The sequence below is a fragment of the Hyposmocoma kahamanoa genome, unplaced genomic scaffold (assembly GCF_003589595.1).
Source record: "Hyposmocoma kahamanoa isolate Upper Pololo Valley unplaced genomic scaffold, ASM358959v1 220, whole genome shotgun sequence".
In the NCBI taxonomy this organism is placed as follows: Eukaryota; Metazoa; Arthropoda; class Insecta; order Lepidoptera; family Cosmopterigidae; genus Hyposmocoma; species Hyposmocoma kahamanoa.
Window position 1 is genome coordinate 754,825 of NW_020653740.1, and position 113,864 is coordinate 868,688.

Genomic DNA, 113,864 nt, shown 5'->3' on the forward strand with positions numbered 1-113,864 from the left:
CGGGAGAGCCCCACAAAACCCCGGCGTCCCCCCCGGGGGGGCGGGGGAATTTAAAAAAAAATTCCCCGGAAAAAAAAAAAAAAAAAAAAAAAAAAAAAAAAAGGTGCAGTATATGTCTAAAATACTTAACAAAAATAACGAAATTTAATCCAAATGTCAAGGTAGAGGTAGTAGGCTATCTATACCGAACATTATATTCATTGAGCGATGTACTCTCTGGATATGTTAATTGAATTTACTATATGTTAGTAGATTCCTTTAAATATTTGAATATATTTCTAAGAAAAATAATAGAGACTGGGAAACTAAAGTTAAAGTACATATCCGATTTTCTTTTCTTAGAATTCCATCCCTTAAAATCAATGATGTCGCGCATGCGTTATTAGATATTTAGTCCTGTCAAGAACCACCGGCTGGTGTTGTTTAGATGTATCATATCGTAATAAAAATGGACACTAGTTCAAAATGTAATTAAAAAATCGACGTTTAAATCAAAATCGTGCAAAAATATAGAGGTCAATAACGTAATTTTAACGTATAATTAATAAATTACGAATATAACGAATATTTTTATAAATACAATCACATCAAAATATTTATTAAATTGACCAGATTAATCTGTGTTAAAAGTAAATATTGTTATTTACTTAATGATAAAATAATTCGTCAACGTGAAAACGTCATGGAGTATTAAGAGTATTAATCAAAACAATGGGTCGTATTGTCTTGATTACATGAATTCGAAATGAGAAGTACAATAGTGTAAGATGAACGAGACTTTAGGACGCGGGTATGCCCGCATTGAAGCTATCCGAGCGGCCCGTGGGGACCTGGCTGCCCCGGGAGAACCAGCCGATCCACCTCCGGACCGATATAATTCAGTCTACTTTACCCTATTCGTTGCAGGAGCAGCATTTCTCCTTCCATATAACAGGTAAATTATTATTGATTAGGCTAACAATCTTGGATGGCTTTAAAATATAGATATTATAATATTGCATTATAATGCAAATATGTACATCGTAGTCTTATAGGACAAACATTTGGCGCCCAACGTGAGTGATATAAAACAAGACATGACGTAGTAAACGGAATCTTTAAAAAAAATACTAAGCTTCTAATAGAAATTGAAACATTTTTAATACGCACAGATTGTACCGCAGCGTTCAAAATTAAATTTTGAATAATAATTATATTATTAAATTAAATTAAATGTCTTTTATTTCGGACAACGAGTTCCATAATTTGTTAGTAATAATAACAAGAAAAGTGATTATAAATTAGTGTTAGTAGATACATATATTTTTTACATTATCTTTTTCAAATCACTTTCTTCATGAAGCGTTGCCACATGGGAGAGGTAATCCTACCAGCCACAGTTTGTAGGATGCTGTTGGGGCTGTCCGGCACTCTGCGCATTAGGGATGCTGTCTTTTTCCGGAGATTGACAGCAAAACCATCCGTCTCATACTCTGCAAACATCCCCGATGCACTACAGAAACGAGGCAGTCCCGACATCATCCTAAAAATATTATTGTACTGTACACGTAGGGTCTCCAGCGGCCATTTGGTGTAGTCAACCCATAGGCTCCTGGTGTAGAAACTTTGACAGTAAAACTTACTGTCAAAGTTTCTACACCGGCGTTATTTTTACTTCTTCTGTACACCGAGAATACCTACGGATCAACATATTACCTACATACGTAAATTAAAATTAATACGATTATTAACCTGTACATGCGGCCTTATTTTTAAAATAGGGACGCATCTTATTTGCTACTCAATCTAAGGTTCCAATTAAATAAAAATGTTGTTATATTTTCAGTTTCATAATGGCAGTAGACTACTTCCAGTTTCATTACCCTGGATCGACTATAATGTTCGATATGTCGACAGTGTATATTGCCTCGGCTTGCGTTGCAGTAGTAATCAACAATTTATTGCTTGATCTCTTCACGTACAACACTAGGATCACATTTGGTAAGCAAATGTCACTTACACATGGAATTTAATACAAAAGTATACGAGTATAACTAAGTAGTGACTATAAGTATTGTCATATATCCTTCAGTTGCCTATACTTATAATATACAAGCTTATGATGCTGATGCCAATCCTTTGTTTTATTTATTAACTCATACATTAGGTATCTACTTAGTTTCGTACATGAAGACCGAAATTGTTTTTACAGTTTATTTCGTTATGCCGAAATATTTTTCAGTTGTTCAAGTTACATTGGCGGTTATGAAACTTAGGTTAGGTTATGAAACTTAGGTTCTTTTTTATAACAATCAAACCAATGATATTTCTCAAACCCACAAACAGACTGACATGTCTGCCGTAAATTACCTTACAGCTACGACTGCCCGTTTTGTTTTCAGGAATCCTTGTTTCTCTGGCTGTGATGTTATTTGTAGCAGTATGCAACATCGGCTGGGACGGATTTTCAAGACATGTATCGTATAGCATAAACTTGGTTGCTATTGGCGTTGTAGCGTTTGGTTGCACTGTGCAACAAGCTTCGTATTATGGTTTCACTGGGTGTCTACCACCTAGGTATACACAAGCTGTTATGGCAGGAGAAAGTAAGAACCCTTCAACAGACTACAGCTTAAAAAATACAGGCTAATCATCCTGCAGTAGTTGTCACTATGATAAATGCTAAAAATCTAATTGCCGTAATTATTTTCCAGGCGCTGCTGGTTTCTGGGTTTCAATAGACCGAATTGTCACTAAGTACGGATTCAGGTCGCCTCAACGGAGCACTTTCATGTTCTTCGTGTTTTCAATCCTTATATTATTGGGACATACCATGTTGCACCACGTTATGATGCGTCATCCGTTAGTACAGCACTACTTGCGATTGACCAACGAATCGCGACATCGAAGGCGAATCCAGCTTCATTTGAATCCAAATGAGGATGCTACATTGGTTAAATAACAATTTTCTTTAATGTACATGTCATAAATAATAACTATACAATCGTACTAAAATCTCTATACGTTTGGACAGATGGAGAGTGAAACTGCGGAATCCAGTTATGGTGTACTCAAGTTACAAAGTCCTGCAGTGTCTGCCAATCAAGGTAAATGATGCATGTAATCATTACAAAATCAATGACGAATGTAGATTGTGCATATAAGTTATATAGTACACAATATGTTAATAGTTGCAGGTGGAGGCGAAACAAGTGCGTTCAGTTTCGCGAACCCATTATATTCACCCACAGCTACGAGTGCCTCGGTTCCGCTTGCGTCACCGCCTAGCTTGTCGGAACCTTCCGCATCACCTTCTTTATTGCATACACCACGGCCCTCTTATAAAGTTGAAGATGTAGTCTACGAAGCACCTGAGAGACCTACTTCTTGGCGGGCTTTTAAGCGTAAGTTGAACTTCGTCTAGATTAATAAATAGAATTTTATTTCTTGAGGTAGTAGGTAGAAGTTAACAATGCTGAATTTTTCAGTTCGAAGGTAAATTAACAAAAAATATTGTAAGGGCGCCTTCAAATTAGACGCTTATAGAAGCACTGCAGTGGCGAGTCTGTGGCGATACAACCGCGCTTCTACTAATTTTTATACAATATTTAGAAGCGAGAAAGAGGTCAATCGTCGAATCCGACTCGGCTGGGCAGCGTTCGGGAAATTACGCCATATTTTCTTGTCCAAAATACCGCAGTGTCGCAAGACAAAAGTCTTCGACTGGTGTGTGTTGCCAGTGATGACTTACGGCACAGAGACTTGTTGTTGACAGTGAGCGACCAAGTCTCAAGTTTTTCGAAGGCTCAAGGTCACTCAAAGGGCTAAGCGAAACGGCTTTGCTCAAAGTTTCGTTGCAAGATCAAATCAATAATGAGGATATCCGCAATGGAACCAAAGTACCCGGCCCAAAAAATTGGAAACTTAAGTGGCAGTGGGCAGACATTGCCGCAGAACAGATGGCCGATGGGGCCAAGAGTTCTTGAGTGGCGATCGCGTAGCGGAAGACAGCGTGGGCAGACCACCCACAAGGTGAACTGATGATCCGGAGAATGCTCAGGTCGTTGTGGTATTCCTTTGGGGAGGTTTATGTTCAGCAATGGACATCTTTTGGCTGAAATTATAATGATGATTTGAAAACGCAGCTGCAGTGTCACACTGCGCCACAGACTCGCCCCTGCAGCCCTTCTACAAACGGCGCCCTAAAATGTAATTGTAAGTATATATTTTTTTGCAATTTTAAAGTAGGTTCGTTATTTTTTCATCTTTAAATTGCATGTTTTGCACTGAATAGGAGATAATCTAGAGGTGTATTTATAATTTCCCGTCGTATAACCATTATCATGTTTTTCTTGAGCAATTTTGCGCTACTATAGGTACTTTACAGAAGTAATTTCTTTGCAGGCGCTGTTTTAGCCCGATGGGCTGTGGCTCGTGCGATCTACCCCTACATGGTATCCATAGGTTTGGTGTACTTTACGACGCTCAGTCTTTACCCAGGAATTTCGTCTGAGGTGCCTTCCTGTCATCTTGGATCCTGGATGCCCATTATATTAATGTCTGCTTTTAACTTATTTGATCTCATTGGAAAGGTATCGTTTTCTTTTTTAAGGAGTAATATGATAATTTAAATGATTCATTAGGTAGATTAGCTATCCTTATTTACCGGGGCCGGGGGTATTATGTGTGGAAGGTGACAGATACGATGACTCGACGTGGAGAGATATGTGTAGGAGATATTACATACATAGATAATAACGTCTACGTCTAGGAGAGAGCGTTTTCCTGTATATTAGTTTGCAACTTAAAACAGCGATCGTCTTCTTCATTCTTTAGATAAGCTTTAAACAACAATGGACCAAAATAGGTATTAGTGGCGATTGGTCCTTAGATATAAGACGATTCCTACTGCGTTGACTAAAAAATTGGTCGACCTTGGCATATAAGATAATATTATAATTAAGCAATAACATTTTTTTCATCCAACATACAACTATCACATGCCATTTAAAGTTCACTTGTTTTGCATTGAACTACTACTACTTAATGACTACAAAAAACTGTAAAGCTTAATTCTCTAAGTAAATATTGAACGACAAATGTTTGTATTGCAGCATTTGCTGTTTTCCTTCTTTATCGGCTGACGGATCTATTCCAGATATGCATCCTACATACCAAATATGTTTTCTACCATCAGATAGCAGCAGCATGGCCTTACGAATGGAGCCGGAGTCAGCTGCTGATGGCCAGTGGTCTACGTTTGCTGCTAGTGCCTCTGATGTTACTTTGTGCTGCACCGAGGCATTCACCACACATCGTTGGCGATGTTAATATTTTTTCTATTACTCTATTTATTTAGTAGCAGTAGAGCTTGTGAAAGAGTTCGTCCAGGAAAGTATTGCGACCTTACCTATTTCTGCAGCTTAACAATAAATGTGAGCATTACTGCGTTCCAGTTTTAAAGGGTAAGGCCGCTGGTGAATTTACAGGCACACGGGTATTGACAACTGATGTCTCAGATCTTGGAAATTTAAAATTTTGAGTGGCACTGCAACTGCTATGGACAGGCAGCTTGCCACAAGGCGCACGACTTCTTTATCCTGGCACTTGGTATAATAATAAAAAATTTAAAGATTTTTTTTTTATACATGACAGGCAAATGACTCCACTCCACCTGATGTTAAGTGGAAAGTGGTATCCAAACGCGAAAGAACCTAGTGCAGCGATGAAACCCTCACTGCACTAGCCACCTCCACCCTGCCTGCCTACAATATGCCTCTTCACGCCTCGTTTGAAGGACCCCATATCATAAGAGGGAGGGAAGACATGTGCCGGAAGGGAGTTCCATTTGTCAACCGTGCGGCAGAGAAAGGAGCCACCAAACCTTTTAGTACGCGATGGAATGCGGCAGGTAGTGAAACGGTGACTACGAAGGCCAGCACGCGTGCTTCTGAGCAGGAACGGGGAAAGGTGGATGAGGTTGAACAGCTCTTCAGAGCACTCACCATGGTACATGCGGTAAAAGGCGCTAAGCGATGCAACATCTCTACGCAGTTGCAGAGGTTCAAGGCGTGATGAGACCTCTTCGTCGCCTATAATTCGAGTTGCACGACGCTGTAATTTATCCAAGGCATCGAGTAGGTACTTGGCGGAGCCGTCCCACAAGTGCGAACAATACTCAACGCAAGACCGGACCTGTGTTTTGTACAGCAGGCATAACTGGTCCGGCGTGAAAAAACGTCGCACCTTGTTCAGGACTCCGAGTTTCCGTGAGGCTGTTTTGATCACAGATTCGATGTAGCTCCTTGGATTCAAATCACAGCAGATTTCCATACCGAGCAAGGTAAAACTGCTCTGAGGTGAGAGTGCTGTGCTCATCAGAGAAGGCATGGGAAGGAACGGCGACAATTTTGTTGTTAACGCGCAAATCTGTGTTTTCTTGGCGTTGAACTCAACAAGATTTCTAGATCCCCATGCAGAGATGAGGTCCAATATCCTATTGAGCTCACCGACAAGATTAGATCGCTCTCTGTCAGTATCGGCGCGCCCAGCTGCGGGGAATCCGTGATATCCCCCATGAACAGTGCTATCATCTGCATAACAATGAATATTCCCAAGTGGAAGCATATCATTGATATGCAGAAGGAAAAGCGTGGGAGATAGGACGGATCCCTGCGGTACGCCGGCGTTCACATTCACGAACCTCGAAATGCTGCCGTCAGAAACGACGCGAATTTCCCGCTTACGAAGGAAATCTGCAATCCAGCTGCATAACTGGGCTGGCAAACCGTACGCCGGGAGCTTGGAGAGAAGAGCTTTGTGCCAGACCCGATCGAACGCTTTGGCTATATCGAGGCTAACAGCCAACGACTCGCCACGTTTGTCTATAGCCTCACCCCAAATATGCGATAAGTACGCTAGAAGGTCACCCGTTGATCGTTTCGGACGAAACCCATACTGCCGATCATTAATTATGGAGTGATCTTCTAGGTATTGGGTCAGTTGTTTGTTAAGGATCCGCTCTAAAACCTTGCATATTATGGAAGTAATGGCTATGGGACGGTAATTATGCGGGTCTGATCGGTCGCCTTTTTTGGGAACTGGTTGCACATTAGCCTCTCTCCAAGAGTCACGACCTGAAGAGAGTGACAGACGATACAGTCGCGTTAGCATGGGGGTCAACTCAGCTGCGCAGCTCCTAAGTACAATCGCTGGGATACCATCAGGACCACTAGCTTTCCGGACGTCGAGAGACTGCAGCTGCGTACGCACATCGCATTGTCTGATACGAATATCAGACATCGTGTAGCCACAGTGAGGTAGAGTTGGTGGCTGTGCGTTACAGTCGTCGAGACAGGAGTTAGCCGCAAACAGATTTGCCAAGAGGTCGGCTTTATCTTGCGGCTTGTGGGCTAGATTGCCGTCAGAATATCTCAGCGGGGGCAGCGAGGGCTGGCAGAAGTTCGACGCAACGGCTCTGGCCAGACGCCAGTAACTACGACTACCAGTGGGATGCGTCAGGAGTTCTTGGCCAACTCGTGCGACGCGCTGAGCATCCGCTCTGATGTACGCTCTTTTGCAAGACCTGGTGGCATTATTGTAGGCTGTTTTAAGTGAGTTCGTATTGGGATCGTCTGAAGCTCGACCCTTGATCCAAGCGCGGTATGCAGTCTGTTTGTTCTCAACAGCCACAGCACACTCGCGGTTGAACCAGCGGTTGCGCCTCCCTTTACTGACGACATCCGAATGCGGGATGTAGTATTCCATCCCGATTAGGATCTCATCAGCAACGGCAGTCGCGCTAGCTGTTGGATCCACCTCACTAAAACAGCGCTGCCGCCAAGGAACGGATGCAAAATAGTCCCGCATACCGTCCCAATCTGCCGACGCATAATGCCAAATGCGGCGTTTAGCCACAGTAGGTGGTGGTGGCAGTAACGTTGCCACTTTAGTGAATATCAAGCAGTGATCCGAAGTGCCCAGAGGGGCTTGGACCTCCACCCGATATCCAGCCGGGCGAGACGTCAGCAGAAGGTCCAACAAAGAGGGCGCGTCACCAACCCTATCTGGTATCCGGGTGGGCTGGTTTACCAGTTGGGTTAAATCGTGTGTGAGAGCGAATGTGTGGGCAGTTCTTCCAGCATGGTCAGTTTTAGAGGAACTCAACCACGACTCGTGGTGAGCATTGAAGTCCCCTAAAAACACCAATTCCGCTGTAGGAAACTGCGCCTGCGCGTCATCTGCCGCCCGAGTAAGGTGGTCTATGAGACGAGTTGTCTCCATGTCGCCGTGGTGGGATCTGTAGAGGCACATGTAGACACGGCAATGACTGCCCAGGTCAACATGTACCCCAAGGATGGAGAAGGAGGGGTCCTCCAAATGACGCAGACGGCGACAGCAAACATCTGCCCGGACAAACAAGCAGACCCCAGCTTTCGCTTTGAAGGACTCTTCAAGCATATAGCCAGGGTAATTCAAGTAGCTGCTGTCAGCCGGGCAGAGTATTTGCGTCTCCGTAAGGAACAGCATTTCTGGTCGAGCCGTCTCAAGATGTTGGTGGACGGCGTGGATGTTACTGTGGAGTCCTCGAATGTTCGTGAACTCCACCTTAAAGAGCGCTTTAGTGGTGGGGGTGTGCACCGCTGTACGACCGAAATTTGTACTTTGTGCTAACATGTTGGAGGGAAAAAGAGGCGTGAAGCGAGAAAACAGTGCCGCGACACAAGCGGTCAAATCGCGGGGCCTGCTTCCCCAGAGACTTGCCTAAAGACAAGTTGCGCTGATCCGCCGGACGGAAGGGCCCCCGAACCCCCCCCCCCCGGGAATGGCCGCCGGGACCCCACCTCCCGGTCACCAACCGGCACGACGAACCACACCGAGATTATGCGCGGTATGGTGAGGCTGCCTCACGAGCTGGTTAAGCACGCTTGGGCCCCTGTACTGTACCGCGGGCGGCCAGCGGAACAACCGTTTCTACGGGTCTCCCTGGCCGGCGGGTCAATGCAGTTGTCCTGGCACTGGTTCGGCGGAAGCCTCCACAGACCACAAATGTCGCGGCAGCGTTGCCTCGGGCTCTGGTTGTACGCTGACTGATCCCGGAACGCATCCGACTAGCGAACACTTGGCGGGTTTTCCACCATGCGCACGGTGGTCACTAACCAGCCGGGTTTTCAAGCCCTACCACCAGTGCAGCAGCTGGTAGCTCAATATCCTCTTATATCTATCCTTTATCCAATATCCTATCCTTTAGTCGCCTCTTACGACACCCACGGGAAGAGAGGGGCGGTGAATTGTATTCTAATCCGTCACCGCACGGTACATGATTGTTCCAAATAGCAATAGTACATACTATTGCTAAAATACCTTACCTGTTTAGATTGTACAAAAATATTGATAGATAAAATTATATAGATTCTTTTTTCATACAAAATATAAAAAAGGGTAGTATTCGTATAGGATATTTAAGTTTGAGCTCAGTGGCGAGACTCGTTCCTAATGATACAGTTTCTACTTATTCAATGAGTACTTAGTAAAGCATATTGAATTAATTAGCTTTTCAAATTTCAGGATTTAAAAAATATGTTTGTTTCAGATCTACCCTATTATGTTCTCAGTGGTGCTTGGTTTTTCGAATGGTCTCTTTGGATCAGTCCCTATGATAATGGCGCCGTCACGCGTTAGCCGAGAACATCGAGAAATAGCTGGTACATAAATATCCATACTTAAAACCATTTCATGTTATGAAAACGCACTTAAAAAATATTATTATCGGAAATTAAACTATTTTTCAGATCTAAACATCCAAATAATGTACACACTCATAGCGCACACTAGGAAAACCTTGTATCGCGGTGTATTCCGTGATCGCGGTTGCCATGGACACACACATAGACAAATTATACCCAAACTCACGAGACAAATAAAGGCCGTACAAAATATTTCTTCCGGGCCAAGAATCGAACGCGGGACCTCTGCGTGGTAGAGCAGCATGGTAACCGTTCGGCTACGAAAGCAGTTAATGATGACAAGGCAATGAAAAATGACGTATCAATTTGAATTTCCAAGTCTGGGTATTGGCTGCAGGCACTACTCTCGGCCAACATCGGCACATTATTAGACGGTCTTTCCCTCATACTAGCTGTCTGCCTCCGATTGGGGGCAAGAACAGTCCACCCCCATCAATGCACGTGTGGTGATGCTGTTGACGAGTTTGGTCACCATGGCCTCTCATGTACTTGAAGCGCTGGCCGCATATCTCGACACGCAGCGCTCAATAGCATCATCGTACGATCGTGATGGTAAGAGACCTGACGGTATGACTGTCGGTCCATGGAAGCTAGGGAGACAGCTAGTGTGGGACTAAACCTGTGTGGACACCGTAGCCCTCTCCCATGTCCTTGAAAGCGTGGGACAGAGCGCCCGAGAACAGCAAATAAGTTTAGCAATTTAAAGGGAAAATGTTGCTAGCCTACTGGGCACGATGCCCCAGGGTACTGCCCTCGACGAAAATTTCAATTTATAAACTATACGTATCTACCTGCTAGTACATAGGGCGCACTATAATTTTCCGGAACTGGCCACTTACATAAACAACATTTAAAAAGTACTTACAACATTTGAAAATGGAACTCTTTGGCTGTAGAATACAGTTTGTTTCATCTGACTGTCACTTGTTTTTACATTGTGGCTTCATGTTAGAAATTGGTTGTCGACATCACCATGGATTTAACTCGTGAAATTTTTCGTAGTATAATTTTCCACGACTTTAAGTGTAATGCAACAGCTCAGCTGAGCTTCACTCGGATTTCGTGATTGTCGCCCGCCTACTGCTGTGAACAACAAAAACATCCATGCTGTGCGCCGCATGATCAAAACAGACAGTGATGTGGGACATAGTAACAGATGACGAAACATGGATTTATAGTTACGATCCCAAAACAAAGCAACAATCGAGCGTATGGGTCTTTCGAGATGAGCCGAAACCAACCAAAGCGGCGCGCGTGCAAGGTGCCTATCTAAGCGGATGATTGTGTCTTTTTTTTAACAAAACTGGACACGTGGCTACTGTTGCTTTGGAGAATCGCTGTACCGTGAATAATGATTGGTACACAACCATTTGTTTGCCGGAAGTTATTGACAAACTCCGTAAAAATAACCGTAGGCGCCGTATCATCTTACACCACGATAATGCCAGTTCTCACACGGCCAGACAGACAAATGAATTTTTGAAGGTGAATAACGTTGACCTTATGAGCCATCCCGCGGACAGTCCCGACCTGGCACCTAGTGACTTTTATTTATTTCCAAAACTTCAGAACCAGTTACGCGGTCAACGATTTTCATCACCTGAAGAGGCTGTCGAAGAGTATGAAAAATATGTTTCAGAGATTGTGACGGAGGAGTGGCATAAATGTTTTCAAAATTGGTTCTTCGTATGAAAAAGTGCATTAACGCTAACGGAGAATATTTTGAGAAACAATAAATTCATTAATTATTAATACAAAAATCGAACACTCAGAAAAAATCCTTCGATCCTCCCGGATTTGAACTGATGTCTGACACGGTATGCTAGAAGACTTTGGTTCGGATCCGGCCGGATCGAAGGAATTTTTTCTGAGTGTTCGATCTTTGTATTAATAATTATAACAAACTAGTGGAATAATTTCACAAAAATAATTGAATATCAATTCAATGAAATTTGAAAATAAACTCATTTCTGACCATTATAGTATTTTTTCTTATTCATTCCGGAAACTTATAGTGCGCCCCACAAAAATAAATTATCGTTCCTATTAATACTGACACTGGCGATGATCGCCATAATTTTTATATTATTCTTATAAACTAACACTGGTCACGTCTAGTGGCCGCCATAACATAATAATAACATGACGTATACACAAACTTAAAATATAGACGAATAAAAAAACTTTTCGGTTTACTTGCTGTAAGTTGTAACGCTAACCCATGTAGTACCCGGGTGCAATCAATACCCTGGCGCCCTCTGTGGGCACGCGATCAAAATAGAATACTCATGTTATATTTTCCCCATCGCACGGTAAATTCTGGTGCAAATGGTGCAATTATAAATAATGTTGGGAAGCAATAGCCTGTTTACGTCGCTTAAGCCGCAAGCAACACAGGCTCTTTGAAAGCGTCATGAGAGGCGCTCCCTAAGCCCTAAGCCCGTGTGCGCTGCACACGCTGCATAGGCAAAGCCGGCCCTGTTTACTGGTCCTATGATCATGGCTCACTTGGGAAAAATTACACGGAAAAAACAAATATAGGTACGACGCGACTTGGATCCGAAAAAAATAGTTTAATTTGCGATATGTAGCAATAGCGAATACTAACGAACTCGATATTATTATTATCATTAAATCCAAGGCTCAAAGTTTATAGATATTTACTTCAAAGTTATTCAGGACAAAAATGACAAAGTAGACTTAAATATTGTGATCGAGTCAAGTGGCTTGCTCACCGGCTTTCATGAAGTCGCCATCTCTGATGTTCCGGATTCGATCATTCGATCCCCATCAGATTCAATATAGAAAACTAACTTTTCTATATAGTCTCGAGGCTGGATGTTTGTGGTACCATCGTTGTTTCCGATGTCCATACAAGTGCTTTAGTTACTTTCTTTGGGGTCGGAGCAACGTATGTGATGTTGTCTAAAATTTATATAATATTTGCGCAGTATTTAGTTATTATTTGTCATTTTATTATGGTCAACTAGATAATTGAGAAATGTTTCATCAAATTTTGTTTTGTGATAAAACGGTTATTAGCGACTTTGTTTATGGTCTTACGATAGAACATAGTTTAAAAAACAGCAAATTCTATCTCCGTGAGATTCTAGAATAAGAATTTTTTTTTTCAATAATGTGTTTTCAGGTAATATGATGACGCTCTCCTATAATGGCGGCCTGCTATCTGGTTCTCTTGTCTCCTACCTACTTCTGAGCATGTTGGGCCCTCCAGCTGGATCTCCGTGCAGAATCTACCCCACTCCACCGCTACCGACCATACCTACGACCACTGCGACCACCACTATCGCTCCTAACTTCACTTTAACGCACTAACTGTATTATTACCCGTATTCTTTACAATATGGAGATAATATAATATTAAAACCTATCTAACGATTTACTAAAAGTATGATCAAACACAATCGACTTGCATTTGTGTTAATTCCAAGGGTTAAAAAAGGTAACCGTCATAAGGTTTCAGTGCGTGCAAATTTGAAATAAAACTTACAGGTAAGGTAAAATTATAATGTCCTGAAAGGTTCTGTACCTGTAACTGAAAAAACTTTTACGTTTTAAATTCCATCTTATTGTCATGGACTATATGTTCAATTTTGCACGCGCTGAAACAGTTATAATCAATGTTGCCTTTTTTGGTTAATTCACAGGTAAATACTTGCGGTAGGTACACGCATTGACACAAGATACCAAAACTTTGTTGACCTTTTGGTTCTGAGCATATACTTAAATGTGGAGAAAAGTGTTTAACAAACCTAATTTTGGTAACCCGTAAAATTCATTTCAATATGTCTTCTTGATCGCGTTAGTGAAAAAAATTGTAGGAAAGTTTTTAAACCAATTTGATCTTTAACGTATAGTTTTTACTGAATACAAATTTCAACTGCAATAGTAAGGCTGTCGTGGTCCTATGCTTTGCAAGTTGAGGCGAAGCGTGGTTCGAATCACATAAAAAATAAAATATCGTTTAGCTAGGGCAATATAATAGTGTGAACCACCATTAGGTGAATGAAACAAACATTTGGTGAATGAAATAAAAGTTAACTTCGTGGGTAACTCAACAAATACTTTATTTTATTTTTCTAAATTATAACTAGTAGCAGGAATGGAATGGAAAATGCATATTGTCTCTGTTCTCTACAATATTCTTCATAACCCTCTGTTTCTGGAGTATCTGAAAGAGCGTTACATTTTTCTCAGGTGTCAGGATAAACCCTGTCGCTCTCTCGTTATGTCCCAGTTATCTTTTCCTTCCTTAAATTCCGGTTTTTATTCTCACTCCTTCACTATTCATCAAACTTCGGAACGCACTTCTATTACTGTTCATGAAAGTAGATCGTTAGCTACTTTTATTTATCCACTGTTTCATCCATTTTATAGGTATATTATATTCTGAAATATGTATTTATCTAGTTTATAATAGTTTAATGTTATTAATACTGTATTACATATTTTGTTTTTTTTGTGCACGTAAGCCCGTTAATGTATAGTTATTGTGACCTGTGTCTAGTTCTGCAGGAAGAAATTTGTTATGGAAATAAGCAGTACGTTTTGTTTAAGTTTTCTTTTTATTAAATTTAATTTGTTCGTTTTCCTGTGCAATAAATAATAATAATAAATAATAATTACTTAAAACTACTTGCAAATAAAAACTTGAACTTGTGATTTGTCAACGTTAACTATTTAAATTGAAACAATCCCGTTAAAAATACATAATAAAACAAAATAGTGCTCGTGGAATCGAAGCACGAGTATTAGTCATTTGCAGTCCATACACCAAGCCTAGATATATATATATATATTAAATGACGAAATTTAGTATCGATTTGAAATATAAGTTAATATTCTTTAAACAACACTCCAACGTATTGCCCCTAGTTGAAATCCTTTATTTTTTTCTGTCATTTTAAATCATTTCTGTAGTCTAATTCGTAAGATGGCTCTCAGAACCAAAGGGTTGGTTTTAGGCATGGAGGTGAGGTATCTTGTGTAACAGAGTGTACATATTTGTGTACCTTACTTCACTCGTGTTTGTGTTCTTACGCTACGCCTACGTGATTTATTTATCCAAGATGAGTATCTATCGCTGCAAGATCTTTAAAATATACGACATATACGTAGTTGCTACAACGTACGTTAGTATTTCAATTTGCTTTTGACTCTATCTTTAATTTAAAATACTGAATTGCAAAGTGGGAAGTGTTTTATATTTTCTTCTATACCAGTAAAATCGAGAAAAATACCTTGTCTAATCCTGGTGTCGGTGATGTCAAAACTAAAGGGATTCACTGCTCATTACGGACATTATTAACTACCTTTGTTAAATAACTTTTATTTACACTATACTATATTTAAAATCAAGTTTTGTACATGAAAATATGTTTTTACAAATGTTCAAAAGTCGAGAAATTATAGTTAAACATTGTTTTTGAAATACCTAGTTAATTGCACAATAAGCTTTTCAATTAGGTAGGTATGGCGTAAATTTTACAGACACCTACATAATTATTACTATACTTTTGGCTTTCACTAAAATTTCGATCCCGGGTTCTCGTTCACGGCAATTTTCGAGAAAGCTTTTATTCGAGGTCAGTACCGAGAAATCCCGGATTATTACAAATTTAAGTTTGAATTTAAAATTGTTTTATTGAAAAGCATTACAAGTTAGGCTGCTAACAGATGGACTGCACGTCAGCAATTAATGCGTGCAGTCGTTATCGACTGCATAGAGTTGACATTTCAGCTGCAAAGTTGATGTGAACGATAGTCCGAGAATCAAAAGTTCTAATTGTCATTTTTAAGAGGAGTTTTTTGTGTCTGTAATACCTTGATTTTTTTTCAACAGTGGCAAAAGGTAACGATAACTTAAGAGCTTAATCAACATATCTAAAACAAAAACATGATTATTAAAACTTTTCTCGACGAATTCACCCGCACATTTTTTTTTTGCCTTTGTTTACTTTTTAGCCGTACATTCCGGCGCAGTATATGCATAATCGGGGATTACGGACGTGAGTTTGTTGACAAATTTCAATAGAAGATTTCTATAGCGATATTTATTACCTTAATAAAAAGTAAAGTCAACATTTAGAATCATAAAAGTTTCGAACACAGAGACACCCTACACGTAACATCTGTGCTTCCTTTTCGATATCCATAATTATACACTGAGCTCTCGAGCTAGGCGCGCAGTGGCGATAGTTGCTGCAGTCAGTGTCGGAACCGACTGCAATTTGTATTATATCGACTTCGTGCATACAGTCCATCTGGCACATTGAGTACGTAGTCTGAGTAGCAGCCTTAGCGTGAAAACGATGCCTTTCGATAAAATGAGATAATACGAATTTGATGAAAATATAGTTTATATATACGAATTTAAATTAATGTACCTGTGTCTTTATCAAAATCCATAGTATTGCGTATTTTTAATATTTATTGCCTAGGTATGAATTATTGGCACTTAGTTTATATAAGTTATTAAACGTATTTACGTACATAACACTTAACATAAATAATTGAGTGTTTTGTGTGTATATACTAAATGTGCATGTAGTAATTGTAAGTAGGCATCATCTATTTTGGTAAGTAAACATTTTAAATTCCTTCACTTATTCATGTGTATAATAGTTGCGCATAATACCTAAATGTGCTTGCTTAAGAAAAGGGGTCGATCCTTTGCGTCTGTTCCACAATTTCCACGAACGAATTTCACAAAATTTAATATAATTTTTTATCTAAACGGGGTGATTTTCGGGTTACTTTTCTCTACCTGATTTCGGTGGCAATTTTTGTTGGGCATTTAAAAATATTCCAGTATATTATCGTGGAATATTAAATAATATTTCAGAATAGGTACCACCCTGAAATATTAAATAATACTCCGTGACAATATTCTATAATATGCAATAATAAAAATTGCCACCGAATTCAAGTAGAGAAAACTAACCTGAAAATTACCCGACACAAAATTTCGAGATAATTATGCCAGATCATGCTCTTAATTCAACTTTTCATAGCTAGTCTCTATTTGTGAGATGCTTATAAGCCATTTATTACAGTTTCTACTAATCGAATTTTCTGATTTGTATGTGAATGTGATAGATAGCCGTCAAAAAGGCCTCAAGTCTCACAATTCTTATTCGATCTTAATTGTCGCTGATGCCAATTCTTACTAATATTAAAAACACAAAGTCTTAATTTATTTTCGGTGGAAACGCAATCCAAGAGCCATTATTGTAAAGAATTAAGAATTTCAACTTTCAACCTCCACCTGGCAAACTCGTACTGTATAATTTGTCTATGCTGACAAATTAGTTTAGGCAATCAGGCGACCGACACCAATTACAGCCTTATTACTTAACCTAGAAAGTACCTACATACGACATTCATCTATCGTAATTAAACTAGTCAAGTACCTCTTAATTTCTTAAATTGTAGATACCGTTGTAAATAGACTGTAAATATTAAAATTTACATATCTGAACTTTCAAACGTGTATCGTTCCTATATTGTAAACCACATGTAACTAAATTAAATATTTATTAAGTACAAACGCAACTTGCATACAAATTGTAAAGTGGCAAAGACTCATTATGCATAATCGACAGATTTTAGTGGACTAAAATCTATTGATTATGCACATTGACTTACAATTATATGGACGTCGGGTCCGCGCTAAAAAGTGTCCGAACTTATAGGGCGTTGTTAAAATCGTATACAGAGCGTCATTCACGCTTTAGTCTTAGTTTGTTCGACTGACAGCGAAGCAAGCAAAATTAGACAGTACTGCGATGACATTACAATTTAAATTCAACGTTTTAGCTTTTTCATATTCCTTTACATGTCACTACGTTTAAATAGGTTGACTTGGGACATTTTCTTCGTGGTTTTTGTATTAGACCCGTCGTCCATTTATTTGTAAGTCAATGATTATGCATAATATATAAAATCATTGATAATATAGGTACCAAAGTTTTGGCGGCACTATAGTTAAAAATTCAAAATTTGATTACTCTTGTATTTTTCTGGTCTATAAAACTATGCTAACATAAGTTTATCTTGGATGTCCTAGTGTTTTAAATAAGGCGGATTCAATCTAGTTTCTGGCGATTACAACTGAACAAACACTACCTAATCACGGCTGCAGTCAAATGTAAGTGTCGTGGTCCGCGAGATTTAGACCTGTCCACGCCAAGATAAAATTATCAATATAACATCTGCGTTGTGTGTGATCGTTTAGGTCGCCGTCGCCAACTTGCTGTGTAAGGCCCGGCGCCCATTCCCGGGACGGTATGGCGAGGGATGTTTCGGCACCCCTACATGCAATCGCACCCTGATGGCAAATATGCAAGACCGTGCAAGACTAAACTAAAATAATATTAAAGTATCCATAGGCATGCCGACGCTTATCTAGGCTCTTCAGATCAGTCGTAACGTTGAACGTAAAAGCCTGCCGAAGCATCCCGAAGGCTTCCGAGGCATTCCGGGGACTGCCGACTCGATATCCCTAAGCTTACCGCAAACATCTAAAAATCGTGCCGGCATTGGACGCCGGGCCTGGACTAAATCTAAATAAGATTAAATATAAGTTTTTTTGCTAAATGTAACCAACCTTATACCTAATTGAATTGCCATATAAAGTGCCGCTACGATAATCCATACGGTAAAAAATTTATTGTTAATGTTGTTGAATATTGTATGTGAAATGGAAGTACAGCCATGACCATTTAGGCACACAAGCACGTAGCAAAATTTAAACAAGTCCTTGTTTATATAATGATTGTACCTAATCATAAAATATTTTACCATTACACTCATTCATTGTAGTTCATTTTTGGAAATATTTAATGGGCGAAATCATCATCATTCCTTTAATATACTCAAGGACAACTTTGTAAACAATTTTGCTACGTGTAGAAATACCTACATATAGAACTTTCGAATGTACTAAAGTGAAAATGGGGTGTTTTCGCGTATAAACACTAAGATGTTGCTAACTGGCAATTAGTGTTAGATTAGAAAACTTGTTATTGCTTCATTAGAAAACGTTGTAAAGATACACAAGCATTAGCAGGCGCGATCTTTAATCAAGAAAATGGAAAACGACGAATAAGTTAAAAACAGCAAATCATAAATAAAGTTTAAAGCAGTAATTCGTAACTAGTCTCTAATTATTTCTAAATAACCCAATAACTGAAACGTGTAAGTGTATACTTACCTGTATCAATATTTTTTATGCTATACCCACAAGAAACTCTGTTTAACCGACTTTAAAAAAAGGAGGAGGTTTCGACTGTAATATGTTTTGTAGACTGTAGTATGTATGTTACGCGATAACTGTATTTTTTGAACTGATTCTGTAGATTTTTTTTTGTTGGATAGAGGATATCTCAGTAGTGGTTCCATTTAAATATGAAGAAAATATTCTACCTCTAAGGGTGGCAAAAAGGGGATGAATGACTTTTGAGGTCTGTTTTTACTCTGGTCGTCTCGGTCGTACGTCTGGTTTTGTACTCTATACTGAGATTATTCTCTTTATTAGTCTTATTTTAGTTTCTTTTTGTTCTTTGCATTTTTTAACCTCTTTTACTCTTGTTACAGTGATATCAGCGAGAGCTCGGAATTGCATATGCACTGGATTTGTGTCTTTACTGAGGAACTTGTGGTTGTATTTGTGGTTTTATGCGAACGGCACACTTCTCAGCTCTCGTTAATAATATCACTATATACTCGTAATCAGGTGTAAGGACGTACCAAGGGTAAGAACAATCGAAGGTAAGTATAGTTCATAAAGGACAAAAAAACCTGCTAATATTTTATTAATAACAATAAGACATGCCTAAAAATGATTGAGAAAGGAGCTACTTGATATTAAAGTAAAAAGCACATTAAAGCAATAGCCTTTTATTGTATAGCTAAGTTATACCTAGGCATTGTGCTAGCGAATAACTGCTGACAATGCAGCGCCGCATACGACGCGATAGTACAGCATGGACCAATGTCACTGTTACAATGTTGATTTCGTTGAACCCAACTGGTATCAATCCGGGCTACCTTTTGCGACGTCGCGTGCGAGACCTTTGCGATGAACGTGAACTCCACTCCAAACTCAGATCGCTCAATGATGGAGGAGTCTCCAGGAACTGAGCATGTGAAGTCCAACGACACGAGACACAAGCGGACTTCGGCGTATCGGGCAATTTCCCTGCTGGCGCATCCTCTTCTCCATACGACTCCAAAATATGCTTGTAGGCACACTCCAAAGGCTCAGGGCTTCGTCCACGCGCGGCACTCAACCGGACCCGAACACAAGCCTGACAATACCCGCAACCGTCCAAACGAAAACTTCGTACCATGTTGAACTAGTTACTTATTGATGATCAACAAGACTAATGCGTACGATTGCAGCGCAGGATATTTATGCACGTTGGCGGCGGATAGCATTGGCGTCGCGCACGCGCCTGTTGATAACCTTAAGCTCGACGCCTACGCAGACGACCAAGTAACTAGCCGGGAAAAAAATATATATACGGTGAAATTAAATTCACTGTTCATAATAGAATCGATATTTATTGCAACGCCACACAACACATAGATACAAAAAAATATACCGCTTAATGTACATAGATACTTAAATAATTTAAAATATACAATATCTATTCATCAAACATTTTTGAATGCCATAGAAAAAACCCAAGTGGATGAACCCAAAATCTTTGGCTCACTTTTTTCAACTTTTCTTGAATTTGACCATAAGATTAATCAGTGAAACGTTGGTATATATTCGTAAACATACGTTTTTTGTTAGCACGTAGATACATAAACTATATGAAATACCAAGCATTACGTCACTAAACTATTAAGCAATAATGTATTGAAGAAAGGACTGACTAAATCTGACCTGTGGTTGCAATTTCATCTTTTATCTTATAGTGCTATTAATTAATTATCTTATTGCTATAAAATCATGCTTTTCGGTCATTCACTTGTGAAACTTAGGAAAGATATTGCATCATTCTGTTACCTCACGAAGAAAACGGTAGTTGACATTGTATAAATGTAAGATTTTTGACCGCCTTCAAAAAAAGGAGGAGGTTCTCAATTTTTTTTGTATGTAAGTTACGCGATAACTCAGCATTTGTGAACCGATTTTTAACCGACTTCAAAAACGGCCCTCAATTCGACAGTTTTTTTTTTGTATGTATGTTACGCAATAACTCCGATTAGTGAACCGATTTTGATAATTCTTTTTTTTTTTTGAAGAGGATGCCACAGAAGTGGTCCCATTTAAATTTGAAGAAAATACTCCACCTCTAAGGATGGCAAACTAGGGGATGATTCCGGTTTCACGCACTTTCCGATAATCGATTTCACTAAACCTTGACAAATAGATGTAATTCCACGAACTTTTAAGGTCGGTTTTTTTTTATAAAAAGTTATGTTATTTACTCCAAACGTTTCTTGTATATTAGAGACGTTTTTATTATAAATACATGCATATAACACGCATTACAAAATTTTCCTAAAGATCGATCTTGGTAAAGTTGGTGTCAAATTGTCATGTTCTCTCGAGATAAGTCGCTCCAGATTCTAGATCTTTACTAGTAATTACTAGAACGCCAACCTCGTTAGCAAGATATTCTATATTGATAGGGTGTCCACTTTCCTGTTCCGGGATATTTTTTACCTTGGTGAAATAAGTAATGGGTCTTCCTCATCTTAGATACATTTTTTTACCAAATAGGTTTCATGCCAAACACGTTATGACACAGATTATTTTTTTAGTAAATATGGGGTATACAAACTATATATTTAAAATATTTCTTAATTAACTGCTTGTTTCAGTTTCAACACTTCACCTTCTTTTCTAAATAAAACCTAACATTTCCTTCATAAACTGTCTTCTTGTAATTTATTTTCTACGTTTCGTTTCAACACTTCGCCTTCTTTTCTAAAAATAGTGCTATCTGCCCCTGTAACATGGCTAGGCATGATAGTCGCGACTCGCGTGATAAAATCAATCAGATCTAATTCAAATAGCCAATAGCGCGCGCTTTTTTCAATTTTATCGCGCGCGTCGCGACTAATGTTGTAACTTGAAAAAAATGCTTTTTTCACATTTTTGAAAAAAAAAACATGAAAAAAACACAGCACCCTGTTTTTTCTAAATTTGGTTTTTTTTTTCAGAATAATTTCAGTACAGAGTACTAAAAAACCCAACCTCAAAAGTACGCGGAATTACGTCTATTTGCTAAGTTTCATTGAAATATCCCCTAGTTCGCCACTATACAGGACTTGATACCGGAGATAATAAAAATAGGTTCTCACTACGTCACTACTCAAAGTATATCGAGAGAAAAACGCCTTGAATTGGAGAAATAGCAAAATCAACTACATAATTGCTAAAAGTAATTGCTCCTAAGTTAAAGTTAGGCGCTATTTATAAAAATGAATCTTCATGCGTGAACAGCCACCCTTTGAGGTGGATGATTTTCTTCAAAATGAAATGGGACTACTATGGAAATACCCCCTTTCCAACAAAAAACGAATCATGAAAATCGGTTCACAAATACCGGCGTTATCGCGTAACATACATTCAAAAAAAAAACATACAGTCGAATTGAGAACCTCCTCCTTTTTTGAAGTCGGTTTAAAAGTAAACTGGAATAACTGAAATAAAATAAGACACTAACTTTTATTTTTCATACCGGAGACCGATCTAACCTAAACGGGAGGAAGAGGAAGGGTCGTGGGCTCAAGACGCACCGACTGATAATAGTAGTAATTTTACAATTCCGGACAAAGTGCTTCAAATCCTACCGAATAATTTTATATAAGCGGCTTGCTAATAATTCTATGTAAATGCTGCTATTTAAGGGATATATGCGACGTGGAAAAAATATTGATATTAGATAAATAAATAAGTAGTGTTTTTATCAGTAATCATCAAAGTAGCGATGCAACAGCAATCGATAGATTTAAAAAAAAAAAAGGTAAAATGTTAGATTCCCGCATTTTCCCCACATGGCGTCAATACCACAAAATGCCCAATCGAGTTGAAATACCCCGCAATTGGGGGAATTCGTCACAAATTGACAACACTGTGAGATGTTGCCCATTTATTTTGAGCAATTTATCCATGGAGAATAATATAACAACAAGAGGAAATGTAGTAAAAAAAATACAATTGTCATATTTTTATTTTCATACTTTTAGAAAAAAAACGTATTCCAGAAAAAAAAACGGTTGTTTTTTCTTTTGTTTTTTTCACCTCAGAAAGAAAAACGGGTTTTTAACAACACTAGTCGCGACCATCATGCATAGCCATGCTACGGGGGCTGATCTAGACAATGGGAAAAAATCCCATTAGCCAAACCAGCCTGACCATCAATCTGACCAACGGGAAACACTGAATATTTCTTCCTAAACTGTCTTCTTTTAACTTATTTTCTACTAGCTATACTAATAGTGTTTTTTTTCTTCATTTTAATGACTTATTCTGTAAAAATAAACTGTCATCACGTATTAAAATATTACCTACTTGTTAATTGCTTGCTCCTTTCAAACCCTTCGCATTTTCTAAAATGAAACCTAACAATTCCTTCCTAAACTGTCTTCTTGTAATTTATTTTCTACTAGCTATTCTAGTGTTCTTCTTCTTCTTCGTTTTGCTCAATGGCGGTTCCTTCTTTTTAAGATTTGTTACTTGTTTACTGTCTCTAAATGTGACAGTAAATTGTCATAACATCGCGTAAGGGGCTATTTTGTCAAATGACTATAATTTTCGATTATTACGATGTCTCAGTTCTAAAAGCAATAGAGACCGACGATGCCCATAGTAAACGTAAATAAAATTAATCTTTAAGGTTAGGTATTCCGTATCAACGTATTTTCACGTTTAGAGTACTCAACCTTGATATGGCGAATAAACAGTCGTTAGATGCCAGTCATACACATCGTCCTTCGCTATACATATTGTGTACCATAGATTAGTAATAAAGCTATCTTTGTTACTAAAATTGAACAAAAAAATTGTTACACAGGACACTGCCTCATGTATAATAGGTAATTAAATTAAAAAAAGGATATCATCGCTCTAAACTCATTGTTAAATACAATCTACAATTCCTGTAAAATGTCCTTCAGTTATATAATATATAAATAAATTACAATTTTCTCGAAGTGGTTACAAATAGATTTTATTGAACATCATGATGAAGTAACATACTTTTAGTCATTTCTTTTTTGTGAAATTACCTACTTAGTTAGTAGTGGAAATGAAATGCACAGTGATGGTGTGGTAGGGAAGAGTAGAAAAAAAATCCACTTGTCCCCCCAGGGGGGAAAGCTGGTAGGGGCTACTAGAATAGGCCATTTATACGTCCCAAAAACTGGTCTCCTCTCAGGCGAGGGTTTACGCTATAGTCAGCCACGCTGGCTCAATGCGGGTTGGGGACTTCACACGTTTTCAGAGTGTTGTGAACCTTCTTCGACGTGCAGGTTTCATCACTATGTTTTCCTTCACCGAAAAACTCATTGTAAATTTCAAATTAAATTTCGCAAATACATTCAGAAACTCCGAGATACGAGCCCAGATTCAAAGCTACGGCCTCTGTTTGAAAGGCGGTAGGTCAAACCATTAGGCTACCACGGCACTCCACTATTTTGTTTATAATCTAAATGCAAGGATTGAAAACAAAGAAAAAATGGATTTCTTTTTGTGTGTTCAATCCTTGTATTAATATTTACAATTCGTAGATCTTTTTTGTTTATAGTATGCATGAACTACCTACTATTAGATCAATTAGACGTATCGCAGAATAAAATCAAGTAAACAGTACAAAAGTCATTCATCGAGATCGAGAAACGCAACACGTTGTTCTCGAATGAGTTTGACAAAGCTTCCCTTATCAGTGACGCGGACAGCGTAAACAACTAAAGCTATTTATAAAGGTCTATAAGTAGCTTGATCAGTAGTCTTTCTCGGACGTCTTGAAAACAGTGTCCTCACTACTCTTTCCTTTATCTCAAGACAGATAACAGAGATAGTTTACGACTTGAAAATTAGCGTACTCAAGAATACACAAGATAAAGGTCAATTGAAAGATCTATATTATAATTAGTCATAGTAATTGTGAACCCTCACACGTTTAGAAAATAATATGTTTCAGAATTAAACTAATTGATATACAGCCAAATGAGCTATTCCTTTAAATTTGATTAATTTACTATCTAATGACAATTAATGCCAGTGCATTAATACGTGCTAAATTAAAAGTACTAAATAAATTAAAACAGGACTGTGGCCTTTAAAACAATGAAACAGATTCTTATTTAATAACCGAAGTAAAAACGAAATGATGCATAAGGGAGTCACCACACTTTTAACGCAGAATCGCATTAAGCCGGTCAGAAAAAGCTTTATTTCCATGAACGTAAGAGCGAAAAAGATGTCGCGCGTTTCGCATCGGGTCATCGGTTCGTACGAACGCGGCTCGACACAGGTCGGCAACGAGTCTGCGTGCGTACGCATGCCGACATCGCGCAACGGCTACTCCTAGTTTAGAAACAACGGCGGTGCGCGAACGGCCGCGCCAACGACGTTTTACCACACTTGTAGCATTAAGATGATTCGAATGATTCATTCGGGCGTTCACGCTACCGTTAGTTCGGGCGTCACCGCCGCCGGTCAGCCGTCATCGGCTGCGTATGGACGTTATCAGAAATTCCTGTGACCTGTGCCACATAGTAAGAGCCGATGCGATACGTACAGTGTCCTTTTCGCTTTTAATAATACAGGGACATAAAGATTTTTCTGATAGGTCTAATGCGATTCCGTGTCAATAAGTGTGAAGACTCCCTTATACTTTACCACCTAGTACTACTATTTATTATCTAAAAATGTAGTCCTTAAATAACGTTTACTTAGGTAATGAAACTATTTTTCCGGATTTAAATCGCGTATATTTGTTTTTTTCAAACAACTTACGTTTCGGCCCATTTACAGATCCCATGGTCACGGTTTACCTGTAAAGGGTTCGACACGTTGATTTGTTTGAAGAAACAAATATACGCGATTTAAATCCGGAAAAATAGTTTCATTTCCTATATGTAACAATCGCGAAAACCTAAGAACTCGCTGTTTACTTAGGTATTTGAATGCAATAAGTCCAAGGTCCAATAATGACAATTCTTAGTTTTCACTGTACACCTACTTCATACTATTATAACATAGTGATGGACACTGTTAATTATAATATGAAAGTCAGACTATATTGAATTTATATTGGATACTTATTTACATGCGCTACAAGTGTTAAAATAATATGTAGATAACAACTTTGAGGAAATATAATTACAAAAGCAATTTTATAAAGAAAGAAATAAAGATAGCATAATTAAAAAGTTATTACAGATATTTATAATTGTGGCCAAAAGCTGACAATTTAACTTTATCCCTGAAATGATGGCATCTAAGACTGCTAACAGATTGACTGCACTTTTGCAATTAATGCGTGAAGTAGTCGAGACCTCTACTTAATGAAGTCGAGTTCGACTTCATGCAGTTAATGCGTGAAGTCGTTATCCGAGAATTCGACTACATGAAGTCGCAATGCATGTTGTTCACGCATTAACTGCAAACACGCAGTCAATCTGTTAGCAGCCTGAAACTTTTGACATCGATATGTTCGTGTTGTTGTCAGTAGAAAATAGTTCTTTGTAACTTCGCAACATGGCGAAGTTCGAAATGTAATTTTTAACCTCTTGATTATGTTATGAGTTAACTGAGATTTATATAATCATTCAATTTTACGCGTACTGGACAAACTTTTAGCCAAGCCATCAAGGGTGTCGTTTTTATATGAAAAATTCATTGTTTTTAAATAATGACAGTAACGTTTGTGTCTTTTCGATACAGTATCAGTCTTCGTTTTTTCGATTCTACATATAGCGCGGCAGGACGACCAATAATCTAAAGCTAGAGCTCTTCTATCCAAAGAAGCAGATGGATGGAGGATGTTGGTCAGGCTGTTGTGGCGAGCGACTACCTGGTCCTTTTGCCTGAAATTAAGATATTGGTAATATTAAAATGTGTGACGTCATATTTTGATTATTATTACCACCTTATGTAAGTAAGAAACGACTCGAGGAAAAAATTACTACACAGGCTACTTATTCTCATACAGGCGATTACTCCACCTACCTACCTGGTTCTTAAATAAGAAGAAAATTCTCTGGAATTTCAACCTTCACCATTACTGGAAGTGCCACCTCGCCTGCCAGGTTTATTTTAATATCCTTTTACAAAAAGCCAATTTCGAGTAGACATCCATCTTGTGCCTGATTGGTCATTGAAGGGAGCAATCCTAGATAGTTCAATCGGGCGACTGTACCAGATCAGTCTTCTAGTTTATTTAATTCATCTAGTTCCTTAGTTCGATTTGTTCCTTCTGGGACATTGAACGAACGCTCCAAACTAGTTATTTTATTCACTTGATCTACTACGAACTAGTAGGTATTGTGGGGTCAATAGTACACTGTACTAAATATTTAAAAATACGATTTTTATGGAATCGGCACTTTTACAAAACAATAACGGAATGACGTATATATTAGTCAGAATAGTGTAGTTAAAAATCAATATTTTACTGTCTCCGTGGCCGAACGGTTACCATGCTGAACTGCCACGCAGAGGTGCTGGGTTCGATTCCCGGGCCGAGAGAAATACTTGTATGGCCTACATTTATTTCTTTCAGGAGTTTGGATGTAATTTGTGGTTGTCTATGTGTGTGTCCATGGCACCCGCGATACAGGGTTTCCCTAGTGCAGGGCTATGGGTGTGTACGCGTTATTGTGATAATATTTACAAATATTACAACGATTTCATACACACGTGAGTTGATATTATACATACAAATACGTACCAAAAACATAAGCATTTACTTTTTTACAAACTTACACATACAGTGTGTTGATTTGCATTCTGGCCATATTTAAGAAATTAATGATAGAATTAATGCTAAATCATCTAAAAATATTTTAAAACAATATTCTGGCAAATTGTATCTAATAAATTTATCGATCGTTTATTTACCTATTTTTTTAATTATGATTATGTACTAGTATTGTTATAATTTACTAATTAGTTACAATAATTAGAAAAGTTGACAGATAGAAGTTTTTTTGTATCTCAGATTTGGCACTTATCAATTTTAGGATACATGAAAGTATTGCTAGAAGTACCTATTCGCACGTGAGTTTCGTTTTAACTTTCCACGTTTGACTTCACAATTCTAAACGCAGAGACGATTTATGCGCGCAAAAAAAAGTGTTGCCAGACTTTTGCGAAGTTAATTCGCCAATTTATGTGTGTTAAGTAAGATATTCGTCCAAAGCATTGGGGAATATGAGCTCTCTTATTTACTCCATTCCCCACAAAATCCCCAATCAAATTTGTAATTCCCCAGACATTTAATTAAGTAGCCTAAAATCGCCTTTTCCTATTTCTAACATAGCCTAAATATCGCGCCGAGTCGCCGATCACTTTTAGTCGCCGTGCGACCCCTCGAAGTAGCCTAAATGGCGAAAAATCGCCCAATCTGGCAACACTGTTCTTCGACACTCGTAATCTCCTCCGCGTAAACTAAACGTTTAACATCATGCCATAAGAATAGTCACACACTTACAACTGATGGTAATGCAGGTTCTGGTGAACCTGGTAGCAGTTCTTGTTTGCACAAACTCTTGTTTACGTACTAAACCACGTGGCATTTCGTGAGAGACTAGCTCATAGATCACTAGAATTGCGGCGAGTTCGACCATCCCACCTTTAGCTAGTGCGCTCGCTTACAGGCGCGTGCGCTCGCTTACAGGCGCGTGCGCTTCGTTTTAGAAAGAAAGAGATATCAATACTTTGTCGGTTCCTCCGGCTGCGCTAAAATTTAGTAGCACGTACCGTGCAAGTCATTGACCTTTGGATCAAGCAGGATCAAGTGATTGCGAATCGATGTTTACCGCAATTAAATAAAAAATAAGAATTTGGGAAATTTTTTTTCGATTAATTTTTTAGTGATTTGGGTTCAGTTTCAGATATAGAATGACCTCTGTAAATATGGGGAGAATGCAAATCAACAGATGTAGATACATGTAGGGGACTTAAAACGTTGTAAAAATGTTGTAAAAAATTTTAACATATCTACAAAGCAATAAATGTTTATTTTACCTTTGAGCTGCCATATCTGGAAATTGTATATCAATGTCCTTCTCCAAACCAAAAACTTTTTGAGCCTCCAAAACCGAAGTTAATGTCAGATGATGCATAATTTCATTGTGAATTTCTTTACTTCTGCTGTAGCAGTTAGAGTTTTCATTCTCAGATACACTATCGCTCTCAGAATTGTACCACGGTAGAGAACTTATATTACTATTTGCATCTGGTGATAGTTGACTGAAATAATCCGACACTGACAGGGTATCTACAATATCAGCAATAGCCTTTAATTCAGATGACTGTTTCTGTTTTTGTTTAGAGCAATCCTCTACTTGAGGAAGGTTTATGTTAGAAGAATTATTAGTAAGTTGTGGAACATTCCACCATATATCCATTAACTTCAATGAATAAGCTGAGTGTAAAAAGCTTGACTGTTGCAGTACAAAACTTTTCCATATTTCATTTTCAAGACCAATTGTGAATTTAGGGTTCACACTTCTGATCTCAGCCCCATCGCTATCAGTCCAAGACGTACATGAATTTTCATCCTCAAGACTTGGCTTTATGTCGCTATTCTGAGACATGGCTTCATCAATTGCCGACTCTTGAGTAGTCATGTAAAATTGCAAATTGTTTATGGTTTTTCTTATATCCCCCTTGAAATAATCTAAAAATTTAGCTCCTAGACCTGGCCAGCATGTTCCACTATCTGCCAAACATAATAAGTCTAACCATGTTCCAAGCATTCTTGGTGAAAGTGGACGCATTTTGATCACTTTCCCATATTGCAAAAACCTTTGCAAATGTGGACAAGATAAAGACGCCGTCACTAACACAACTGGACGTTTAGAACTTTGAACAAGTTGAGCGATTGCGGACGAGAACCCATCATCTTGGTCAAACACTATATCAGCATCGTCAATAAGAATCAGAGACATTGCAGTTCTTCCCACCTCTTGGTTTGTACTTTGCTGACTCAGATTTTCTTTCTTGTGAATAGAATTCGGTTTTTCGTTAGATAACTTCTTTGGTCTACCTTTTCTTTTATATGTTTTTAAAAGTAATGGTTCAACAACTTCTTGTGACTTCTGCGATTTATCTCTATTAACTTTGTGAGACTGTGTTGCTTCTTGTAAGTCCTGTAACATCATTTTACCGGTTCGTTTACTGCTTGCATTTACTTCAATAACTTTCATAGCTAGTTCTGCAGCAACAGAATAAACACTACACGTTTTACCGCTACCTGGTGGACCAGTCAATATCAGCAGATTCTTTGCTGTTTTCATGCTATCTTTACTATCTGTATCTGAATCATAGAAATCTGATGAATCGGAGCCAAGAGTGTCCTTAACTCTTACATGATTTTCAGTCCAAGATTGCAGCCATTTTTTTAATTCTCTAATACTTTCGACATTCCCTATTAATTGTTTTGTAGTCATTGGTTTGTATTTAACAGTCCAGTTTAAATGTTCAGGATCATTTACAATTTCTGATGAACCATTTACAACTTCGACGCTGCTTTCAAAATCCGTGCAAATCTCATTAAGTTCCCCTTTACTCACACCTTTTAACATCCTATAAGTGCGATAAACAGGAAACTTAGGGTAATACTCTTTGAAGCTTTTTAAAACTGCTGATACACTATTTTTTTTCACCTCCATAAAACTTTTCTGTTTTTTTTCTGATGATTTTATAAGGCGATAAAATAATCTCGAGTCATCTACAGTTAGTTCTTCATTCTGGTCATCATCAAATTTACTGTAAGAAGCGTTAAATTTATTTGATTCATACGTTTTAATTAAGTCTATCTGTTGCACATGTACAACTTTAGGAAAACAATTACTGCTTTCTAAACTTGTGTTCTTTTGTTGAACAATTATTTTTTTTAACTGATCAGGCACTCCACTGTATAAAAATTTATGTCTAGCTTCCAATTGTTCTTGATTTAGCAGCAGTTTTGTGGAAAAAATTGGCGCTAATTTGGTAGAATGATTTTGTTTACTTTTCACATGCACTTTTTTAGATTTTGCTAGAACCTGTTTGGGTTGTTCATCACAAAATATAACATCACTTTGAACTACAGTTTTTACTTTACTTTCAAGATGTCGTTTTTTTTTTGGAGTAAAAACACACAATTCTTCGTCAGAACTATTCAACTGTACATCATCTATGTACTTGACAGGCCTTCTTACATGACGCTTAGGTCTTCCTTCTTCTAACTTTGATTGTTCACCATTTCTAATTTCTTTATTTTCAGGCATTTCTTTGATTGAAAGATCTTTGCGTTTTCGTTTCCTTCTTTCAGTAACATTATTCTCTTTCTGTTTAATGTTATTTTCTGTGCCCCCATTGATACAAGATTTATTTTTATTATGTTGTTTTAAGTCTTCACTAGTTCCGTCTTTGTTTAAACTCAGTTTTCTATTTTTTTGTTTCCTCTTAGTTTTAGAACTCAATTTTACTTTTAAAATTGGAGATTTATTATTTCCAGGATCAATATCAACAATAATAGGTTCTGGTTCTTTTTCAACTTTCTTAAAATAGCACAGCATATTTTCCTTCTTTTTTAGAGATGGGGAGAGTTTTTTCAAAAATTCCTCATCCTCTTTTGATATAGGTTTTTTGTCAGGGTTTATGTTTATAGGGTCTTTCAGAACACTATTGAAAATATTAAACAAAAGTATTGCTTTAGAAGGCTTATCACCACCATTAAAGACAGTAGGTTGGTTATTGACATTATCATCATGTGGTTTGGATTTTTTGACAATTTTTTTTGATGACTTTGACTTAATTTCTTGATCATTAGGTGTCTGTTTATTTTTATTTGTTATCATCTCTTTTAACCGATCTGCTCTTTTCTGCATTTTTCTTTGAATACACTTTTCCTGAAAATCTTCCATTTCTATTTTCTTTAGAGCTCCTTTTGCTTCAGCCATTTTTTGTAGAACTAAATTTCTTTTAGCTTTCAGAATCTTCTTGTCAGTTATTTCTTGTAAGTCTGAAGGATCTACGTTTTTCTCTTTTCCAGGAGAATTACCACCCATGCTTTTGTTTCTTGAATCCATCATTAATTTAAAAGCATTTGTTTTCTTTTGCTCCTGACTTTCAGTTACAGGAGACACACTAGCTATTTCTACATTCTTACGAACATCAACTATTTGTGAAACAGTATTTAGTTTCTCAACCTTTGCTTTATGTTTTCGGCGAGCCATTTTAAAAAGATAATTTTTTGGTCTGAATCCTTCAATTTTAAAGTCTAATTTATTGCAGTTTCTTTTTTCAGGTGATTTTATTAAGAGACTACTATGAAATACTTCAGAAACATCTAGTACATCTTGGTCTTCCAAGCCATCTTTTCTTAATTTGTATTTCTTCAGTTTTTTTCTCAAAACCTTGCACCTAGATCTATATTTCAGTAAATTCTTGTGTCTCAAAACATACTTATTACGAGTATGACATATACTGCTGTCGTAAGACGTATTTACATCTAAAGTACTGGTGTCGATATTGACTTCAGCTGCAGTACTATCAGACAAAGTTGACATCACTTTCCTGAATAAAAGAAAAAATGCTCACATTATTTTCACAGCATGTTTTTAAAGTTCAAGTGACAATTTTTACCCAAATGTCAAGTTTGTCATAAATTGACATTTGGGTAAACTTTCAAGTAATTACCTTGTAAGGTTTCTAATTCTGATGCCAAAATTATGTCCATGTTAAAAAAACAATAGTTCAAATATAGAACGTCACTGTTGAAGTACATTCTGCACCGAAAGATATGTGACGCCCTAAAGACGCTTTGCTTTTTAACAAATATATGTATGTTAATAAGTGGACTTTAGGAACTCTTAAAACCGATTAGATATATAATGTGTACACATTAAAATTTGTATGCTTTACTTAAACCAGTATACAAATTTGAACTATTCATATTAAGACCACCATTGTCAAGCAATTTAAGAATCGCTTTGCAAATGGCAGTAGGTCATGGTTTGAATCACAGCTAATTTTTTACCCCTTTTACCTCTGTAAGGAGTATCTTAGAATGTTAAATTCTCAATGTGTTTAACCCACATGCACTATGTGAATGAAATAAAGGTGAATTTATTTATAATTTTAATGGCACTGTTAAGTGAGACATACATGAAAGAAGAAAGAAAGTTTGAAAATAACTCAAAACTGAATATGTAAGTGATTATGCATTGTTAAGTACACTTAACAATCCATAAAAATAGAGGACACAATGGCATGTATAGTGCGGAGTGGTTTAGTGACTTATTAATCTATCCATGACTGCCACACATTACTAATAATATTCACCCACTGACATCTACTTGATGATTTGCCTTGTTTGGGACCAAATCATCAATAACTTGCAGTCCATACACCATACCATTCTATCAACTCACATTGTTGTTAAATAACGAAATGTTGTATTGGCTTTGAATTAAGTTGGTAATCATTAATAAAAACATAATAACATATATGCCAATAGAAATTCCTTTAAAATTATTTTACCAGTCAGAGTAGGGTATCAGATTCTTAAGGATCAAAGTGTACAAAGTAATAAAAAAATATGCAGATGGTTATAACTCATTATTTAGGAAAATGTGATTTTCAACCCATCACTAGTATAACATCATTACAAAAATAATAATAATAATAATGCAACACACTCATAGCCTCACACTAGGGAAACCCTGTATCGTGGGTGCTATGGGCACACACCTAGAACACACAAATTACACCCAAACTCATGAGAAATAAATGTAGGCCATACACATATTTCTCCTGGCCTGGGAATCGAACCCAGGAGCTTTGGGTGGCAGTTCAGCATGGCAACTGTTCGGCCGTGGAGGCAGTTAGGCTACAAGATATTTAACATGTGAAATTCGATAATCACATTTTCCTAAACAATGACTTATGACTTATACAATATTGATAACTGCAATGCAAACAGGCATTGCAGGTATCAATATTGTAATAATTTGAAAGCAAGAGGTCATCAAGTCATTATCATTTTTTAATACTGTACATAATTTTGTAGTGAATCCAAAAATAATTTTATTTGCCAAAACTGACACTGACCCAAACTTAACAGCTGCTATTGAAGGAAATAATAATAATTAATCATTGAAAAATTACTGTAATAATACTTTTCACTAGCTTTAAGGGTTTAACAATAAAAATTACATTCACCCAATGCCTTAAATTTCAAAATGTCCATAGCTTGGACTTGGGGAAAAGTAGTATGTGGCTCAATGATGGACATAGTTATAAATAAATACAAAATTTGTCTTTGCCTAAACGGTTTTCGTGAAAGGAAATTTTAAAAAGAATAATTCCCTGAAAATGTTTCATATTTTATAATAATTACAACGGTATGACATTGGGACACTAACTAGTCCAACTCAAAACCATTATAAAGGTTAGAAAAAAAAACAAAATACAAACCATACATAGTCAATCCAAACAAACACGGCAGTGAAAATTACGATTGCTTAATTAGTGTATACGTTTGCCTCTTTCGTGATTAGTCATCAATAACTCAGCAGTCATAAAATAAACACTATTTATAGTGTAATTATTTGATCTCCGTTAGGTTTCTAATTTTTGAGAAAATTGGCGGCATAACCAACGCATTTCGTAACTTAAATCTTTCACTGTCAACTGTAATTCATTGACTGTCACTGTCAATGTCAAAATCATCTGACAATTTTGTTTCTATTTCGTCTATGTTTTTATAAATACCACCTTCGTTATAAAGCAAGATAATTTTTTTCCACGACTCCATGCTTAGAGGATTCTAAGCATGGACGTCCTCTAAGGCAAGATCTACCGAAAATCAATATTTTTTTCGTTCTGGAATTTCAGGCCGTCCTCAAAAAAGAAAAAAATCCTGAAATATTTTCATGGAATTTTGGCCGTCTTAAAAAAAATATTGTCTGTGGTTTCCTTCTCGGTCTTCGAGAGATCAGAGTGTCACTGAAAATTTTACGAAAATCGTTTAAATAATGGCATCGAAAGGCTTAGCACAGCCTCTAATTCGATATATTACGGTAAGTACGAACTGTAGTATGCAAAATATATGTACAATATCTTTCTTAAAAGTTCCGGGGCTTAGTGGCTGTCAAAGCCCTGTTATGTAAAAGATTTCTTGAGCTTCCTATGTACTCCCAGTCATTTGATCAAGACAAATATTTCAGATCGATTGCACTAAGTTTTCCTACCTATGAACGTTTCATACTAGATGATGATGATAGTGATGACTAAGCAAAACGACCTAATATTCGTTCCCATGTCAACTTAGCATTTATGGTGGTTTTTTAGAAAAAGAGCTATGGAACGGCTGTAACGCCAGCGTTAAAGGAGGCTAGGATTCAATGTACAGTGCTACCCAGTTGCACCTTTGTTGCTGCTCTAGATAATGGATCCCCAGTTACAAGAATCACCGTCGCTTTCAAGTAAGAACAGATTTTTTATGTATTGTACGAGTTTCAGACAGACAATCTACCTCTCGGATAACGGCTATTGCTGTTGATGCATTACTCCATGTTATTAGAAACGCCAGTTTAGTAAATTTAAACTGCAATATCAAAATATACTATGATATACAAACAAACAGGCTATATAAAGAACATTCACACAACACAAACAATATATTGAAGAGATATAATAAAAAATTGTTACAAGAACAATAACTTCCATGTTTTCATGTAATGACCTTTAAACCCACTTAAATTTTCAGGGCTGGGTCCCGTTATGAGCCAGTGACTGAGCCCGGAATCTCTCACGTGTTGCGGGCTGCAGCCGGGCTGACCACTGCGCACTGCAGCCAATTCCTCACTGCTCGTCAACTTGCACAGATTGGAGCCAATGTCACTGCATCTGGTGATCGGGAATTCTTGTACTACACTCTTGAAGTAAGTATTGTGTTACTTGTATAATGTTACCCAACCATATATAGACCGAATTGTATATGTAAAATATTATATATGTGGCTTGTGAAATATAATAATATATGCCTAAACCAGGCAAATGTTAGATAATATGACTATCTTGTGCACACAAATAAAATGCTTACCAACAGACAAAATATGTATTAACTAATAATTTTATTTTGTGTTAAATGGAAAGGAGTAATATTTTTTTGACTTTATAAGTACATGTTAAATGTAAATTGCGTGTTCCTATAGCTTAATAATTTATTTTCGGTATTATTTCTTATAACTTTCACAAATTATATAATTAATACAATTGCACTGTCATATACTAGATACCTCGAATTAACACTACATCAACTTTATTCTTTGGTGATTATCTGTTATCTTTGTAAGCAAGTACATAAATATCTGTAATACTTAGTAAATAAATATGGCTAAGATTATGCTCCCTGAAATTTGTGAAAAAAATAAATGACCAAAATGTAGATATCTATAATTGACTTTGAACTGTGTCTTAACCAAATGTTGCCTTTTGATATTATTTTTTCTGTGTAATCTGTTGGTGTTCCAAATAAATAAATACTAAATAGTAGTAGTTGTAACATTAAATGAAAAAAAAAAAATACTAAAGAATCTTATTAGCAAATGTATATAATAAAAAGCAAATAATGTACAGTAGTTACTTGATTGGTTAGTTTTGATCATAGTGAAAAGTAATTAGTTTATAAAATAAAAAATAATAACAAATTTATACATTGTTAGCGTACAAATGGCAGCATATCAAGCTACACAAAAGAATCTTATTACCAAATGAATATAATAAAAAGCAAATAATGTAAAATGGTTACTTGATTGGTTAGTTTTGGTCATAGGAAATGTAATTTAAGTTTATAAAACTAGAAATAATAGCAAATTTATACATTGTTAGCTTATGTACACACGCCAGCACATCAAGCTACAAATTGACGTGTCTTGTTCCATTGCACTGGAGGCGATTTTCGAACAAAAATGTATAGTCTGGCGTGCCGTCGTCCATACAAATGGCGGCATATCAAGCTACACATGACGGTTCACAGTCCATCCTGGAGGCGATATTCGAGCAAAAGTGTATAGCTTGATGTGTTGTTGGCTCACAAATCATATGGTAATAAAAGTTTATAATAAAATACCTCTCACAATATATGGAAACAAAACATGTTTAGAAAAAATGTAAAAGATTCTTACTGTCATACAAAACTATTTTTATAGTTTACAGGAGTTTTTTTTATTATAAATTGATAATATATATAAATAGATAGTGGGCTTATTAAAGTACAGGATTTTTTTGTATATAATAATAATCAATAAATAATAAGGCTAAAAAAACAGTCTACTACAGTCAGTCTACAGTCTTATTGACAGTCACAATCAATACTATTTATTAATTTATAATATCTGTTGATTCCTATGAAAAATGAGTAATAAAATTATAGACTCACTATAATAATAACTTATAATTAGTATGCTTTGTTTTCTGCATTTCAATTAGAGTTATGAACTATTTAGGTAAAGGCCACTTCCAATATCGTCCATATTTAGTCACATTAAGACTGTATTATATGTTATAATGACATGTTATTCTTTCTGTTTTAGACTACTGGTGACCACTTGGGAGAGGCCATGGATTACTTTAACAACATGATCTCTGGGCAAGAGTTCAGACCCTGGGAATTATCCGACATGGCACCCAAACTGCGTTACGATATTGCATCCTTGTCTCCTCAGGTAAAATTCTATATATATTTTTTTCATGAAGATGAAATAAAAATATCTACAATTATCATGATCGGAATTGAGAAAGTTAATTTACCTAGTATGAACATTTTCTTAGTATGGACATATCCATTTTGTCATCATTGCATATAAAATTTCTTTTTGTGTTCTAAACATGCCAAAATATTGATCATCTCACGTTTACTTTTAAATGGCTAAAGTATTTATTTACACATACATAACTACAATATTATTATTATTAATAACAAAGATCAACACTTAGAAAAATTCATTCCATGTGTCTGAATTCGAACCAGCACCCTTAAGCAATCCCTACCAGATGCTCTGCCAATTAAGCCACGGTACGAACCAGCAGACCGTAAGAATTTTTGTATATGCTTGCAGATTGTTCGATCATCAGCAGCAATATTAATAAAAATGCAAGAATTCTCATAAATAAACTTGATTTATTTGGCTCCTAAACTGGTTCTGTGACAATCTGTTCTACGACGGAAATATTCACATCTGCCTAACCAAACGTTTTATAAAACCACTATAACAAAGAGTTTTAATGTCAAATTACTATCCAACACAGATCTTTGTTTTTGGTTTTTGACGACTTTTTGCCGTAGCGCCATCTGTGAACGTAATTTATTTCTTCACTCAGAGAGGTAACTTTACGGCTAACATCACATTAAAAATTACAATATTATTTTTTGAGACAATAAATTGTAGCAAATACTTAATGGGAATTTTTTTTTTTTATAATTTGTCGCCAATGCACAGTGTTTTTTGTTTTTACCAAAAGACAGCACCGTTAATAAAAGAATCAGAGAAAACGTTTCATTCTGAATGCACGAGTAAAACTCCCATGAGTCTCGCTACAATAGTTTTGGAGAAAACCTCAGCCAAAGTTCATGTCCCGTATTTGGTATTTTTTTTAAATAAAATTCTAGTGACCAAATCATTGCGGCTAAGTAATTCTTTAGATTGTTTTTTGAAAGCCTTACTTGTAGGCGTATTATTACAAACGTTTTTTGGCCGCGCTGCCACGTATAGGTTGCGAGTAAATTGCCATTTAGTCTTTTTTTATTTATATTTTTTTCCGGCTATAGTATGTGCTAGTTGGATTGGCACAGTGTTGGGCGTTAATTAATTAAATTTCAATCAATAATTCAATCAGATTAAAAAATCAATACAATTGAAATCAATTGCGACGCGTCGCAATTGATTTAATAACTAACCGGGGCCCCAACCGGGGCCCCAACCGGGCCCCCCAACCGGGCCCCCCAACCGGCCCCCTAACCGGGCCCCCCAACCGGCCCCCTAACCGGGCCCCCAACCGGCCCCCTAACCGGGCCCCCAACCGCGACCCCCAACCGGGGCCCCCAGCCGCGACCCCCAACCGGGCCCCCAACCGGCCCCCTAACCTGCCCCCAGCAGGCCCCCACAACCAACGCCCTAACTCACCCCCATATGCCCTATAAATTTATCATAATTGTCAGTTTTAATTGTTAATTGTTAATCAAAAACATTGAAAAGATTGAAAATTGATTAATTGTTAATTGTAGATATTTGCGATTAACGATTGATCAATTGTTAGTTGCGAGAACCCCAATTAACAATTGATTAATTGTTAATTGCGGTTCTCGCAACTAACAATTGATCAATCGTTAATTGCTGTTTCGCAATTGACAATTAATCAATTGTCAATCTTTAATTGCCAGAACAATTAAATTTTGCCCAACACTGGATTGGCAACTTGCTTTAAAACCTAGCTGCACATGAAGACTAATTCCACAAAAAAAATCGAACTCTGTGGAACTTCCGAAATAATAATTTTTAAAGTTTTCGGGACATTACAATCTTCGAGACATCACCGGGATTTCGAAGCTATGATTTTTATTGAATGATAGGCAAGCTTACCTAACTATTTACACTATGTTAAATATTTAAATATTACCCCATTTTTAAGTGTTTTGTTACCAACTCCTATGGGTGAATGCCCGATTTTTTTTATTTCATTTAATTCTAATGCCATCACTAATATATTTTATTCAACTTTTTTTATTTAACATAAGCTATTTTAAGTAATGATTTGTCTGTTGATAGACAATATGAAGGCATCCTTATTAAATTGCTAAAACCTTGCAAGTACAAATTGACCAAATAATTTACAATTTATATTACATTACAATTGTATCGTTAGACAGAGAGAGATATCAGCAAAACAATCCAAATGTGCGAGTGAGACAGTTATAGCTACAGGTGTGTAGTGACTTACAACCCAAAACGTGCGATTTTTGGAAATGTTCTTATTCGCGCTGTGTTTGTCATGCGTTTGGGTGTTATTTTGCGGTTGTCTCTATTTTCTAACGACTTAGCTATTCAACAACGATTTCTGATTTGCATTGTGATCTGGGCTGTGATTTTATTTTGAACTGCGACTTGTACTGCAAATTCATTTTATTTGCACAGTAAGAAGGATTTTTTTTTATATTTTAATTGTTTTTCATGTGTACACAGACTGAATCAACTTTTTGTTGTAAATAATATATTTGCTAATGAGGTGAAATTATTTTTTAAAGTCATAGATTACATTTTGTTTCTTTAACATTAAAGTCTAAATAATAATAATAATAATAATATACATATATGTGTTTTTATTTAGACAATCAACAATTCTTTTAAAGGTTAAAAGCTGAATTTGTCGTTAGAAAATCTTCTTAAAATTAGGATTCGTAAATAGTGGTTCTTTAAATTCTCGTGTAACTAATAAATTTCGTGATTTTGTAGAAAATATTGTTTTGAAGATGTACCACAAGAAGTAACTATTAGCTTTTACCACATACAGTGTTTATAGAGAATATTAAAACTTAAAATAACAAATAGTTTATTCACATAGATATTTAACGCTCGACCCATCATTGTTATCAAAATTATTAGATGTTTACTTTGTTCCGCAAGTCAAAAACAGCTTCACGTGGCCTTTTTTATACTAAGGAGCCATGAAAGACTAAATTTGTTGTAAATAGCTACTTGAATGCCGTTAGTTATTGGATATGCTGCAGTTGAACACTCCATTTAGCTTGCTCAGAAAGAGCTCTCATATTACCTACTTTTCACCATACCATGTTCCAAAATTAACGTCGGTCATTTCGCTGTTTTGTCTTTTGTTGGATGTTTGTTTTTTGTTGGATGATTAAATAATCATCCATTTGTATATATTTTTTCATTTTAATAGGTGCGGGCCGTGGACCTGTTGCATAAGGCGGCCTTCCGCCGTGGTTTGGGTAATTCGCTGTACTGTTCACCTAAAAGGATTGGCAGTTACAGTTCAGAATCCTTGCAACATTACGCATCCTCTTCTCTCACGCCAAACCGATGCGCTATTACTGTCGTCGGGGACTGCCAGGTTTGTAGGTTAAATGTATTTTTTTGTTTATTTACAAAACAGCATAATAGCATAGTGAAGATACAAACAAAACAGCATGTGTGAAATTATTTTTGGACTTTTTGTCTTGTCAAGTAGCAAAAATAATTTGTAATAATGTTCATAGGATAAGGCAGTGCTCCTTTCTCAAGCGTTGAGACTACCTTCTAGTGGTGCTGAGGCTTGTACTGAAAAGACTCAGTACTATGGAGGAGAACATAGGTAATAAAATTTTTACTGTAACAGTCGTGTTCCTTGACTTTATTGACATCGTATTTATTTTGAGGAATTTCGGTAATAATGACGCACTCATATTTTTCATCAAAGGAGAATGCCCACGGCCAGTACTCTTAAAAAAGGTGTTGTGTCTCAATCATTTGAAAACCAAAAATCAAACAAAAATATTTCATGTCTTTGAGCTTTTCTACTAAAAGATTCCTTTCCGGGTTATTATTTTATAAATAATAAACAATGTAACTTCCGTTTTACAATTCAAATCATTTCTGTCATTAACGCTAGTGTTGCGACAAAGCGAAGGCGTCTTTAACCGATAGATTATGTATTATCTAAAATAGTTTCTTTATTGTTTGTCTGACGTTATTAAAAGACGGATATTTGAAAACGAGTTAATAAATTATTGAGGTACCTATTCGTATAATTCCGGGCAAACATCTTGAGTAATGACCTTGAAAGCGCAGGAATACATTTTGGGTCTCTTTGGAGGTATGAGCGGCGCGCACGAACTACGGGAGGTATCGTATCTAGCACTTTATTGATAGACTAGTAGACCCTTGCCTCCCGTACTGCGTTATCATCACACTGAATCCCTAAGAATGTCATTCACGGGTGAGTGTTTATCACTCGTTTTGTTTTTTTTTTACTTAAAATCAGCAATAAAATACAAAAATATCAGAGTTATTTTGAGTAACTCAACAATACGCTTTATTTTTGTACGTAAGTATACATGCGCACCACTACGCCTCCCAATACTCAAGAAGTTTGCCACAATCTATATAATCAATCATAAAAACAAGGAAATGTTATTCATTAACTTTAAACAATTTTTAAAGAAATCGATTATGTACAGATTAGGTACATCCCTTTAGCTGTCACTCAACTGACATTGATTTAAATTATTGGACTGTTCTTCTTCTTCTTTTAAATGTTATGGCTCCATCGAAATAATCAATCTGTTACTAACTACTAATCCTAAAGTACAACACTGCCGTTCGTGTGAATCTAGTGTTAAATAAGACGTTAATATTCGTGATTTTCGACATGGCAACTGCTAGAAGACAATGTTTGAATTGTTCTTTGATGTTAGCGCCATTTATGCGCAGACACATTCTGCCGGACATTCCCGATAATATCTTAGCCATTTTACGGGCTTGGATTACACCTACACCGGTAAGCATGAAAATTATATCTTACTTTAATAGAACTTAATCAAACAAGCGTTTGTAGCTCTTCTAAATCGTTTGATATTAAACCAATGAATTCTGTGTTTACACACAATTCTGTTTGTTATATCTAGTCGTAATCACATTATATGTGTGTAAAAGTCAATGTGATAATCTCTGTTGCTCGTAAATTAAAAGACTAATGATGAAAAAATAGGATTAAGTATTGATACATGTGTCACCTATATTTTAACACTAAAATTATTTATTTTCTCTTTCCAGCTTTCAAATGAAGACATAGTGTGTGATAATTGTTACACTTTGTTACTAAGTGCAAGTGAGAGCCAAGAACCCGTAATGCCCGCAGTTGGGCATACAAGTGTCTGTTACGGTTGCGGAATTTCAATGTTGAGATCCAGAACTCATACTGTACCACTTGATAGTCCACAAAGAAATCATATATTATCATGGGTACCACATCACATCAGGTAAGCTTTTAAGTTACGTAAATCCAGCAGTTTATGTTTTCATTTTTTTAGTATTATAGTGTATATTTAAAAAAAACAAACATACTGACTTGTTCATTTCAGTATTCTCTTAACTATGCTTGAGCCAGCTTACGGCAAAAATGTTATAAATCACTGTTACTTAACCTTATAAAAAGTATTTATGATTAATGTAACATGCTTATGTATTTTATGTTATGTAATTATTGATTACTGTATACAGAATAGTATAATCTTTTAATGGTAGTATGAAGTACTTAAGAATGTACTTCATTGTGGCTAGTTGATGCCTGCAGGTACTATAAAAAGATCTATCTACCTATATATATGGGATAAGTGAAGGTTGAGTAAAATGTTTATTTTATACTTGTTTTGTTTCAGGTAAATAGATTGGTCAGAGTTTGCCGTGCATGTTGGATGGCTGCTACTAGGACTATTCAAAGGCAATAAGGCCAAATGGCACGTATCAGATAGAAGTGTCCGAAGAAATTGAAGAAGACTTGCCATGAATATTAGGAGCCAACAATTATTTAGTTCGTGGGAGAATAAAGTCAAGACTTGTATCCAGCAAAGTGTACTATACGTACATGTTGATAAATAAGGATGAAAATGTCAGAGACACATTAGACGCCATATCTGGTTATTATTGCTCATGTCTAGTTGGAAAGCGAACAGTCGGTTGTTGTGCGCATGTTATGTGTATTTTGTGGTACTTGAGCTGGGCCCGTTATAATGATGTAAGGGCATCAGCTCCAAGTCTTGACTATATATTTTTTGATTAAATAATAAGGAAACATAAAGTGTTTTATTTGTCCTTTAAATAGTTAAATAAATAAGTAAAAGATAATAGGCACAGCGTAGAGCAGTTTCAAACGCTGTTAGTAATGTGTGGAAACGTTATGACACGCTGCGCGTACATCACGGAGCAAAAGTGGCGTACATAGACAGCGCTTTAGGTACGGTCAATGACACATCACACTAAATAATTTTGTTCGAAAACAGCCTAAAGGGCAACGGAATAAGATACGTCAACGTGTAGCTAAATGTCATTGTTGTCATTTTATTCCATACATTACAACATCTTAAGCTACACTGCGTTTAGTGGTGACAGACGATTGAATTTTCTTGGTTTTAAGCCATTTTGGTAGTATTATCTTCTAATAATTAACTATTGTTATTATTATGGAGCCCTCCGCCTTAACAGTTACACCAAATAGTTAATGTAAACCTTAAGTACGTTGTATAAAGTCCATATTTCTGTGCTTCAACTATAACCTAAAACCAAACTTATTTTCTTCAATATCTCTGAACTCCCGAAATGAATACTGACCTAAGTTGGCACGTGTAATCCTACAAGGCTACATAATCAATTAACGGTATTTTCATCATGACACAAAAATAATAAAGTCAGTACATTTGTCCATATGTCGATGGGCATTGTCCTTTCTATGGTACATAGTTATGTTTCAAATATCAGGAAGGAGACCGCTGGTGAGGTGGCACACATTGCCGTTGCTTTACCGGGCGCGGCTTCTGGTACTCCGCAAGCTCTCGCTTTTGCTATTGCCGCTAAAGGTAAGAGAAAATACCCTTTAATGGATGTAGTATAAGATTTCAATTAAGTAAGTACTACAATTCTTGTGTACCCTCAACAAATCATTCCACCCATGTTTGTTACCATTCAGTGTAATGAAGCCTGTATTTGTAAGCAAGTATAAGTACAAAATATACACAGAGGTGGCCAAATAATAAAACTTAGTATATATAATGGGTAAGAATAAAGGCTGATTCACGTTACACCGTGCCGGGATCGAGTCTATAGTATTCTTTTATATGAACTAATTCAAGTTAGACCGGGCCGACTCCATGTCCTGAGAGGAACACGACCGGCTGATCGAACATGAATTATTAGTATATATAAAACCCTTCGGTACAATCGGTCCACTTTCAGTATTCGTCTACTTTCCCGATCGGTCCACTTTAATTATTCGTCTACTTTCCCGATCGGTCCAGTTGTTCAAATAGTCCACCTTGCAAGTTAATACATTTTTATGTAAGTTAATAAAATAAAATAAAAAATTCGTTTTACATATTTTCAAATGCAATTTGTAATTGCAGATTGTCATGGAGTACATTTTATATATTTTTTATACTGACTGCCGCTTTACGTTAACCATGATTTGAATAAAAAAAATCAAGTAGAATTCGACTGTATATTTTTTTATGTATGCTACGCGATACCAGAACAGCAGAACCGATTTTGATGATTCTTATTTGTTGGAAAGAGGGTACCTCAGTAGTGGTGCATTTGAATTTGAAGAAAACATTCCATCTCTAAGGGTGGCAAACCAGGGCATAAATCCGGATTAGCACACTTTCCGGTAACCGATTTCAATAAAACATAGCAAGTGAATGTAATTCCACGAACTTGATTCTTTGAGGTCGGTTTTTTAGTACTCTGTACTGACATTATCGAGTAGACGCATCATTAAAGTAGATCTATCGGGAAAGTAAACCGATCGGGAAAGTAGACCAATTGTACCGAAGGGATATAAAAGCATACTATAGATTTGACCGTGACACGGCCGGCACACGACCGGAGCACGGCCCAGCCTAAACATTATGTGCTATAGTAATAATAACAACCACTTCTACTGAAGATTCACTGCCGTTCAGCTCGTCTAGCGATAAACACGCGGCTGACGAAAAATATCCCGTAATAATAATAATTATTAAATTATGTTTATAGAAGAACAATCAGGCGAAGCCATTTTTTCCTTTAAATCTCAAATCGTACGTACAGTACATCCCAGTCTCGCTAGTTAATCATAGGACAATAAATACAGTAGAAGTGCTTAATTTGCGTGACACGTGTGCCAACAGTAGGCGTAGTTCCACATACTTTTGCTTAATCCGCCATTTTCACTGTATACGTTACGATTGTGTCAATTATCTTGTGCAAAATCTCGAAAATTCGTACGAATATGCCTTATTTTGCTACTTCGGCATACAAAAATGATAGTCACATTCAAGTTTCAATTTATTTATTACATAGGGCGCACTATAAGTTTCCGGAACTGGCCACTTACATAAACAATATTTAGAAAGTAATTACAACATTTGAAAATGGTACTCTGGCTGTAGAAGACAGTTTGTTTCATCTGACTGTCACTTGTTTTTACATTGTGGCTTCATTGTAGAAATTGGTTGTCTACGAAAATTTTCACGAATTAAATCCATGATATTTAATTCTTGAAAATTTTAGTACTATGATTTTCTACGATTTTAAGTGTAATTTAAGTGCCTACAGATACGATCAACATTGACGATCGACGTAGATCGTCAGTGGAGCCTACAGACATAATCGACATTGTCGATCATTGTATGTCGATCGACAACGAGAGTTATGACGTTTTCGAGTTGTTTGGGAGTGCTTATTGGGAATGTGGCATTAATTTCTAAATCCAAGATGATTGCCAAGAATTTCCAAAAATTTATTTTTGCTCATTACGAATATAGCACTTATTTGTAAATCCAAGATGGCGGGCACGATTTAAAAAAAATGCAATATGGGTATCATTTTCGAGGTATTTGGGGGTGCTCATTACGAATATAGCACTTATTTCTAAATCCAAGATGGCGGGCACGATTTTTCGAATAATGGCAAGTTGGGTATCGTATTTTGAACTAGTATACTAAACTTCTTTTCCCGATGTCCTTGTTGGGAATTTGTATTTTCAAAATCGGGGGAAAACTTTTTATTCGATGATAACACTGTTTTTGTATTCTAGCCCTTTACGACAAAAATGAGAGGTGGCCCGAATTATGTGTCCAGGAGTATATTTAAATAAGTTCTTTAATTCAACATTTTTCTTGCAGCTTTGGGCTCTGGACCTGTTTGCAAATGGGGTGTCGACCAGTCACCGCTGGCTAGAGCGATTGGCAATATTGGTCCATTTGCTGTTGCTGGTTTCAACGCTTCCTACTCAGATGCTGGTCTTATAGGATTCGTTCTTAGCGTGCCTAAGGATGAAGCGGGCGTTGTTAGTATTTATATTCAGGAATACGATGAACGAGATAAATATTTAAAGAGGCGAATTAGTAATTGATACCCATGCACGGCACTGCCGCCCGGCCGGTTAGTTAGTTCTCTTGGGCTCTTGTATTAGACGGGACGTCGCCGTCGTTGCGTATTTGTTTTGCGTGGTACATCGGTGTATTCACCTGTGTAGTTCAGTGTAGCGCAGTGACGGTTATAACGATGCCATATCACTGTACAAATGAGGACTATTGGGATTGGGACATGATGCGGTGTTACGTTATGGCATGTGATGTAAAGTATGTTGTTATTTACCGAAAACTATTCCTTAGTCGGCGAGCTCCATCCTACATATTGATGCTAGAACTCAATTTTCTCTATCCTAAACTAGGATCAAAGAATGAAGGGAAAATTGAATTATTTTTTCGTAAATTGTTAGTTAAAATTGTATTTACTGACAAGTGGACCTTGGATGCCAAATAAATTATTTATTTATTTATTATTATTATTATGTAGTACTCTTTAGGTAAGAAGGATCGACACGCGCTCGTAGCGCGGTGTGGAAGTTCAATTTCTTGCCAGAGCCGTTTTCGAGCAGAGTAGCCCAAATGAAGAATGTGTCAGTATTTGTGAATTGGCAAGACATCATTTTTTCTTATATTACGATACGATATTTACATATTTGGATTAGAAATCTGCTACTAGTTTGCCTCTAAATATTTATCTCGTTCAACCTGTCACGCTGTATAATTATGTTGAAATTAATTATTTTTTAGTGTTGATATTGTACCATGCATACTTTCCACGCAGGCAGGTTCTTATTTGACTGTCCACAACAAAACTCCAATCCGAAATATATGTGTTCCTCCATATCATTCTCCATCATTGAACCTTGCGCTGAGTGATAAAACCCTTTGCTACCACAATGTTTGTTATGTATTGTATTGTGTTATGCATATTACAAATAAGTCTACTTAAACTTATTTCTAATATACACATATTGTAATTATCAAGAAGTAGGTTATTAACAAGGAACTTTCTGTTCTTGTGTTAAAAATGGAAGCCTTGGAAAGAAAAAAGTAACTTCAAAATAAGGGCGCGTTTATTCGCCACGAATTGCATCGCGCTCACGCGCAGCGACCGTGTGCATCTGTCATGGCAAAATACGCTCTATTCATTTAGCTTTTACGTTTTAACTTCAAAAACTTTCGCGTCGTGTAACTGGACGCTAACTGTTGCAGCTGCTAACTTCAGAAGATTGTACTGAAATTTCTTGACTTTTGCAGGCTGTTAAAGCAGCAGCCAATGTGCTGAAGGGTGCAAAATTAAATGCAAAGGACATCAAAGCTGGCAAGGCTGCACTAAGAAATCACATTCTAACTGAATTTGAGAATGGCACAACATCCGCCGAGTCTCTAGCGGCTCAGGGTCTCTACACTGGCATTGCTAAGACCTCAGCCGATTTGGCCAACGATGTCAATGCTATCTCTGACAACGATGTTCTGTCTGTAAGTTTTCTGTATTGAAAAGTGACTACCCTGTAGGGTAGTTATCGTTATAAACCTATCCTGTCCTTTTTAAATACGCACCTTTGAATGCGTACACTTTATAGTCAAATATATGACTTTTAGTATAATACCTCCATAGATGATTTCGTTAAACTTCAAAACAAAATTTACAGTTTACAGTAAAAGTTGCAGGTTAACTCAAAAATTTCTTTTGGCATGTAATGGGTTTATTCACAAACCTACTTACTAAAATGAAAAGCTGTATATAATATTTAAAATTTTGGGCTTATTTATACATTTCAAAAAAAATTAAATTGTCATTATTTTTCTAGGCTGTCAACTCTGCCGCCTCTTTTAAACTCTCCATGGCTGCAGTCGGAAACCTCGCATTCGTTCCATTTGTAGATGAACTATAATTAGAAAAATAATTAGGATCCGTATTCAAAAGTAAAATAACAGTTTGTGATGTACATTAAATTATTGACACCCTGTGAATCAATAAATAAAACATTTTGTTATCCAAACGTTGCTTATTCATTTGGTGATTACTATGGTTACAAATGTAATTCTTTTTTAATTGCAATATTAGTTGTCCTGTAAAAATAGTTACATAAGTTTTACCTTTTTTGTGGTGCTTAGAAGACGGCATGTCATGACTTGATAAAGATTTCCACTATATCTGGTGGAGGTGCAGCCTTACAATTTGAACAGATTGTTACATTACAGGCGAATGCTCCCAGTGAAGGAGGCTACCGAATGTTACATGTGTTGCGCAAGGAATACTGGGTTCTCCTTCCTCTTACATAATGCTCACATTTGAATTGTTACATTACAAATGAATGCTCGCAGTGAACAAGCACTCTTATGTTGTAAAAAATAAAACCATGCTAAGCAGTTTTTGATCTAAAATTAATTTCAGGTTTAAGGTTTTTATAGCAATTTAACAGTAGAAAAAACTTTCCAAACATGTTGAACACTCCCAATTTTTTTGATGGAAGTTATATTTGCTTAAACAATTTTATTAAGTTTTTGTTTTTTTAAGTATGAAATTAAAATAAAACAACTTTAAATCTACATTTATTTTATTGCACTTCTGCCTCAGTTAACAGCATATTTGGTATGCCTTTAGTTATTGGAAACTGTCTTCCAGATTCTGGGCATGTAAGATGTCCTTCCTCTACTTCCACCTCCAGTAGAACTCTATGCGCCTTCTTTAAGAATTCTTCATCTTTGTCGTACTTGGGCTCAATTGTCTTTGGCAGACCATCACCATATCCTATACTATTTGCAGCCTCATAGACCACCTCCCAGTCTAACTTCGATATAATGCGACTTATAAACTCCGGATTGAAGGCAACTTCATTTATTTTCACGTCTGTAGCGTTGATAGCGAGAGGATATCCAGTCATAACGCCTTTCAAGCATTTTGAAGTAAGCATGTTATGTGTGATGAGCTTCATTGCCAAAAGGTTATTAAAAACTATTCTCCCGGATCAGCGTTTCCAATTACTCCTTCTATGTGTTTTTCAATTTACATTATATTGCTTCCCAACTCTCTGCTTATCTTCTTATAAAATAATAGTAATCTTATAATATTTATGTAATATTCTGGTAACGCGAAGTATGTAGATTGTTGTACTAAATAATCACAAACCAGAAACCAATACAAATCAGATCACGAATTTTTTTTCTTCGTTCCATAAAGGAAAAGGCAAAGGTTTTACACCATACAGCCAAGTCTTGGTACATTATTTTTGAGCCCTGTCTTCGTTTGGCCGCCACAAAGAGGATAGGCAATTAGAGGCGGCGTGTTTGGATTGACTCGGGATTCCTTAGAACGGGCCGATACGGGTATTTTAGTTCGAGATTCGTATAATTTCGTATGATTTTGAAAAATTCGTATTTATGAAAAAAAATATTTACCCTATTAATATCTTATTAGGAGTTTAGGCTTGGATACAAATCGTTTGAGCCACGTCTTCGTTTAATTATCGGGACCCTCAATAAATAAATATTTTCAATTGTGGTTTTAATACAATTACGTTTTCACTTTCTCTTAAATAACTTAGTTCACGTGTTTGGGGTTTTTTTAAATAATCTTTTAAGCGGCTGGAGTCAATATTTATGATATACTTTCACATAAATCACATTATTGCCACTACAAAAACTTAGAATTCGTAATTAGTGAAAATATCAGGATAAAGTCTTTTGTAATTTGATTTAAAATAAGGAATATACTTCTAAATTTTTTATCACTATTTATTTTTTCGTATTTTCTTTATAATATACTTAACATTAAAATAATCTTTCTATAATAGTAATAAAACTTGGTCAAAAACCCGCCATTTCAGTCAATCCTCACAATCACTCGTTAAAATAATTACCTGTTTTATATTTGTTCAATCACTTTAAACCACGTTTTGCTCCAATTTACTTTTAACTATACAAGTTTATTTTGTTATTTACGCTAAATATTAAGAGTAGAGCGTAGAGCATATTAAGAGCTTTCGAACATTTTTCAAATTTTTCAGAAAAGCATTTCTAAAAAAGAGGAAATTATTCACTTTTTGCCTTAAGGTTAGCCAAAATGTTTCGTAATTGAAAGGGACTTGTTCTTGGCTGTGTCTTGTAATCACTTGTTTATGTCGTGATACCGCTGTTGTAGGGTTAAGGTGAGCGACGTTTCCCTAGTAAATACTCATCAGATATTTACGTTAGAAGATGGAAAAAAAGAAAGTAAATATTTACAGAACTCCAATTTGCTTACTTGTAAAAATAAATGAAAATAAGTGAAAAAATAAACACAAACAGTACGTTGCCCTTGAATATCACAAACTTTGCACAAACTATAACTAGATAAGAGTGTTAATAACTATTTGAACGCTCGATCGTGATTGGTCGAAAAAACGTAGCCTCCCGTGTCGGGATGTTCCCATTTCGCGCACTAATGCGAGCATCGTCACACGTCGACGCGCATCGCCAGGGGGTCGGTGTAGTTGAAAAACAGGACGCGACGCTTCGACTCTGTGTCAGTGTGAGTTGAACCTTAGGATCCTTGAACAACAATGAGCCGAAAAATAATCTAAACCCATCACAAACTATTAAAATTTTGAATCGATTTCTCTTGAAAATCGTATAATGTGATTACCGATATGATTAGTCCACATTCCTATTCGAATCACGACAAGTGTCAAATTTGGCCTCTTATTTGGTGACGACTAACTCAGTTTTTTTTTGTTATAGCTTAACTTCATGCCTTTTGACCATACGGGTCGACTAAAACGTCTACCTTAAATTATCTTTCCACGCTTCCAACTGCCGACCATCCTCCATTTTCTTTAAAAGAGTTTACTGATTGTGATGTTAAGAAGGGCACAGAATCTATTTCGTCCAATGCTGTTGGTAGTGACCATATTGGTCGAAAAATGTTTTTATTCATACTTGATGAGATTTTACCTGTGATCCGGTATATTCTTATATTTTCTATCAGCAGCGGGGAATTTCCTTCCCTTTGGACGGAAGCTCTCATTATTCCTCTCCCCAAAAAAGCCAACCCTTTTAACCTTTCTGATTTCCGATCTATATCTATACTTCCCTTTCTATCAAAGCTGCTAGTACGACTAGTTCATAACCAAATCACCCCTTTTCTCATACGTAACAATCTTCTCAACCCCTTTCAATCCGGCCGGCCAGAACACAGCACTGTAACTGCTCTTGTTAGGATCACTGATGACATTAGGTATAGTAAGTCGCAACAGCAACTCACTGTAATGTCATTGCTGGTTTTCAGCAATGCTTTCAACAACGTTGATTTTGACATTTTGATTGCATTTTTACGCATTCTTAACATATCTCCAACGGTAATCTCTTGGTTTCATGGTTACCTGCATAGGCATCGGCAATGTGTTCGCATTGATGAGAGGTTCTCTTCTTGGTGTGACATCAGTGCTGCCGTTCCAGAGGGCGGCGTTTTATGTCCTCTTCTTCTTTTATGTCTTCTTCTCTTCTCGATCTTCATTAATTCAATTTCCCGCAGTCTTACCTCATCCTACCACCTGTATGCAGATGATTTACAAATATACACTCACCGGCCTTGAAACCGGCCATCTTGAAAACCTGCACGAAGCCATTGAGGAAATCAATAATGATCTCCGTCATATTTCGACGTGGAGTAAACAATATGGTTTCAAAGTAAACGCAACGAAAACGCAAATGATTGTTATTGGCAGCTCAAGAATGATACCCAAGATAGATTGGTTTCGCTTGCCGCAGGTTATTATAGACGACACCTACATTAAAATTAGCGACAATGTAAAACATCTGGGTATGCTCATTAATAGACAGCTATCTTGCGACACCTCAATTAGTTGAGACCAGTCGCAAATTGTTTGCGTCTGCCGCCTCTCTTAGACGGTTACGTAATTTCTTGCCTATTGCTACGAAAATTGCGCTTGCCCGAACTCTTCCTCCAATTCTTGATTATACTGATGCCTGCTATCTGGATTTAACCAAAGAACAGCTCAACAAGCTCGAACGTCTACAAAAAACTGTTGCAACCGTTTCATTTATGGTCTGAGGAAGTTCGATCAAGTTTCCATTTACCGCAAGGAGCTGAAGTGGTTACCTATTAGACTTCGCCGGAATGCTCATATTTTTAATCTCCTTTATGACATCTTATTCATTCCTCACACACCACCTTATCTTAAGGAGCGATTTGAATTCGCCCATCAATCCAACCCCCGACTTCTGCGCTCGTCTTCAACTCTCCAACTTAAGATGCCATTGCATACCTCCCAGTATTAGGACAAGTCCTTTACTGTTCAGGCTATTCGTTTGTGGAACGCTTTACCTTTGTTTATTCAACAAGCGAAATCATTGATTATATTAAAAAATAGGGTAAAAGAACACTACCTAACTTTAGTGTGACTTGAACTGCTTAGGTATTTTTGTGTTTTGAAATTATGTTTTAGAAATTTTATATTTATAGATGAATAAGAGAATAATTTACGATACTCATATTATATATGTATTGGTTTTATTATTTATAAATATATGTATATTTGCATTTATTTATCGACTTTTATCTATTGATTAGTAATTCTTCAGACACCGCCGTCCTTTTCCTGTGAATTATATAATTATTTCCATCCACAGGTTGTCTTGTAGAAATCGCTTAAAGCGATAAGACCGCCCATTGTATCACAGCTTATTTTTTTTATTTAATTGTATTGTATTTGTTTCCTTTTTTGGTGTACAATAAAGAATTTTTGTACTGTATAACCTCCAAAACTTCAAACTGAAATATCTTTAATTCCCGACTTCTCAGAATAGTAGTAAACCCAAAACAAAAGTGGTTCAGGAATTTCAACTCTATATTTTTCATAAGCAAACGCATGCAAATTATGTGAACAAAAATATATATGGGAGTTTACCATTGTCCTTTATTTTTAATTTTTTTCCCTGAATACCCCCAAGGAATTGCTTACCTCAAAATTCCCTCTGGGAGTCAAAACAGTGCCCCCAAGTTTATAGGGAACCTTCCCTCTGGCAGAACTACTGAGTAGTTGTTTTAAGAACAAGATAGTAAGAGAGGGAGAGCGCATAATGGATGTGGTGTGTGACTTGATTAGTTCACCTACTCACTGCGCATGCACCGATCTTAATAATAAAATAATTCTTTACTTATAAACGGTGAGGTAACAGCGTGCGTGCATGAAGTGCGGAGAATCCCTTCTACTTTCATTCCTAATTAATAAAAGAAAAAGGTGTTCCCCGCGCAAATAACTTTGATTTGACTGTTACGCTTAGATTTTTGCTGTGTCCGAAATATCCGGATACGCAAAGATGTCGTTTCCGGATAACTTTTCTCGGTTATCCGGATATTTTGGATATCTGGGTATCCGGATTGCAAACCCTACTTGTATCTAATACTTATTATTTTAACTCTCACGATTTTCACACATTGTTTGATTTTTAGTTCGGGACTTAAACATAGTACAAAACATATTTTATTTATCTCGGTGGTTCTGACGTATTGCAACGTCCATGGTCTCGGAGGGACTGATGAGGCGGGTGTCAACATCTTTTAGCCGTGTGAGGTTTGCTGATTACCCGCACTTGGTCTTCATTATTTATTTGTGCACAAGGGTTATCACTAGACCGACACACAACACTCACGACTTGTCGGGCGATATTTGATGTCGTTTACAAGTATTTGTGCAATACGTCTAAACGTCGCCGAGGTAATTAATATAATGTTTTAAACATGATTAAGTCCCGAATTAAAAATAGCGGTGTAGACAATTACAAATACAAACTCAATAATTTCTAAACTTAGCATAACATATTTTAGATGGTTACACTTTGAGTTTCATAATTCTCTGACATTTCTTAAGCGATGGAGTATTTAGGGTGCTGTCGAAATTAGAGGCACATGGGACTTGTCAACTTATGTCTCAGGGCGACGCGCGCAGTGGTAGTGCCCATATGATCTTTGCACTTTATAGTTCTGAATGGCTCTGCAACTGTTATGGATAGGCGTGTCGCTTACTACCAGGCGCACAAGTTGTTCCTCCCGTCACTTGATATTTTTTGTTACTGTATTTTCCATTGGAAAAGGATAAGGCACTAATGCGTCATACAGCTAAGACTGAGATTAATTTCTTATAACAAGAAAAAAACTACGATGCTGCCCTCATAACCAAAAAAGGCACAATTATGCGTACTTTATACGACTGTTGTGCCTTTTTTCGTACCGAGGGCAGAATATAACAAATACTGAGAATGAATAAATATTATTAAATGTGGGGAATATGAGATTTGCTCTCCTTAAATTTGGGGATTTTAGCTTTGATTTTTGGGGATTTTGAATAATTAGTATTGGCAACACTGGTGCTAATGTGGTAGCCCTGCGAAAGATAGGTTATTTTTCTGTCAATTTAATTTACGTGTCGCAATTTTATGAAATAGGTTCCAAATTTACAGTTTTTCTTATCAGAAATAGATGTAAATAATACAGTTTATATATCCAAATGAAATTAACATGTCTAATCTACACGACAGCGTATCAGAAAGAAATATTGACGTCAGTAAGCCATCAACTTCAGAGCCTAAGTCGCAGCCTATTCGCTCTAAAAGTTCCCTAAATAATCGAATACAAGATAATAAGGTCCCATCACCGTCGAAGAAATCGCCAAAGCATACGACAACGTCTCGTCAACAACCAGATGAAGTGAAAATTGCAAGTCTGACATTTACAAATTCATCAGTAAACGATCTTACGCCTCAGTGCCAAAACATAAATATCGATAGTGAAAGTGACGATGTGGATCAAGGCGACGTTCCAGTGGCGCTGAAGAAGAAAAATGCAAAGAAAAAAGAGAGATTGAAGCTACAATTGCAAATGCCTCCAGTTAATGCAGTACCCGCAACACAGCCGCAACCCCAGCCGCCGCCTCCGTTTGTACAAGAACGCCCAAATTACGTGGTACAAAATCAAATTACTGTTCAAGAATTCTTCTTAACGAAAATTGGACCTCTGTATGCTAGTACAAGTTCAAGGTATTTAGAAAACATCAGTCACCACCCCCAGTTGCAATACATGCATGCTATACAAACAAGGGACCTGCTCCAAAACAGACAACATTTGGCTAGTGCTACACATACACCTCTATTACATGTAATGCAGAGGCCTAATTCAGCAAACGTGCCCACTTCTCCTTTATTGCATTCTGAGCCAACAACGCCAAGATACTTACAAAATGCTTTACACCACCCTTTACTATGTCGGTCCTTTTCTGTAGAAAATCATGCAAACAATATAGAATCAAGGCAGCAACCAACTGTGTCCATGCAGAATAAATCAACAACTGTACCTGTTAATCAAGAAAATAATGAGAAAAAAAACTCTCCAAAAAAGAAGAAAAATAATAATACTAATGGTAAAAAGAAAGACTTGAATGGTGATGACAAAAAATTTGAATTGTATATGCCCACAGATCAAGTAATTTTGGGTCTACAAAACAATGCTCTTGTTGAAGGGGTGATAAGAATAAACCCTAAACAATTTCAACACGCTTATGTCTCAAGTACAGATAGAAAAGAACAAGATGTACTCATAGATGGTATTAAGAACCGAAACCGAGCATTGGAGGGAGATGTTGTTGTAGTGCAAGTGATAAATGATAACCAGAGTGAAGAAAATCCTGATCCAAACAAGCAAAAAAAAGGCAAAGTTGTCTACATTAAAGAAAAAGTGCATAATAGAATATGTATTGGAAACTTGAAGTTGATGCCTGATAAGAACAGACAAAAAGCTTTATTCATCCCACGGGATCATCGAATTCCTCGACTTAATATACCATTTGTTAATTGGCCAAATAACTTTTATTATGAAGAGAAAAAGTATGAGAATACTTTATTCTTAGCAAAAATTATAGACTGGTCAGACACACGATTTGCTGTAGGTAATATTGTTTGTAACATAGGGCAGTCTGGTGACATGATCTCAGAAACTAAAGCCATACTAGCACAAACGGACTTGGATGTTACACCATATGGCCAGGAATTTAGAGACTTTTATCCACGCCTTGACTATGTGATACCAGAAGAGGAAATACAAATGCGAGAAGACTGCCGTAAACTGTGCTTATTTAGCATTGACCCATTCAATTGCCGTGATATTGATGATGCTATCTCATGTAAATTGCTTGAAAATGGCAATTACGAAGTTGGAGTCCACATATCAGATGTCGCTCATTTTCTGACTGAAAACACACTTCTAGACCAGACTGTTGCTCAGAAAGCAACTACCATCTATCTGGTTGAGAGAGCTTACCATATGTTGCCTGATGAATTATGTATGCTGTGCTCACTTTTTCCTGGTGTTGACAAGCTTGCATTTTCTGTTTTTTGGGAAATAACACCTGATGCTAAAATACTGAGTCACAGATTTGCTAAAACTGTAATACATTCCTGTGCACAGTTAGCTTATGAACATGCACAAGCCATTCTTGATGATAATGAAGACTCTGAAGCTAATTTTCCAGAGACTTATAATGGATATGGGTATAAAGATATTCATAAAACTGTAAAAGTTCTAGGCAAAACTGCTGCTATTTTGAGAAAAAATAGATTTGACAATGGTGCCCTTCGTATTGATCAGCCCAAGGTTTATTTCCGATTAAATGGAAATGATGGTTTGCCTGAATCATTTTGGATTTATGAGAGTAAAGAAAGTCACCAATTAATTGAAGAATTTATGTTGCTTGCAAACATGACCGTTGCCAATAAGATTAAAGAGGATCATCCAAATCTAGCCTTTTTGAGGTGCCACCCACCTCCTAGCAGTTATATGTTGAAGCAACTTGCCAAATCATTAATTCCTGTAGGTATTGAGTTAGATATATCATCAGCTGGTGATTTGCACCATTCTTTACAGACATATGTTGGTCCTGAAAACACAGACCAAGGCAAGGCCATGGTACTTAATATGCTTTGTGCAAAACCTATGGCAAGAGCAAAATATTTTTGTGCTGATGGCTGTGAAGATGATGATTTCCATCACTATGCTTTAAATGTACCATTGTACACTCACTTTACAAGTCCGATACGACGATATGCAGATATTATGGTCCACAGGTGAGATTCTTAAAGATTTAGTGGTTTGAAACCAGTACCCAAAGCTTTTATGTACATAAAAGCTAAATTAAACTACTAATTTTTGTTAATAAAGAATATTTTCCTGGTTACAGATTATTAGCAGCAAGTTTAAAATGCAGAGAGAATCCAAAATGGGATGTAGATACAGTTCGTGCAATAGCAGCCCAGTGTAATAAGCAGAAATACAATTCAAAAAAAGCTGGCGAACTTTCCACTGAGCTGTATACTTTAAAGTATATTGAAATGCATTCCCCTGTGGTGACAGAAGCAGTTGTGGTGGAAGTTAGAGATAAATACATTGATGTTATCATAGTGGCAATGGGATTAAATAGGAGAATTTTCTTCAACAATGTAAGTATAAACAAAGAAACAAAAAAATCTAATCCGATAATTGCTCTGATTGATTTAAGAATTGAGTAATGTAAATAATTTATTTTTCTTTAAGTTTATCTCTCTGTTACAGGATTTTCCAGGTGAATATAAATGTATCAAAAATGATGCAGGTGTAAAACTTTCCAAAATGGAAGTAACCTGGCATGCGACAGATCAATTGCCAGTTACTACACAGATTATTGAGTTATTCTCTATTCTGAAAGTTGAAATGCACAAATGTGATGACATGATTAAAGTGGAAACCAAACTAGTGAAGCCCCAATAGACAAGCATTTAATTGATGACTGAATTCAACAGAGATATCCTTATAAATTTATGACTTACATGTACATTAAGTAATGTATAACTTGAGACTTTTAAATTCATTCTCTATTTTTATAGAAATAATAAAAAATATTATTAAAAAAAATAGAAAAGATAACAGTTTTAATGGCTAAAAGGAAAAATTCAGTTTAGGTATTATACATTTTTCATTGATTGTCTGTGTTGTTAGCAGACTGAATGAACACCAAATATAAACTAAGAAATGTTATGGACATGACAATATACAAGTAGATACATATAACATAATCTAATCACATTCTAATATCACCTGTTTGGGCTTTATGAATTCAGCTGTTATTACTACTTAGTACTAATTTTCCACTTTTGGTGTAATAAAAGTTTTATCTATTGGTACTTATGAGTGACCTAGCTTTAATAATAATTATTCGTAGAAATCATCTTGCCTATTACAAATTTTATATTTTACAATATGAATGAACTATTGAATAATAATAGTTTAACGGTGTACACAAGTTAACAAGTTTGATGCTATTGTGAATATTATGTAATTTATGGTATGTGTAATGCCCACTTTGTGACGTAGTACAAGTAGCTGTTTAATTTAGTGTAAGGTCAACGCTCAATCAGCATTTTAACAACCACCAGTTTGCGGTGGAATAAATAATTATGAACAACTGTTTTTGTTTCATTTTTTTCACATTTTGTTGTGTAAATGTCCACTTGCAACAGTGTTACCTATAGTACTGTATTACCAATGCAGTGAAATATGCCATTGCAACAATAATAATGATATGCATGTAATTTTATCCAGATTTCACTACTTGCATATAATCAATAGTCCATCCACATAATAATGGTTTTTGGTTAAAAAAAATTGTAGATGATGCTTTTTGCATTGTATGCTATCGACATAAAATTGACGTTTTCATTATATCAATGGAAAAATAATTCGTAGAACTCTGATTAAAAAACATCCGAGCCGTAGAAATATCAATATCATCCGAGTAATCATTATAGAAACCAATGACTATGATTCATAACAAATTTTAAAACACATTTACAAAAATCTTAGAGCATAAATAGTAACAATAGGTACATTTATTAAAAATAACATAAACTCCGTCGAAGCCAGAAAATAAATCACTCACCACTTGGTTGGTGAAAAATACCTATTCGTATGTAAACGCGTTTATTCCCGTTTCTATATGTTAGTACAATGCAATGCGAAAGTTTAAAAGTACATAAAAAAAGAATCACAAATGCCGTAATCGCATGGAATATCACGTAACCTAACGCGTGTAACATAAAAAAAATGTAGTCGAAATAAAGTCGAATTGAGAATCTCTTCCTTTTTTAATTAATAGCAATGGCAAGGAGTAAGAAGTCTATCTATGAAAAGCCTACCGAGACATAAATATTTTACACAACACCAATAAGTCAATGACAATACCCTAATACACAATAAAATTATTGTCAAAAAATGTGTAAACCCATAATGGAAATGACATAAAAAAATGTAACATCTTACACCTTTACAACGTTCCTAGCAGTTACAACAAGGAAGCCGATCTAATGTGGATCAGCGCTGATTTTGATTCAAATCGGAATCGATCGGATCGGGTAGTCTCGAAATCAGATGGGTTTCTGAGCGAGAAGATGAACCTGATTCCTTCTATATCTTTCTAATTTGTGAGTTAAATCACCTATTGTTCTTATTAGAAATGTCAAAAGTTTCCGATCGGCCAGTTGTGAATTGCAATTGCGCCTTGACTCGGAAAAGACGCAGTTTCCGATCGGGAGAGACAATCAAAATCAAGCTGCAGTTGTCATATCATAACACGCTTGGCGCATGCCCCTGCCTTTTTTTACCTATAAAATCTTTGCCTGAATGGCATGGTCTGAGAGGATGGAAAAAAAGGAAGCTTCCTCAAATACGTTATTTAAATTTGAAGTCTAATTTTAACATTCCTATTTTTCTTAGTGAAACAAAAGATATATTAGAAATCCAATGAGCCACAGGGCGCGAAATCATTAACATTACCAGTGCGTGTTAGCCTGGGGTGCAACTACTGTACCTACCGAAGTTAAAAGTTGTGGAACACCTTTAAACTAAGTGTTTTCAGAATTCGAACTGACGTTTCTTACAGGAAATCAAGGTATGCTCAAGGTATTCTCAAATAGCAAGACTTCTAAATACGGTTATTACTTTATTAAGCTATCTATTAATTAAGCTACCTCCTGAAATTATACAAAGGTTTTAGTACAAAACAAAGTTTATTTTTATAAATCCTATCATTACAGCGAGTTAAACGAAACAAGTACTTGGTTTACAAATAACTGTTTAATCTAATGACTGTTTACAAAAATTATATGAGAACGACAAGAAGAACAATAAGTCCGTTTCCTGCTCTGCAAGCGTTTTTTATCTAAACTCGCTACCCACTTGATTAAAGAGCAAACAACCTCCGCCGAACGTTGGCGCTCTGTCGCATAGTACGTGGGGCGCACTATACATTCCCGGAATGAATAAGACAAAAATACTATAAATGATCAAAAATGAATTTGTTGTTTCTCAAAATATTCTACGTTAGCGTTAATACACTTTTTCATACGAATGAACCAATTTTGAAAACATTTATGTCACTCCTGCGTGACAATCTCTGAAACGTATTTTGCATACTTTTCGACAGCCGCTTCACGTGATGAAAATCGTTGACTGCGTAACTGATTCTCAATTTTTGGAAATAAATAAAAGTCACAAGGTGCCAGGTCGGGATTGTACGCGGGATGGCTAATAAGGTCAACGTTGTTCACCTTCAAAAATTCATTTTTAATACAGTTGCTCAAAACGTGGTATTTTTCGCACTACAAATCGTGCCGAAAGTTGGAATTTTCGCACTAGTGCTTTTTACTTCTCCATTTTTTTTTAAATTTACTGTTGTTTCAAATCTTAAGCACAGAACTAAAGAAGTTGTATATTTATTTAATATTTATGTGCTTTGTGACGTAAGTCATTCGTCATTAAAACTTATATTTATTTACAAATACTATATAATGAACGTATCGAGTGGAGGTCTCTGCCTACCCTAGAATGGGTGACAGGCGAGATTTTTATGTATATATTTGTTTTATGTATTACAGATAAATTGTATCTCACTACCGTGCACGGGTTCCTAAAGAAGTTTAAACAAAAGTACCAGGACTTCATAATAAGAAAAGTGGTTACAGACCGATATTACAGAAAATAAACAAAAACTGCTGTTTTTGAACTACATTTCCATAGACTTTTAAATAATGGTTGCAGTGGTTGTATTTCATTATTTTAATTTACTAGCAGAAAATGAGTTTTTTTTAAATACTGTTTTATTTTACTTTCAATGTAGTTTTTTCGCAAATCTATTAAAAAACGTCGTTTGATACACGTGCGGATTTGTCATTTTCACTTGTCTCGCGTCTTGACCCTCGCCTCTGGCTCGGGCCAAGAAACCTCGACCCTTGTGAATAATGACTAACTTTCCGCACTTATATCAAAAATAACTATTGTCTGTCTGGCCGTGTGAGAACTGGCATTATCTTGGTGCAAGATGACACGGCGTTTAAGGTTATTTATACGGAGTTTGTCAATAACTTCCGGCAAACAAATGGTCGTATATCATGTCTCTTCACGATACGACGATTCTCTAAAACAACAGTAGCCACGTGTCCAGTTTTATTAAAAAAAGAAGCAATCATCCGCTTAGAGGCACTTTGCACGCTCGCGCCACTTTGGTTGATTTCGGCTCATCTCGAAAGACCCATACGCTCGATTGCTGCTTTGTTTTGGGATTGTAACTATAAATCCATGTTTTGTCACCAGTTACAATACTTTTTAAATAACAATATTTAAAAAGTAATTACAACATTTGAAAACGGACCTCTTTGGCTGTAGAATACTTTGTTTCATTTGACTATCACTTGTTTTTACAATGTGGCGTCATGTTAGAAATTGGTTGTCTACATCACCATGGATTTAACACGTGAAAATTTTCGTAGTATGATTTTTTACGACTTTAAGTTTACATTTAAAGTGGTAAAAAATCAAGCGGTGCTTCGCTCGGCTTCAAACTGCTTTTGGCGATGAAGCACCATGCAAAACGACTATTTATAGCTGATTTGCAGAGTTCAAACGAGGTTGTGTGAATGTCAGTGACGAATTTCGTGATGGTCGCCCGTCCACTGCTGTGAACAACAAAAACATCGATGTTGTGCGCCGTATGATCAAAACAGACAGGCATGTGACATACTATGAGATTCGGGCATCTTTAGGCATAGACATGAGTCAAATACAATCAATACTACACAAACATTTGGGTGTGAAAAAGCTGTGCTCTCGGTGGATCCCACACAATTTGACTGAGGCTCAAAAAACGGATCGCATCACTTGGTGCAATGCCATGCTTACCAGATTCAACGAAGGGGCGTCAAATTTGGTGTGAGACATAGTAACAAGAGACGAAACATGGATTTATAGTAACGATCCCAAAACAAAGCAGCAATAGAGCGTATAGGTCTTTCGAGATGAACCGAATCCAAACAAAGTGACGCGCGTGCAAAGTGCTACAAGCTTATTAAGACTCACCGGTAGAGATGGGTTTTTACCCGATAAATACCGTCAAAGGATAAATATCTGTTTTTGCTGAGTATTTATCCTAAAACACGGATATTTATTTTTTTGTGTTTTTTATAATAAAATTCATTAGAATTAATTTTTTTATTAAATAATTACGTACGATTACTTCTCATTTTGCCATTGTTTTATGCAACAATACTTATATACACAACACATATATATAATACTACGTTTTAGTACCTAAGTTTTTCGAGTCGATAACATCTCGCTAATTGTGGTAGGAATGTTTTCACGTTTTTGGATAAATATCGAGTAAAAACGGCTAAATATGGATATTTATCTTTCTACTGAGTATTTATCCCAATGATATTTATCCATGACCCATCTCTACTCACCGATGATTTGTTATGCAAGGCTGCAAAATTGTTGTTTGCTACGAGTGCTTGTATTGAAACTTGACAAGCGAATTAAGGATACTAAGGATCGTATTCTAAAACTCTACTCAATGCTCAAGTCAGGATTGCACTGGAAACACAAGCAATGGAAATACGACACTAATGGCAGGGACTTGAGTATGATTTCGAGTGCTTTAAACCATACTCAAATCCTGACTTGAGCATTGACTACAGTTCTAGAATACGTAAGATTGAACCACGAGCGCAGCGTAGCGAGGCGAGGGTTTCAAGTCACGAGACGCAAAACAACTTTGCTGCCTAGTGAAACACATACATTCACCTCACTATAGTGAGGATAAAAATACCTACAGAGTACTAAAAAACCGACTCAAAAGTAATTCATCCATTTTTTTTAATTTACTGTTGTTTCAAGTCTTAAACATACAACTAAAGAGATTGTATATTTATTTAATGTTTATGTGCTGTGTGACGTAAGTCATTCGTCATTAAAACTTATATTTACTTAAAAACATCTATTTGTTTAAATTGCATAGGTGTTTTATAAAACAACGGGTTACATTTAAAAATACCAAAATATTTTTCATAAAGGTGGCTGATTGAATATTAACAATGACCGGAGGTGAGTATTACGCGAGACCGCTGCACGCCGCGCCACTAAAATAGTAATTTCAATGTGGCTGACTACTGGCAACAGTTGCCATTGTACTCTGAATTTTTATCAGACAAAGAAATAAAATGAGTCTTTTTTTAAATACTGTTTTATTTTACTTTCAACGTAGTTTTTTCGCAAATGTATTAATAAACGTAGTTTGATACACGTGCGGATTTGTCATTTACACTTGCCTCGAGACTCGTGAATATTAACTAACTTCCGCACTAGTATCAAAAATAACTATTTTCATACTAGCGTGCAAAAAACGCTTTTGCGCGCAGATTTATAATGAGAAACAAAGCTTTTCCGAGCTAGTGAAGTGAATAACATATTTTATACACGGAGAGGTTCCAAAGCAAAGAATCAAATATGAGATGACCAAAATATAAGAGAGTGATCAACGACCTGCAAAAACTATAATATATGGACATTGACTTACAAATAAATGGACGACGACGGGTCTAATACAAAAACCACGAAAAAAATGTCCCAAGTCAACCTATTCGAAATTTAAATTGTAATGTCATCGCACAGTATCGCGCTGTCAGTCGAACAAATGAAGACTAAAGCGGAGTTTGGCGCTCTGTATACGATTTTAGCGCCTTACAAGTGCGGACACTTTTTAGCGCGGACCCGACGTCCATATAATTGTAAGTCAATGTATATGGAGGACATACTTGTGCACTTTTGCGAGGTATGTATACATCCTGGGCAATTTCCGCCAGAAGTAAGAAATTTTCGAAATTCAAATAAACAAGATGCGCGCCATGCAAATTTCAAAGCCTTAAATCAGGGAAACCATTAGAGGTAGGTATTATCGAAGGAATGTCATAGAGGTTAAAAAAAAATTAAAATGTAGAATTAACAATGATGGCTGGAGGAAAATTTGCTGAAAATTAGCATGAGGAGGTCTTTAGGAGTCCTTAATCACAAGTTGGGGATATATAACTTTTTTTCGCCGTTTTTTTATATGGCTGCCATAAAAGTGTTATTTTCGTTAAAAATAGCTGCCGAAAGAGACGTGCTCTGATTCGGCTGAAAATTGACATGCGGATTTTCTATTAAAAGGTAGTTTTCTTACTTTATTTACATCAGGTTTTGTCATCTCTTACCTTTTTGTTACCTCTTCCAGTAGGAAAACTAAAGCCTCTCTACGAATGTCATATTAAATGTATGGGAGCGTTTAGTGTTAAAATATATTATATGCTTAGAATAATAACGCATAGAAACCTAGCCCGCACACGCTAAGTGAGGCAAGTTAGAGGGTTCCAAACGCGTCCCAGGAGCGCGCGGGCTGTTAGTGCTCAAGGTCATATTGCACCGCGAACAGCTCCAAAATTTTTTGCTAAAAATGACGAAATGTGCGGTAAATGGGTGTAAAAATACAACAGACAAACATAAAATAGACACTAACATCGCATTCCACAAGTAAGTAATGCGTTTCAACTCATATTTTTATGTAAATATTCACTAAAACAGAAAAATAATTTCGCGGCAACAAGATACGAAAGTGTTGCAAAGTAACGAATTTTTTTTCTCCCCATTTTGCTATTCTGTATCAAAATAATTATATTACGTAAATTTTAGTGGTGCCTGTAATTTAGATTTATTTGCGCATCTTGAACTAATATTTACTTTAATAAACATTAAATGTTTTCGTTAACTCCTGTAAGTGATTGGGACACTTAATTATTTTATAATACTTTTAACGGCTCTGCGTTCATGCTTTATTGAATAATTATTTATTTTAATTTTATTTGAATTGGAGCACATATTGCAACAAATTTACAGTACTTATATATTTGTTTCTACTATAGTGTTGGCACCACCAGTACAACTTTGATAGCTTATTATATGTCTTTCTTTTCGTAACTCAAGCGAAATATTTTATATTAAAATATTTTATTTTCTTAAAAGGGGAGCATTCTTAAGCGATTTTTTAATCTATTTTAACAGTTATTTTCTTTAATGTTTGCTTATGGCATTTTCGGTTTTAGGTTTCGAATATGGCACTTATTTCTAAATCCAAGATGCGGGCGCGATTTTTCGAATAATGGCAAGTTGGGTATCGTTTTCGAGATGTTTGGGAATGTTCAATACAAATATGGCACTCATTTCTAAATCCAAGATGGCAAACACGACAGTTCAAACAAAAGCAATATTCGTAATGAGCACCCCCAAATACCTCGAAAACGATACCCAACTTGCCATTATTTGAAAAATCGTGCCCGCCATCTTGGATTTACAAATAGTGCCATATTCACATTGAGCATCCCCAAATACCTCGAAAATGATACCCATATAGCATTTTTTTGAAAAAATCGTGCCCGCCATCTTGGATTTAGAAATGAGTGCCATATTCGTAATGAGCACCCCCAAGTACCTCGAAAATGATACCCATATTGCATTTTTTTGAAAAATCGTGCCCGCCATCTTGGATGTAGAAATGAGTGCCATATTCGTTATGAGCATCCCCAAGTACCTCGAAAATGATACCCATATTGCATTTATTTCAAAACTCGTGTCCGCCATCTTGGATTTAGAAATGAGTGCCATATTCGTAATGAGCATCCCCAAATACCTCGAAAAGGATACCCATATAGCATATTTTGAAAAATCGTGTCCGCCATCTTGGATTTACAAATAAGTGCTATATTCGTTTTTCATCGACAAAACCGAGCACATCTGTAGGCACCTGATCGACAATGTCGGGCAAATCTGTAGGCACCTTTAACTTAATGATGAGTTAAGCAAGATACAATTTCCCCACTTTTGAGGGAAATGTTATTCCATGGCATCATTATTTGTATATTTGTGTGCGTGCCGACGAGCGTCGTTACAAGTTGCTTACGCCTTCATGAATTTGGTTTTTGCCTCACTTGTGACAGTTCGTTTGATATGAAACTATCATTCTATGCGTTATTATTCTAAGATTATATGTATATATTTCTAGTTTTATTTTTTAAAAGTAGGTAACGTACATAATTTCGATATCATTTTAAAGCCTTGATATCTCTTATATTTATGGAATAAAGGCGCACTCTGTATATAGCTGTACCAATGATTTCTTTAATATGTAATTCAGTAATTAAATTATATATCAAGTCTATTATTCGATAACGCGGTAGTAAATAAACATTTAAAAAGGCGTATTGTTTCTTTTAATTCCTAATTTTTATTTGTTTGACTAATAGTAAAAAGTCAAAAAGTAAAGTTATAAAGTACGACGACATCTAGTTGGCTTAACGTGATCTAGTGGAAAAACGTCTTTGACAGGTGTCCTTGACATGTCAACTTCTTGGTCGTGCGTGAATTCTTACAATAGTGGTGTCTGTGTGCCTGAATGAAATCAAATAAATTCAACCAACATCGGTAATTTGGTACATCTTCATAGTCAATGCAAATCTATCCAACTCTAACCAATTAATTATTCAATAATCTATAATCACCTGTAGTACATAACAAGGTGCTTTTTGATAATCACTGACAATTCCAAGAGGTTGAGATTTATGCACCGTATAAATGAAGTTAGTGTTTTGCGTGTTGGATTGGCTTTTTTTAATAATTTGATATTGATTAAACAGTGATTAACACAAAAATAATAGTTTTAAAGGGAAAGTAAGTGCATAGGTTATTGTTTGTGAGGCACTTTTCTATTAGCAAAGTTGTAATTGGTTATTGTTACGAGTCCGTTGTGCTTGAATTAATTTAGTGGTAATTTACTTATCTACTTTAGGCTTGGAAATCCTATAGAATTAAAATGGTCAATACCACAGATATTTTAAAGGAACTCTACTATGGCGAAAAGTATGACAGTTTATCTTCTCTGCTAGATGGTATAAACTCTTTAATTAAAGTTAACATTCAACCTACTGATAAAATAACTTCAGATTTAGCAGATTCAGAGTTTTTGAATGAAGTAAAAACGTTAACAGATGAAGGAATTCCTATTTTCTTTGGGAAGACACTGAGAGATCTTAAATGTATTATAGCAGACGATGCTTCGAGGGATCATGTTATTTATTTGCAATATAACGCCTCAAGGAAGTTGGTAATAACATCTACACAGTTGCCACACTCATCTCTACAGGACCAAGAGTTCAGCTCTCTAATAGAAGTGGTAACTTTGTTTAAAAAGTATATTGAAAATCTAAAAGGATACTTTCATGAGTTACAAGGCATTGATAGGTACTGCACAGTTGTTGATCCACAAAATCCAACTTTTAAGGAAGATTATAGGAGAATACTATTGGGTAAGCCTATTCTATATTTGTCAGCATAATGGACTTTGCATTACCAACCAGGCTGTCTTTAGTCTGAAATGCAAAGTCCAGTGTGCAACAGCAGTCAAGTAATTTATGTTTTAAATTTCATAATTTTTTTAAGACTAAGTGGGTTAAAAAGTTCTTGAGTGGCAACAGCATACTGGTAGACACAGCATGGGCAGATCACACATAAGGTAGACTAATGACATGAAAAAAAAAGAAAATCGGTTAGTGTTGCGATTTTTGAGAGAGGCTTTATGACAAACAGAGGATGACCATTGCCTGAGTGGTGATAATTGTAATGAAGTCACAGGTGCTGCTTCAGACTGTATTAACTGCCGTCTAGATGAGAGACAGGCCTGTAGTGTTGAATTAATGAATTATGTTTATTTACTTAAAATATGGTTTACAGAAATTGTATACTCAAGTTTAAAATTCATCTATTTTAATTTCTTTTTTCAGATGACAGAACATGGCTGCACATAGAAGTGACTCCAGAAGGTTTAGCTACAAATGTCCACCTTGTGGGACAAACAGAAAAATGGCACGAGAAGCTACAAGCTGGCCTACTACAGTGGGATCATGATGTAGATGTAGTTGAAAACATTACAGCTATATTTGGTTAGTTGTTTTATATCCCAGCCTTTGTTTTAACTCATAATACAGTTTATTTACTAGTAGATTGCTGTGTGTGCAAGTGATGTGGGCTTATGTAGTTTAGCATTATAATTGGATTGTCCCTTATCATCATCATCATTCAGCCATACGACGCCCACTGCTGATCATAGGCCTCCCTTATCATAATTAATTTCTATTTATTTATTTATTTTTTATGATACCAAGTCGTGCGCCTGGTGGTAACTTGATAAGTGACATGCCTATCCCTTTGCAAACAACTTTAAAGGAGAGTGAGCAAACTACAAGATCTTTTAAGCTATTATTTGTAACAGCTGTTTTATGTAAGGATAACAAATAGTTGTGTGTTGGTTTAATATTAATTTTATTGGTACTAATTTTTTATTTTGAGTTTGTGTAACATTCTAAAGTAAAAACAGGTTATTTTCAACTTGAGGGGTTGCATGCTAAGCGACAATATAGAAGAAGTATATAGACACTATACAATCAGGCAAGCCAATTTAAATCCACAAGTAGGTACACAAGTTCATTAAATTGGAGTATTGTATGTTTATGTACTGGGAATCAAATTAATAGTTCACCGAATTTTCCAGAGGTACTGTAAATACACCCGGTATGTGTGGTGTGTGAGTGGTGCCATACATGTTAAATTTTTTTGCACACCCATTGAAGTAATTTAAAAAATTATCTCTTTTTTCATACTTCTTGATATTTTTAAAATAACTTTTATTGAGCAATTTAATTTAATACGTAGCTCATTAAAAAGCAGGTTGATTTAAGATAATAAAAAGAAAAATAGAAAAAGACAATTCATGTTTGAGTAGTCGCGTCCTAAGGTGTTAAAACTTAAAAATCGTACTGTGTATGAAACTTTTAATTAAAAATAAAAACCGTTGGGAATATGGGAATATTACCATAGGACCATGGGCTTTTTTGTAGGCCATGGCCTCCTTGACATCCCCGTCCAGCCTTGACGCCGACTTAACAGTATATGGCACACTCTGTATATGAATACGTACACATCCATGTATTTTTTTGGTAAAACACTACAGTACAAAAATCTTATTTTTGTAATTTTATTTCTTCCATTAGATATGGTGCATTTCCCTTGTCAAGACAACAGATTTCAACCTTCCATCGCTGGTAGTGTGAAACCGCAAGAGCAAATGAGATGCTGCATATGCCTTTGCCAAGAGGTACCTGACATTCCTGGACTACCACAGCCACTGTGTCAGAATCCGTTGTGTGGCATGTATTTCCATAGGGATTGCCTATTTCAGGTAACTTATTTATTAATAATATCTATTAAAACAAATGTTATGTTATAAAGTTATTTACTGCGTATTTTAACATTTGAGTAATGTATGTATGTATGTATGTATGTGTAATCAAAAGTAAAATTATATGATATATGATGTAACATGTTTAAAGTCGGTTTTCTTCTAAATTAATATTTTTTTTAAAGAAAATATGAGGGTAAAATTGGTAAAAAAATTAGTCATTTTGCTGCTTACCTTGTGTATGTGAAATATCTTGGCACAATTTAGCAATTTGGCGTTGCCTTGGTACGGAATTGAAGCGATTTTTTGTTATGAAATTGTACGTAGCGTAATAAACTTTAGGACAATTGTGAATATACAAATTTGTTACGAAAAGGGGGTTGCGGGGATTCCAGAAACTGCACGAGAACTCTGTTATTAGATTTGTATCTAGTTTGTACGTGACACAACTGACGCGAAGTTGTTGTGCTTTAGTTTCAAAAATAGGCTTCTATCATACATAGTATATGTATGGTAACTCCATACAAATGTAGAAGCGCGGCTTAAATGTATAATAATAATAATAATAACAACGCACACACTCAACATAGCTCCGCACTAGGGAAACCCTGTGTCGCGGGTGCCATGGACACACACAGACAACCACAAATTACACACAAACTCACGAGAGAAATAAATGTAGGCCATACAAATATTTCTCCCGGTCCGGGATTCGAACCTGGAACCCCTGCGTCGCAGTCCGGCATGGTAACCGTTCGGCCACGGAGGCAGTTAAACCCGCCACGCGTGCGCCGTGTACGGACGCACACTTTCATTAACTTGAGATGCATAGCACGGGTCTACGTAAGCGCTATTAATTATAGAATTGAAGCGGTCGCTCGGTGTTTAAAAAATGACACAAATAGTGTTTATTGCTATTTGTGGCACTTTGAATGAGACGCTTATTTGGTGCTACGTTAGGGTAATTGTAATTTTGGCAAAATTGAATAAAGTATGTTTTATTAATACGCTGTGTTAAGGTATTTATAATTCAATTGCGTCCCAATTACAATTAGGGTAATGTACCATCAAATGAGCGAAGAGTGCTCAGAGTTACAAGAGTGTTCAGAATAAAGTTGTTAGGCTTTTAATTTCCATTTCATAATGATGCTGGTATAAAAATATGAATACATACCAAAGTAGTGCAATAGGCATATAACAAAGGTTATTACAATGTAGTACGAAAATACTGTGATGAACACCTTAATTTTTTAAAATTATTTCTACAACCTGTAGGTACCTGTAAATTATAGCGCTCCGAGCGAAGTGTAGGCATAGATTTAGTATATACCAAATCTATGAGTCTGAGGCATTTACGCATCGAATAGCGGAGGTTGGCCTACTTGCTCTTAAAACAGTAATAATAAAAATTAAAAATTATGTTTTAGAACATGGGAGAAGCGAGATTGTAAAATAGATACCCAAAATAATAATTTATTTCAGTCAACTTGGCCCGTATTTGATAATTACAATAACCTGGTGAAAACATTTTGTAAATTAAAGATAAAAAGATTGTCATAATTTAAAAATTGATTACTAAAAATTGAAATAATAGTAAATAATTAGAATTTTTAAATTAAATAATTAAATTTTCATTGAATTGATTATAGAAATAGAAATTTTCATTCAATCCTTTTTCGTGAAATTACTCCACTAGTTTGTTATAATTATTAATACAAAGATCGAACACTCAGAAAAAAATTCCTTCGATCTGACCGGATCAAAGGAATTTTTTGTTCGTGTTATGTTTTGTTTTTTTGAGTGTTCGATCTTTGTATTAATAATTATAATAAATATTAAATAGTTAAAAGACAGAGTATTAACAAAATAAAATTGAAATAAGAATAACTACAATTCACTTATGTTTTTCACCTATCCTTCAATTCCGTTTCGCGACATTGCAAATTGAACCTTACCATGAAAAATATCATAACATATCGACTGGATCTGAGTGACCATAAAGCCACAAGCAATTCACTCGCTTATGACAACAAACAAGCCTAATGTTAAACACAATTTAAAATTTTGTTAATTTCCAATTTTCCAGTGGCTTCTCGCATGCGCGGGTGGACGACCACCGGCCTTTGGAGTGGCAACTGGCAATTGCCCGAGTTGTCTTCAGCCGGTAACTTGTAGCAATAAGGATGGTTAACTTTATAATAATTCAAGAACTAAGAAAAATGGTGTTATTTAATATATAAAATAATTATATACCCAAAGATTATGTATATACATTAAATTCATGTAAACATTATATATCTGCAAAATTATTTTGGTATTTTATTTTCTGGTCCTAGTACTATTATTTACTTGAAGTCATAAATGTTGTACTCCAGTCTGCAATAAAGGATAGAAGAGCCTATTAGGTATTCGGATCATAATATGAACCGGACATTTAAGAATCAATCTGGTTTCCTTCACTTTCAATGTTATAAATCCATACCCAATTATAATAAATGCTGCAGCCTAAAGAACCTTTTCGGAGGTTACAGGTTAAGAGCCATTAACTAATCATTGGTCCCGTGGCGCAGTCAGGGTCATCAGCGGCTAACTGTAAAATATCCTCAAAAACAAGTTTCAAATCATTAAATCAACTTGCATACACCCAAGTGAGCGTTTTTTGTACTTTATGAACCTGTACCTGGTGTTAAGGAAGGGGAGAAATTTTGAAATTATTTAGTTAGTAACTACAGTTCTAACATTAATCTCGAACCTTCTTGATGGCAACTATACAGTACGAGCCTATTGTACAACGTTTATCATAAGCAGTGGCTTATCACGAAGTATCTCTGGATGAAGCAATTTTTTGTAGTTGTGACTGGTGAATTTAAAAGTCATTTATGCCTTTTTACTTTTAATGTTATTAAAAATTACGTAGACATAATATTGTGGTTACATAGATAATTCAGTATAAACAATGTTGAGAAATATGCTCGCACCAGCTGTTCAAGTTTTGTGATTGCTGATAAAACATTTTCCTTAAAACAATATCAGCAGATTGTGCAAATCGCTGAATTCACGCGGTCTATTCCTGCATTCTCAATAAACAAAAATAAAAGCAGATATTACTTGCTACACAAAACAAGTTGTTTTAAAAATAAAGGTCCTTTTCACATGATAATATAAATGTACAACTATTGTAGAAAAGAAGTGAAAGAAAAAATGTGTGGCAATAATTGTTCGACACAAAATTATAGGGATGTACTTTGAGTAGATTATCATTTACATTGTCATGTGAAAGTGCAAAGTTGACTATCTTATGAGTAAATTCATCACAAGGGCACTGTATCGAAGGTACGCGGTGTGAGGCTCGTACTGGAGCCAGGCGCTTCGCCGCTCTGTGGTCCTGCCTCACGTCCAATATTCTAGAACAATGAAAAAAGCTTACAGTACAAAACAAAAAAGATTAAATTGATATGGTACAGACCAATATTTGTAATAAAATGTACCTTAACATGAATCTGGTTCTTGAGCATGGCAGCACGCAGAATGAGCATAGACGTCCGCCGCTGGTATTCCTTTCCCATTGCCAGACTTCTTTCAAATGTGGTACTTCTCTGATCCACATCTTTTGCATAAAGAATTTTGTTGTGAGAATCAATGCGAGCCTGGATTTGCCCATCTAGTATTAGTTGCATAAGTTCATCTTCAAGAGCATTGACTGTGCGGTTGAAGGCAGCAGCCATTAGACGCATGTCAGCAGATAGGTATGGGCTAAAGTACTGGATCAGTGCTCTGTTGCGAATTTGCATGTACAGTGAATTTAAGTGTGGCGCTAAATACATATCTAGTAGTAGATTGTCTCTTATTTCATCCAGTAACCTTAAGCAGGAAGCGTACTTAGATTCATAAAATTTAAAAATTATGTCTCGTAATTGTGGCTCTAGTTCTAGAAATAATTTAAAAGAACTGCTAACTATGACTTGCTTCTGTAGTTCAGAGCGGTCAAAGGTGGCAAGGGCACACAATCCTCCATAGACTGCAACATTATTGCTGCTTAGCAGTTCAGGGTAGTCACAGTGGTCAATGCTAGCCGCTAGAAAGTGCTTCGCAGCAGATTTGTATTTCTTTGTGGCTAGCTCAGCAAGGCCTGCAGCACATTTTAAGCGAGTCAACACTGACTGATTTGAATCCTTTCCAGGCACTTCATTGAAATCAGGTGTCCCTTCTGCTTTGGATACATAATTAAGGACATGAGCCCAATTTTGCAAGTAAACTGACACTTTAACTACATTGAGGCACATCATGATAATGTGCTTCCCACTTGTGCAGTAATCACGGGCTCTAGAGTAACACTTAAGTGCACTGGTGAGATCTCCACAATCCAGGTAGTGATCACCAAGATCGTCATGTCCTCGTCGAATGCTTTCTTTTATTGAATTTGTTTTGTAGTTTTTCAAGTCTGTGTCTAATTTTTCCAACTTTATAGCAGCTTTTTTTGTTTTTGATTCTACCCACATGGTGTCAAGCACAGGTGTGTCTTGTAGAACTGCCACATCAGGTAGTCCAGAAGTTGCTATTGCTTCAGCCAACTTTTTGTGGAGTGTTTGGTAGAGACTCACATTGTAAGTTGTCATGACGTAGGAAATTGCCATTTTAAGGGCCTCCAACCTCAAGGAGGGACAATGGTCTGCTACAAACATCAATCTGTATAGCTTGGCAAATCCGGTGTAAGACGAGGCGTAAGTCTCCAAATCGAGCGTAGGGTTCTCAACGACGAAACATTCCGTCTCATTATTTTCATTGTCTTCCAGTGGAACGTCCACTTGCATAGGTTCCGCGGTGTTCTGAAAACAAAGATACGTTTTGTAGCTGCGACCTATGTGGAAGTATTTAATAATAATATTTACTTAATAATTTCATAAATAACGAAGATTGCTCACCATTTCGAACATTTTTCAGCGTATTGTTAGCTTGTATGAGAAATTATTCGTATTCTACTGTCAACGAAGAAAACCAACCTAAAACACAACGGGTTTCTTATCAATGTAATCCTTGTATCCGAGCTCAGCGTGGGATAACTGTTTGACCAGTTAATTACTACGCGAAACGAGCGATTCCAATCAAAAAAGAACAAGTGCACAGAAGAAATAATCATTATCAAAATACCTTTATCATTACGATTCTTCTTGGCAGCGGCATTTTTCTTTTGACATGGAGGAATAGACAGTGTTGCCACAAATGAAAAAAAAATGCTTTTCCTTATATTATCTATGGTTTCTCATTTGTATTGTAATGAGGAGGATCAAGTGCGTGTCAAGCTGCGGAACTTACGATTTAAATTCAATTCTTCTTGTGATAAGACCTGAGTAAAGTGTCAAGCTTGATACGCTCTTGATTTATGTAACGCTCTTTCCATCCTCTAACATCTACACACGTGACTTACTTAAATGAGTACCACAAACTGAACTCCAATAAATATTAACTATGGTTGTTATTAAAACTTGTTTACGGAGCTTTTTTGCGTATGTTGGTAGGTCTAATGGTTCTGGGGGTCTACTCTCGATCTCCGTCCGACATCCGTCCGAAACAATTACTGCCAAATAAGCAATACTTGACCAAATGAAAAGACGCGTGATGCGAATTAAGTTTCATACTGGATACTTGTCTTTTAATTTTGCCGAATATTACTTATTTGACAGTCATTGTTTCGGACGGAGGACGAGAGTAGCCCCCCTGGACTGAACCTTTTGTTATGCAATACATCTTTTTTTGGTTTGGTATCCTTCAAGTTTTCATGTCTATCTGCTTTTCCAGCTGATTCTGACAAAATCTAGACACTGTTTTCTGCTAACATATTATTAAAATAAAATGAAGATAAATTTTGCTAGAATCAACTGGAAGAGGTAGTCAGAGAGATGAGCAAAATAAAACAATTATGTCACATTTTCAAAATTATTTATTACGTTTTTTACAACTTCCTTGTCCATGTTCGGTATTTCACTTTAAAATGATCGTGGCATCTTATGCGGTTGAATATAATATGCGGCGGAAAGATGATAATATGCTTGGGGCAACTGCATTGACCCAAGATATAAATCTGTCCATCTCTTTAATGAGTCGGGGAATTGATGTAAAACAACATTGTCTGCTCCTAGAAATAAAGAACTTGCTATGAATATGACTGGAATCCTAAACTGGAATAATTCAAATTTGGCAATGTTCAACTGCACATATCGAATTATTTACCACGCTAACGAACTCACTAGCGTGGTAATTATTTCGATATTCCTAAGATTCTTTACAAATGACTATGATGATGATGAGGTATTTAATATATTGTACACCACTGATAGTTTGAAAATATTTGAAATAAATGAATGCTATTAAATATTACTAGAACATGTATGTTCTAGTAATGTTTACGGAGTTTTTAATTACATTCTTCAATGTTGTAACATTGAAGAATGTAATTAAAAAACAAAATCAACGAGTCAATATATTTAATCGATTATTGTAAATATGCAACGATGTGTTTTTTTTAAACTTTCAATTTTTTTTTATAAAATAATATGATCGTCTTAAAAACCACTTTCTTAAATTGTACTTGCAATGTGTCTACTAAAGTATTTTTGTGTTCCCGTACGCATATAAACAAATAAACTTTAACAATTAAAAAATACTTGTATGTACCTTGTAATCAATATTTTATTAATTATTACGATAAATATTTATAATAATAATAGAACCGAGTTCACTTTTTCATGAGTACAATCATACAAGATCGAAGATAAACAAATTGTTTGAGTTGATATTTAATTAATCTGTGTCGTAATGTTGACGGGACGTTGGTGCTAAATATTTTTTATACATATATTTATATGTTTAATGCAAACTCCGAATTTGTCCCTTATAAATTTAATATACCTAATATATGGAGATTTGTTCCACAATTCCCCACTGCATAGCATGTACTACGTTAGTTGGGACCTGTGGAATAAAATTTTAGGATCCTCACCAGTGGGAATTTGTGGAACAAGCTGGCACAATACGTCGGAAATCTCATTTGTAATTACAACCTTACTCACGGTTTAAATAATTCAAATTTGCTCTTTAGAAGTGACTGTTAGTAATTCTGACAAGTAGTTGAATGTATCTAACAGAATAATGTTCGTTATAATATAACGGATGGGAAAGGGTTATTAGATCTTTGGGTAGAGTTAAAAACGTTTGATAGATAGATGGAATAAATTCAAATACCCCGATGGGTAAAAAATTGCAACGGAAAAGGAGGTAGCGAGGGTTATCAAATTAAAGTTATAAAAGCCCCAAATTTATTTTGTACTTTGGTACAAAATAAATTTGGGACTTTTATATTTTATCTTTTTTAAACGAGAACTAAAAAAAGTGGTTGAAATAACGGGAAAAATAGTGATCTCGCGACAGCTTAACATTGCAATCGTCTTTCATATACTATTTACCTAACCAACACAATAAAATAAACAATGTAGGCTTTTACTTTCTTATAGGAAAACGTTTGGAATCACTCCTATTTAGTATGGGTCGTTATCGATTAAACAGCTAAAACGTAAAATCTATAAAACTTGGTTTTGAATATCCGTTCGATCTTGATCGAACCTATAATGATAATACCTTGGTATTATAATAAAAAAAGATGAAACTAAAGTTTAAAAGAAAAAAGTTTTATAAGTTCTAAACTCTAACTTTCTATTGATCTACTTTTGTAACTCTTAGTTATCTTTTTAAAAAGTACCCAAGTGCTACTAAAATAATTATAATATTAATATACATATTTGAAATATACATATTTTGAATTTACACTAAATGTTTCATCTCCAAAGTACTTAATCTCTTCGTGTAAACGAATCTTTATTAGAAACGCCTTTGCGTTTGTGTTACATTGGTCGTGACTTTATATGCAACATGAGGAATCATAAATCTCTAAATGAATTGGTTTTCTTCTGTTATGTGATAAGTAAGTTAACATTACTAAAGATATGAGATAGGTTACAAAGAGATAATGACTGCCTGTATTTTTCGAGACTGCTTGGATTTTATCGTTAGTGTTAAGGTCGTTGTCGGAAGTGCATTTGTCTGGTTCTAATTGTGCAAAAATCTATCTAGTTTTACTAATCTCATGAAATATAATCGGCCACGGAGGCAGTTAAAATATGTCTATAAACTCGTGTAATAGTGCAGCTTCGCATACACTAGGCAAGTTTTAATCACTTCATTTATTATTAACTATTTCCTACATTGGATTCACGATTATGTAGAGTATGCGTTACATAGTTCACACACGTATCATTTTTCACAAATTACCCAGCAATTCTTGATGCTGTCGAATCTAAAGTACAGCATCCTATCAATTGTTACTTTCACATTTCATATAATTGATGCAAAAGGTTAAAAAGTGCGAAAGTTTCTTAAAATTGTAGTATTTTGGCAGCTGAAATACGTGATAAAACAATAGATTAGTAATCAATAAATTGCGTTATCAACATTATTTTCGCATTGTGATAGTAGCACACGACATTCGATATATCTATAATAATAATTTCAGTACAGAATACTAAAAAAACCTACTTCAAAAGTCATTCATCCCCTAGTTTGCCACCCTTAGAGATGGAATGTTACTTCCAATTTAAATGGGACTACTGAGGTACCCTGTTTTCTACAAAAAATAATCATCAAAATCGGTCCTCAAATGAGTTATCGCGTTACTTAAAAAAAATACAGTCGAATTGAGAACCTCCTCCATTTTTTGAAGTCGGTTAATAATCGGATGTATTTTCTGTAACGCATGCTAAATTCGTAATGGTTGATACCTTTGTCTTAGCTAATTTTCATCTCTTTAAAACTTTTGAAGGAGCAAAGCGTTGTCAGATGTTATATTAGAACTCTCTTCGTTAAAATTAACTTATCTATACCTGGTAGCGGCTTAGGATGTTTTGCTTTTGACTTTTATACATAAATTTTAAATTATTGAATATGGTCGTCTAAATTTACACACGTGTAACAAAAATATCTAGCAGGGCCAACCAAGAGCTGTGTTTGTTATTTTTTGGAAAGTGGTGGTTGTCAAGGTGTACTTATTGATATTTTGTAGGAAGTTGAAAGGTGCACTATGCAGCTCAAATGGTGTACCTTCATTTAAATTTAAAAGAGCAGGATACAATAACAAATTGTTTTTAGAGTAAGAATCTTCTTTAATGAGGGTATGATAAAAAGAATAAACTAAATCAAGTGTGGTGAATTTTTGTATGATTTCAAATTGATCTTAAATATCAGCAAATTAGGAATGTCGATTCACGATTGTTACATATAGGAAATGAAACTATTTTTTCGGATCTAAATTGCGTGTATTTGTTTTTAAAACTTCTTTTTAGCCGACTTCAAAAAAAGGAGGAGGTTCTCAATTCGACTGTATCTTTTTTTGTATGTATGTTACGCGATAACTCCGGTATTTGTGAACCGACTTTGATGATTCTTTTTTTGTTGGAAAGAAGGTACCTTCGTAGTAGTCCCATTTAATTTTGAAGAAAATCATCCACCTCTAAGCGTGGCTATTCACGCATGAAGACTCATTTTTATAAATACCTCCTAAATTTTATTACAAGGAGCAATTATTTTAATGGTTGATTTTGCTGTTCTCCAATTCAAGGCGTTTACTCTCTCAATGTACTTTGAGTAGTGAGAACCGATTTTTATTATCTCCTGTGTCAAGTCCCGTATAGTGGCGAACTAGGGGATGAATCCGGGTTTGCGCACTTTCCGGTAACCGATTTCAATAAAACTTGGTAATTATATGTAAATCCACGTATTTGAGATCGGTTTTTTTAGTACTCTGTACTGAGATTATTTGTTTCAAGTTGTTTGAAAAAACAAATGTATACGATTTAGTTCGGAAAAAATAGTTACATTTCCAAAAGTTTGAAATGTCTATTTAGCATCGTCTATAATTATCTGATTGAGCCTATGGTAATCAATGCGCCATTTAGATTTTGCAGAGGCGTCTTGCCTTTTCGCTCCACCTTAATTGGTAGAGATTTGCTAGAGACCAATTAAGGAGACAGACATGGGCGTATAACTGTTTGGTGGGAAACAATAGCTTTTGACGTTAATAGAAATTTGAGTAAGTAGTAGCTTTATTTTCTCTTGAAATTTGTCTGGTTATTACTGAACTACTTTTTTCTAGTTACCACGTACTTTTGTTTCTTAATTAATTTTAGTGAACGCACTTTGTTTGACTGTGAAGCAGCCGGGCAATAAAAGGCATCGGATCCTTTATCGAGTTTCGAATCAGTAGTATCTGAAGTTTCTAACATGAGTGACGCTGACGTGAGAGTAAGTTAATTTTGCATTTTGATTACCTCTTCGGACGTGTTTGACATGTTAGCGTCTATTTGTTTCTGAAGTTACCTTGACAAGCTTTAAAAAATAAACGTACTTTTTAAGATCATTGTGTTAGAATAAGCTCTTCTTTAATTTCAGGGTTAGTGAGTGTCAGTAAGTAGTTCAATAAATATTTCCCTCTTTGCAGGGACTGTACATGGTAGGTCAATGGATTTGAGTTTGAGACAACATTTCCGGTGGTTAACAATTTCTCGTCTCATTTAGAATATTACATATGAAGCCTTCTATATGTTCCAAGAAGTGAAAGATGTTTTAGAGATAGATACAAGTCACGACTATGTACTTATTGTCTGCAGTGTCTTCGAAAAGGAAGGTTGTACGAGTATGTTACATTTCACCTTGTCTTAACTGTAAGCTTCATATTGACTGGTCTGCTACAATAGACCATAGGTTTTGAAGAACATAGTTTTCTATATTTTTGGCGAAAGGTTTTGGATTTTTTAATACGTTAACTGAGCGTGTATTTAGCGTTGTTTCTTCTAATCACGAAATAATGTTTTTTTTTTATAATATGAAATGACGAGATGAACAGGTCGTGCTTCTGATGGTAAGCTACAGCCTATCCATAGCAGTTGCAGTGCCACTCAGTTCTTTAGATCGCAAAGATCTGAGGCGCACTGCTACTGCGCCCGTCACCCTAACTTTTAAGTTTTAAGTTAACTAGTTCCATGTGCCTGTAATTTCACCAGTACCCTTACCCTTCAAAACCGGAACAGTAATGCTGACATTACTGCTTGGCGACGGAGTTCTTTTCTACTAAGCAGAAGGTTAAGTGGCAAGGATTTGGAGCAGAAAAAATGTGATGAAGTCTCCTGGTAAGCGAGCTCAACGGAACTGGATTTATAGTTCGAGGCAGGTAAAGCACTTGTTTCTATTCACAAATATGTTGAATAGAAACAAGCAGGGCCGAGAGCCAATCAGGTAAGGCGTAGTGTCGCGATTCAATTACCAAACATATGTAGTAATTACCACATGTTTAATTTACAAGAATATTGCAATTTATTCACGAGTATAATAATTATCGTGATTCGCGACGCATTACGAAGAAATACGAAGAGACGTAAAGTCATGTCCCATTTCTGACAACAATGTTACTGGGTGTGTTAATTTACAAACTTGCAACTTGGATTTAAAAACTATGTTCTTAAACAAATAACAACGTAAGATTTTGACAACCTCGATTACCCAATGTTTTGAAAGGTTGGGACTGGACGAAGAGGTCTCGTGTTCGGTTCCTGGTAAGATCAATTTGGAAAGTAAACTTTTCTAAATTAGTTTTGTACTGGATGTTTTGGGTAGTGCTCCGGAGTGAATTCCGTTGCTCTGGTACTCATAGCACAGCGAATGTTCTAGTTGGAGATCAGGCAGTTTTTATATTGAACATTGTGTTTAGTAGCAGTAGAGCTTCTATTTCTGCCGCCAAGCATTAATGTCAGCATTACTGTGTTCCGGTTTTGAAGCGTAAGGGTGCTGGTAAAATTACAGGCACATGGTACTTGTCAACTTACGTCTCAGGGTGACAAACGCAGAGGCAATGCCCCTCAGATCTTTGCAATTTAAAGCTCTGAGGGGCACTGTAACTGTTATGGACAGGCGTGTAGCTTACCATCAGGCGTAAGACTTGTTCGTCCCGTCACATGATGTTATAAAAAAAACATACGTTTTCGTGAGAACACAATAGCATGGCTTCATCCAAGCGAGTTAGTGACTTTAATTTTATATATGTTTTGCTGTAAAATTGTAACCAGAGCCTGAGGCTCATACACGGGCATAAAATAAATTGCAATCATACGAATGTTTTGTACATCCTGCTTATTGTAGCTCTACACATCAAGAGCGACGCGGTTTGTTTATACATACAATATATACACAAGCGTTTAACAGTTGTCAATTTTAAAAAACCGCTTGGCATTTCGCATATTTAGCTGGTAACTAAAAAGGGAGTTTCACAGAGTAGGAAGCTGAAATTCTGAAAAAGAATTGGTACGCATGCGCCGTGGGATTGATTTAATAGAACTGTCAGATAAAATGTGTGTTATTGTAAAGGATGGAATCGTACGGTTTTATTATTTATTATTTTTTGCTGTCTGAGTGACAACCTGGCAAATATATTTTTGTTTACCAATATAAACCAGAGAAATGCTGAATTATTTGATATTCGTGATAATAGAAATTCGAAGATTCCTGACCAGCGTTTCTGCAAGCGAACCGAAATCTCGCATTAAAAATAATATTAGTTTAATTTCTACAGTATATTATGATGATGGTAAGTTTCTCGCGTAATTATACAATTCATGTAAGTACCTACTAAAGCCATTTTTAGACAAGACTATAAATTTGACAATATTGTTACTAAGCATTTTAAATAAAATCATTTTCTTTGCAGCGCCATTTCGCAAGTCACTGCAAAATGAAAACGTTCATAGTACGAACCTGTTTCTCAGTTTGATTTTTAAGTACCTATAAGATTACCAGAATCATACATGTCATACAAATTTAGCAACTGAAAATTCTTGTTAGCGACTCGTATAATTCATACTGGGCTAGATAATTAGAATGCGTTGAAAGTTGTTGATACGTAAAATATATATTTATTTAGTTTTCTGAACATTTAATTCTTCCGGAAGATGTTTAGTTTTCTGAACTTTTAATTCTTCCGGAAGATGTTAAAAAAATTATCTGCATCTGGCGCGCAAAGCCAATTACCTTCTTAACGTTTGATTTCTTTTTCACAATACAATTTAGCACATTCTGAGCTCTACTGAATAATAAACACAGTATTTAACTATTTTGGAATGAGCTAATATTCATGAAGTGCAGCAATTTCTATTTTCTTTGTCAAATTTGTATTTTTTCTTTGAATGAATGAATGAATGAAATATTCTTTATTGCACATAAAATTACAATTAAAATACAATACAATAGCTTAGGTATAATAATAGTAGTAGGAAGTCAATGTGCAATAGGCGGCCTTATTGCTATGTAGCAATTTCTTCCAGGCAACCTTAGGATAGACAATTCGGATATGCAAAAGGGGTGCAACCAAAGAATATCATCATAAAGTACACTACATAATAAGTAATAATAAAAATATATACATATCCATAGATATACATATACATATACATACAAATAACAATAATATTATTAATACATACATAACAATAAATACACAATAATATTAAATGCTTATATACTTTTAAAGGAAAACGAAAAATCAAGTATAAATGTAGGAAATAAATGAAAGGATAGTAGAGGACAGACGAAATTTAGGAGTTGAGGAAGTGATCCTTGACACGATGTTTAAAGGAATCAAGAGAAGGGGATTGTCGAATCGATTCAGGGATAGAATTCCACAATCTGATTGCAGAAATGGTAAAAGAGTTGGAATAAAAGTTAGAGGTATGAGAGGGCAAGTTAAGTAAGAGAGTATCAGAGGAGCGAAGGGGATGACAGAGTGTAGAAGAGTGGAAAGTAAAGCGATCTTTAAGATAAGAAGGCGTAAAGGGATAGAACAGAATTGAATAGAGAAGTGAAAGGATATGAAGATCTCTACGCCGATGAATGGGCAGCCATTTAATTTGTGTGCGAAATTGGGAGACATGGTCAAATTTACGTAGTCCGAAGATGAACCTAACACACATATTTTGGAGCCGTTCCAATTTATTGAGCAGAGTTACTGACAAATCTGGGTAGCAAATATCTGCATAGTCCAGTATCGGGTGGAGAATGCTCTGGGCCAGAGTAATTTTGGTTTTAGTCGGCAAAAAGTTTTTAAGCCTTCTCAGAGAGAAGTGCGCACCAAACACCTTCCTGCTAACCTCAGCAACGTGCGGCTTCCAAGTCAGACATTTATCAAAAATTACCCCCAAATTCCTGACTGTATCCAAATAAGGAATACAAACACCATCGAAAACAAGTAAGCAGTCTAAGCAGACGTTTCGGGCCCTTTACAGGTCCCATGGTCACGGTTGACTGTGGGACCTGTAAAGGGCCCGAAACGTCGGTTTGTTTGAAAAAACAAATATACGCGACTTAAATCCGTAAAAATAGTCTCATTTCCTATGTGTAACAATCGCGAAAACCTAAGAACTCGATAAACTATAAGAATTTTATTTAATCCCGTTTTTAGCACACTATAATTTGCATTATAATTTATTCATCCCTGAATATGTTATGAGGATTGGTGTATTATAGGAATTTTGTACTTTTAAAATACAATAAATCGCTTTTCTTTTGAATGCGGCAAGTAAAATGTCACTTCGCTCCACTCCGCTTAAAACAAGCGCGCAACACAGCGGACTTATCTTATTTCGCTGAGTCTGCTTCGCTAAGGTCTGTTATACATAGGTGGGACGCTTTGGCTAGGGATCCTTCTGCATCTCCTCATGCAAGCGTACACTAACGGCAAATATGCAGAGGTATCCTTAGGCATGCTGAAGGATAACGTCGCGACGGCGTCGTGCTCGCGCCTATAACTTCTATTTAGTCATCTTAAACGTAACACAACAATATAGTGGAAGCACTTCTATCAAATTTACAATTGCGAGTCACGCGGAGTTCGCCCTGCTCATTACCCTTCCGCAGTGGAAGGCGGACATAGCATATATTGGTAAAAAAGTACGGCAAACAAGTCGTTAAATACCAAAAACAAAGATCCGACAACAAGCACATAGAAAAATTCGTGAAGTCCGAATGGTTTGCCAGTAGATGTCGGTTCGAATTCTGCCTGATCGAAGGAGTTTTCTGTAAGTGTTCGATCTTTGTATTAATAATTATAAAAACTAGTGGAGTAACTTCACAAAAAATAATTGAATATCATGGTGGTGAAACATCCTGACATTCAATAAAAACTTAATTATTGGTAAGATACTATAAGTTGAAAACATTCCTAGTACGTCCAAGTCTTACTTTTGGCGTGAGGCATAGGTCAACATGAGTCTTATGTTATGCCAAAATGGGGAAAATTGCTATTCGTAAAAATTTCTTTATTCTCTTAAAACACGGAGCATTTTTATCTATATAATATATCATTCTCAAAAGATTCAGAGTTAAAAAAAATTAACTATAATAGGTAGTTTAGAGGAAATATAATTACTTATCAAAATTTAATAACAATTAACTGGGTACTGTACTGTAAATATAATTACTTATTATTTTACGACTATATAAAGGAACATTTAAAAAAGTTTTGCTAGAGAAAGAATTGGCCGCGTGTTTGATACAGTTGCATATCGAATATATTTATGCGAAACTTAATCAAATTTTATCGCTTATATACAAATAGGATAACATTATTTTTAATCAATGATCTTCTGAAAATTATTATGTACACTTTCTGAAATAAAATAATTAGGAGATGTAGGCCCCCGTTATGTTAATGGTGAGTCCAAAAATATTTTAATGGTTAATATAAAGTAAAACAAAAAAGAAATTGAGTACTTCGTTTTTCTGTAGCGAACGTTATACGTTAGTTATTGATTTTGTGAAATCATTTATCAATGACAAACTCGATTTGAATAAGATTGTGGAACATGGCGATAGTGATCAGGTTACGATTTGTGATTGTGATAACTTTGATAATTGATAATATGTTGTAGGTGGTTGAATGGGTTCGCGGGCATTTCGGTAGGATTTGTCAACATGAAGACTATATTGGTGTTGATTGTTATCTACTTGTTGTACTGCGAAGGTGCCGTGAAGTTACGTCAGGACGACCAACTAAACAACCGGCCTATCATCGGCGTTCTTTCACAAGAGCAATCCTTGTTTCTACGCGAGAAATATCCAGAAGAAAACTATACTAGTTACATAGCTACCTCCTATGTAAAAGACGTTGAAGCATCGGGCGCTAGAGTCGTACCTATTTTGTGAGTAATACGAGTAGTGTTACTTTATTCAAATTATAAATTATAATTTAAAAATTAAGTGAATTGATAATTTTTTTTTTTAGAATCGGAAAGGATCGTGACTATTATGAAGAATTAATGAAAAAAATTAATGGGTGAGTGTTATTTATTAAATAACTTCCTGTGTGAAGAGTGATTCCGGTGGACGAATTCCGGGACAATGTGATTAGAGAGTGTTGCGGCGTGGAAAACGATGTAGTGACAAAGATAAAGAAATGGATGGCAAAAGGCCGTGAAATATATGTATTCACCTGTTTATACAGGGTGTAAATTTGAAACGGGGCAGCAAGGCCAGCTACCTTAATCGTTGTATTTATATGAAAACGTTTCTAGAAGACTATCCATGAATTTTGAAGATATTTTGAGTGGCATTCACAGATTTTGAAAAAATGGCACAGTCAGCAAGATAAAAGGCAATTTTTACAAAACTCTTTTTATGCCGTTCGTTCCGGTCTCTGGTAAGGATCAATAGTCTCTATGGGACCAACTGAGGTAAGAGTACTCGGAATGTTAGAAATCGCAAAATACAATTTACCATGCATTTTGTAGGGACTGCTGACTGTACCATTTTTTCAAAATCTGTGAATACGAATCAAAATATCTTCAAAATTCATGGATAGTCTTCTAGAACCGTTTTCCTGTAACTACAATGATTAAGGTAGCTGGCCTTGCTGCCCCGTCCCAAATTTACACCATGTATACATATCGCAAATAATTTAAAATAAGCGCCTTGACGTCGAGTTGCGGACACCAGCCCGTTACACCAAGTACCAAGTAATTTATTATTTTGCTTATCGAGTTTTTTTAAAGAAAAAACTTAACTTTTGTGACTATAGTAAAATTAAATGTAATAAAAAATTGTAAATAATAATATTAATAACAGTAACGCACACGTTCATAACCCCGCACTAGGGAAACCCTGTATCGCGGGTGTTATGAACATACACACATAGACAACCACAAATTACTCCCAAACTGACATAGCAATAATTGTAGACCATACAAATATTTCTCCCGGTCGAGGAATTGAACCCAGGACCTATGCGTGGCAGTCCAGCATGGTAGCCGCCGGCCACGGAGGCAGTTAAATGCGGAATGCCGTATTCGAACCACATAATCATAGTGGCGATAATACTAATGATTATACGTGGGGTGCATTATAAGTTTCCGGAATGAATAAGAAAAAAATACTGTAAATCGTCAGAAATGAATTTATTGTTTCTCAAAATATTCTTCGTTAGCGTTAATGCATTTTTTCATACGAATGGACCAATTTTGAAAACATTTATGCCACTCCTCCAATACAATATCTGAAACATATTTTTCATACTCTTAGACAGACTCTTCAGGTGATGAAAATTGTTGATCGCGTAACTGGTTCTTAATTTTTGGAAATAAATAAAAGTCACAAACTTCCAGGTCGGCACTGTACGCGGGATGGCTTATACGGTCAACGTTGTTCACCTTCAAAAATTCATTTGTTTGTCTGGCCGTGTGAGAACTGGCATTATCGTGGTGCAAGATAATACAGCGTGTACGGTTATTTTTACGGAGTTACGGAGAACCCAACAAATGGTCGTGTACCAATCACTATTCACGGTATAACGATTCTCCAAGCAACAGTTGCCACGTGTCCCGTTTTATTAAAAAAAGAAGCAATCATCCGCTTAGAGGCACTTTGCACGCGCGTCACTTTAGTTGGTTTCGGCTTATCTCAAAAGACCCATACGCTCGATTGCTGCTTTGTTTTGGGATCATAACTATAAATCCATGTTTCGTCACCTGTTACCCTATCCCACACCAAATTTGACGCCCCTTCGTTGAATCTGGTAAGCATGGTATTGCACCAAGTGACGCGATCCGTTTTTTGAGCCTCAGTCAAATTGTATGAGATCCACCGAGAACACAGCTATTTCACACCCAAATGTTTGTGTAGTATTGATGGTATTTGACTCATGCCTACGCCTAAAGATGCCTGAATCTCATGGTATGTCACATGCCTGTCTGTTTTGATCATACGGTCCACACCGTCGATGTTTTTGTTGTTCACAGCAGTGGACGGTCGACCATCACGAAATTCGTCACTGAGATTCACACGACCGCGTTTGAATTCTGCAAACCAGCTATAAATAGTCGTCTTGCATGGTGCTTCATCGCCAAAAGCAGTTTGAAGTTGAGCGAAGCTCCGCTGAGCTGTCAAATTACACTTAAAGTAATAGAAAATCATACCACGAAAATTTTCACGAGTTAAATACATGGTGATGTAGACAACCAATTTCTAAAATGAAGCCACAATGTAAAAACAAGTGACAGTCAGATGAAACAAACTGTATTCTACAGCCAAAGAGTTCCATTTTCAAATGTTATAATTATTTTTTAAAAATTGTTTAAGTGGCCAGTTTCGGAAACTTATAGTGCGCCTTATGTATTATAATTAAAAATTAATATAGCGAGCTCGCGTATGCAGTAATATACTTTCATATATTAATATTTTCGTCACGCTCTGAGGCCACCATAGATATGGCCATGCTACCCAATTTTTTTTTATTATGATATTACCCATGTAATATACGGCTAACGTGAATGATGTATATCTAATTTTTATGAATCTACGACTATTACTTAAAAAAAACATTTACGATGGCGTAGCTACGGAGAATGCTCTACAGCCAAGCCACCTATTATTAATACTTGTAGATGCAATTTTAGCTATTTTTCTGAATGTAGCTAATGCACGAATAGGTTGTCATTTAATTGTATTGTACATTCTTATGAGAATAAAGTGTCTAAAAACCGAAAATGTTCTATATTCAGAGTGTTGTTTCCCGGTGGTGCGACATATTTCAACAATTCTGACGGTTATGCTGACGCGGGGCAGCACATCTACGAAATTGCTCAACAAATGAACGACAGAGGTGACTACTTCCCCATCTTCGGTACCTGCCTGGGCTTTGAGTTGTTGATCATTTTAGCTTCTGGGCGTAGCGAAGTAGAAAATAGGAACAGGTGTTACTCTTACCAAAATTTGCCTCTACGGTTTACTACTGGTAAGTTATTTTTACATAATGGTATATCAACGAGAACACGAGTACAATACATACATTTTTATGTCGATAGCTTATCAAGGCCGATAATATAAACGGAGAGGTAAAACACTATTCTTATAAGTACACACAAATATAACAATTGCTACTTATATACGAAAAAAATGCTTCCTACAGCACACTCCGTTTAACATTTAAATAGTACCTACCTATTCTATCCCAAATGGTATGTCTCAGAGTGTTGTTGAATTTTTGATAGTCGAAGGACGCAATGAATGTTTGTGCAAAAAGGAAAAGAAGGACTGAACAAAAATTGTTGTATGTTGTAATAATTTAGGTTAGCTTGAAAAACATAATTTATAAAAAGAACTCAATCTGTGTTTGGTCAACGTAATAAAACAAATTTTGTAGCGTCATTGAAAACTTTCATAGGGGGCAGCTTCCACGACTGTATTTATACTTTCTTTTAATAATACTGACAGTTGATTACAAATTTTAAATGCATTGAGAGTTTGCTCAATTTAGAATCGTTTCGATCCAGCAGTCAAACTCTATATATAGTTTTGTAGGACTATGTTTTCTTAAGTATATTTGTACTCCTTTTTAAATCCTAAAAATAAAAAATAGGCCTCTTCTTTATTGCGCCAATTTTCACGGTCCGGTACCATCCGTATTTAGCGCGATCCCGCAAATCAGACGATATTGTTAGACCATCGCACCTTCTTTAACCAAAGCAGTCACAGAATGGTGGCTACCATACTGCTTTGATCTATCATCCGTCTTCTCGTCTAATAAAATGCCCATCTCAATGCATTTACATCATATTATAATTAATGTAATTGTAACAAAGAAATTATTTACCACGCTCGTTGTCTTGTCTTGACGAATTTTTAAAATAATTATGAAATAATTCAGATTGTCTATATGTATATTGGAAATAAAATAAATTTTGTTTTTTCATACAAACCCGTTGGTTTGTCTGAAAAAACAAAATTTGTTTGTTGTCGAAACGTTCTTCGACCATTTTTCAAGTTCTTCTGACTGAGATATGGTAAAGTCAACAACCAGTATTTAATTTTAATGCAAACTTTTCTATTTTTCATTATAGTTACAAAAGTTATTAATTTAAAATACTTTCTTTTTAATTTCCCAAAAACATTCCCTTTTACGCCACATAGGTTTTGCAAAATATTTTATTATAACAATATGAATTTTTACTGAATTAAAATTATTAATGAAAAGGAAATTAGAAATAAATTAAAACATATTAACAAGTTGTACTGTAGTTGCTTGGGATTTTTCATCAGAGAAAATATTGGCTCTCAAACTAGTAGCATGGAGAAATAATTTGCCCTGTTGAAATTAAGATTTTTTATTTTAATTTTAATGGCCGCTCTCATTAACAATATATTATTTCAGATTATCGGGACAGCAAGATGTTTTCTGCCGCACCACTGGATATACTTGTAATACTGGCGACTCTGGACGTCACAGTAAATTCTCATCAGTTTTGTATAGTTGACGACGTAAGCTTAACTTTCTAAAGCAACCTACGAGTATAGTCATAGATTCAACAACAATAATACGTAGTATCTATCACTAAAACCTGCACAGATGACACATTTTTTGTTTGTCGAGCTGTTGTGATATCTGATAATAACGGAGATGATTGTAAATATATTTAGTCTGGAATGTGTTGACAGCTCGGCATACAAAAACATTTATCGTCTGTATGGATGTGTTCATTGCTAGATAAAACAGACAATCTATACATACATATACTTCACGCCTTTTTCCCAGTCTTTCACTTGCTACGGTCCTGACACATTCTTCACCTCATCAACATGCATCAGTACGTTCATATACGGTCTTCGGTTAAGGATACTCTTGAACTGGCCCTTCTTTAGGATGGCTTCAATCAAAGCATGCAATGCACCTAACGGAAAGTGGTTGTAGAGCAATCCTAAACTGCGCTGACCTTGTGCGAACCCTACATTCGGAACACAGTAGAGTTACCTTTCAGTTGTAATACGAAGATAATGGTATCTCTGACTATCCAAAAGAGTCTGCAAAGTACTTTAACAGTCACAAAGTAGCTGCTCTAACTATAAAGAAAAGGCATATTCTTACGCTAATATTAATTATGTAGATAACACCGTTACTTAATTAATTTAGAGATTTAATTAATTTGACTTAATTAATTTTGACTTTCTCGTAACTGGAATTGAACGCATCAATTAAGCGAGTATTCTGATCTGAAAATAATGAACTTAAGCCACACCCTGTTTATAATAGTGTGTAGTTAACAGGCATTGTCTCGAGCTGACGTATACATCGTATTCATATATAATATCACCGTAATTATTTTGCCATACAGTATTACTAGCCTCAATCATGCCAAATCTTGTCAAACCTATGTGCCTTTAGAGCAAAGGGTTTCTTGTTTAAAGATATGTACACATTATAATATTTTTAGAATCTGAAGAGCCACGGTTTGGATGATGATTGGCTGGTGACGTCACACAGTGATGATCAAGACGGCCTCGAGTTTATAGCGAGTATTGAGCATAAAAGGTAAATAATTTATTAAATAAGTGTAGATCGAGGACGTAATAGTCGTCAAAAAGCGAGGAAATATTTATTGTCTACAGCTTATATACAATATTATAATGGTTTCATATTATGTTAATGAGATCGCGTGTTTAATATAAATTATCAACTATTTCAGATATCCTATCTATGGCGTTCAATTTCACCCAGAGAAAAGTTTCGAGTGGAAACTCAGTAAAAATTATCCCCACTCAGCAGAATCAATTAAGGCGAATCGTTACTTCATGGATTTTTTTGTAAGCGAGTGCAGAAAAAGCGGGCATTCTTTCAACAATGCAGCTGAAGAAAACGAGTACCTAATTTATAATTATATACCACACTTCACCGGCTTACTTGGTAGCGCTTACCACCAATGTTATATGTTGGAACCTAAGGGCGTACGTAACTAATAAATAAGTAAAAGTGATACAAAGACCACGATATATAAAGATAAAAAGATAGATAAAGCATTTATTCAGCACGTGACGTCACAGTATTACATATAACAAAAAAGGAAGAGGATATTCTACGGCAATGATCTGTCAGCGACACATCAAGTGCAACAGTTGCACTACAAATCCGGTACTATTACTGATGGAATAAGAAAGCTCTCATCGAGCATCTCGATCGAACTATTTGCGCCGCCGTCCTCACAACAACAACTTTCTTAAATAAAAATCAAAAAGTGCTACAAATACAAATACACAGACAGTGTATGCATATAAAAGCAAAAGCATAGAACAGTGAACACTTGTAATTACTACAGTATATAGAAAGCAAAATCATAGTACAGACAACAGCACATCAAGTTACACATTGACGGATATTGTTCCGTTGCACTGGAGGCGATATGCGATACTCGAACAAAAGTGCGTAGCTTTGTGTGTCGTAGACTGTATATTGAAGAGAGCAGTTTGTAAATTTGTTTGAAATTGAATAAATAAATATAAAATGTTGGTTAGCGCTTGGTTGGTGTGCAGACAGGAAAATGATAACTGAGACGAGAAGACATTGAAACATAAAACCAAAGGAATGACTTGCTTTTGGACGACGTGCTTATTGTCTGCTCCATCGCCACCATTGTTACATTAAGCTTGGCTTTGTGAACTAAAGACAATATTTTTAAACTCAATTTGAATTATGTATTGCATTTACTAATTCGTATGGGTAAAAGGCATGTTGTCCCAACATTTGCTGGCGAGAAGTCGAAAGCTGCCACGAAAAACTGTCGTCCTATATCTCGCAACCTATTTTCATTACATGCTCCAAATAAGTTTTGCTCCTGTACAGTTGTATAGAGTCGGCGCAGTATTTTCTTCTTCTACCCAGAGCGTTAATTAAATAATTAAAATATACTATGTGTATAGTAGTAAATGTATTATAAAATATTTGTTATGTAATTGCAATGTTTATAAATAAATTTCTTGTTTTACACTTCTTTCGCGTTAATACCCAGTGACAGTAGTGTGATATAATGAAATGAATGAAATAATACAACGTATGGCCTGTAGTATGTACTCAAAGAAACGAAAACCTGGATGAGTGTAAAGGTATTAAAACAGAACGAACAATAAAAGCTCAATTGCTCAAAAATAAATACAAAAGGCTATTCGGGCTCCGAATCAAAGACTCGTAACGGTACCGGATGAAGGGTTTTTGTAATAGCCTCTACACTTGATTTTAAGGTTCATATCCTGGTTTCCTACGTATTTTGATTGATCTGGTGTTTTTAGCTTTGTAAATATTAGGGGATAAACAATGGTATTATCGTTGGGGCAACTCCATACAATGGTCGAAAATTATTTACCTACTACTACTACATACAGCAAGGCGCTATCTGCACACGCGCAAATGTGTGCGTGAAGTGGCAGGGTTGCCCATTACTTTTTTTTTTTTTATTCGGTTCACAAAACTGGATACAATTCAAATTTCAGATAAAAGTATATGGTTAATATTATGTTACAAGAAGAATGTACCCTACTAGACGTGAACACAACATGCGAATTGAGAAAATAAATGCTTAAATAATAATATTAATTAAATTACAGTGTACGATACACGATCGTACATTTTGCAGGATCAGCATGTTATGCCATTGACCGCTATTTAGGTTAATGCACTACGGAATGCACTTTAGTTATGAAACTCACTTGCTCGCCATCGCACATTCATCTATCAGTTATCATTTAAGCAGTTCGTTTAGCAATAAACTTCTAAATCCTATCAGACTTATCATTGAAAGGTGAACAAACCGTACATCTTTATGTGATTCTAAACTTGTATCTGAAGAAAACAGGATAACAAAAACACATAGTGCACTTAGCTTTTAAGGCAATTTCTAATTGAGTTCCTAGCTGAGGCCTCAGAACCAAAGAATATGTCAAAATCAAATCTGACAGCATTGTACGAGGAGCACATACGATAAAGTGGACAGTGTTGACCAAGATTCGTCTTACAATTAGGAAGCGAGAAAGTTTTACGATTATGTAGGCGGCTACCGGGACGGTGGATTGAAAGGCGCAAACTCTCAAGGATATCAGGTGCGTCTATAAAACCATGAATAAGTTTGAATAAAAACATCAAATCAAGGGCTTTTCGACGCTTTTGGAGTGAGGACATTTTAAAGTAAGAGAGACGCGACTCATAAGAGAAAAGCTGTTTAGACTTTAAATTATTAAACGTTAGATGATAGAGAAAACGTTTTTGAATACGTTCAATTCTATCAGAATGAACCTGATAACCTGGGTTCCAGACAGTGGAACAGTATTCCAAAATACTTCGTATTAAGCTGTTGTATATTAAAATGGATATTGTGGGTTCGTTAAAAATTTTCATTTGCCTGGATACAAAACCAGTCAACCTTGAAGCTTTACTGGTAATTAAGTCTACATGATTACGAAAACTTAAGGTAGCGTACATGACGACTCCCAAGTCCCGAATCGAAGTAACCTCCGATAAGGGTATGTGGTCAATAAAATAAGTGACTGCTAAAGGCCTCCGGCGCCTGGTAAACTTAATGTGTTGGCATTTATTTGTGTTCAGCATCATAGCATTATTACAACACCACAGATGGACTCTGTCAAGATCGTCCTGAAGTAACTGGACATCACCAGGCGAGTCAATAGCTCTGTAAAGCTTCAGGTCGTCAGCATACATTTTGAATTTAGAATGCAATGAAAAAGTAATGTCGTTGACGAACATCAGAAAAAATAGGGGACCTAGATGGGAGCCCTGGGGCACACCGGATGGCACTGCTATCACTTCGGACCTAAAGCCACAAACCGTAACCAGCTGAGATCTATTGCGTAGGTAAGATTCACACCATCTTAACAGCGAACCGTGAATTCCCATCTGTTCCATCTTGTCAAGAAGAATGTCATGATGCACTTTCTTGCACTATTACGTTACCATAACGAAAATGCTAACGCGAAACTGTTATCTATGATTCTATTGATAGAATCCAGAATTCAAATAATTACACATGTTTATTATGTATTTATATCGATATGATATCACATTTTTCATTAATTCACTAACCAGAGTAATATTGAAGATTTATCGAGTTCTTAGGTTTTCGCGATTGTTACACATAGGAAATGAAACTAGTTTTCCGGATTTAAATCGCGTATATTTGTTTTTTCAAACAAACCGACGTTTCGGGCCCTTTACAGGTCCCATGGTCACGGTTGACTGAGGTGGTATAGTCTTCAACCAGTTATGTCTAATATTAATGCAAACCACCCTATTTTTTCACTATAGTTACAATAGTTATTAATTAAATGCCTTATTTTTAATAATTCTTACAGGATGCAGGAGTTTACAAGCTTGACTGTGAGTGCGGTCTCTCTTATATTGGATAAACAAAGCGAAGTAATTGTACCCGAGTTAAAGAACATATAGCTGATGTCAAACACCGTCGCGTAAACAAGTCTGCAGTCTGCGAGCATGTCATGGATAAACCTACACGTTCAATGAAGTTTGACAAACCACAGGTCCTTGCAAAAGAAGTCCGTTATCTGCCCAGGATGCTGCGAGAGGCCATTGAAATTAAAAAACATCCTAATTTCAACAGGGAAGATGGTTTCTCCGTACTACCAGTTTGGGATCCAGTATTTTCTCTAATGGAAAATCCCAAACAGACATAAGACTGCAGTACTAATTAATATGTTTTAGTTTATTCTAATTTCTATTATTAATTAATAATAAATTGAACTTAATAAAAATTCATTCAATAAAATAATTTATAAAACTTAATGTAGCGTACATTGGAATGTTTTCTTTGTAAAATTAAAAATAAGGTATTTAATTAATAACTATTGTAACTATAGTGAAAAAATAGGGTGGTTTGCATTAATATTAGACATAACTGGTTGAAGACTGTACCACCTCAGTCAACCGTGACCATGAGACCTGTAAAGGGCCAGAAACGTCGGTTTGTTTGAAAAAACAAATATACGCGATTTAAATCCGGAAATATAGTTTCATTTCCTATTGAAGATTTATTTAAATATATATTAAAAGCTCTTAAAATGTTATATTTTGGACATGTACTTTTAAATAAGGTAACCAAGGTATTTGAAATTGCGTATCCAAGTTGATCATCATTATTTGCAACGCTGCCAGCGTCTTGGGCACCTTACCGCGGGAACCCAATTTTATTAATATAATTTAAAAATTCTAGTCTTACATTCTAGTAGTTAAGTTTTTATTGTCTTTTTTACCTTACCTGTATATTATCTTAAAATAAAACTAATTATCTGTTAATAATTAGGTATATTCACTACTTACGTAATATTTATCGGCAATACGAATTGAAAATTCGAGAATCCTTGTCTACGACGTCATGGCGCTTTAGTATATTGATATAGTAAATCTGTATTTTTTATACATACATATATTACTCTGCAGTAAATAAATGAAGAAAACAATAACTGAATGAGTCCCAGACATAAGTTTTTTTTGTTTACTTCGTTTCATCTTTCGGAAAATGATGATAAACAGCCGTACACAGCACAATGCACGACCATTATAAATAGTAACGTAAAATTATATTTCACGTTAACGTACAAGTTTCGTAATGAATAAATGAAAACTATATTCAAATATCAAAGCCGTCTTCGCGCGAAAACGGCTGGCCGGCAGCCTTCTTGTCGTTCAGTCAATGTGACCGGCCATGTGCGGGGCGTGATGCGGTATCGAAAGCTAGGGAGAGGTGGAGAGTGTCCGTTCTTTTTACTTTTTGTCCTCTGGTTGGGGATAAAACATAAAATTGTTGCTCTGAAGTTTTGGCAACTTTGAAAGAAATAAATAGAATAGAATTGTTTATTTCAGGCACAGACCCATGTAATGTGTTAGCAACATTTTCACTTAGAATTGGTTAGTATATAGAACACAATATAAACAAATATTATTTATTTAATTCATATAAAAACAGATTTGATTTGCCCAACCCAGTACTTTATAATTGGACAGTCAAATCTGCCTATAACCATTTTTGGATGCTGTTGTGGCTACTTCTGTCACGAATAATAACGATAGTTACGATAAAGCTAACGTAATATTCATATTTAAATCGTGTTCAAATAAAATGAAAAGGCTACTAAATTTACGCTTTTGTAGTTCAATTGTTTTCATATTATTATTATTAATATTTTCTTCTTTCTCAGCCTGTTGGCTAGTTTGAACCACACTATTATTATTATGTTCTCCTTTATTTTTCTCAACCAGTTGGCTTGTTTGAACCACACTTACGGATCGAAATGAAGTAAATGCAGTAAGGCGTGTGTCTATGTGGAGGGTGGGCAATAAAGGCCTACTTCGTCCTCTTCCATCTGCAAGAACCTTCTGATAATGCGACAAGTATTAAGGATGGCTGCTTTTTATCAGAGGTGATATTATGGTGGTAGGTTCAAGAAATGCAATGAATGGTGTAGATATTTCAACTATAGGCGTTATTCCCAAACAGCGAAGAACGCCTGTGGTTATAATAACTATTGGTACTATCACTACGTTCTTCAAATGCCAGATTCGGGTTGTTTCCTCTTTTAATTCAGGGTATTTAGAGAGTTTTTTGCTATTGTAGACTGTAAATTGTGTTTGGTACGGCAATGTTTATTAAGGATCCGGTTATGTTTATTATTATTATTATGTATTCGCTATAAAAACAAACATGGATGCAGCTAAATTCGTGTAATTTTTTTCAACCTGGTATACTGAAGATGCTGGTTCGAAACCATCCGGATTCGAAGGAATGTTTCTTAGTTTTCGATCTTTGTAGTAATAATTATAACAAACTAGTGGAGTAATTGCAAAAAAAATAATAATATGGTAATAAAACATTGTGATATTCAATAAACTACTTATTAGAAGATTAAACTTAAAATTATGAATAGTATTTCCATTAACAGAACAGGATGAGCGCTGGAATTATTATTTTCTCAATACAGTTCGTAATCTTGATGTAACAAGGCCACATACAAAAAGACAACTTGTCAGGAAACCGGTTTAAAAATTCTTCGAATGAAATTGGTGCATATCTTGTTTATGCTCAAAAACTAGAGTTACAATTTCATATATACATTATTTGTTTCATGTAGTACGTAGGTATTATTTTTGTATTTTCATGTGATGAAAACACTTGACGTATGATCACAAGTGACTTTATTATACCAAGAGTACGACTTTGTGTTTTATACTATGTATTAAATCGTATTATAACTCTTCTGTATTAGTGTTTTTCGTGAGTTCGATAAAATATACGTAATAAACAAAATAATGTATAAGTATTTACGTGAGGGTACTTCAATTTTACGTAAGTTTATGTAAACAAACAGTCATCGAGCTTTGGACAATAACTTTGGAGTATACTCCAATATATTGTTCGGTTGGAGCCTATTGAATTGTAGGTCCGTACACCCCATGTGGTCGCGAGGACGCAAATAGCCCACGGCTGCATTTGAGTGGTCGTCTGTCGTAGTTATAGTTACGCGTAGTTGTTTGTTAGGGGACAACGCGACGTCGAGCGATGGCACCCCGCAGATTATAGATTTGCAACTATTTCTGGAGACTGTCTGTAAATTAAGGTCTTATATAATGACGAAGAAGATAGAATAAGAATAAACAAAATTACATCGAAATATATATATTTTTTTATAATATCAAGTGACAGGACAAGCAAGTCATGCGCCTGATGGTAAGCTACACGCCTGTCCATAACAGTTGCAGTACCACTCAGAACTTTAAATAGCAAAGATCTAAGGGGCACTGCAACCGTGCCCATCATACTAAGACATAAGTTGACAAGTCCCATGTGCCTGTAATTTCACCAACACCCTTACTTTTCAAAACCGGAACACAGTAATACTGACAATACTGCTTGGCGGCAGAAATTGGCAGTACTTCGCTGGACGAACTTTAACAAGGAGCTCTACTGCTATATATGTTGGAATTTTGTTTTCAAAATGTGTACATTTCTGAAATACCTTTGTACCCATTTGTACCTCAGAAATACAGCTACACGGCTACACGTAATACGTTCCATTTTTGAAAAGTATAAGGGCGCTTTCAAATTAGCCGCTGTTAGACGCGCTGCGGCCGCGCTACTGTTACTTTTCATGCAATTTCTAGAAGCACTACAACCGCGCGGCAACTGCGCGACTGTCGCGCTGTAGTCACACTCGGTTGCAGTCACGGTTAGTGAGGTGCACATATTAATTTTTCAAATTAACCATGATGAATGAAAATCGAATTAAATCATTTATAGAGAATGTTTATGTGGGGCTATGCCACCTCCGCCGGGCCCCGGTAGAAGGGGCAGACCCAAGAAGTGCTGGCTTGACGTCGCCAAGGGTGATATGCGTCTCACCACTAAGGACGCCGAAGACCGTGCAAAGTGGAGGAGAAAAAGTAGGAAAGCGGACCCCGGGCTCCGCAGCAACACTGCTGAGGACGCAACCGGGACAACGCTCAGATGAGAGAGAGAATGTTTATGTGGGATAGCAGTTCAGCCAGTTATTCCAATCGACTGGATAAAAAAAGGCATGGAAAAATTTATGTCTAAAATTTATTGACAATTTACAAAATGAAACTACATCTGAAAAAAACATAGAAGGTGAATCAGTTTTAATACCTACATGTGAAGCGTGTGCCCCAAAAACTAGATAAAAGTAATGTTTCTTCCTCAAAATCCTATAAGATTTCCTAAAATCCTAAAATTTAATCGCACTTCAGCAGCGCGACTGTCGCGCGGCCTCCGCGCGGCTGCAACGCTTAAAGGTCACAATATTCTACGCTGGCCCAAAGAACATAATTAAATATAATAATTTTGATATTGATTTATTGATGATTTATATAGGAAATGAAACTATTTTTCCTGATTTAAATCGCGTATATTTGTTTTTGGAAACAAACCGACGTGTCAGGCCTTTTACAGGTCCCATGGTCTCGGTTGAATTTTGATATATTCTATAATATATATTCGAAACATATTAATTATATTGGAAGATTTGTCAAGCCGACACGTCTGTTCATAACGGTTGCAGTGCCACTACGAGCTTTAAATCGCAAAGATTTGATGGGCATAAGTTGTTAAGTTTCAAGAGCCTGTTTTCACCAATTTCACCGGCACCCTTACCCTTCAAAACCTTAAGATAGATAGATAGATAAAAATTTTATTCGCTTCTATGACTGCTTATTTACATAGGATCCACAAAAACTAACATTTTTTTATAACAAAAGGAACGTACAAGTACACATATATCTACTTAAAGTAAATAGTTTTGGAAGTCATGGCAGTGAAAAGGCGCTGGCTCAGCATAAATGTCGCAGTTTCTCACGACTCTGCCAGAACCGTGTTAAAAGAGACTTAACGCAGTAATGCTTCACATGGCTGCTTGGTGACAGAAATAGCCAGGTGGCGATACTTCCTGGATGAACTCTTTCACAAGGAGCTCGACTGCGGCTATTTGTCTACCATCCACATATTTTCTTTTTATTTTTTGTTGTATGTACAATGTGCCTGAAATTCTTGATCATCGAGTATTATATACTCGATGCTCTTGATACTCCAGTAAACATATTATAGTTGGTCAAGTTATTAATGTAAATTTGAATTGTTATTTTGAGAACATTAATATAAAGACATGTTACAAATAGTTACATTGTCTTACGATGAAACGATATGAGTGAGACAAGCTGACGTAGAAAATGAGATTATGCAGTGGGGATTTTTTCTTTACCCCCTAAAACGTATAACTTAAAACCGACACCTTGTCGTCAACCAGAAATGACTTTTTTTGGTAGGTAAGACTTGCATTACTATGCATTTTGTACAAAGTACATAGTCATCACGCCTATCTCCTACTGGGGTAGATAGGAACCCTGAACCTTCGTATATATGAAGCATGAAGCAATAACAAATCTCTCCATACATGTGTAAATAAAATTGGCACAAATATTTTACTGTATTTGTATAATCAACATCATAGTACAGCACAAGAAGCTCCATATTATACACTTTTTTTTGAATATCGCGTCCTGTGCAACGGTACAAGATCCGTCAATACGTAGCTTGATGTACTGCCGTCTGTACATCAAAAATTATATTTTTAATCGCCGGCGAATTAATTCGCTATCTTTTCAAATTGGTAATGTGAGTAATAATTTCTTCTGTATTACATATTTTAAGACAAATTTTCTGTAACAGATGCTATTATCAGAGTGCATAAAAATTTTGCTACGTTTATTACAATCAGTCAACGGTAATTGCAGTGAAACAAAAATTAACTTTAGCTATCAATCATTCAAATTAAAATATATATTTTTTCATAAGCGTGAAAATAATGTAATAATAGTGTATTTTAATTATTTTTCTACGCAATGATAGCACCAATGTGTAAGTAATCACATACGATGATGCACGATAACAAAATCGATCGATATTATAATAATTATGAATATAATAATCATTGTCTAAAATTCTTGAAGCGAATAGTCAGGGTGAAAAAATGAATAGGACAAGAAGGAGAACTAAACTTAAATGCTTAAGATAGCTAATTTTAAATATAGGAAACATTCTTTTATTTGTTTTAATTTGAATAACTGCACACACTGATTTTTAAAAAGTTTGCCTGAGGCTGGTCTCCAACCAATTAAGTATTATTTATTTATTGCACTAATAAATAGGAACAATAATATAGATTCGATTTCCGCTTAAACATATAAAAAATAAAAATATATTCTTGATTTTGTTGCGCTTACACCTATTTAATATTTTTCAATTAAACTAATGAGACCGTTTGTTCTACTGTTTCTTTTTTGTTATTGATTCTGTATTTTATCCTTGGATACAATACAGAGCATTTACTTGTATTTAATTGTATTGTGGAATATTTATAAGAACGTTAACAATTACTTTCCCATACGAGTTGTAATATATTCATGGAGGAAACTAAGCGTTTATCTTTGTTATTTCTGATCATTGGCACGCAAAATACCTTCCGTGCGTGATTGATGACGGTCCTGCTTGTTCATCGTACGTTGTGATATCTTCTTTCCGAGACGAAATTGGTCATCGACCTATCATGGTCTGAAATGAAATTAAGTGAAAAAACACGAACAAGTCCTGACGGAAGAAGGAAATCTTCAGTAATGCCATAAATCTGAACTTAATAGTAGAACAATGTCAGTGGGAGTGTATGTACCCAATGACCAACAAGCTACAATATCCACAATACACTTACTTGAGATTCGGTTTTTTAGTTCATTTCTTGTTTTGTTTAAATTCCAAATTCTATTTATTTGTTTACAACAAAACGTTAAAAAATATCTGCTTTATTGCAATTACATCTATTTATATTCTACACTCCATTTAATTGTTTTTAACTGTCATTCGTGTAGCTATCACAATTGCCTCAAATTCAGAGTGACGAGTGACGCTATTAAACCATTTACTAAAATTGAGCACATCGTTCTACTTGTGTCGGCTCCCATACAATGTTCCAGCTTCTCCATCATGTCATTTGCAGTTTTCATTAGTATTGTTATAATAGAAAGAAAGAAAATACATTTATTTGACTATCACAAATGACACCACACAAAAAATAAACAAACAAGAAAAAAAATATTGAAAACATAATTAAAAACAACCACACTTATGACACAAATAAATAATTACAAAACCAAATCACAAACAAAACAAAAACTTAATTAAACCACAGATTATATTTACCTTTTTAATAGCAGTAGAGCTCATTGTGAAAGAGTTCGTCCAGCGTAGTACTGCCACCTTACCTATTTCTGCCGCCAAGCAGTAATGTCAGCATTACTGTGTTCCAGTTTTGAAGGGTAAGGGTGCTGGTCAAATTACAGGCACATGGGACTTGTCAACTGATGTCCCAGGGTGACGGGCGCAGTGGTAGTGCCCCTTAGATATTTGCAATTGAAGCTCTGAGTGGCACTGTAACTGTTATGGACAGGCGTGTAGCTTACCATGAGGCGCATGACTTTTTCGTCCTGTCACTAGATGTTATAAAAAAAGAAAAAGAACATAAATATAAACTCAGACACAAGTATAAACACACTTCGTGTGGTGCCAGTTGCGGATACAAAAGGGTATCTAGAACAACATACGCAATAATACTTAATAAAATAATATTAATCAACTTCCCTCCTATGTAGTTATTAATTACCCAGGCATATTTCCAAACTCGTGCACCCAATTGACCCTTGTTATTTTAAGCATCCCCTCGCTCTCGCAAACACCCTTCTCGCGCAGAGTGGTGATTATGTCACGGCATTATTATATAATCTGCTTCCTCGAGTTTGGTGTGCCGCACTCTATCCTTACTCCTGTGAAAGGATTGCAAGATTGATTTGTATGTAACGAGGTTTACATTGTTGTTTTGGTGACTGCTTTGGCTTTAAAGACGATCCTGCATGACCCTTGTAATTACGGGCGGTGAAGTTCCTAACGGCGAAACTGGAGTCAATGGAGGCATAGACTACAGTTTCGCTATATCCTAGAAGATATTATCGGGTATGCTGGTTCGCAGAGTTTGTTACTGTCCTCGAATCGTGTCATAATAAAATATTGCAACGGAAGATACTTAATTTAAACATATATTAAATGACTAGTTTTATAATATTTATTAGACACACGTTTGGGTATTACATCACCTGACGTTGAGCGGCTATGTGACCGACGAAATGACTACGGCGATATACATATATTATGTATAATCACATCGGCACATTTAACGAAACAAAAACAAAGCGAGATTAACGTATACATTTGAATTAATTAGAATTAGACAGGCAGTAGCAACTAAAAATTTTTTTACATTAACGTACTCAGACAGGAATATCAGAAACCGAACTAAAATAAGTCTAATTCGCACTCTTGTCTTTTCCATCTCTCTATATGGTGCAGAGACATGGACACTGATAGCCGCCGACAGGCAAAGAATTGACGCCTTTGAAATGTGATGGACAACCCGCCGCACCAATGTCTCTGTACTTGAGGAACTCCAGATAAAGAATGCACAGTGTCTGTCTTCAACTTGCATGCAGCGTGTGATACGCTATTTTGGTCACGTGACACGTAGAAATGCTAATAGCGTGGAACGTTTGCTGGTGACAGGGAAGGCGGAGGGAAAACGACCTAGGGGCAGAAGGTGGTCGGATCAGATCTCCGAGCAACTGGAGATACCTGTCAGCGCCACACTACATCATGCGACTGAGCGCAACCGATGGAGGCAAATGGTTGGCAGGATGAAGTGGAGTCACGATCCTCAGCAGTGAGGAAGCAATTAAGAAGAAGAAGACATCAACGTACTCAACCTTTATTGGAAAAAAAACAGGATTGAACTAAATGCATTTTTAGATTTTTTGACAAAGCAGTAACATTTGAAAATGTAAAAAATTGTAACAGTTTCAGAATATAACACTGATTAAATCAAACTTTAACAAGTAAAAAACTTGTTCAACTGAAGTTTGCGACCCCTCGACAAACCCGTATTAGTCGGAAATTAAAAGAAATTAATGAAAAAATGGCAATTTATTAATTTTTTATTTTCAAATTAGACCTATCATAAAAAAGTACGATGATGACTACACTTTGACAAACAATTATTTCGGGGATTTAACTAGTGTTCCGCTAAATTTGCCGGTGCGTTTTTATGTTTAATTTTTCCTCTTTTAAATTTTCGAACAATTTATTTTGATTTATTGAAAAATTAGCAAGCCTTTTTGTAGGCGTGATGACATTCTATTTTTCTACCCCGTCAATGAACCTTTGTAAATACAATATTAAGGGAGATTGCGACCTCGTCATCTCCTTTAATAAGGTATTGATAAAGGTGCTTGAACGGTGGAAAAACAGAAATGTCATGTCACTAGCTTCCTATTACTACCCAAAACAATATTTTTTGTATACCTACCTAAAACTCTCTAACCCTAAGCGAAGGGACGAATAAGTCGTGCGCCTGGTGTTGTGCGACACGTTTGCCCATAGCTGTTGCAGTGCCACTCACAGCTTTAAATCGCAAAGATCTGAAGGACACTGCCGCTGTACCTGTTACCCTGAGATATTAGTTGACAAGACCCATGTGCCTGTAATTTTACCAGCACCTTCATAGCCCGACCGCAGTAATGCTCACGTTACATACTTTCGTTTTACACATATGTTTTAGATCCGGAAAAAAATAGTTTCATTTTCAATCTAAGGATTTCTTAAACTAGATATTATCGTTAATTTGAAAGTGAATGCGTCTTGAAAACAATTGAAAGTTCACGGAAAAAGCAAAAGCCATAAAATACGCGGAGTTTGATTTTTTTTTACAAAAAGGCGATATAGAAAGTTTTATAAGTAGACGCAATGATCAACTTCTGCGTAAAAGTAGATGTACGCCCACCCACATGCTAAATAACGTCCTATGAGAAAACGCAATAAACTTGAAACTATCGATACATTTTTTGTTCTATTATTTAAGGTTCACGGGAAAAATATTAACTTCATGAGCGTTTTGGAAAATAACTTCAACTATATTAATAAATTGATTAACTCCATCTATTGTCCGTGTCCCGAACTAAAGCTGCTCACACGCTCCTTTCTGACCTCGTAGGCGGCGTTCCAAAAGAAGGGAGGCAAGATCTTAGAGTTTCGACTCCACGAGTGCACGGTGGCGCTGGGAGCTCGCTCATTGCTTGCTGAAGCCGTGTCTTTCTTTTTAGCAGAGGTTTTTAATTTGCTACCGGAGGCTCATTTGCAACTAACGCTGTCGCAATAACATTGTATAGTAACAGTTTTACAATCTCAAAGTAATTAAGACCAATATTACCAGTGTTCCCTAGAAACAGTTCATTTTTTCCGACACTAAGTGACGGGACGAACAAGTCCTTGGACTGGGGTGATAATGTCACTTTAGCATCGACTACTGTTTGATGGCATCTTTGAACATGTAATCCTCAGAGTTCTTGTGTGCTTTAGTCTTATCTATCTTCAATGGGTAGTGGCAGTAGAGCTCCTTGTGAAAGAGCTCATCCAGGGAAATACTGCCACCTTACCTATTTCCGCCAAGCAGTAATGTCAGTAGTACTGTGTTCCGGTTTTGAAGGGTAATATTGCTGGTGAAATTTCAGGCACATGAGACTAGTCAACTTATGATTCAGGGTGACGGGCGCAGTGGCAGTGCCCCTCAGATCTTTGCGATTTAAAGCTCTAAATGGCACTGCAACTGTTATGGACAAGTGTGTAGCTTTCCAACAGGCGCACGACTTGTCCGGCCCGTCACTTGGCATTATAAAAAAAAAGACGCGGTAAGTTGGAAGACTCAACTCTATGGATTCAGCGGGTTTCGAACGCGCTGTATAGGTTTTTCTCAAATGGAGTATTGGCGCATTCCACATGAGTCATGGCACTATCGGGAACTCTTAGACCAGAACTAATTTAAAAAATAATTACCAGTATTTAAAAGTTCATTTACCAAATTGGTCCTATAAAGAATCGAACAACTGAATTCACTCCTGAGCACTACCCAGAATATCCAGACTAGAACCACTTTAGAAAAGTTCATCTCGCACATTTATCTAATCGGGAATCGAACCCGGGATCTTCTCACTGAGTAGCCACAACAACCACAGTACAAATCTTTGGACGACTGAGGTCATCCTATTTGTAGTGTATTATATAAAATTTGCATGGGAAATCTACAAATTGCTTAAACACGACCACTCGTTTGTAAATCAGATTTCCGTGAGAAGAAATATTCACTTTAATTCGTAGATATTAAGTTCTATATTGCATTGCTATTTTGGAAGTAGCAACGAAAAGTTCGAGCTATGCAGTCTGACGTCGATCAATCGCTGTCTGCCTTTCAACGAAATATACCTTAAGATTGAGATGCTATGTAACACTTTGTATTGCACGTAGCCGCTGCGGCATACGTCGCAGAGCGGCTTTACCGTTTTGTTAAAAGAAATGTATAACTTTATTTTGTAGAGAAAATGTTCTATTAGTCGAAAGAGCGATGACCCAACGACTTTCCCGAAACAATTTCTTCAGACTGCCTAGTCTGATGCGATGTTCTTCCTACAGCATTTGTTTATTAGACAGCTCTAATCAAACAGACGAGACAAGACTGTATTCAATGTTCACAAACGCTTAAAATAAATGTAAGTATTTATTACTTACGTCGTTTATTTTTCCTCTGTATAAGTGTTCCAATAATAAAATTATTTTTTTGAGTTAAGGTAATTTCCACTTGGCGACAAGTAGGAAAAAAACCCATATGTTACCAAGTGACTAATGGGATAAAAAGATCAGCCTCCGTAGTATGGCTCCGCATGATAGTCGCGACGCGCGCGATAAAATTGAAATAACCGCACGCTATTGGCTGTCTCAATCAGATCTAATTTAGATAGCCAATAGGGCGCGCTTATTTCAATTTTATCGCGCGCGTCTTTAAAGCCAGCATTGAATTCAAAGTGTAGATAATTTCCCTTTGAGGTTTGTTTCGGGAAACAAACCTCACCTCAAAACTGGGTGTGAGCGGTGCTTTTTTATTTTAAAATTTATTTATTTTGTCATTGATAATTCTTTTAAACACTATATTGTCTAATATTGTATTTACTTTTGTTTTATTGTTGTATTGGAAGATGAAGAGGAGTTCTACGTGCTGATAGTGTTAAGCTAGTCAGTACCTTCGGTAGGTACAATGCGTTTATTACGCATGTATTTTGATCTAGCTAAAGATCTGTAATTTGAACTAGCTAATCGCCTATATTAGGGTAATTTTTAGGTAACTTTTCTCTACCTAATTTCGGTGGCAATTTTTATTATCTTAAATATTCTAATATATTTTCGTGAAATATTAAATAATATTATTTTTAAGTTTTATTGAGTGTCACGGTGTTTGACCACCTTATTATTCAATTATTATTGTGAAATTAATTGGCATAGCGTCTGGCACGGTTTGCTAGAAGACGTTGGTTCGAATCCTGTCGGAGCGAAGGAACGTTTTCAACGTGTTCGAACTTTGTATTATTAAATAATATTTTCATGATTATATAATGAAATATTTAAATAACAGGAATTGCCACTGAAATTAAGTTGCGAAAACTAATCTGAAAATACCCAATTAATCAAGTTTATTTTTACAATAATCTCCTCGTAGCGTTTGTTTTGTAGTTTTGTACAATGATTGTTTAGATGTCGTTATACCTTACTGTACAATTAATGAAAAACATAATGTGGTACGAAACAGACTGTGTAGGTAATCTGTTACAAATTAATTATGTATATATAAGTGCATAAAGTCCACGTTTATTAATTTATTTTATAATATTTTATACGACCTTAAATACAATAACTTTCAGCAATAATGCCGACATAGTGATAAATCACTGCGCTCGTTGATTAAATACTATATAAAAAAAGATATCGGATAACGATGTATCACCTTGTCATAACAAAAAAAAGTGGATAAGTGGAGAAATATATTGTCATCGAATTTCTTTTTCTTACGGCATGGGTTGTATTAAGGTCACTGAACTCATAAATTATTACACCCTTTGTTATCTAATGGAGAATGTCCTGAGATCAAATATGTATTTGCAAAAAACGTAAAGCGAGACTGTATCTGTTTACTTATTTATTATTTAGACCAAGATTCGTGTGTGACTTGCGTTTATGTGATTACAAAGTATTATTTACTTTACCGGAAATGAAGCTCCTAAAAACGAATGCAAAAAAATATTTAATTCGTAATGATATAAATATGTGGACACATAAAAGGCGTTATTTGCATTTTATATTTCGAGGACTGTCATAGATATTAATAAAATATGAAAATTGCCAACACATACACACAGATACTTATTGTATAACAAATATATTTATTGTATAAAAAGAAATAAAAGAACACTGGTATAATTTAAATAAAAACCTTACTAGTGCAAAAACCAGAACCACTAGAAACTTTCGACAAGATTTATTAATTCTAACCATTTATTGCTTTTTTAAAAATTTTATACTATCGCTAAAGTTTTTGTTTTCACCAATATTCTAGGAATTCTGATTTAAAAAATATAGACACGCATATTGCAAATATTCCACGACAATCAGCTGGTTCTTTTTTGCGAGAATAGTATGCGTGGTAATCTATATTTATTTTTTTTTTATTATAACTTTTTAATTTTAATTTATTAATTTTTAATTTTAAGGAAATTTTGGAAAAGTTAAAGGTACCTCGTTGAAATCATGTTAATAAATATTTATAGTATATTTTTATTTTTTGAGTTCTAATTATTTTTGTATTTTCTAATTATAAAAATAGAAGGCAACTGAGTAAGTATTAATTAAAATAAAACCATATAAAATTGGCACACGAGTTTCCGTCCTGCGTTTGGAATATTAAAAAGCACCACTTGCTAAGATATTTCATATATTTCTAGTGAACCTTAATTCATTCGACATATTTGACCACTGGTTATATGTAGGTAAAGCCGTGGTAGCCTTATGGTTTGAACTGTGACCGGTGGGTTAGAATTTGAGCTCAGATCTCTGAGTTTTTCGGAATATATTTGCAAAATTTTATTTGAAATTTCCCATGAGCTTTTCGGTGACGGAAAACGTGATGAAACTCGTACGTCGAAGAAGATTCACAACAGCATTGGGCCACGGCACCGAGGCGAACTTTGTATAGCCTAAACCCTTGCCTGAGAGGAGACCCGGCGCACTAGTGGTACGTATAAATGGGAACGTATAAAACTTGATGATGATAATGATGTCGTAGGTAAGCAAATTAGACTTGAAATCGTTTATATAGATTAAACTCTACCACTCATTTATATAATTCGCTTGAGACGAATGAGATGGAGTCGCCTTTACCGCCGCCGGCTTTAAAAATTGTACATACTTATCTTTTATAATATAATATCATATTTATTTCAAATTTCATAAAAAAACATACAAGTACGCAGAAACTGACAAACTTTTTGTTTCATTTTAGTTTTAAACCTACTCAATTTTGAATTTATGCCGAAATGAATTTGTGACTCTCTGAAACGACTGTCAAAAACAGCCAGTTTATTTTTATCCCTCCCATTAAATGTCCATGACAATTTTTCATGAAAAATTATTGTTCTTCTAAACGTAAATTTCATTTTCGTAAATATATTATACTTTGATACTAGGGTAAAAATATTGGACAAAGATTCTATTAATGTCGGCGGTTATTTTTTATCGTTTTGGGTTTAGTTCAAAACAAGTGGATTTTTAAGGGTTATATGGAAGATGTACGTAGGCGTTGGATAAAAAATACAATATATAAATGGAGTTGACTAGTTTATGTAGTGGCAGTAAAGCTCCAGGAACGTGCTGCCACCTTACCTATTTCTTCCGCCAATCAGTAATGTGAGCATTACTGCGTTCTGGTAGTAACTATTAAGTAATCTGTGGTTCCGATTTTGAAGGGTAGGGGTGCTGGTGAAAGTACAGACACATAGGACTTATCAACTTATGTCCCAGGATGTCGGGCGCAGTGAGAGTGACCCTCAGATCTTTGCGACGTAAAGCTCCCAGTGGTATTGCAACTGTTATGGATGGGCGTGTCGCTTTTCGCATGGCGCACGACTTGTTCGTATATTTGTCCTTTTATGTCTTAATTAAGTAATATAACCAATATTTATTATAAATTTATTCACCAATATTTACCCACGTGAAACATACTACAGGGGTCCCTGCTGTCACTGTTATTTACGTAAAGGCTGAAAAGTACGTCATGTTATGCAACCAAAAAAAAAACAAAAACCACGTTTATTCGGTCTAAAAGTAACTTGTCAATTGTTACTTTTGTCCTACAGTTGCATTTTTTAAAGTATTTATTTATGTATGCACGTGGTGGTGCGTTTTTATTAACTGACGTAATTGTGTTATGTTGTAATTAGAGACACGGAAAAAGTATCGATACTTTTTGGTGTAGAGTACTTTTCCTTTTGATACCGATACATTTATACTCGATGCTTTTCATTCGATACTTTTCTGGTACATACATACATACATATTGACAAGTGTCGTATCGTATCGTTTCCAATAATTCTTACTTAGGACATCTCATACCATAGCGCAAGTCACGTAGCGAATTTTTATAAATGGCATACCTTCATCATGAATGACATGGCTATATTAGTGTATAGCCATGTCATGCCCTTTGCCTGTCTATAAGAATGAGAATGATGAAAAATAATTAGAATATAATTATTAAAACAAAGATCGAACACTCAGAAAAAATTTCTTCGATCCGGCCGGATTCGAACCGACATCTTCTAGCATACCGTCCCAAACGCTACACCAACTAAGCAAAGGGTGACGAAATACTAAGATTTTTCTAAAAAATTTAAAAATACAGTGATAAGCGACATCTCTAGCCGAGACTGGTAGCTGTAAAGGTATGTAACTGGGTGCCGAAATACTTTCATAAATTTCTCGTAGATGACGCTTCGGCCAAAAAGTCGTGGAAAAAACCAAATACAAAGACACGACAACAAACACATAGAAAAATTCGTGAGGTCCGCTAGTTCGTTCCGTTGCTTAGTTGGTGTATCGTCTGGCACGGTGGATGCTAGAAGACGTCGGTTGGAATCCGGCCGGATCGAAGGAATTTTTTCTGATTGTTCGATCTTTCTATTAATAGTTATAACACACTAGTGGAGTAATTTCACATAAAAAATAATTGAATATTAGACGATAATGAATTGACATTTACAAGTATCGATGCCTTGAGGTATAGTTACTTTTCTTTCGGTATTTTTACGAGTACGATACTTTTTATCCGTTACTATTCATATGTATCGATAGTTTTGTATCGATACTGTGTCCCTAGTTGTAATCTAGGCTTTGAACTATATATAGGCAATATAATCTTTTTTAAAGCCAATTATGCGCGATTGAGTAACAAAAATCCATTCAAACTTTGTCATTTATAAAATTATTACGATTAAGAGCATTATGTGCATCGTTTGCTATAAGTGCCATCCAGTCGTCCGTGAAACCCTTATAGTTTCAATGGCCTTTTTTAATCTTCTTACGTACTTGGCCCCTATAGAAACTTGAAAGCTGGAAGTAAGTTTGTTAACTATTTATTGCGGGATGTCGTGCGGTCCCTGACTTTAAAATTCGCTTTGCTCCACTTATTTGTGAAATCTTATATGTTCGGTAGTTAGTGTTCTCGAGTATATAAAAATAACTGCAGAGGAGAATAAAGTTTGTTAACTCTTATTTACTATATGTCATTTACATGTATACATTGAACATATGAGTTACGCTAAAAATAAATTATGGATTAGAATGAAATTAACATGAATAATAACAATATTAAAATAAACTTAATACTAAGCAGGGCTTATCTATTGCTAAAACAAAGAACAATTAGCAAGTATAGATTTGGATATGGATACATTGTTTTCCTCTTTTTTCTTGGTTCCAAACTATTCTCTCTAATATATTTTCTAATCTATTTCCAATTTGTGTATGTGTTCATTAAATGTATTTAATTACTATTTAAAAAGGAAACAACACACACACGCATACACACAAACACACACACACACGCACGCACACGCGCGCGCGCGCGCACACACACACACACACACACACACACACACACACACACACACACAC

General features: G+C 35.8%; 8 protein-coding genes across 12 annotated transcripts; 5 read left to right on the forward strand and 3 right to left on the reverse strand.

Moving 5' to 3' along the window:
• Positions 1-767: 767 nt before the first annotated feature.
• Positions 768-13,459, forward strand: LOC113227885 (equilibrative nucleoside transporter 4). Its single transcript, XM_026460965.1, has 10 exons — positions 768-934; positions 1,826-1,980; positions 2,382-2,585; positions 2,694-2,932; positions 3,014-3,086; positions 3,171-3,383; positions 4,384-4,571; positions 5,177-5,305; positions 9,572-9,683; positions 12,874-13,459. The coding sequence occupies exons 1-10, from the start codon at positions 768-770 to the stop codon at positions 13,059-13,061; spliced, it is 1,668 nt and encodes a 555-aa protein (XP_026316750.1). The 3' UTR covers positions 13,062-13,459.
• A 12,975-nt stretch (positions 13,460-26,434) lies between these two features.
• Positions 26,435-32,498, reverse strand: LOC113228039 (reticulocyte-binding protein 2 homolog a). The gene is made up of 3 exons (XM_026461178.1): positions 31,346-32,498; positions 28,966-31,291; positions 26,435-26,804 (listed from the first exon to the last, which is right to left on the reverse strand). The coding sequence occupies exons 1-3, from the start codon at positions 32,496-32,498 to the stop codon at positions 26,543-26,545; spliced, it is 3,741 nt and encodes a 1,246-aa protein (XP_026316963.1). The 3' UTR covers positions 26,435-26,542.
• A 2,377-nt stretch (positions 32,499-34,875) lies between these two features.
• On the forward strand, positions 34,876-48,960 carry LOC113227865 (cytochrome b-c1 complex subunit 2, mitochondrial). The gene is made up of 10 exons (XM_026460939.1): positions 34,876-35,012; positions 35,284-35,417; positions 35,702-35,876; positions 37,530-37,661; positions 40,894-41,064; positions 41,210-41,304; positions 44,466-44,563; positions 46,868-47,031; positions 48,314-48,535; positions 48,868-48,960. Exons 1-10 carry the CDS (start codon positions 34,968-34,970, stop codon positions 48,949-48,951), a joined length of 1,320 nt encoding a protein of 439 aa, XP_026316724.1. The 5' UTR covers positions 34,876-34,967; the 3' UTR covers positions 48,952-48,960.
• A 634-nt stretch (positions 48,961-49,594) lies between these two features.
• LOC113227866 (multifunctional methyltransferase subunit TRM112-like protein) lies at positions 49,595-50,173 on the reverse strand. Its single transcript, XM_026460940.1, has one exon. It carries the CDS (start codon positions 49,993-49,995, stop codon positions 49,618-49,620), a length of 378 nt encoding a protein of 125 aa, XP_026316725.1. The 5' UTR covers positions 49,996-50,173; the 3' UTR covers positions 49,595-49,617.
• Positions 50,174-55,443: 5,270 nt separating this feature from the next.
• On the forward strand, positions 55,444-58,913 carry LOC113227890 (DIS3-like exonuclease 2). Its single transcript, XM_026460972.1, has 3 exons — positions 55,444-58,174; positions 58,288-58,546; positions 58,659-58,913. Exons 1-3 carry the CDS (start codon positions 55,578-55,580, stop codon positions 58,851-58,853), a joined length of 3,051 nt encoding a protein of 1,016 aa, XP_026316757.1. The 5' UTR covers positions 55,444-55,577; the 3' UTR covers positions 58,854-58,913.
• A 9,153-nt stretch (positions 58,914-68,066) lies between these two features.
• On the forward strand, positions 68,067-73,559 carry LOC113227860 (E3 ubiquitin-protein ligase FANCL). 2 transcript variants are annotated; one of them, XM_026460933.1, is made up of 5 exons: positions 68,067-68,670; positions 68,779-68,803; positions 69,278-69,436; positions 70,544-70,731; positions 72,818-73,559. In XM_026460933.1, exons 1-5 carry the CDS (start codon positions 68,311-68,313, stop codon positions 72,920-72,922), a joined length of 837 nt encoding a protein of 278 aa, XP_026316718.1. In that variant the 5' UTR covers positions 68,067-68,310; the 3' UTR covers positions 72,923-73,559. The 2 variants fall into 2 exon arrangements, with proteins under 2 accessions (XP_026316718.1, XP_026316717.1); XM_026460932.1 differs by having other exon boundaries at positions 68,067-68,803; positions 72,818-73,558.
• An 80-nt stretch (positions 73,560-73,639) lies between these two features.
• LOC113227859 (COP9 signalosome complex subunit 1) lies at positions 73,640-75,943 on the reverse strand. The gene is made up of 4 exons (XM_026460931.1): positions 75,880-75,943; positions 75,654-75,731; positions 74,220-75,557; positions 73,640-74,135 (listed from the first exon to the last, which is right to left on the reverse strand). The coding sequence occupies exons 2-4, from the start codon at positions 75,663-75,665 to the stop codon at positions 74,043-74,045; spliced, it is 1,443 nt and encodes a 480-aa protein (XP_026316716.1). The 5' UTR covers positions 75,666-75,731; positions 75,880-75,943; the 3' UTR covers positions 73,640-74,042.
• A 7,305-nt stretch (positions 75,944-83,248) lies between these two features.
• Positions 83,249-94,018, forward strand: LOC113227932 (gamma-glutamyl hydrolase A-like). Of its 4 annotated transcripts, none has more exons than XM_026461031.1 (7): positions 83,249-83,413; positions 86,840-87,017; positions 87,101-87,151; positions 89,871-90,103; positions 91,520-91,626; positions 92,577-92,674; positions 92,829-94,018. In XM_026461031.1, the coding sequence occupies exons 1-7, from the start codon at positions 83,287-83,289 to the stop codon at positions 93,097-93,099; spliced, it is 1,065 nt and encodes a 354-aa protein (XP_026316816.1). In that variant the 5' UTR covers positions 83,249-83,286; the 3' UTR covers positions 93,100-94,018. The 4 variants fall into 4 exon arrangements, with proteins under 4 accessions (XP_026316816.1, XP_026316815.1, XP_026316819.1 ...); XM_026461030.1 differs by lacking the exon at positions 83,249-83,413 and adding an exon at positions 85,847-85,895 and having other exon boundaries at positions 86,748-87,017; XM_026461034.1 differs by lacking the exon at positions 83,249-83,413 and adding an exon at positions 85,847-85,895 and having other exon boundaries at positions 86,748-87,017; positions 92,577-92,667; positions 93,630-94,018.
• The last annotated feature ends 19,846 nt before the right edge of the window (positions 94,019-113,864 follow it).

Bases quoted from the DNA above. Each gene is read 5' to 3' on its own strand.
- LOC113227885 (XM_026460965.1), top strand. From the start codon at position 768: ATGAACGAGACTTTAGGACGCGGGTATGCCCGCATTGAAGCTATCCGA. The intron at 935-1,825 runs GTAAATTATTAT...TTATATTTTCAG, and splicing joins TTTCTCCTTCCATATAACAG to TTTCATAATGGCAGTAGACT. The intron at 2,586-2,693 runs GTAAGAACCCTT...ATTATTTTCCAG, and splicing joins AGCTGTTATGGCAGGAGAAA to GCGCTGCTGGTTTCTGGGTT.
- LOC113228039 (XM_026461178.1), bottom strand. From the start codon at position 32,498: ATGTCAACTTTGTCTGATAGTACTGCAGCTGAAGTCAATATCGACACC. The intron at 31,292-31,345 runs GTGAAGACTTAA...ATGGGGGCACAG, and splicing joins TTTAAACAAAGACGGAACTA to AAAATAACATTAAACAGAAA. The intron at 26,805-28,965 runs GTAAAATAAACA...TCTTAATTTCAG, and splicing joins CCAGATATGGCAGCTCAAAG to GCAAAAGGACCAGGTAGTCG.
- LOC113227865 (XM_026460939.1), top strand. From the start codon at position 34,968: ATGGCATCGAAAGGCTTAGCACAGCCTCTAATTCGATATATTACG. The intron at 37,662-40,893 runs GTAAAATTCTAT...TCATTTTAATAG, and splicing joins TTGCATCCTTGTCTCCTCAG to GTGCGGGCCGTGGACCTGTT. The intron at 48,536-48,867 runs GTAAGTTTTCTG...TTATTTTTCTAG, and splicing joins CTGACAACGATGTTCTGTCT to GCTGTCAACTCTGCCGCCTC.
- LOC113227866 (XM_026460940.1), bottom strand. From the start codon at position 49,995: ATGAAGCTCATCACACATAACATGCTTACTTCAAAATGCTTGAAAGGC.
- LOC113227890 (XM_026460972.1), top strand. From the start codon at position 55,578: ATGTCTAATCTACACGACAGCGTATCAGAAAGAAATATTGACGTCAGT. The intron at 58,175-58,287 runs GTGAGATTCTTA...TCCTGGTTACAG, and splicing joins GCAGATATTATGGTCCACAG to ATTATTAGCAGCAAGTTTAA. The intron at 58,547-58,658 runs GTAAGTATAAAC...TCTCTGTTACAG, and splicing joins GGAGAATTTTCTTCAACAAT to GATTTTCCAGGTGAATATAA.
- LOC113227860 (XM_026460932.1), top strand. From the start codon at position 68,311: ATGGTCAATACCACAGATATTTTAAAGGAACTCTACTATGGCGAAAAG. The intron at 68,804-69,277 runs GTAAGCCTATTC...TTCTTTTTTCAG, and splicing joins TTATAGGAGAATACTATTGG to ATGACAGAACATGGCTGCAC. The intron at 70,732-72,817 runs GTAACTTATTTA...CCAATTTTCCAG, and splicing joins ATAGGGATTGCCTATTTCAG to TGGCTTCTCGCATGCGCGGG.
- LOC113227859 (XM_026460931.1), bottom strand. The intron at 74,136-74,219 runs GTACATTTTATT...TCATTGTTCTAG, and splicing joins AGAACCAGATTCATGTTAAG to AATATTGGACGTGAGGCAGG.
- LOC113227932 (XM_026461030.1), top strand. From the start codon at position 85,858: ATGTCGGTTCGAATTCTGCCTGATCGAAGGAGTTTTCT. The intron at 87,152-89,870 runs GTGAGTGTTATT...TTCTATATTCAG, and splicing joins TTAATGAAAAAAATTAATGG to AGTGTTGTTTCCCGGTGGTG. The intron at 90,104-91,519 runs GTAAGTTATTTT...ATATTATTTCAG, and splicing joins GCCTCTACGGTTTACTACTG to ATTATCGGGACAGCAAGATG.